This window comes from Antechinus flavipes, chromosome 2 (genome assembly GCF_016432865.1).
Source record: "Antechinus flavipes isolate AdamAnt ecotype Samford, QLD, Australia chromosome 2, AdamAnt_v2, whole genome shotgun sequence".
Classification (NCBI taxonomy): Eukaryota; Metazoa; Chordata; class Mammalia; order Dasyuromorphia; family Dasyuridae; genus Antechinus; species Antechinus flavipes.
The window spans coordinates 41,375,823-41,497,718 of NC_067399.1; the positions used below are offsets into that span (position 1 = coordinate 41,375,823).

Consider the following 121,896-nt stretch of genomic DNA (forward strand, 5'->3'; position numbering starts at 1 on the left):
AAGCTATAACAGGAGAACTGTTCGATTCTGCAAATATGTATTATATCTAGGATATACTGCAACATACTTAACATATATAGGACTGCTTGCCATCTTGGGGGGGGTGGAGGGAGGGAGGGGAAAAAATGAAACATAAGCGAGTGCAAGGGATAATGTTGTAAAAAATTACCCTGGCATGGATTCTGTCAATACAAAGTTATTATTAAATAAAATAAAATTTAAATTAAAAAAAAAAGAATGAAGCTATAGTTAGTGGTTTTAGATGAAGAATGAAGGAGGAGGAACATACATGCTGCCCTTTTCTCCGAAGTAGTTCTGAAGGGGAGATTGTATCCTTGCCTGGGCCAATACATCAAGTTTCATGTCAACCATCTTTGTTATACAAACGCCCCACTCTCAGATCATTTTGTGAGATGTAGAAGCTTGGAAGGAGTACATTCCTCTTAGAAAAAGGTCTCTCTCAAATGTGAGTTGGAGATGTCTTAGTAGATTCTCTTAGAGGCAAAAATTGAGTGGACATAGGATTGTATCAATGACTTGATCCTTACCTTACTCAAAGACTTTGACAGGTTGTGTGAAACCCTGTTATCTCTCCTTTCTTGGGAAGTGAGGGTCTATATATTGACTCCATTTTTCTACTCAAAAGGCCATTCTTGATAGCATTTTAACTTTGTAAATAGCAAAGAGTTCTCTAAACAACTCAGGAATGTAAAAGTAGCCACGTAAGCATTTATTAAGCAACAGACAGTCTGCTAATCACTGGGGATATAAAAAGATAGTCTCTGCTCTTAAAGTGCTCACAGGTTAATGGGGGATATAACATGCAAACAAATATATATATATATATATATATATATATATATATATATATATATATATATATATATATATATATATTTAGCCATACATCTATATATCTATATATCTATATCTATATCTATATCTATATCTATATCTATATATAATCAATTGGAGATGCTCAGCAGAAGAAAAGCATGAACATTAAGGAAAATAATAAAAGGTTTCTTATAGAAGATGGGGTTTTGGTTGGGATGTGAAAGGAGTTAGGGAAACCAAGAGGCAGAGATGTGTTCTAGGCAAAGGAGAATAGCCAGTGAAAATGCCCAGAGTCTGGAAGTGGAATATGTGGGTGCAAAGAACAGCAAGGTCACTGTTACTGAACTTCAGAGTATATGGAAGGTAGGGGTATAAGGTGGAAGAAGATTGGAAAAGTAGGAGAAAAACAGGTTGCGCTGGACTCTGAATACCAAATAGCGGATTTTATATTTGAGTCTCGAGGTCATAAGGAGTCAGTGGAGTTTATTCAATTGGGGGCGATGTGGTCAAACCTGAATTTTAGGAAGATTAATTGGCAGCTTAGTGAAGCATGAATTAGAGTGGAGAAAGAATTGAGGGCAGAAGGCCATTCCAGTAGTCCAGGCATGAGGTGATGGGGACCTGCACCAGGGTGGTGACAATGTCAGGGGAGAGAAGGGAACACAGAGGAGAGATGTTACAAAGGTAAATCGACAGGTTTGGGCAACAGATTGGATATCGGAGACGAGAAATAGTAAGGAGTTGAGGATGATGTTGGAGGATGATGTTGTGAGCCTTGGTAATTGGGAAGATGATGGTACTCTTGATAATAATAAGAAAATTTAGAAGTGTCCCCACTTTAAGGAAAAAGATAAAGAGTTTAGTTTGGAACATGTTAAGTTTAAAATGATTATGGGATATTCAGTTTGAGATGGCTGATAGGCAGTTGGAGAAGACAACAGTGTCATAGAGTACAGAGAAGTCTAGAAAAATGAGGATTGAAAAAGTCCATTTGATGCAGGAGTTAAGAGATCATTGGTAACTTTGGAGAGAGCAGTTTAGATTTAATGATCAAGTTGGAAACCAACAAAGAAGAATACCAGAGGGCAATTATTCTGTATACTATGTTGTGGTTATTTAATCATTTGGGGATTTTCTTGGCAGAGATACTGGAGTGCTTTGCCACTCCCTTCTGCAACTCATTTTACAGAGGAGAAAATTGAGGCAAACAGGGTTAAGTTTCTTGCCCAAGATTATACAGAGTCTGAGGCCAGATTTGAACTCACGAAGATGAATTTCTGATTCCAGGTCTGGCTCTCTATTCATTTTACTACATCTACAGAACTGTTATTTAACAAATAATATCAATTTAAACATATTTACCTTAATTTGCCATAGTCTCTCTCATCTGATTGCTTGCATAATGATTAGCAACTCCCCAAAATTGGCTATAAATGTTTTTTAAGCAGAAAAGTGAGTAAAAACATAACATAGATCAATGAGTAGGAGACAAATTTTCCCCCAATTTGAAGTTTGAATTATGAAAAATATTGATATTTGTTAATGTAGGAAGGAGAAACAATATGGTATTGTTGTAGTTGCTAAATAATACTAAATAGGATTTAGGGGGTCTAAAATCCTAAATAACAAGTGTATATAAAAGCCTTCCTAACGCCTTCCTAAAATTTCTTTTGTGGGTGTGTGTGGAGGTGGGGTGGTATTGGTAGTGGTGGTGCAAACTGGCAGAAGATGGAGAGGACCCTGAGAGAGTACTCTGTCATCCTATTAGCTGCATGAATCTGACTGTCTTTAACACCTAAGCTTAGGGTCTACCCAGGAGGGAAATGATTAACCTGCTTCCATGCTCCCTCTTCTCCAAAATCCTGATAAAACTAGGCATAAAAACCATTTCTGTTTTGTCTCCTAGGGCTTTGCCAGCAGGAGAGAAGACTAAGAGTGATTAAACAGGGCAGAGAGACCTTGTTTTTCTAGCCTGGGATCGGCCACAGGGACCTCCCTTAGAGATGTGTAGATTAAGGCATTAAAAACAAGCTGATAAAGCACCAGGATACTGGTTTTTCAAGGGGAGATGCTTTTACATTTTTTAACCCAAATTAGATGCTCTTTTAGAGGGAAATATTAAAGGTTCAATGCCATCTTTGATTAAGTGGTTAAAGTAAATAAATATCAGCCATTCATCAGAAAGGTTGTGGAGGAGAATTGTAGGTTGGATAAGGTGAATGGGAGTGAACATTCTAGATGACCCCAAAACAGGACTCTTCTGGATCATATTGAAGCTGATGCACTAAAAAGGGTCAAGGCACCTCTTGGAGCAGATTGAAGAAATGAGAAAGATGGTTATGGAGGTTAGGTCCCTCCTGAATTTGGCACTTCAGACTAATCATGAAATAGTCTTATAACAGACAATCTCTGATTTCTTTTTCTTCTTCTTCCTTCCTTCCTTTTATTCAGGGAACTTTGTTAAAATATTATAAAAGTCAGTGTGGATTTGTTGGTTCTTGCTATTTTTAATAAGTATAGGGACTAGATTAGTTAAGTAGAGAAAGTCTTGTCATCCATAGATAGTAAATAAACTCTTAGGTCATTGTATTGAAGAACTGATTCAATATTCTGCATTTTATTGGCTTAGTCAAGTTAGCTTTATTATAACTTGTAGCCACAAAGGGAGAAATGGACCATGATTTTAATAATTGTTTTTATCATGAGTCATGTCCGACTCATTATGTGCCCATTTGGGATTTTCTTGGCAAAAATACTGGAGTGGTTTCTTTCTCTAGCTCATTTGACAGATGAGGAAACTGAAGCAGAAAGGATGAAGTGACTTTCCCAGGGTCACACAGCTAGTAAATGCCTGAGGCTGGGTTTAAATTTAAGTCTTCTGGACTCCAGACCCAACATTGACCACTGGACCATGGAAAAATAAGAAGGTCTCATAGTCATGTTAAACTGAGTACAAGTGACCAATAAAAGTTTTATAGCTGGATTGAAAAGACAAAGAATAAATGGAGGTTATAGAATTGAAAGATAAATGGGGATGTTAGGATAAATTTATACAAAATTAGGAGATTGATGAAGGCATGGTTAGGAGCATAAAGTGGTAAAGTTGTGATTGGGAGATTCTGACAAAACAGTTCAAATTAAACAGATGATCCCAATTGCTCTGTCTAGACATAATATGCTTTCTCATGGGAATGCATTTTCCCATTTTCTTCAGGTTAGAAATTCCTTGTCTATCTACAGGCCTTTGTAGTTATGTCAAACTCTCTAGAAGAATAACAAAATATGTCTGCACTAGGGTCCTTAGTCCATCAAGGCCACCCATGAAGCAAAAAAAAAAAAAAAAATACAAAATGGCTCCCAACTCTATGTGGTTTTCTTTCTCTTCTGTAGAGATGATGACAGTGGCGGAGGATGCTGAGAATTACACAATTTTTAGACCCTCTATAAACATTAATTTAACTGTTAGTACTCTATGACATCCTTGTCCAATGACTATTGACTAAAATTTACTACAGAAAGGAAAGTTCCTGTCAATCTTGACTTCCTACACGTACGTATTAAAACAGAAAACAAAAAAGTTGTAGGCAAGTGGAAGAATAATTCACAGGTTCTCTTATGGAGAGGTTGAAAAAAGAATTGGTAGAAGTGGTTCTCTTGGGCATCCAAAGGCAAAACCCCCTCTTAATTCTAGTGCCTTTTTTGTCAATTATTTCCTATTTATCTTATATATAGCTTGCTTTGTATATATTTGTTTGCATATTGTTTCCCTATTAGATTCCAAGCTCCCCAAGAGGGATAGTCTCTTATCTTCTTTTGTATCCCTAACCTTTAGTACATTGCCTGGCACACAGTAGGTGCTTAATAAATAAATATTTGTTGTTTAGACTTTGTTTTTGAAGAGATGACCAATTGTACTTATTGTACTTATGATAAACATTTCCAAAAAAAAATCCACATGAAGCTAATTGCAGTATCTGGGCCAACATCTGTTGTAGATAATGAGTAGATAGAAAAATTCTTTGAAGAATTTGACAAGACACTTGAGTTAAAGCAACACACATGTTAATACCAATGCATAGGTTAACTTAGAGAGTAAAAGCAAAAAAAAAATCTGTCATAGTTAGGACATAAGAAATGAAAAGACCAAACGTTATAGATGGGTACATTACACATATATAGCCCAAATGCTTTCTGTGAGAGAGTAAAGAAATGCCAGCTGTGATGAATCCAATGGAACTTTGGGAAAATTGAAATCAATTCTATTTTAGCAGAAAGAAACAATTGATTAGCCATGTAGCAGTCATTTCCAAATCAACTGGTTTATGCATAGTAAGATTATAGATGAGCCAAAACAGAGACTAAAATCAATACCAAATTGAAAGAAAGAATTAAAATAAGAAGATATGGGGCTCAACTGAGGCAGCTCTAGCTAGTCTCTTTAAATAAGTTGGTAACATGAAAAATGGGAAATGGATAAAAGAACAATCACTGACACAAAATAATTTGTTTCCTAAGGAATGTAAATCAATTACTACCAGAGAGGACTGAAGCAGCCTAAAAAAAAAAAACTTGTCAGCAAATCCTTGGTTTTTGGTTTTTCAGAGATAGGACAGTCAAGGCTAATATCTTTTAAAAATATAAACTTATTTGTAACATTTTTGTGGAGGAAGATGGTAGAAGATTATGAGAAGTATCACCTTATAAAAGCATAAGAAGCAATAGAAGGGAAGACAAACTTACATAAAATTCAGTGGTAGACCAAAGTAAATCAGATTATCCCATAATCATTTAAAGATGAAACTAGAAGGATTACAGTCAGAGACAGAAAACGTGAAAGATTTTCTAGGACTTTTATAATAACTATTTTCTCCTGCATTGACAGCCATCATATTTAGCCTCTCCCATTATAGTTTCCAATGTGCCAGAGGAAGAAGTAGAAATAGCATGAAAGAAAACAGAAATGAGAGAAACAGCTGTACTAGATTAAGTATCCACTGAGAAGGTCTGCTGGAGATGAGATAATTCTGAGAGTGTTGAGGGATTGTCAAGATATTTGAAAAAGGGAAAAACACCAAATTCAGTGCAAAAATCATAGTCTTTATTGTTTCTGGAAAAAATGCAATCAAGAGACCATAAATAACAGCTATCCCATATGTTCACTTTCTCATCTCTCCAAAATATGAAGATAATTAACATACATACTGAGGGCATCCTTGATGCAGATAAGACCAAGGATCAAGCGTATATTCATGAACACTGTTCTATAGCTGAACACATCTTTACATCCACAGAATTGTCTGAAAGATACAGAGAATAACAAGTTCCATTACCCGTATTATTGCTTGATTCTAAATGAGAATTTTGTTCAGTAGAGCAAAATACAGCTGTCAATGCTTCACACTAATAAGGTATCTCCCATGGAGATGATAAAACCATAAAAGACTCCTTGAAAATATAACAGGGAGAAATTTGTTTGAAAATATAACAGGGAGAAATTTGTTTCATGATTCTTTAAGCAAGATGTGAAACGGAGACATCCTCATTAATGGTGTTTGTCACTCTCATGTAGAGAGGTGGGGGTGGGCAAAGGATTTCACAACTGGCAGAGAATAAAAATGAAGCATGGCTGGATCCACTCTGTCGTAGGAACCCCAGGACCTTGGGGTCCCAGCGTAGAAAGTCCTGGAGAAAAAAGATTGTCATCCATGTATGTCCAATCAACTGTACTAATCTCATCCTCCTCCAACCCCCAACAAACTATGTATTCTTTTCCCTCTAAACTTTGGTTTGTACTATTCTGCCTAAAATGCTCTCACTTCCTTCCTTTTCCTACTGAAATTCTATCTTGCTCTGTGGAGTCCAAGTCAAAGGCGATGTTTTTGGAAGTCTTCCTTGATCCATCTAGTTCAATCAATCAATCAACTGACAAACCTTCATCAAATACACACTTTGTACCAGCCATTGTGGAGTTGTTCAGGAAGCAAATATAAATATGAAACAGTCCCTGTCCTCAAGGATCTATTAGAGGAAACAAGTACACATTGTTTGTTCTTCATTGTTGAAGAGGATCAGTGACATCATGTGTCTTGTGTATGAATTGGATTTAAGTGAGCCAAGTTGCACACTGTCATCCGTCTTACTCTCTCTTCTAGAGTCTCCAAAGTCCAGTAGCAGAACAAAAGTCAGGACGACTGGCAATGGCCTGGGATATAGTGAATGACCTTGGGTATCTGACCAAGCTCGGAGTACTTTACATTGTTTCCTTCAGTTACTTCTTGGTTGTTGGAGCAACTTGTTTTCATTTCTCCATTCTTCCAGGGGAAAGTCTTCATATTTTTAAGGTAGATACCATCCCCTCTCACCAGGAGATTTGAGACCTGTTGGTCACCTTCAACCTGGTTTAGCTGGTCTGCTGAGACAATTTTACCAGGGTATGGCCACTGCAATGCTACGGTTTCTTGGAACCACAGGTCAGAGTTGAGTTCCAAAGATGGCTGAGAAACCTTTGAAAAGGGCTATACATGAGAGGTCCCAGTCCTTCTTGAATATCTCCTCCATTCCATATGTAAGTATATAAGTATATATACATATAAGTATATGCATATAAGTATATGCAAAGTACATGCAAAATATGATGAGGTAATTTTGGATTGAAAGAAGGCACCGGCAAGTAGGAGCATCAACAAAGTCCTTATTTGGGAGCTATTTGATTTTGAAAGAAGCTAGAGACTCTAAGAGGTGGAGGAGAAAGTTGTTAATGGATTTTCTCAGATTTCACACAAAATTGTTATGCTGTATTGCAGTTCTCATGTGATATTGTGTCTTATAGCTAGAGGGGTTGATAGCTTATCTCCATATTAAGCTGTAAGCTACTTAAGGGTGGGGATGATGTCTCATTTAAACTTTCAGTCTTCCTGAGTAACAAGTACAGTGTTCTGTGCTTGGCCATTTAACAACTATTTGTTTGATTTGATTTGAGAGTAGAAATTCTACAAACTCCACAAAATTCCATTTTGTGACACTTGAGAAAGAGAAATAGAAAGAGAGAGAAAGACAGACAGAGACAGATGGGAAGAGAGAGAGAGAGAGAGAGAGAGAGAGAGAGAGAGAGAGAGAGAGAGAGAGACAGAGAGAGAGAGAGAGAGAGAGAGAAGAATGGAAAGAAGGAGGGAAGGAGGGAGAGAAGAACATCAAAATCTGTACTTGTGATAGAGCAGGGGCATTTATCCTTGAATCCATGAACTTTTCCCCTCTAGTTTTTAGCTTTCATTATAATTGGTTTTCTTTATAACACTATGTATTTTATATTTAAGAACATGATTTTAAAAAGGGTTCCACTGGCTTCATTTGACTACAAAAGAGATGCATGATACAAAAAGGTTAAGAAGCTCTGTTACAGATTGACTTGGGGAGCAGGGCCATTGGGGTGGTGTGGAGCTGCCTGATTTCCCAACTCACAAATTATTATGTATCAGCCTAATCTCCTTCCTGGTTTCTACCAGCCCAATGGCTCTCTGGGATAGTAGAGGTACACGAGAGTACCCAAATTGGTAGGGTGGAACTGGAAGCATCTTCTGAGGACAGAAAAGCTTATGATACTATTTCTGTAGAACAAGGTTTCTTAACTTGGATTCCATGCATGTTCCATGGGCAACTTTCAGGGGGTATCTGTAAACTTGGATGAAAATCACTGACCTTTTTTTCTGACCTTTCACTGAAGGTTAGCATTTCCTTCAACTTTGAAACTTTAAACAATCTTATTCTGAGAAGCGGTTCATAGGCTTCAGCAGACTGCCAAGGGGGTCCATGACACTAGCAATGTTAAGGACCCCTGATGAAGAGGAAGCACAGTAGTCAGAGCTGGCTAACTCACAGATGAGGGATTTGTGTTCCATTAGCCTTATTGCTTGGGTAATAAACATGAGCTGCGAGGTGTAGTAAGGCCAGCCAATTTCAGTGAAAACCATCTGTCAGCCTTCTGCCATGGGACATCTTAACCTCAGCACTGAGGTTTAGTCAGGGAGAGAGGAAGTACAGAAGCTAGAGTTCTGCCTTTCCTTCTTTCTCTTGAGGAATACATTAACAGCCACAGCTCCCTGTTTTTGAGATGGAAAGGCATAATGAAGTGCTTCTAGCCACCTTCTGGACATCTGTTTCCACAAGCATAGCCTTGGAGCCCACAGACAGATTGGAGAGGGGGTGTTTGGATTGGAGGTAGGGAATGTGAAGGGGAAATTTCCCATGAGCCCAGAGATCTGTGTGCTGCTCAACTGATGTTATCTCAAATGAGAGCTGGGATGTACCTCATAAGTCTTTGGCTGGTGTTTGCTCTAGAAACAGACAGGGAAGCGTCAAGCCTTTCTGGGAGCATAGGACTTCTGTTTTGTTTTGGGTTTTTTTCTTTTTTGGCCCTGTCAATGGAGGAATAGAATGGGAGTATTACCACTTCTCCATTCCTTGCTCCAAAGGTGAAGGGATTTGAGGAGAGAGCACAGGATATTTTCGTAGTCCCATTGCAATCATTCAAAATGCTATCCCTTTCCAAAGGCTGATCTCTGTCCGTCTCTGCCTCTGTATCTCAAGCTACTTTTTATATCATTGTTCTTAACACTATTTTGGAGGCAATATGTTTTAAAAAGAGAATGCTTGTAAATAGTAAATTTCTCTTGGAAATTAGTCAGGCCACTTCTCAGACAATAGACCTCCAAGCCATCACCAAGAAATCTCTTCTAACATCTGTCCGATTTGTACTCCCCAGGCATAAACTTTTAAACTCAAGGTCCCCTCCACACCAGAATGAAGCATCAAACTCAGATTTAAATGGCTGGGTAATTCCGTTTTTATTGGAAATCCTTCGAGTTCAGTGTCCTACAACACTGGATTCTGGTCTCTGAGGAGAAAAACAGCCAGGCCAATTTCTTTCTCTGCTCCCCCAGTCCTTCACTACTGCCCCAGAATCAGGAAGATGAGTTAAATTCTAACCTCAGATGCTTATTAATTATGTGATTGAATAAACCATTGAATCTCTGCCTCAGATGTCCTTAACTATAAAATGGAGATAATAATAGCACCTACCTCTCAGGGTTATTTATTGGAAGGGTCAAATAAGTTGATATTTATAATTCACTTAGCACAAACTTCTTGGAACCAGAGGTGAGAGTTTAGTGTCAGGTAGACACCAAAAGTGGATGAGCAGCCCTGAAAAGGACTCAGCAAGTCCTCACCCCAGAAGCCAGTTCCTAGCAGCAGCTAAATGGTACCATGGATAGAGTATGAAACTTAGAATCCGGACAATGTAAGCCACTGTGGAGCAGAATAGGCATCTAGCTAATGCCTATGGGATTAGATTGAGTTGGAATGGCAGACTGTGGAAAGAAGACTTATGTTGCTTGAAGTCAGGGGGGTTTGAGTCTTGCCTCTGCCACTTACTAGATGTGTGACCTTAAGCAACTACCTTTGCTCCTTAAGTCTAACATTAAGGGAATTAAGATGGTTGGTTTAGATGAGCTCCAAGTCCCTTTCTACTCAATCACCAGGCAATTTTGTGGTTCTGTGACTACATTTATATAATTAGCTGGATTCATTGGGAAATGAATTATTCTTTTTTTTTTTTTTTTTTTTAGAGTTGGCTTCTTTCTTTCTTTCTTTCTTTTTTTTTAAATTTTATTTTATTTAATTAATAACTTTGTATTGACAGAATCCATGCCAGGATAATTTTTATACAACATTATCCCTTGCAATCGCTTATGTTTCGTTTTTTCCCCTCCCTCCCTCCACCCCCCCCCCCCCCAAGATGGCAAGCAGTCCTATATATGTTAAATATGTTGCAGTATATCCTAGATACAATACATATTTGCAGAACTGAACAGTTCTCCCGCTGCACAGGGAGAATTGGATTCAGAAGGTTAAAAATAACTCGGGAAGAAAATCAAAAATGCAAATAGTTCACATTCGAAATGAATTATTCTTAAGGCATTCACCTGAGTTCAGAAATGTTCATAAATGGATTTGATTCTAGGTATCATATCTAAATGGGAACAATGACAAATAGGAGCATTCCTAGAAAAAGGAGACAAAAATGGTGAGATATCTGGAGATGATGTCATATGGGGAACAGTTGTTGGAACTATGCCACCTGGAGAAAAAAAAAGATTTAGGGAGATAAATAGGATCTTTTTTCTCCAAAAAATATTTGAAAACTTGCATGTAGAAGAGGGATTAGCCTTATTTTGGAAAGCTCCAGAGGGACCACCAGTTGGGAGGTACAAGTTTTCAACTCAAAAGAAGGAAGATCTTTTTAATTGAGTGTGTTCAATGAGGATATTGAAGAGGGAATTCATACCTGTAGCAGATATTTGTATAGTGGTTAGAATATTGGACTTGGACTCAGGAAGATCTGAATTGGAATACTGCCTCAGAAATTTATTAGCTGTGGGACCCTGGGAAAGTCACTTAACCCCTCATGGCCTCAGTTTCCTCATCTACAAAATGAAGTAAGGATAGCACCTACCTCCTAAAGTTATTGATAATGAAATGAAATCATCCACATAAAATGCTTTGCAAACCTTCAGTCCCTATACAAATGTTAGCTACTATTATTAATAATCCCTGAGGACCCTCTGGGGCTATCACATCACACGAGTGGATGTGATGAACAATGCTCTAAATGCTTGCCTGGGTGTAGACAGCCTGGGGAGTAATGAAGGGGCATTGTCCTGGCTGTTTCTGCCCTAAGAGCCCAGAATCTAGTGTTATAGTACACTCTACTCTGAAAGATCTCCACCAGAAGCTGAATTGCATGGTTATTTAAATCTGAATTTGATGCTTCATCCTGGTATGGAGGGGAGCTTGAGTTTTAAAGTTTATGCCTGTGGAGTTCAAACTGGACAGATGCTACAAGAGGCTTCTTAACGATGGCTTAGAGGTCTATTATCTGAGAAGTGGCCTGACTAATTTCTGAGAGCTTACTTCCCATTATGTTGGCCACAGGGCGATGAGTATTCTTTAGCTATAGAAACTTTTGAGGATCACCTGCTAAAGCATGCAAGAATTTTAATCTAATTGGAGGGAGATTCCCCTAAATATCAAACCACAGATCTTTGAACTACTGACCTATGAGAAAACAACTAGAGACATAATTAGCAGCAACAATTACAAGATAAGAAAACCCTCATTTTCTTGTTATTACTGGATTAGTATGCTGGATCACCCAGTCATTTTGAGCCATTAAGAAAAAAGGATCACCTTCTTTTTGTCTGTAAAGGTTATATTTCAAAGACTATTCAACTCTATTTTCCCCCAGAGGAAATGTTTGGAAATCATAGGTTTGTAGGAACATAGATCCTTAAAGACCGTCTTGTCCAATTGCATCATTTTACATTTGGGGAAACTGAATCTCAGGGAAGTTAGATAAGAGTCCTAAAATTACCCACAAAGCAAGCATTAAGAGTAGGTTTTGAACCCTGGTTCTCTTCTTACTTCCTATAGTATTATGCTTGTTTTTAGTAGGATATCTTAATTTTATGTGTAATTCACTTCCCTATGCATTCTGGAATAATTTATTTCAATTTTTCTTTTTCTTTTCTGCTCTTAAGAATGCTGTAGGATTTTTTTTTTTTTTTGGCTGAAGCAATTGAGCTAAGTGACTTGCCCTGGGTCATACAGCTAGGAAGTGTTAAGTATCTGAGACCAGATTTGAAGTCAGGGATTTCAGAGTTGGTGCTCCATCCACTGCACCACCTATCTGTCCTCTAGGATTTTGACTAAAATTAATCAGTTATCCTATCTGTTTTATTGTGATTACTTTTAACATTTTCTCTTTGACCTGAAAATCTTGAATTTGGCAATCATATTTTGGGGTGAATTAAGCCTATGATTTTTCTCTGATGTAGCACCAGTGATTCCTTTCAGGTTCTGATAGTTTTGAACAATTTTATGATTTGTTTCATTATGATTTTTGAAGCGTCTAATTCAGTGGTTCTCAAAGTATGGTCTAGAGAATCCTGGGGATCTCTGAAACCCTTTTAGAAGGGTTCAAATTCAAAAATAGTTTTTATTTCCAATATGGTAAATGTCTATAAATATAATCCAGATAAACAAAAACGCTTTGGAGAGATCCTCAATAGTTTTTAATAGGATAAAGACACTGAAAACAAAAGTTTGAGAACCACCGGCCTAATTCTTAGATTATCTTCAAGACTTCTGTCTCAATTGGTATTCTGCAAATTTCATTTCTTTTGACTTTACTCTAAAAATCCTTGTTATAGTCTTTAATTTTTGAGTTGTACCCCTTTCATTTAATTTCTTATAACTTTTTTTTTTTTACTCCAGTAAGGTTTTCCAGATTCTGTTTTAATTTACTGATTCTCATGTTGAGTCTCTCATTAAATATTCTAATTTTAGTCCTTTAATCTCCTCCTTCAATTCTTTTAATGAGTCCAACCATGCTTAGGGATCTTATGTTTATCAATCCTCTCTTCCATTTTCTGAGGTTCTAGTTACCATTGTAGAATTAATATTTTCTTTTGGAGATCTCTCCTGGTATTCTCTCATGTCATTTATTCATTCGGCAGATACTTAGAAAGTGCTGACAATATACAGGCATTATACTAGGTACAGGGAATACAGAAACAAAAATGATTTAGCCCCTCTGTTCAAGAGGCTTGCATTCTTTTAGGAACCAAATAACACATTAAAATATGAGTGAATGTAAAACATACACGCAAATTGAATACAAGTAATGGGCTATGGAAAGCATCTTAATGACTGGGGGTAATCAGGGAAGTTCCTATATGATACTTTAGATGAGATTTGGTTACATGCTTTACTAAAATTCAAGTATAACCTGTGGTCTGAAGCCCCCTAAACACTGTGGAGTAACACGGATCAGATTTGATCCTGGGGCCTGACCTCTAAATAATTTTTTTTCTTTCTGACTCATTACCATCCTATGGCATTGCTCCAAGAAAATCTAACAACTCAGGTTATTGTCTGGGTTTTTAAAAAAATTAGTAAAGAGGTCATTGACTCCCAAATTAGTATTCATGATATTAAGTGCAAATCATGTATAAAACAGCCATTATTTTACCCAGTAGAGATTCATAAATGTCATTTAGCTGGTGCCTTTATCTCCTAGAGTTCTGTGATGAAAAAAGAAAGTTATCAGTCTATTTTCCCTATCAACACAAGAGGAAAAGGATGTAAAGATAAGAGGGAGACTAATCTCCCTTAGTCATCAGGCTTGACTGGTAATTAAGTCCCCAGGAACTTGATTTAATCGACCCTTGGAATTAAATCCTTTGTCTTATCCCAAGATGGTACAAGAAATATCTGGAAGAAATCTTGTGTTTGCCTCTGGTTAGTTCTGGTCCTATATAGGGTTTTGAGTCAAGCTGTAATTTTCTTATTCAATTATGGTGAGAACAGGGAAGGTTCTACCATCATACATAGCAGCCTAAATATCTTGCTATCTAATCTCATAATTTTACATGTACTGGGGCTCTAATTATGTCCCCTTTTGTCACTCCAAGATCCATGATACTCAAGAGATACACACCTCCCCATCTAAGTTTAAGTAAACCACATGATATAGTAAAACAATGTATATTTCCTCACGTAACCCCATTTCTTCCCGAGATTGGGTCACTTTTCCCAAGGGAAAGTGCTGTGACATCAACTCCTGGTTGATTAAGAAATATTTGAAGCAATATCATTGCATACCTGTGTTGGAGATACACAATTCAGAAAAGGGGAGGAGGCAGGGAGAGAAAGTCAAGAGAGAGAAGTAAGATCTTTTGGATGATAGACTGATTTTCCTAAAGCTGAAACGTGGGGGAAATCAACTTGTAACTTGTCTCTGATTTCCACTGGCTACAGCTCTAGAATCTACTAAAAAAGGATTTCTTTGTGAGATGATTCTACTTCTACTTGATTAAGATCTTCTTTCACTCTTCTCTGAAAAGCTCATTTATTTTGTTGTATTCTTTTATTTACCCTAATTATACAATTTCTTCAATTTATGTTTACTGCTTTGATGAGATTTATTATTTATGAGGAAATAAAAATGGTAGGAAACATCTGAGGTGGAGATAGCATGCTAAATATTATCCTCCCCTTGAGAGAGGGGCAGAGAGAGGAGGGGTTCTTTTCTAAGCCTCAAAATATCATACCTGTTAGACATTTCTCTAGGAGATAAAAGAGTTTAAGAGAGACTACCAAAACAGGGCAAGTCTAGAGCCTTCCTGCCAACCCCATTAGACAATGTCTAATTACAGCCCTTCTCTTGCTTCTCACAAAGGCAGAAATCACAGTCTCCCTTGGAGATGGGATGGGGAAGATCCCAGATCAGCTATCTACTCATGACACATGTCAGCTAGAAGTAAATAAATTATATGACCCATCCCCATATATTCTATACTTAAAGTATAATATAAGTTAAATAACATGGAATTAAATCAAGCATCAAGCATGTTCATCAGCTATTTCCCAAAGCTACTAGCAACCCACATTTTCCCCCAGGGAGCTTGTCTTAGCTTCTGGGTAGCTACTCTAGGCTTCTACTCTTATAAGATAGCAATAAAATATACATCAAGTCACTTATTGCAAAGTATAAGATTAATGTCCACATCAGTAATATTGGTATAGAACCAGGGACCATATAGAGATGGTTTTGCTTCTTGATCAGGCAAACAGGATGTGAGAAAGTGCTCTCAGAGGGAGATTGGATGTGTGTGTTCCCCTTATATATACAGAAGGAAACCAAAGGCCAGCCAGGAAAGGAGATTTGCCCAAAGCTATTTAGATCTTGAGCCTGAATTTGAACTCAGTTCTTTTGGCTCACAGTCCACATCTCTTTTCACTGTGCCAAGTTGCTACTATAACAGGACTTTTCTGTGACATCAGAAGGACGTGATATTACTACATATGCTTTACAGTTTGGCTTCTGTGAAATAATAGACTTTGGCTGGAGTTAAGGGAAAGGGTGAAGAATGGGGGACAATATTTACCACTATGGACCCATCTCATATAGATAATTCCACATCCAACCTTTCACAATTCAGTCCCTAATCTCTCCTTTCACTCCATCCCGCTGCCTTTCTGTCCCTCTTAATTTTGCCCATTCCCCAGCTATGCAACTTAAATAATAGCTACTGAATATAAACTCCTAAGTATGAACACCTGAACATTATATTGTAAGTTCCTCAAGGGCAGGGACTGTCTTTTGACTCTTTTGTATCGCTAGCACTTAGCACTTAATACATGTTTATTGATTGAACAAAACAACATCCTTTCTGTGCAAATTTTTATTTGACCCATCTGTTTTCAAGGTTTTGAAGGGAAGTCCTGTGAAAGTAGAATTTGAGTCTCAGTCAGGAAAAATAGAAGTTGCAAAGAAGAAAATTTAAACTCTATGAAAAAACAACAACAAAACACCCTTATTATAAGGAGAACTGTCCTCAAAATGCAACAAGCTGTCTTGGGAAGTATTAGAGGGAAGTCTGATGATCATTTGTTGGATACATTATAGAGAGGATTCTGATTAGATTTGAGTAGGATAGTAGGATTTCTGAAGTCACTTCTGAAGTCACTGACTTTCTGAGATGAATTTCATGAGAATGGACCACGTAGCCAATTTTAGAAGACTTGAATTGTTTGTAAACAATTCCTATTAATTATAATTGCATGGAATGGAAATTATATCTTCCAGGACAATCCTAGTAGAGACTCTTTATTTATGGCTAATTCTTTCTGATACATAGTTTCTTGGCTTCTTTCTATGAGGATAAATGAAAAGAAAACTTGTAGGATTCCACAGAAGGGGTGAGTTTTTAGGATAAAAAGAGAGAGAAGAATCACTAAACATAAAGAAAAATGGAAATTGATCTAGTCAGAGTGGCTACCCAGAAAGTGTGAAGAAGGGAGTTAGGGAAGATTATCTTGGTTCAGGCAAGAGGTTATTTGCTGTAAAAAGAGGGGAAATTATATAGATAAATTACTTCTGGGGTGGGGGTATTATTACTGCTCTAGTGATTGCAGTCTGAAAAGTATAAAAATTACATAGAAATGAATAAACAGTTTTTGCAGAGGAGTTGTTTTTTCAAACCAGGTCCAGTTTGTGTGCCAATATACATGTTTCATTGTTAAATTCTCTCTAAAATATTGTGTGTCACCTCTCAGTTTGGCTAAGAGGACAGGAACAGATAATGATAAATGTTGGAGGGAATGTAGGACAACTGGAACATTAATATATTGTCGATGGAGTTGTCAACTGATCCAACCATTCTGGAGAACAATTTGGAACTCTGCCCAAAGGGCTATTAAATTGTGTATATCTTTTGATCTAGCAGTGTCTCACTGAGTATCCGAAAGATACTTTAAGGAGGGAAAGGGGCCCAAATGTGCAAATATGTTTGTGGCAGCCCTTTTTGTAGAGGCAAGAAACTGGAAACTGAGTGGGTGCCCATCATTTGGAGAATGGTTGAATAAATTGTGGTATATGAATATTATGGAATATTATTGTTCTGTAAGAAATGATCAGCAGGAGGATTTGAGAGAGGCCTGGAGAGGTATACAGGATGCTGAGTAAAGCAAGCAGAACCAAGAGAACATTGTACATAGTAACAAGATTATGTAATGATTAACTCTAATGGGCATAGTTCTTTTCAACAATGAAGTGATTCAGGCCAATTCCAATAGACTTGTGATGGAGAGAATCATGCATGCATCCAGACTAAGGACTATAGAGACTGATTGGGGAGCATAGTATAATATTTTCACCTTTTTTGTTATTGTTTGCTTGATTTTTTTTCTTTCTCATTTTTTTCTTTTTGATCTGATTTTTCTTATGCAGCATGATACATATAGAAATATATATAGAAGAATTGTACAAGTTTAACATACTGGATTATTTGCTGCCTAGGGGAAGGGGTGGGGAGAAGGGAGGGAGAAAAATGTGGAACAAAAGATTTTGCAAGGCTGAATATTGAAAATTATCTTTGCATGTATTTTGAAAATAAAAAAGCTATTATTAAAAAATAAAATAAAACATTGTATCTGATAGGCTCTTTTGTCAATCTGCTGATGCCTATGAACTCATCATAACATTTTTAAAAACATAAAATAAAACAAAGTATTATAAAGAAAACCAATTATATTTGAAATACAATTATTAAAATATTTTTTAAAAGTTCAGGAACACCAGGTTAAGAACCGTGTATAAAAGACTTGCCCAGATTAGTTCATACTTCTTTAAACATTATTTTCATATAAATAGTTATTGTATTTCTCTTCCTATTCTGACCAAACCATCTGAGGAGCTTCTGTGAGCTGCTGGTAATGAAGCTTTCAAAGGTCAGTATTTACAGGGAGCAAGGATAGATTTTATTGTATAAAAAAGACATAGGTGTTGAGTGCCAAGTGTGGTCCTAGGATGACCTGGATTCTCTTGACAAAGTACCCAATATTCTCTGGGGAAACCAGTGACCATAGTAGATTTAATAATGGTAAAGACCAAGGTCAAATAAAAGAAATTGTAGAATTCCAAATAATAACAATGGAGCCAGAAAGTAGGGTGTAAGTCAGGAACTAACCATCCACTGGGACTAGACAAATTATTGGGGTTGAAGTCTGGGCTCTTTTCCCTGACCAGTTAGCAGATATCAGGAGTGGAAGAATTCATTTTGATATTACAAATAAATGCTCATGATTGGCCCAGACTGCAGGATGTGGTATTTTGAGCAAAGATCTAATCTACCTGACTAAGGCAAGGACAGTACAGGAAAGAATATTGGCCAGAAGCCAGAGAAACTCTGATGGGAAGAGAACAAATCACAATCTTGGGTAAAGAGGCTCAGGCCCTCATTTTCTCTGCAACTTCTGTCCCTCTGGAGGCATTAGTTAAATCTCTTGATCAAAAAAAGAGACAGCCAAGCCACAGCTTTGAGATATAACCTTAGCCAAGATTCTCAATTGAGATGGAGTTTGGAGGATGGCCAGGTGAAGAGAGAAGTTTCTGATTACACTTGAGCATAGAAATTTAAATTCTCCAAAGCTGTGGGTCATAAATTCCAAAACTGGAGAGGAGGGGGGAGAAAAACTGGAGGAATCAATGACTTTCAAATGCGGCAAACCCCAGAAAGAACCAGGTATTCTGGTCCCAGTCTCAAATTTCTGATACTTGTGTTATTTTTGGTCATTAGTTGATAAAACCAGATTGCAAAGGAATGAAGAATGAATGGATGGTTTACAATAATAAGAGCTAACATTTATATGATACATTACAGATGTCTCATAGGATAATCACACTTGTTATCTTCACATTACAATTGAGGAAACTGAGGCTAGAAGAGGTTAGAGTGTTTGCTAAGGGTCACATAGCTAGTAAGTGTCCGAGGCAGAATTTGAACTCAGGTTTTCATGATTCTAGGTTCAGAACTCTACCCAGTAATCTGGCATATAGCCTATAATTAGCACTTACCATATGCCAAGCACTTTGCTCAGCACTGGGAATATCAAGATAAAAGTAATTTACATTGTAACGAGAGCAGAAAATTTAGAAATAGGAGAATAATGACAAGAAAAGGATGTTTTTGTCCAGCAATTCAAAGAGATGGTGGATGGAATCACAAATCAGTTTATTGTCATACTCTTTCCAGAAGTATATAAATTTGATTACTTTTTTCAGGATAAGAGGTAGAAAGTAGAGATAGGGAGTGGGGTAATTCATGCAAGAAGATGACCAGATGGTGCTTGATTAAACATAAAGTCTGGGGCTGATTAGATATAGATATACACAAACTTATGATTTTGTATATGGGGATGAAAGGAAAGGTCATAGTACAAATTAAAAATCTCATATTTCATTTCTATAATTCTTTTTCACAAGAAATGACTATAGTTTATGAACATTATCTTAACACTCTTTGTTATCAATCAGCCATGGATGGATCTGTGCTCATCTTGCTCCTTGAACCAAGTTCAAGTGGAATGTATCCTGTTTGCCTTTCCCCATTTTTACTTCCTGGTTTCTTATTATGTAGAAACAGGAACTCAAGAGGTATAAGATGTGGACACAGCACTGATAATCCCAAACCCACAGGTGATGAAGAAACTATTTCTATTCCCTCTCCTTAAAGACATTGCCTCAAGCTAGGACTGTCATAGTGGATCATTGTGACATAAAGTCATATCTGCAATATATTGTCCTTATATTTATCCTTAGACTATTTTGTATTTCTTGTCATTTTTTTTACAATAATCAAATAACCAATAACCAAATCACTGGCATTTCCTTAAAGAAAATTACTTTTTCAAAAGAGAACACAATTTCATATTTATTTGTTTTTCTATCCTAACCTCAATAGACATACTTATCTCCATGGCAATGAAATGCTCCTTTACTGCAGACCCTGAATACGTTCATTACTGCTTTGGGCTATAGGAAGAGATGGGGGAAAAAATCTGCTCATTTTACAGCCTGTGTTGTAACCATATTTACAGTGAGAACAATAGACATTCACTGATGGTGCAAGTATGGAAACTGAAGCAACAGAGGGCATTTACAAAGCCACGAGGGAACTGGGAATTTCAGGCATCCTTCTATTTCTTCTCCCTGGCAGCCATTGGCCCCACCTAGGAATATTACTGCAGATTCCTATGACATGAAATGGTTTTTGTAACATTCTTTTCTTAAGTTTCAAAGCCATGTATCAGTAAATTATTTCCTACACCATGTAATGCAAGGTTAAGGGCAGAGATAAGTGAAAAGACAAAAGAAAAAGAAAAGAGACAAGGAAGAGGATGCGAAGAAAAGGTGGAACATCACAAATAGATGTACTTCTTGTCCTTCTTGTCCCCTCCCTCACATAGGCACCTCAACTTCTGACCTTCAAAAAATCCATAGACAAAGCCAGGTATCAGACAAAGTATTTCTGTAGTTTTAAAATTTTTACCTTTTAAAATTTCAAAAACTTAGGTTTCAGACAGAACACAGAAATTGTCTTAAATAATATTTGATGGCAGATTGAATTTTCTTTTTGCTCGTGGTTATGGGTTTTACTTTTATTTATCATCAAAAACATTACTTTCTTGCCTATATTTCCCATTATTCATTTGTCACACGATCTGAATAAGAATACATTATGTACTTCTGCGTAATAAAGCACCCAAGCTTTAATAGATTTGCCCTAAAATTCTTTTCACAAACTGTTCTTGTATCTACAACCCAAGTTATTAACTTTTAAAAGTACCTGAGTTGTTGAAAATCCTGTTTAGGTCCTTTAAATGGAGAAGCCTGTAGGAATTGTCCAAGGTTCTGAACTATGAATATGGTCCTACTTTACTTGGACAGAGGGCTTAAAAGGAGAGGGAGAAAAGATCATCAAGTCATCACTTGCCTCTCATCAGACAAAGGATTACAAAAGAATTGATACCCAGCAGATGAAGATGTGGCAACTGCAAGGCTCTGAGAATGAATGCAAGCAAAGACTTGGATAAGTTTTTGGATTCATTATTAAATGAAATGAATTCTGCTGTTGCATATTTATGAATATTGAATTGTTAGCAACTCGGGGGGACTTTGTAATGAGTGAAAGTGAAGAATTAAGTTTTATATGGCCTGAAATGATCTTTTCTGGGTTGGAAATTGATTCCATTCCCTGGCCTTATTCTTTATTTACATAAATATGGAGGTTCATTGTTGAGAGAGAAATAAGAGTTAGTAAGCAGAGAAAGAAAGCATATATGTATGATTTGTTAAAATCATTGCACATATTATTGTGGAGAGCATTTTGGAACTATACCTAAAGGGCTATAAAACTGTGCATACCCTTTGATCCAGCAATGTCACTACTAGCTCTATATCCCAATGATAAACAATAAAAGGCAAGGGACAGCTAGATAGTACAGTAAATTATGGGTCCTGGAGTCAGACACTTGATACTTGCTAACTATATGGCCTGGGGAAAATTACTTAACTCTGATTGCCTTGCAACCAAAAAAAAAAAAAAGAACAAGGACCTATTTGTACAAAAATATTTATAGCAATTCTTCTTGTGATGAGTAAAAATTGGAAATTGAATTGATATCCTTCAATTGGGAAATAGTTAAACAAGCTGTAGTATATATTTTTAATATTAGCTTTTTATTTTTCAAAATAAAAAGATCGTTTTCAACATCCATCCTTGTAAAACCTTGTGTTCATATTTTCTTCCCTCTCTCTTTCTCTTCCCTCCCCTCCCCTAAACAGCAAGTAATCCAATTTGTGCCTTTCTAAACATATTTCCACATTTATCATGCAGCATAAGAAAAATCAGATTAAAAATGAGAGAAAAAAATGAGAGAAAAAACAAGTAAGCAAACAATAACAACAATAAATGTGAAAATACTATGTTGTGATTGTGGTATAAAATTGTGATAGAATATTATTGTGCTATGAGAAATGACAAGCAGAAAAACCTAGAAAGACTTATGTGAACTGATGCAAAGTGAAGTGAGCAGAACCAAGAGAACATAGTACACAACAATTGCAATGTTGTACTATGAAGAATGGTGAATGACTTAACTATTCTCTGCAATATAATATAAAGGACTCATAATAAAGCACACTTCAGAGAAAGGAATGACATTGTTTGAATATAGACTGAAGCATACTGTTTTCATTTTCTTTTCCTTCATTCTTTTTCTTTTATTCAAGTCTTCTTGTACAAAACTCCTGATATGGAAAAAATATCACTGAATATGAATTGTGATTCCATCTGTTCTGGGATTATATGTGATCACTTAATTAAAAGCATGTGAATAATAAATACAACAAATCTCTATTGTGTCCTTGTAGGATTAACAAAAATTTTAGTAGGGTCATCACTTGGGCATATAACCATAGAGTTATAAATTCTTAAATTAAACTTCAGGTATACATTCATTCTATTTTATATTATGTAATAATTATTTGCACACATGTCTTATCTATGTTATTAGACAGGAAGTTTCTTGAAGGCAAAGGATTGTATATTTAAATTCCAAATGTTAGCGTTTCGGATTGTACTTGGCATAGTATGTTGCATATAAGAAGCATTTAACAAATGTTAGTGGATTGTGGAATTGAGTACCTGAAAGGTTTCAGTGACTTTTCCAGCTAATAAAAGGTACTGTTGGGGTCCAGGTCCCCAGGCTTCCATATGTGAAGAAGAGACTCAAGCCCATAAAAGCCTTGCCAGTGGGACTTGTTAAAAAGCAATATAAAACTTTATGCAAAGTGTGTGCACATATGCACTCAAGCACATTGTTCTTGAATAGATGCAATTATCTTTGGATATAAGTAAATATGGCTAGAGCAAGCTCCTCTTAATTTTAGGTTTATTATTAATGAGGCTTTGTTTCCTTTCTATTCTTCCTCCTTTATGTTCAACCAGCTTTCTAATATTGATGGCATTACTGACAGGGAACAGTTTAGATATTTTTAGGGGGTGGTCTTTTTAAAATATTTTCTGCCATTATTTCTGGCACTCAATGGCAGATAAATGAGATTTTATTATTTGATTATTCCGCTATCTACTCTACTTTCTCTGTTCCCATTTTCTTTTTAAGAAAATCTATTTCTGATATGATTTACTTTTCTTATATAACACATTGTACTTACAGATGCTTCAAATGGTTTTTGGCTACTTATTCCCCACCTGAAGTCAGAGTTCTCTGATTCCAATGTCATAATCATTTCCAGCATGGTTAGCACTGGGATCAAATCAGACTGGGTCATGTACTAGTGGCATTAACCCCTTTGATGTTTCCATCTGTTCTTCTGGTCTTTTAATGAGATCATGTACATGGGCACACCCCATAGGATTTGGGTGAAAAGAGGAAGTGTGCTGCCCTTGAATTTGCACTCCTTATTTTTGTTCTGACAAAAGGTAACTTGTTTTTCTTTCATTAAGCAAATGATGCTGATAATAATGATGAAGATAGTAACTTGTGTTTATATAGTACCAAGAAGTTAGGTGATGTAGTACATGGAGTACTGGTTATGAATTCAGGAAGACCTGAGTTCAAATCCTGTATCAGACAATTAGTGGAGAAAATAATAGGACATATCTTACAGGTTGTTGTGAGATCAAAATGAAACAACTTTAAAGTGCTTATCAGATCTTAAAGAGCTATATAAATGCTAGCTATTATTATTATTATTTCATTTATTATTCTTGGTAGCTCTGAGACCTGGGTAATAAAAGCATTATTATTCCCATTTTACAGATAATGGAATTGAGTTTTGAAAAGTTGCAGTGATTTTCCCAGTTAGTAAAAGGTGGAACTGGGATCCAAGTTCCTAGAAGGAGAAGGAGAGGGAGAGAGAGAGAGGAAGAGAAAGAGGAAAAGGGAGAGAGAGAGGAGGAAAAGAGAGACAGGGAAGGACAGAGAGAATGTGTGTGTGTGTGTGTGTGTGTGTGTGTGTATGTGTGTGTGTGTGTGTGTGTGTGCACAGAGTTTTTCTGACCCAGAAACCAATAGTATAATTTTTAAAAATCAGGTTTGTTGCCTTCCTGTTATGTCAAACAGAAGCACTCAGTGATGGAATCTTTTCCTCTTAGTATCTTTAATTTATCTTGATTCCTGATGAGTCTGTTCTTAATGACTTTTCTTAACTATTTTTTCTATTAATGAAGTAAAGCAATCATTCTTGGGGTTACTATTGGCTAGGACCTATTATTGAATTTAGAGGATAGACATGGTATTCCATGATATTCAGTACGGTAGGCATGTTCAATAAATTATTAGCAGCTCTACTATTCTATTATTTAGTTCTGTCAGAGTTCTCAGGCAATCTCTTATCAGGTCCCATCCTGATGATGAAGTGTTCTTTAAAAAGAAGAAATATGGTGGGGTGTTTGACCTGGAAACTATGATCCATGTATATGTTGTAGGTTCCCCACTGGAAAACCATTTTCTTTGTTTAGCTATTAACCTTTTTTCCTTTCCACATGTAAACTGAGGTTATTTATGTTCTCTTTCTGGCTACTTAGGTGAAATAAAAAGATGAATATGTCAGTACTAACATACCATGGGTTGTATAAATAGTATTGGACTAAAGATTCAAGAAACCTTCATTCTAGTCAAAGTTCTGTTATTAGTAACTCATCATTATGAACTTCCCATTTCTAGGATTCCATATCCTCAACTATACTATGAAGAGATTGAACAGGACGACCTCTAAGATCACTTTCAGCTCAGACATCATATGCTTTTGTCATTCTCTGGCAGATGGTTTACACTGGAAACTCTAGCTTCTTTACCACAATTATTTATTGTTAATATTTATGTAGGAGTGATCCCAGGGGATCAAACTCTATTCTGCTAAGTTAAACCATTCTAGTACTCCAAGCCTGATTCAACAAGCATTTATCAAGCACCTAATATCTAGACAACACTATGCTGGGTGCTAGGGATGCAATATGCAAAAGAAACAGTCCTTGCCTTTTAAGATCCTACCTTCTGCCTTTATAAAGCCCTTTCTTCTCAAAACCTCCTTGATAACCCCAACTATTTAAAATCTCTCCTAATTCTGACTTAATTGTCTATTCTATGTTTATATTCATGTTATAAAATATTATAATTTGTTCTTTGTCACTAGCTAGTAGTTTTTTTTTTTTAATGTATGTTAGTCTTCTTTCTCCCTCAAGATTGTTAGTAGCAACATGGGGCTGTCATGTCCCAGAAGGAATTTTAGGGATCAATTACTCCAATTCCCCCATTTTATTGATGGGAAAATCAAGACCTAGAAAGGAGAATTAACAGCAGCATGGAGCCATCACGTTCCAGAAAGGAATCTTAAGGATCAGCTAGTTCAATTCCCCCATTTTATTGATGAGGAAATCAAAATCTAGATAGGAGAATTAACAAAACTGGCTCAGATGAAGTTAGTTAGTAGTTCAGTGGACACAATGCTAGATCTGGAAGAGGAAGAGAATTAAAATCTAGCCTTAGACACACCAGTTCTGTGATCCTGAGCAAGTCACTTTACTTCTGTACACCTCAGTTTTCTCATCTGTAAAACAGGGATAATAATGGTCCCTGAACCCCAGGCTTGTTGTGAGAATCAAATGAGATATTTTAAAGTGTTCTGTCAACCTTAAAGCATTATATAATTGCTGCTGCTGCTGCTGCTGCTGCTGCTGCTGCTGCTGATGATGATGATACTGAGTTATGGATTTAGTGGCAGAGCCCAGGATTCCTGACTTCCAGCTCAGAGTGCTTTCCATGAAAACATTTTAGTATGGTATACATTCATAGCACTGCCTAGCATAGCACTAAAATTCAGAATATATGGCCAAGTGGAGTGCTCCCTGAAAAGAGGAAGGCCATATAATCACAGATTATGGACTAGAAGAGATTTTAGATATTTCCTTTAATCCTCATAACACTCCTGTGAAGTAAGTTCTCTAGATATTACACTTTAAGAAATTGAAGAGATTTGAGTTTAAATGGCTTGCTTGAGATCACACAGCTAGTAAGTGACTAAGGCAGGATTAGAACTCAAAAATCTCTCTCTCACTATGACCAATTTGTAAGTTTGAATCCTGCTTCAGACACTTACTAGCTGTGCTAGTTAGGCAAGGAAAACACTTGATCTTATCCAATCTCAATTTTCTAAAGGGTAAAATGGGGCTAAAATGCAAATCACTTTGCACTAAAACAGATGTCGGGGATTTATTTTATAATTAGAGCTTGGCAAAAACATTGAGGTGAGTATATTGGTAGATTAACAATCACTTGTTTAATTATTAACAAACTAATTCAATCCTTTCTTTAAGGCTGATACAGAAGATTTCTAAGATCCTTTCCAGATACAAAGCCCGGAAGTCAGTAGTTCTATGTCCCTAAGCCCTAAGCTCTGTGTGCAAGAGTATGCAGGAGTGTATATGCTATCTCATCTGTGGGCAGATATGTCCTCCCCTCAATGGGGAGTTAGGTTTGTGAGAGCTTGAGCAGCATCTTACTTGAAAGAGATTGGATTCAAGGGAGGGAGAAAGCTAGAGAGCTCCATTTCCTTCCTGAGACAGTCTGAAGGATTTTGATAATGCCTGGGGCTTGTCTAAATTAATCTCATTTTCATTCAATATTTCAGCAGCTTCAAACTAACCCCAGCTCACTTGGGAGATGAGATTTGCCAATTCCTTTTCAGCTTTTTTAGTTTCTAGAAGTAGAAAAAAAATACTTCTAGCTGAATATTGACACCTGAAGAAGGGGCCTTGAGATAAATGTTTATTACCTTAGCAGAGAAGGCTTAAAGGGATGAAAGGAATCTACAGCCAGGAAAGAAGGAACACGTCAATTGCTCTGGAAGAATTTAGGGTAAAAGGGACCAGTCATGCTGTGGGACATAAAGGGAAAGTGTGAAATAGGTTCAGTCTCAGAAAGAAATCAATGGCCAGTCCCCAACAGTGTTACTGCATTTTGAACTTAAGAATATTGTGAAATAGGATCAAGTAAGGACGTTTTAATAAGAGACTGTGGTCTTTTTGTAAGTTATATAGTATTTATTGACTGACTCTGATGAGACTGAAGTGAACAAAGAAATATATGGCTCCATTTCCTTACCAAACAACTAGGCCAGGAATATTCCCAATAATACTTGTCTCGGATAACTGTAGGTAGACATTAGGATAATACAGATCTGCTGTCCTCCTCCTCCTCCTCAAGGATCTTCAGTGGCCCCTGATGTCAAGAAGAGAAAATGTAAGCTCTCAATGTGGCATTTAAAGCCATCTGCAACCTCTTCCTCCCTAGTTTTCTTATCTTTTATGAGCTTGCACCCCTTTTTGCATTCTCCATTCCAATTAAACTGGTTGTTTCTCTTACCCAACTTTCCCAATCCTGTCTTTGTACAGTGGTTTTCTACAACTGCATTCTTTCCTTATCTCAGTTTCTTTAACAATAAAATGGAAGTCATTATAGCATCTACCTCCCAGATTATTGTGAGGATCAAATGATGTAGTATTTGTAAAACCTTTCCTTCTTTTATTTTCTCTTTCCCTCCTTTCCTTCTCTTCCTCTCTCCCTTCCTTTTCCCTCCTTCACTTCTTTCCTCCCTCTCCCTCCCTTTCTTCCTTTCTTCCTTCCTTTCCCTTCCTTCCTTTCCCTTTCTTCTTTCCTTCCTTCCTTTCTTCTTTCCTTGCTTCCTTCCTTCCTCTCCAAAGCTATTAGTTTAAGCTAATATAGATGTCTCTCCTTCCCCAATGTTAAGCACTATTGACTAAAGGTCCCTTTAACCAGTTAACATCAGTTAGCTTTTATAAAGCTCACCCTCTACCCCAGTCCATCCCCAGTCTCTTTCTGAAACTTAGGAACATAGGCAAAGGCTCTATAACATCCTCTTCCCTAGAGAAAAGGAATGCTAATACTTCCTGCTAATGCCAATAAAATGTTTATTGGATTGGATTGGTGAGCACAAATTACTGAACAAAACAATTATATTTACTTTGAATATAAACTAAGAATGAGGGTTCTCATAGGGAAACTGAGTCAGGACAATAAAAGAGAACTATGGCATAACTTTAGAATCAATAGATCTGATTTTAAATCCTGGTTTTAGCAGGTAACACTGGCTCATTAGCTAGGTAACACTGTGCAAGTAATTTTACTTATCTGAACCTGGTTTCCTTATCTGTAAAGTGTTAGTGATAATAACTATATTAATCACAACAGAAAGTCATAATGTTAGAGTTGAAAGGAACCTTAGAGATCATTTAGTCCAATGTTTTGGGGTTTTTTTAGATGGAGGAACTGAGGGTGATAAAGGGTAAATCTTGTCCAAAATCACCAGAGAGTTAGTGGTAAAACTGAGAAATGAAGTCAGTTTTTTTTTTTACTCCAAATTCAAGGCTTTTCCCTATATTCCAGATGCCCCAGCAATATGTGGGAATTATCTGTGATTTCATGGATATGGATAATATTCTTTTACAAATGCAGATAGAAATTTGCTTATGCCTAAGAAGATGACTTTATAAATTGCTTAAAAAAACAAAAATCATTCCCTAATGAGCATCCCTTTAGTGATGATCCTTTCTAATTTTTTAACATAAAGAACTCATAAACAACCCACAAGCTCATAATTAATCAACCAATTATTAAGCAATTATTAAGACTTTACTATGTGCCAAACACCATGCTAAGGGTTGAGAATACAATGAAACAACAACCCTAAAATCCAATACTTGCTTTCAAGGGACCTCAAGGTCTAGAGAAGAGAACATGATGATTTGAGGCTGAAACTCTTAATTAGCTCATCCTCTTTGAGAATCTCTTGATTAGCATATCTTTAGACAATCTGGGGACCTGGTCAGCCATACCTGACTCTTCCTTGAGCCCTCCCAGACCTCTCCCCAACTCCTTCCGGATCTCTCCCCTTACTCTGACATCCTGCCTCCTCTCACCCGAGAATTTAAAAGTCATGTCCTCCTAAAGCAAGTTGCTTATTCATTTATGACTCTGTCTTGCCTAGTTGTATTTGTTTGAGCTTGTGTGCTATCTATATAATAAATATAAAATCTCTATTACCAGTGATAGATGGCTCTGGTATTTCTTTATGTCACAAACTGAATCTCTATTATACTATATATTTTTAAATTATGCTCTCCCAAATTTATTTCATATTGTGACTCCATCTTACCACTTCTGGTAAGAAATTCTGGTAATTACCAATTTAATGTGACAGCAATTGTGTACAAATATGATATTTGTTGTTGTTCAGTTGATCCGTCATTTCCAACTCTTTATGACACATGTACAGGATAAATTGGAGATCATCTCAGAGGGATGGTACTAAGGAAAAGGGGCACTAGAAAAGCCTTCTTGAAGATGGTGGGATTTTGGCTGAGTTTGAAGGAAGCTAGGGAAACTAAGAGATGGAAATAAGGAAGGAGAGGCATTACAAGCATGGGGGAAAGTCAGTAAAAATGTTCAGAATTAGGAGATGAAGGATCTTGTGTGAGGAACAGCAAGGAAGTCAATGTCTCTAGATTAGAGAGTATGTAGAAGAAAGGAAGGTATAATGAGATTGGAAACCTAGCAAGAGGCCAGGTTATAAAAGTCTTTGAATGCCCCAGAGGGTTTTATGTTTGATCTTAGAGCTAGTAGGAAGTCATTGGGGCTTATTGATTAGAGAATAATATAGTCAAAACTGCTTTAGAATAATCACTTTGACAGATGAGTGGAGGATGGACTGGAGTGGGAAGATACTTGACTCAGGGAGACCAACTGGCAGGATGTTGCAGCAGTTCAGACATGAGGTAATGAGGTGCATCAAGACAGTGACAGTATCAGAAGAGAGAAGGGAACAAAGGCAGAATTGACAAGACCTGGCAATAAATTATATTTAGGAAATGAGAGGCAGTGAACAGTTGATTCTTAGTTTTTGAACGAGGTGACTGGGCAGATGATGACATTTTCTACAGGAATAGAGAAGTTAGAAAGTGGGAAAAACATGAGTTCAGTTTTAAATATGTTGAATTTTGGATATCTATGGGACATCCAGTTTGGTGTGTCTGATAGGCGGTTATGAATGCAAGATCAGAGGTCAGGAGAGAGGTTATTGTTGTTTGTTGTTCAGTCATTTCATTTGTGTCCAATTTTTTGTGATCCTATTTGAGTTTTCTTAGTGAAGATACAGGAGTCATTTTCCATTTCCTTCTCCAGCTCTTTTCACAGATGAGGAAACTGAGGTAAATAGGGTTAAGTGACTTGCCCAAGGTCACGTAGCTAATAAGTGTCTGAGGCTGGATTTGAATTCAGGAAAATGAAACTTTTTGACTCTAGGTCTTTTGCTCTATCCACTATTAGCTTAGGAATAGACAGACAGAAAATTATCTACTGGGGGAGTCTTCCTTCATAGGGATGTCACGAAGGATTAGGACTAAAAAGGTCATTAGATTTGGCAATTAAGAGCTCCCTGGAGGGAGCAGTTCCAGTTGAATAGTGAGGTAAGAAATGAGACTGCCAAGTTATGAAGAGGAGAGGAAGTGGAAATACCTATTTTAGATGGCCCCAAGGAATTTAGGCACAAAAGGGAAGAGTTAAGGGATGATTAAAGCGGAGATGGATGGATTAAGTGAGGAGGTTTCTGAGGATGGGGGAGACTGGGGCATGTTTATAGCCATTATGGAAGCATTTACTAGGTAAGGGAAAACTGAAGATAAGCTAAAAAGTAGAGATAAGAGAAGGGAAAATCTGCAGGAATAGACTGAATAGAAGGGCATTACTTAGGTGCTGCTTGTTGGAGCTTAAGGACCTATCTGTCACCTCCATGACCCAATATGAGCACTTAAATAGGATGTTAGTGGAAGTGACCATTGCTATAACGGTACATTTATATAATATTTTACAATTTAATAAGACAGTAACTTACCATGCCATTTGTTGATTCATGGCCATTGAAACAGGGTGATATAATGGGAAGAACAGTAGATTTGGTATCAGAGGATCTAGGTTTAAATCTTGATTCTAGGATTTATCATCATCTTGGGCAAGCCATTTAAATTGTCTGAGTCTCTATTTCCTCATCTTGAAACGAAAGAGGTGGAATAGATGAGCTCTCTTCTATTTTTCCTCCATCCTCTCCCACAGGGGACCTTTCTTTATTTCCCCAATTGTGAATGCTTTCTATCAGGATCACTGAAATCATTCTGTATTTATTTTGTAAATGCTTTGCATCTACTTATCTGTATATGTATACTTTTCCCTTACTCCTGCCAATGGATAGCAAACTTGAGGTGAAGATTCCTTTTTTGGTATTGTCTATTTCTAAGACCTAATATAAAGACAGCTACAAAGGAGATATTTTAACGAATAATAATAATAACAAAGAATAATTTAAAAGAAACATGACTTTATGTTTCTGTGATGCTGTTTATTTAGAATTTATGTACTCTACTCTTTTGGAAGGAGCCTGGAAAATGATTGAGTACAATAATCCATCAGCCAATGTTTACTGAGGGTCTCCTATGTATAAGACATGATGCCAGGAGCTATGTAGAATCCAAAAAGAGTTAAAATATGTTCCCTGCCCATAAAGAGTTTATGGGTTAGTTGGAGGGGAAATCCATCATTTAACACCCCGAATTTTAGTTTATTTAGTTATAAAATGAAAGGTTGTACTAACAGATTTATGAGGTCATTTCTAATCCTAGAATTATGATCATATGATTTTATGAAACAATGACATCATCAGCTCCAAACTAGACTATTGCAATAGTCTTCTATTGATTTTCTTGTCTTATTTTTTCTGACTCCAGTCCCTTCTGTTATAGAGTCTATTCATACAAGTAGAGGAAAAAAACATTCTGTTTTAGCTCTGGCACCTTAAATAGGTGATGATAGATCTTAATCAATCAATCAAAAGAAATTAGACAAAGTCTGAAAAAGCTTTTGAACCGGAATGCTTAAGAACCATGTTCAGATAAGCTGAAGAAATAATTATGCCCCAAGGATCATTTTAAATTATCAAGTCAATAAAGATAATTTGAAAAAGTACAGTGAGCATAGAGTCCTATTGAACAAACTAAGGAAGAATTGCCTACTTTGGAGGGAGGGGGAAAGAAGTGTCAGATTCAGTCCTGGTTTGGTCTGTTTTCCTACTCTCTTGATTAAGGGAGATTCTTTTGGGCTTCAAAGGGTAGAAGAAACAGGACTTAATATCTTCACTTTAATGTGCTAGCACCATGACTTTGGGTACAGCAGCAGTTCCCATTTTCCCATTAGTGTCCTTAATAGTATTTCCAGATTAGCTGGAGGTCAAGGATAGATTCATGACTCTACAAAGATTCTGACAAAGGGATTACACCATGTAAGGGAAATTTATTGAGCACTCCTTTCCCCCTCCAAATGGGGGGAAAAGGATTTTCAGTAATAAAAACCTGTTAGTTACATCTTTGACATGTGTGCTCTATAAACTTAAGGCTATTCCGTCCCCTCTCCCCTGACCTTTAATCTAAGGGGAATTGTCTCCATTTTTAATCCTTGTAGCTCTTCAGATAAACAAAGGCTCAGGGGTATCCCTTCTGATACTTAGAATCCTTAGTGACTTGAACTATGTAATTTTCTTTTACGTTAAGCATTGGAACTTCAGGGACATTTTAGTTGCTTATGGAAACAGATTATCTATAAGACTATACCAGGGACTACAGATGGATAAGCTCTGAAGCTCTATAATGTCCTTCTCCCTATCCTAATTTAGTTATAGGGTTAAGAGCTAGAAAGAACTTTACAGATCATCAAGTTAAACTCTCCTGAGAAAGGGTAAAATCATTTTTGGATCTGGATTTATCTTCTGACTTCAAATCTAGTGGTTTTCTCTGCAACATCCCTATTTCTTCCACTGTAGTTCTTTTGACAGATAAGAGCAACTTACGTGGTTCTACCCCCCTCTGTCCAGAATTACACTTTGAAGAAACCTAAGAAGGGATTTTGAAATCTTTCAAACTCTCCTCTCCTACTGACATCCCTGCTGAGACTGAGTGATCATCAAGGCATGATACTAAGATCCATTCCCACCCTGCCTCCCCTAACTTTGCCAATATAAACTAATGGGTAATTAAATACATCTCCTATGGCCCTGTTGTTCCTATGACTTTAAGAACATTTTAATTGGATTTTTAATTGTTTGGCTGAGGTTTGATGCCCTATGGGAAAGAACCCACATTTATAAATTGAATAAATATAAACAATTGATAGACAGAGGAAGAAGAAAGCTGCAAAATGGAAAAGGTGGGTGAGTGTAGGGGAGAATAAACATAATGACTGTGCCAGCAGCACCACGGGTGGTACTTTTTCAGACTCCAACCTCTTCATCTGACCAGGCAGGTTACAGCTCACCCTCCACTCCCGAGTCACTGAAATTCTTAGGAATATTCAGGAGAAGCAAAGAAAACATTTTGTAATTAAAAAGCGTTATCATGGGAACATAGCCAAAGGCTCCGTAACATGGGCCTCTTCCTTTGAGAATAGGAGTGCTAATACTGCCTGCTAATGTTAATAAATGCTTGTTGCATCGGACTGGAGAGCATATCTGGTTTGTCTTAATCATGGGTTAGAGGGAAAGTGATAATTTTTTTTTTAACAATAGGGGTCAGCCTATATTTTATTCTGCCCCCAGGCCTTTGTGAATGAACATAGAATTAGATGAATTACATTTAAAAAAACAAAAACAAAAACAAAAAACCAAAAAAAGGATATATGCATGTGTGTATGATGTGGGGGAGAGAAATTGTCTTCCCATCCCCACTTTTCTTACTATGTCTCTTAATGTGATGCTTATTTAGGGCTGTCTATGTCTTGTGTAAATAATCCCTCTGGAAGTGGCTGCAGCATCAGGACTGGATTGTATTCTTGGTCTTTCACTTCAAGATATTTCTAAAAATCCTTCCAGGTAGCAAAGGACTTTGGCTGGGATGGAAGGAGCCCTGAGCGCTTGACAGATGACTGGCAGCTCATTTGCCACTTGTCTCTCATCTGGAATCATACCCAGGACACATTCCCCAGAGGCTTGTTAGCCCACACACACAAACACATACTGAACTCCTGATGTCCAAGCAGTGCCTAAGGAAAAATGCGGTGCAGGGATGGAGGGAAGGTTGTGGAAAGAAGGCAGGTTTATATACATAGAATTATCAGGGCAGCAAGGTAGAACGGTGCACAGAGCACCAGACCTGGATTTGGGAAGACTCATCTTCCTGAGTTGAAATCCAGCCTCAGATACTTACTAGCTGTGTGATCCTGGGCAAGTCACTTAATCTGGTTTGCCTCAGTTTGCCCATCTGTCAAACAAGCTGGAGAAGGAAATATCGGACCTCTCCAGAATCTTTGTAATAAAACCCAATGTGGTCCTGAAGACTCAGACCAGCTGAAATGACTGAACAGGAACAAAATACACACAATCAGTCCACAGAATGTTGAGCCAAGGAGGAGGGAACCACATGCTTTCCCCGTCTTTCTGCTCTCACCCATCATACTCTTGTGTTTTTGTTGGGTGGTTTCAGCTTTCTTGGGATTGTTTTCCCTTGTGAGAGTATAAACTCCTGGAGGGAAGAAATTGCTTTTTTTTTTTTAAATTTATTTGTGTTCTTGAGGCTTAGAACAATGATTGACACACAGCAAGTGTTTAATAAATATTTATTGAATTATTTAATTGAATTTTCTACTCTTGGTAGTATCTCTCCTATACATTTTAACTTGATTTCATCTGGATATGAAATGATAGAGGAGGGAGGTTGAGATATAAAAGGATGTGAAGGAATAGGTCTGATTTGCCATTGGTCTCACCCTACTTATGAAGCTGTCATTAGTGGATTTTCAGATAGCAACATGGATTTTTTTCCTCTCAGAAATGAGTACTCAGCTCTTCAGGGTTACAGGAAAATGGAACTTTATAGAGTAGGAGTTCATAATCTGGCACGTATGAACTCTTTTTCATGTAAATTTCTTTTATTTCTCCTTTTTATCTTCCCTCCACCCCTAGAATTGGCTACCATTAGATATATACAAATATAAAAAAAATTATTCCATTCATACTTCTATTTATCACTTCTTTTTCTGGATGTTGATAGCATCTTCACTTGTTCTTCATAGTTAATTTGGGTATTTATAATAGACAAAATAACTTATTCAATCAAAGTCATTCTTAAAATAATAATGTTATAACTATATACAGTATTTTCTTGGTTCTGATTCTTTCATTCTTCATTGTTTCATGTAAGTCTTTCCATATTTTCCTATGATTGTTGAATTTATTTATTTATCTATATCCATTCATTCATTTGTTTTTGTTTGTTTGTTTTTGCTGAGGCAATTGGGATTAAATTACTTGTCCAGATCACACAGCCAGGAAGTATTAAGTGTCTGAGGTCAGATTTGAACTCAGATCCTCCTGATTTCAGGACTGGTGCTCTATCCACTACACCAACAAGTTGCCCTGAGCTTATTTGTTATAACACAGTAATATTCCACCACAATCATATACCACAACTTTGGATTTATTTTCTAAAACTATTTTGATAATCATTTCAATACAAATAGTTTCCTTTCTAATCTTATGTTTTTCTTGATGCATTTAAAACCATTGTTCTGTTAAAACCAAGTGGGTCCATGATACATCAAGGTTAAGAAATCCTGGTCTAAAGAAATCTCAGATTTCCTGTGCCATGCAAGGGTCCCCTTCCCTCAGGATCCCAGATTACTCCAGAACTGCTGGCTCTCATCAGCTCCTGCTGAGCACTGTCTGCATCTTATTGATCTTATGGAGAACACAAAGTCTAGAAAACACAATATCATCTGTTCACCATTGTAGCAAAGCTTTCTAGTTTGTGTAACTTCCAGGGAGAACTGAATAGTTACATCTGTTAGCATATCCCCTTTTCCAAGGGAGACTTTTATTCTTGGCAAGTAGAAAAGCAGGAGCTCTCCTCTAAGAGAGATGATGTTGGGATAGAATGATATCTATCTGCTCCTTTAAATATTGTTAGTCTAGGGGCCAGTTTCTTAAACTATAATTTGTGACCTCATATGGGGGTCTTGTAACTGAATGTGGAGGTCATTAAATTATGATTTATTATCAATAAATATTTTATTTGTATACCTTTTTTATATACCTAAATACCCGTGGTCATTAAAAATTTCTTGGTTGAAAAGGGATTGTGAGTGCAAAAAATTTAAGAAGTCCTGGTCTAGGGGATGAGATTATTATATTCAGGCTAAACTCTTCTTTCTTTCTTTCTTTCTTTCTTTCTTTCTTTCTTTCTTTCTTTCTTTCTTTCTTTCTTTCTTTCTTTCTTTCTTTCTTGTGATTTTTGAATCTTTTTTTCAAATAACATATTGTTTTTCCAAATACATGTAAAGAAAAATTTTAACATTTTGTAAAATTTTGTGTTCCAGATTTTTCTCCCTCTTTCCCTTATCTCCCCTTTTCCCAAGACAGCAAGCAATCTGTGCAATTCTTTTAAACATATTTCCATATTGACCGTGTTGTGCAAGAAAAATAAGATCAAAGGGGTAAAAACATGAGAAAGAAAAAAAAACAACCAAGCAAACAAACAATAACAACAAAGAGGTGAAAATATTATGCTTCAATCCACATTTAATCTCCATAGTTTCTCTAGATGTAGATGGCATTTTCCATCCCAAGTCTATTGGAATTGCCTTGAATCATCACATTACTGAAAAGAATCAGGTCCATCACAGTTGTTGATCACTATTTCTTAAAAGGGAAGAATGATCCCAAACTTTATATCCAAGACTTGACCCCCTTCTCACCAAATACCAATTTCATATTGAACACACACAGGAAATAGAAAAGAAACCCATTTATTCAAGTTGATAGCAAAACAGAAATCAGAGAAAGTATGCTCATGAGAATATAAGCCAGACAATACAGAGTGAAGGAATTCTTCCATCCAGAGCAAGATAATTCAGAGAAAAAATTTAGAGCTCACCCGAAGGAGAAATTCCCAAAAATCTCTTGTATAAGCAAACTATGGATGGAGACATGGTGGAGATTGCTACCTCTCCTCATTCTGGCTTCTTCCCATAGTCTTTTTTCTCTCTTTAGTAACTTGAAGTATAGTTGGTATTGTCCATATTCTTTCTCAAAATGGGAAGTCAAAAGATCCCAAACAGACTGACCAGAACGAAGAGACTGATGAAATCTCTCCTCTCTCCTGTTCCCCCTTGCACTTTTTGGAGGTATGGGATACTGATCACCACACATAAGGAGAGAGTCCCATAGCAACAGGGTATTGATACATGGTAGTAGAAAGTTTTAGATATTGATTCAGATAGATTTGACTCAAATCTTGACTTTTGTTTATTCTTTATAGCTATGTAACCCTAAGGAATTCAATTAACCTTTCTATGCTTCAAGAAAGCAATCTGCCTAGTGAAGGGATATCCCCACCCTGTGGAAGTCAGAGAATTTTCAAATTCTAAATTTTCAGTTGCTTTTCATAATCTGGTAAAAATCTAAGAGTCTGATTCTCTTAGAGTTCATTGGGATTACAGAATCATAGACTTAAAGATGGAAGAGATCTTAGAACTAGGTTCAACTTCATTATACAAATTAGGAAACTGAGGCCAAAAACTTGACTACTCTCATGCACATTGAAAGTGAGATTGAGGTCTTCTTCCTCCAAATACAAGTTTGTTTATAGCTACATTCTTATAAAAATTTTATAACACTTAAAAGCAAATGCAATTAGTACATTTGTAATTATTTTTGGATAAACTGTGCTTTTAAATTTAATGTACCAAGCATGGTTATTTTATGAGCAGATCTAGTCATAAATACATAATACAGTTTTATGTTACTAAGCTAAAAAATGACTTTAGATCTGTAGTAGGCACTAAAAAATATGTATCACATATACTTCAGTTATACTTAAATTTATATTTAGGCTTTTAAAGTGGTGTTTGTATTTGTTTTTGTGTTTCAGAATTTCCAGAAATTGGAGTAACTCTCTGAATTACTCTGGCCCTAAATTTTTCTGAAGCTAATGACACTCTCTCCTTCCACCCCCAAAATAAACAACTTACTTTTCCTCCACTCCTTATCTCTAGAATAAAGTAAGCTGTGTTGGACTAAGACTTAATCTAAGATCCTTGAACTTTTAGAAAATATTTTGATAATTGCATTTCATTATAACTGATTTTCATTGTGATCTTTTGTATTTTATTTTGTGAATTTAAAATATTATTCTGAGAAAGAGAGGAAGGTAACAAACATTTGTCAAGTGTTTCTCATATGCCACACACAATTACAAATACAAGCAAAATTAAAGGTGATTCCTGCCCTGACACTTTCAGGATTTCTTGTTCTTAGTTCAATGTTTTTGGAAAATATGGCAACTTACAACTTTAGGGGATCCTTCAAGTAGCTCACTTTCTAATGAGGGGGAAAACATACGAAAAAGGGAGTTAAAAAGTTGTGGAGGATGCTGATGGGCAGGTGGGCTGGTGGTGGAGAATGAAAGTAACTGTTCAAGGGACTTGCTTTTGAAGATTGGAGGATCAGAGCTGAGAGAAGAAGAACGAAGGCTGGTTTGCCTGGACCTTTTACAAAATAAAATCCCTAGAATTTACTTTTGAGAAAAAGGGGACTGGTCTGGCCAAGGGATATTTCAGGGTGAAAAAGCCACGAGGCTGTTTAGATGTTCCATGGCCAAGAGAGCCCAAGTGCTAAGGGAAATTCCAGGATGAGAGGGCACATTTTAAAGTCTGGAAAGGCAGGAGCAGAACTAAGAGAATAAGAAGGGATTCATAGACTTCACCAGACTACCGCAGGGTATATGACATAAAAAGGTTAAGAGTTCTTGGACTAGGGACAGCAGGAATAGGATGCAAGAACCCAAGCTGCCAGAACAGATGTTTTCTTTAAGTCAGTATTTAAATTCTGTACATATATCTTACTATACATAGCTTATTGCTCAGTCATCTGCTTATAACTTAAGGAAGCAAAAGAGAGAAGGAAAAAAAGAAGATAGAGGAGGAGGGGACAGAGGGAAAGAGAGAGAGAAATACAGAGAGACAGAGAGAAAAAAAAGAAGGAAGAGAAGGAGGAGGGTGACAATGGAGGAGAGAGAAGGAAGAGGAGAAGGAGGGAGAGGGGAAGAGGAGGGCCACAGAGGGAGTGAGAAAGAAAGAGACACTTAGAGAGATAGATAGATCAACATAGAGACACAGACACACAGAGATTGAGATGGAGAGGAGGAAGAGAAGAATGAAGAGAGAAAAAAAAGGAGGGGAGAGACACATATAAAGAGAAATACAGAGACAGACAGATACAGACAGAAAGACAGAGAGACAGAAACAGATAGAGAAAAGAAGAAAAAGAAGAAGAAAGAAACAGAAGAAGAGAGGGAGAAAGAGAGAAGGAGAGACAGAGAGAGACTGACAGAGAGACACAGATAGAGACAAAGACAGAGAGAGACAGACACATACACAAAGAGAGACAGAGACAGAGAAAAGAAACAGAAGCAGAAGAGAGAAAGGAGGAAGAAGAGAAAGAGAGACAGAAACAGAGAAAAGAAAAAGCACAAGAAAAAGAAAGAGGAAGAGGAGAAGAAATAAAGAGAGGGAAAGACAGAGACATAGAAAAACAAAGATAGAGAGAAAGAAGGAAAAGGAAGAAGAGAGAGATGAGAGACAAAGAGAGCAAGAGTCAGACACAGAGATACAGAGACAGAGACAGAGAACAAGAGACACAGAGAGAGAGACAGACAGAGGAGAAAAACAGAGAAAAATGGAAGGAGAGAGAGGTTATGAGTATCAATGTGAAGAAGAGGGGACAGAAAGAGCCTGGGAAAATGGAGTGTTCTGAATCTTTCCCTTTAGCTATCTTAAGAGGAAATGTAATTTCAACAAAATTATTCTCCAATTTGATCTGCTTCTTAGCATTGTAATTAGCAGTCAGTGGGTTGTGATTTCTATCTAAATGTTTTTTCTACAATACATTTGCCTATCTGTCAGACACTGAAAACAAACATAGCTCCTCTCTTATGGTAGCAGCTGCAGATAGGGAAGGGGGGGAGGAACGGAGGCCAGCTGCTTCCTCTCTCAAGCAGCCTTGACAAACCCTTAGAGGACATAATGTGGCCCCAAGTGGGAAACAACAATGACACTACAACAGGAGCTGGGGAAGCAGAAGACAGAACTTTCAGTCCTGGGAGTACCTCTTAACCAGGATGCTGACCTTCCTTGAACAAATTGCTCCTTCTCATTGAATCTATTTCTCTTTTAGTAAGAATGCGGTCTTAGAATCAGGAAATTAGAATGTTATAATTGGTAAAGACTTTAGAGGGCTAGATCATAGGATTCAGTTTAGAAGACACCTTAGAGATCATCCAGTCCAATCCCCTCATTTTACAGATGAGGAATCAGAACCAGAGAGATGGAAAGTGAGCTTCTTCTAGGAATGCTGTGAAATCCTATAATAATTATGGTATAAAGCAAGTGTAAGGCTGGTAATCCTGGCCCCAACCCCTGGAATATCAGGTCTGTGTCATTTTCACCCTTTCCCCAGGGTTCTGTAGGACCCTTAAAGGACATAGTGATACCTGGGTTCTCTGCAAATGGCCTTAAATCTTAACAGATTCTATTCCCCAAGTGTAGGGGAAGTCCCCTGCACCTGACTTCCATTAGTTTGTTGCTCAGCTGCCACATTCTTTATGATCCCATTTTGGGGTTTTCTTGGCAAAGAAACTGGAGCAGTTTGCTATTTCCGTCTCCAATTCATTTGACAGATGAAGAAACTGAGGCAGACAGTTACCTTGCACACAGCTAAGTATCTGAGGCTGGATTTGAACTCACAAAGGGGATCTGCTGATTCCAAGCCCAGCACTCGATCACTCTCAGTCACTAAATACTATTAGCCACTAATAACCAGATTCACTTTTAAAAGGAAATACTTCAGGACGCATCACAGATATACATGCTTTCTCCTAATGTGTGGGAAGCATGTTCCTTCAGCTTAGTTCTCATAGAGCAGAAGGCTAGCAGTTAGGTTCAAATGTAACTGGGATATGTTTAATAAAATAAATAAAAAAGACAACAAAACATAGAGATTGGGGGAGTCAACATGAGTTTCTACTTGAGGTTGACACCCTAAAAAGAGCACAGAGTCTAAAATTCCCCAGACCAGGCCCTAGGCTTCTCTAGACTTCCTTGACCCATCTGACTTGAGAAGGACAGTGACAATGAACAAGCACAAATCATTCCTCGGGCCCATTTCTCCCAGATGAGTTAAAACAGAAAGCCATCGGGGAAGAGAATCCTCCTGGCTCTGGTTCAGTTCAAGGTGCCTGGGTATGGATGCCCTTGGATCATCAGTAGGAGTGAGCCCGAAGAGCAAGAGGAAGAAAAGGAGGGATGGAGGCGCCATCTTATCCATCCAATCAAGGGAGGAGACCTCGGCCCATGTGACGGAGAACCAAGAGCCTTGCCATTGCCAGCCTCCCTAGAGTGCCTCCAAATCTCGGCCTGTTCCAAAGGCCTCATTGACACAAGCCATTCCTATTCTCTCTTGAAAGGCAGCGTGCTACGGAGAAAGACATTTGGGACTCAGCAGTCAGGAGTCCCACCCCACACATTTCTGGGTTTCCAGTGGCGTGCAAAGGGCCAGCTAGGCAGTGCAGTGGCGGGTATGGAGGCAGGAAGACTCCTCCATGAGTTCCCACATGGCCTCAGACGCTTCCCAGCTGGGGACTCTGGGTAAAGCACTTCCACCCTGTCTGTCTCCGCTTTGTCAACGAGCCGGAGAAGGCAATGGCCAACCGCTCCAGTATCTTTGCCAGGAAAACCCAAACGGGGTCCCGAAGAGCCGGACCCAACTGAAAAATAACGGAACAATTCTGGGCCAATCCCTTCATCTCCCGGAGCTCCAACTTCCTCCTTCTTAAATGGGAACTTGGCTCTTCCTCTCTCACAGGGGAGTCGGGGGGGAGGCGCTTTTGCTAACTTAAAAATGCTACAGAAAAGTGTCATTATCGTAGCTTACGAGGATTTCACGCATGTCAGCGTTAGGCGGGAACTTAAACTCAAGGAGACCAGGAGTGATGACATTCCCCCCATCGGTCCTTGCCCACAGGGCCTTGTAATAATATAGAAATAAACCTGGTTGATCTGTTCACCGGGAGACTCTGCTGCGCGACCCGTGACATTCACTGCCAGCTCCCACTCAGGAAAATGGAGCTGGGGGGAATGTCGGGTCCCGCCCGGCCCAAAGAGAAGGCTCAGCTTTGCCCCGCCGGCTTTGCCTGGACACAGAGCGGCCCCAGCACTCCGTGCGTAGTGGCGCGCGTGGGGGGCGTGCCCGGGAGGGGCTTCCACCTCCAGGAGTTTCCTGTGGCGGGGCGGAGCACGTCGGGCTTGGCTTCCCCGCGGTTGCCCCGGACGACCGTCTCCGCCAATCAGAGCGCGGCTTGCTGGGCTATGGGCGCGGCCCACGGTTGCCCCGGGCAACTCCAAGCAACAGCTCGGGGAGAGCGGACGCCGGGCCAGGCAGCGGAGCGGCGGGGCTGTGGGGAGCGAAGCGGGGACCCTGCGCGCCCCCTGCCCCGGCCAGACGCCCCCGCCGGCCCCGGAACTTCACGCCCGCTGCGGCTTGTGAGTGCAGGTTACTGAAGGGTCGGGGGCTGGGGGGTCCGGGCTGAGAGATGGGCATGCGGCCCCGGAGCCGGCGGGGGCGGGGGCGACGGGCCGGGGTCTGCCGGGCTTCTCCGCGACCCGGGGCGTGTGCGCGCGGGTGTGCAACCTGCCTCCCTTCCACCCTACCCCCTTATTACTGAGTTCTTGACCCTCTCTTTCTGCGCTTAGCATTGCTTTGGGGAGGTGCGGTGGGGGTCTGCAGACCACCCCACGCGGCCCGTGGGCCCCTGGAACCCGGAGCGGGGCGAGAGCAAGGCTGCAGGCTCCTGGAGGGCAGGCCCTGAGGGCCTGGGGCAGAATTCACGCCCTGCCCCTTCTTAATAGCTTCCATTTACATGTTGCTTATTACACACCAAGTGCCTTATTAACTCATTCATTCCTCAGAATTCTGGTTCTAGAAGCTGTTATTATCCCCCTTTCACAGATGGGGAAACTGAGGCAAAGTGACTAGTCCAGGATCAGTTCTATGCCCGGCAGGGGCAGAACTCCAGGGCCAAGTTCAGCCTCAGATGCGTCCTAACTGTGGGATCCTGGACAAGTCGCTCACCTTCTTTGCCTTTTTGAATCCTGTATTGTTAAACCTTAAAGTTTGCAAAGTACTTGACAGTATTATCTCATTTATCCTCACAACTACTGTCTGTGGGACAGAGGTGCTATCACACTCCATTTCACAAGTGGGGAAACTGAGGCAAACTGAGTTTAGATGAGTTGGGTTTCAAGGTCATTAGTGTCTGAGGCTAGATTTGAGTTCACAGCCTCAGCCCGGCCATCTTTACGTTTTTTAGTGACAAGGGTGAAGGCACAGATTGTACGGTTACCAAGGCGATGTCACCGTCGCTGTGAGGGGTGGCTAACAGACTGTGGGATGCCCAGGACTCGAGAAGCTGTGGCAGCCCAGAATGAGGGGCACCACCTGTGCGCTGTGATGGAGAGACCAGAGGAGTCTGTCTCAGGATTGGAAAACAGTAATAAGCGCGCAAATAATAATGGTGACACAGGCAGGGCTCTGGTGATGGGAGAGCTCTGTAACAGAGCCACGCATGAGAAGACCCTGTTGTTTAATTGTTTGACACCCTTTGTGGTCTCATTTGGAGTTTTCTTGGCCAAGATTCTGGGGCGCTCTGCCATTTTCTTCTCCTGCTCATTTGACAGGGGAGGAAAGCGAGGCAATGACTTGCTCAGGATATTCTGCTACTAAGTGTCTGAGGCTAGATTTGAATTCAGGAAGATTTAGTTTTCCTATCTCCAGGCCTGGTGTTCTATCCACTCTGCCATCTAATTCTGGAGAACAATTTAGAAGTAGGCTCAAAGATGGATAAAATTGCTCATACTACTTGATGCATCAATACCACTGGTAGGCCTGTATCCCAAAGAGGTCAATGAAAAAGGAAAAGGACTTATATATGCGCATACAAAAATATTTATAGCAGTTCTTTTTGTGGTGGCAAAGACTTGGAAGCTGAGAGGCTGTCCATCAACTGGGGCAGGGTTGAGTAAGTTGTGGTCCATTTTTGTGATGGAATACTCCTGTGCTATATAAGATCCAACAAGTAGGCTGGTTTCAGAAAAAGTGGAAAGACTTACATGAACTGATGCAAAATGAAGTGAGAATATTATACACAATAACAGTAATATTGTAAGAGTGATCAATTGTGAATGAGTTATCGTTCTCAACAATAAAATGGTCCAAGACAATTCAGATTTATGATGAAAAATGCTATCCATCTCCAGAGAAAACTGATGGGATCTGAATGCAGATTGAAGCATATTTTAAAAAAATGTTCTTTATTTTTTCCTTCTGTTTTCCTTTGCAATATGGCTAATATGAAAATGAAGCATATTTTTAAAAATGTTCTTTATTTTTTTCCTCTGTGTTTTCTTTTGCAACATGGCTAATATGAAAATGTTTTGCGTGTCTGCACATGTATAATTTAAATAAATTTGTTTGCCTTTCAAGAGAAGAGGGAAGGGAGAAGAAGGAGAGAGGGAAAGAATTATTGAACTTAAAAAAAAACCTGAATGTTAAATATTTTTTGTTTACATGTAATTTTTAAAAAAAATAGTTATTTTTAAAAGAAGAGAGAGTGATTTGAAGTTAGGATGAGGACCTGAACTAGAGCAGAAACAGTGTGATTGGAAAGAAGGATGGATGTGAAAGATGTAAGACTGGTCAATCAATATGATATTAGAGTACAGGAGAGGAATCAAGATGTCCCTTAAGGTCATACATCTGGGTGACCAGAAGGATCATGATGCTGTCTAAAGAAATATGGAAGTTGGAAGAAGGATAGGTTTTGGGGAAATATAATGAGTTCGGTTTTTTAACATGTGAATTTATGATGCCCTATAGGAATCTAATGGAAATTTCAATCACACAGTTGAAAATGCAATACTAGAGTACAGGAAAGATACAGGCTAGGCATATAGATCAGAGCATTGTCTGCAAAGAGATGATAAATGAACCCATGGGACAGATGAGGCGATAAGAATCTAAAAGTAGAAGAGAAGGGGAGCAGGACAGCCTTGTGGGATGTCCTCCCCACTTAATTTAGAGAAAAGAGGATGATGATGACTCAGCTAAGAAGGAAGAGGAGGAGGAGAACTCAGAGTAGAATCCAGAAGCCAAGCCAGGGGAAAGAGTCTCTGCAGATATTTTGATCATTAGTGTCAGATCAAGAAAGATGAGAACTAAGAAAGCTCATTGCCTTTAGCAGTGAAGATTTCTTTGGCAACAGACTGACAATTGAGTGGGAGGTGAAGAATTGGAGGCAAATAGTGAAGGTAATTCTTTATGGAAATTTGGCTTTGAGAAGCAATGGAACCATAAGTGCTAGGTTGGCTTGATGGCAAGGTCAAGTAGAGTGTTCCAAGAATGGAAGAGTGCTGGGCTCATAGGAAAGGGAGTCGGGCTATTGATCAAGGGCAGATGGGACTTGGCAAAAGTTTGCTCTTGAAGAGTAGAGAAGAGGTTATAGGAGAGAAAGGAAAAAGTGGAATGATGCTTGTGGAGCCTGACCCTAGGAAGGACAAAAATGTCTCTGAGCAGTTGGGATCAGCATAATTGGTAGGAAACCAGGTTGACCTGGTCCTATGACTTAAAGAAAGCATATGATGGGGTAAGCTAGGGCTGGTTTGATAAAATATGAATGACAATAGATTAAGTGTCTGGTTAATGTGTGGTTGAGCTAGTGAAGCATGGGGTCACAACTGCAAAGGGAGAGAAAATAGAGAGGGAAGGCCAGAACAAAAGTAATGGGTTGGGAAGTGAGAAGGAATGCAGAATTTTTTTTGGGGGGAGGGCTCATCGAGACTAAAAATTAGGTTTGGGAGGTTTGTATCAGAAAAAAAGATTGAAGGATAAGTGATGGTGGTAAAACTGTTGAACAATGTATTGGTTTGTATTCTAGCAATGGAGAAAATAATAGGCTTGTCATCTAGATGGACAGTGATCTTATAAAGATCATTGATTTTAATAGTATTGTGGGAGATTTAACGATTATATACTGGAGACTTGAGGAACACAATCAAATTTTGGAATATAGTAGGATATAGGCAGTATTACAATTATATTCATGAATATAGGATTTCATTTATATGAATATATTCTCTTACAATGCAGATGTCAATTCATTCCTACTTGACCGTTCTCTTTTACTCTTGTCGGGCTCTTCCTATCAGGTAGTTATAAGTAGTTCTCCTGATGTTCTGGAAATTGCTTTTCCTTTTTCTTGACATTAGGAGCATGCCATCAGAGCATGTGGTTTCCATTGGACATGTGACAGCTTATATTTGTCCATTCATATGCTTTCTTAATCATTTTCTTTATACTACTTCATAATTTTTTTTTTTTGGTAATATGTTGTCACCTGCTCATGTGTCTTCACTACCATTTAAGCGATCCTTAATTTCAGTTCATTGAAGAATGTAGTAATCCATTACTCACTATCTTATGAAAGTGCTAAAAGAATATTGATTTAAATATCTAGATCTTTTTTTCAGGGAAAAGTTTAGAGTCATTAAAATAATTTTATAGTTTCCCAAGGGTAATTCAAACTTCCTCCTCCATCTTTCTATTAATTTCATTTTTGAGAACCAATTAATTGTTTACTTGCAGTGTTCTTCCATGACAAATATGCCAATGAGTGAACTCTTGTAGTTTTTATATTATTCATATCAATTCCTACTTAGATACCTTATTGTAGCTTGGAACTGACCTTAGAGTGTAAGTTTTGGTGGATTCTATCATATCAGAAAGGCTTCAAATATATCAAGAGCAAAACCTAGCCAAATACAGAGAAACTCCAGTGGATTGGATACTTGGTGATGAATTCTTTGGCTTTTGCAATAGATAAGCAATTCTGTCTTGTAGAGATCCTAGCTTCCTTCAAAGCCTTCCCTGATTACCATAATTACTGGGACTCAATCACAGAATTTCAGAGTTGAAAGGCAAATCAGGAACAATCAAATTCAACCAATACCTTCAAAACAACCTCTAGTACAAGGTTTCTGCTTCTATGATGGCAGTGAGAGTGGGGGGGGGGGGGGGAGGGAGAGAGAGAGAGAGAGAGAGAGAGAGAGAGAAAGTAACTGAAAATTGTAGTATTAACTTTGCTGCTGTGAGATCTTGTACAGTGATTCAATGAATTTACCACTGGAGATACTGAATTTTTAAAATCTTGACATTATCATCATACATGAAGCCAGAAAACAGAAGGAAGTTCTGAATAGATTGCCCATGAGAGGAAAAATTGTTGCCGAAGTTGGTTTTATTGTGATTGCAAAAGTATTAAAACACATTATTTTTGTGGACCAATTGATCATCTCAGATTTTAGTACTCATCATGAGCATTTGATAAAAAAAAAAAAATCAGTGCATATAATTTCATTTTATATGCTGACATCTGTTGCAGAAGAGTAAAGAGAGAAATCCTTCAAATTAAATCAACATATACTTTAATGCTAGTGACAACTGGTGAAGTTGGCAGTTGATATGTCAGAAAATATGATTCAGAAATCCTCTAAGTCATTAATAAGTAGAGAAATGCAAATTAAAACTCTTATATATCATCTTGTATTTAGATTTGTGAAGATGGAAAAAAAAAGAAAAAAGATAAATGCTAGAGGGAATGTGAGAAAATAGCCAGACTATTGCATTATTTCTAGAGCTGTGAACTAGTATATCCATTTTGGAAAATAATTTAGAATATACCACCCAAATTATTAAACTATATATGCCTTTAACCTTGCCATGTTGCTGTTAGGGTTGAACCACCAAAGAGATCAAAGAAAAAATTAAAGGATCCATACATAAAAAATTTTTTATGGCAGCTCTTTTTGTAGTAGCAAAGAATTGGAAACTGAAGGGATACTCATCAATTAGGGAATGGTTGAACAAATTAAGATATATGAATATAATAGAATACTATTGTATTGTATTTCGGAAAAAAAGATGTAAGGAAGACTTGTATTAGCTGATCCAAAATGAAATGATCAGAATCAGGAAAACCATTTGCATATTAACAATATAGTAAAGATAATCAACTTTGAAAGATTTAGCAATTCTGATCAATACAATGACCAACCACAATTCCAAAGGACTCATGAAGAAACATACTATGGACCTCTAGATAAGCAGCTGATAAAACTCAGATGCCTATATTCTCCTCTTTTGTTTTATTTATTTTCTGGACATGACTATTGTGGAAATTTGTTTTGTATAACAGTACATATTTGTAATAGGTTTTGTTTTTCTTTCCTTCTTAATGGTTGGGGAGGGGAGGAATCATTTGGAACTGAAAATAAAATAAAATTGGATTTCAAATAAGAAAAAAATATGATCAGGAATAAGGAAGAGACAGGCCAAAAACTTGTAGACCACAAAGAACTTCCACATGATGAATACTGACTCTGATGGTGGAATCAGAGATTCTGAACACAGGGGGTTCTCATGGTAAACATTTAATAACATTTAAAGAGATGGATATGATTACATTTTTGACAGATTGGAAGTGACTTATTACTGATAGGTAAGTCATTTCTTTCTGTATTCTTGCTAGAATAAAAATAAAAATTAATACAAAACTGGGAGAAAGAATGAAAATGAGAAGAGAGTTGGCTTATAATTAAAATGACTCCAATTTGACTTATTTAATAGGATATTGATACCAAAAATGGTGAATGGATAAAGAACAAGACATAGAAACCAATTACAATAGTTATTTTTAGAAGTTAATTGATACAAATCAATGACCAAAATTAGGAAAGCAAAAGAATCTAAAAACTGCCTTAGTTAGCAAACATTTGACTAAATTGTCAAGCAAAGAGAGATGCAGCAACCAAGGGCAACATACTTCAGAATATAAACACATTTATAAAACCTTACATAGAGGGATGCTGGCAGAATTTTCAATATTTACTTAGAAAATAGAAGTACTGGAGAGGAAAAGAACAGTTTCAACTTTATGAGGACTCAACTAAACAGTTAAACTTTAGGGAGGTTAATAAATTATGGAAAAGATTTGTAAAGATTTTTTACATAAAAAACTTATAACTATCAAGAATAGGGGTGCTACTATATTTAGGTCACTATAGACTCAGATTGCTTATTAAAAAAGTGGCATTGAAAAAAACAAAGGTGATAGAAACCTATGAACTAGGAATTTTGTGCTCACAGTAGCAGTTTTGAGGGTATTGAGGGATCTGGCATCTGAAGGAGAGGAAAATAATAGTTATAGGGAAAAATTCATATCACATTATTACAAAAATGATCAGGAAAATAATAACTATTGAGCCATCTTACTACATTTCTATGTACACAAAATTATGATGAGAATAATTGACACACAGTTAAGGATGTCTTTGTTGAGGCATCAAAAGAAACCTTTTTGGCAAGAAGTAATAGCCATTCAAAAAAGTATTAAGTACCTATTATGTGCCAAGCATTGAAAAGCAAAAAGGTGATCCATGTCCTCAAAGAGCTCACAGTCTAGTAGGGGAGATCACACATGAGCAATTATGTACAAAATGGAGGAAGTGTCAATTGGAGATAATCAGTAGAGGGAAAGCATAACAAGGAACTGGGAGGAAGCGGGAAAGGCTTCTTGTGAAAAGGGACTCCAAGGGAGAGAAGCATGGAAAGGTAGGAAGGGACCAGATTATGAAGAGCTTTGAATGGCGCACAGAAGATTTTACTTTGAATCTGGAGGTGAAAGGGAGTCATTGGAGTTTATTGGGTGGGGAAGGTGTGATATGGTCATAAGTGAACTTTAGGAAGCTGAATGAAGGATGGACTAAACTGGAGAGAGATTTGGGGCAGAGAGAGACCAACCGGGGCCTATTGCACTAGTCCAGACATGAGGTGATAAGGGCCTGGATCAGGTGGGCCAGTGGAGATGGGAGTTTAGAAGTTAGGAGAGAGGTTGAGATGCATAAGTCAATATGGGGATGATCCATGGAAGTTGAAATGGTAGCGATGTAGGGGAGAAGAGTCCTGGGGGACATTTATGCTTAGGAATATGGCCTGTCCAAAAATCCAGCAAAGGAAACCTTGGAGTGGTCAGACCGGAGAATTAAGAGGGATGGGGAGCCCCAGGAGAAGCAGAGCACAAGAGGTCAAGGGGGTGAAGGACCAAGAAAAGCCTTTAAATGGTCAGCAAAAAGCCATGACAGGCAGGGATGATAGCAGAGCATTTGACAATCTCTATTCAGAAAACAGAAGCAGTGAGGGGGAAAAATAGCAATGGACTGGAGGGCTGTTAAGGATGAAATGAGATTTTGGGTGATTTTTGAGAGATGTTTTGGTTGAATGATTAGGTAGGAAGCCAGACTGTAGGAAAAGAGAGTTAGAGAAAAGGATGGGGAAGACAGATTAGTCTTCTCAAGGAGTTTTGCCACAAAAGGGAGAAGATATAGGGATGATGACTGGTGGGTTGGATTCAGGGAAAGTTTTGTGGATGGCAAGGGCATGGACATATTTATGGGCCAAAGGGAGCAGCCAGTAGAGAAAGATTAAAGAGGAACAGCAGGGACAAGCTGCTAGAAAAGACGATTTGGAGCGGCATCACTTGGGCAGGCAGAAGGGTTGGCTTTGGCAAAGAGAAGGACGATTTCTTAAGGCTGATGTGGCAGAATTTGAGATGAGATGAAAAGGAAGAAGAGGGATTCTCAAGAAGTGGTTTTCCTAATGAGGAAATATGAGTGTGGGGAGAGAGAAACATAGAGGGCTAAAAAAGATTTGGAAATGCCATTGTGATGACTCAGGTAGGGAAGGGCAACTGTCAGGGCTCAGTTGAAATTAAGTGACATAAATTTGTGGTGGGCCTAGTCAGCACAGTTTTGTGATTTTCTCCATTTTTGCTAAATAGGTTGTGAATACAAGAGTGTAGAATAATCCAAGTCTGAGGCTTTGCAAGATAAGATTGATGATAGGATAAGGATCCAAGGAACTTGGGAGAAGAGGACAGTATGAGATTGGATTGGTTCACCAAGGAATTAAGATGGGGAAGGCCAAAGAACTGAAGGACAGAAGGATTAGACTTCTTGGGGAAAATGAAGACTGGGTTTGGTGTTGAATGGTTAGAAGGAATTCAGAGATCATGAACATGCAAGTGAAACATTTGTGGTTGATGGCAAGATCCAGGGGATATGGCCATTGCTGCATATAGCTGAGGTGGAGTGGAGAAAGAAGTCATGGGAAATGAGTAAGTTGAAAAACTGGGAAGTTAAGGTGTTAGAAGAAATATCAATATGTAAGTGAAAGTCTTTTACTATGAGGGCAGGAGCTGGGGACACTGAACTCATTGAAGAAAAAAAGAGGAATGTTCTCATGGTCAGTGGATAAAGCTACCAGAACTGTGAGTAGGTGGTAGCTATGGAGTGATTGAACCTCAAAGGAGAAGGAGTGACTGAGAGATGGTGAAATGTTCTCATGGTCAGTGTATAATAGATTCTAGAACTGTGAGGAGGTGGTAGCTACGGAGTGATTGAACCTCAAAGGAGAAGGAGTGACTGAGAGATGGTGAGAGCTTGGATGTGGAAGAGAGTTTCTAACTCTCCCAGGGAGTGAGTGAAAGCACCAACAGTGCTGGAGAGTGGGGCTAGGATGGATGGCCTTGGGTCATCAGGACAGAACCAAGTCTCCATGACAGCCAAGAGATATGGGAAAGGGAAAGACTGAAGATGGAAATTTGAAACAGTAGGCCACATCTTTACCATCATAAGACCAACTGAAAAGGTTAGGTGACAATGCATTTACTTTTTTATTAACTGAAAAAGAGCATTTGAGGCAGCAGAGCAAAATGCTGTTTTCAAGGCTGTGTCTTGTATATATGCCAAAATTGTATTTGTTTTCCTGACAGTGATAACAGCAGAAATAACCTTATTTGGTGGCCATTGGATTGTTTACATGAAGCTAGACATGATGGAGGTTCACTATAGATGCTCACCTCTGACCTGAGAAATCCCATCCTAGGGATTTGATGAGGGTGATGAGGGATTCCTTATAGATATTGGGATCTTAAAGAGTGTCTTAATTACATGATACTATATTGTGCTGATTACATCATCAAATAATGCATGTGAAAACATCTGCAATAATTTCATTTAAAAAATCTAACTGGGATAGCTAGTTGTTGCAATGGATGGAGCACCAGCCCTGAAGTCAGGAGGACCTGTATTTGAATGTGACTTCAGATACTTAACACTTCCTACTTGTGTGAGGTTGGGCAAGTTGTTAACCCCAATTGCCTCAGCAAAACAAAACAAAACAAAACAAAACAAAACAAACTAGCCAATTTCCTATCCTCTAACTTATTTTTCTGAATTGTAGAATAGACATGAGCCCTGAAATGGTAAGAAGGAGCAGTTAGTTTATTAAATGTCCTGGGTTGTCCTTGGAAGGCCATCCATACATGTATTTGCTTTAATGGTAAAAGGACCCATGAACATAGATCATGAAGCCTTTCATGTCAAGAGTTAATGGTTTTAGGAGCTGCTGCCTGCCATCCTGACCTCCTCCTCCTTTTGTGAACTTACCCCTTTAGTCAGCCTGGAATCCAGGCAGACTTTTGTTGTTGAAGGCAATCAGGAAAACCAGGAGTTGAGGAGGTAGAACATTCACAGGAAAGGAAGGTGTTGTATGTAAGGGAGAATAAATAGGCTTGTGTCAATGTAGACTCTGGGAGAAGGAGAGAGGAGCAGGAGGCATTCCTGAACCAGAGGGATTTCTCTCTAATCCCAGAGAAAATCGGGAACCCCTGGAGTCTGATGAATAGGGATGTGGAAAGGGAGTGACATGGTTAGACATCCATTTTCGAAAGTCACTTTGGCCATTGTGTGGAGCGTGACTAGAGTATAGAGGAGACTCTTGAGACTAGAGCACCTGAGGCAGTAGGAGCCTTCAAGTTGCCTGCAGTCTGTGAACTTGGAAAGGAGGAGTTATATAGGAGGAGTTTTTCAAATTATGATTGCAGTCCAAGTTAAAGAACTGGACTTGAATCAGTGATCCATTGAATCAAATATATTGTAGTGATTGCTTGTTTTTATGATAAATAATCCTTCCAAGTTTTCCTCGTTGGTTTGGGAAAAATTAAAATGTGTAATTAAAACAAATTTCAAAGTTAACCTATTTATATTCAGATCCCAAACTATTAATAATACATGTAGCTTTTAATAATAACATTGTGGTAAACATATTTCCAAACCAAAAAGGCAGAAATTTGTGTTCATGAAAGCCAAAAATGACATCATTGCAAATACTGAAAAGTTTCCTGGGTAATTAATGATGAGGGATGCATAGTAAATTCATCCTCTAAGATTTAGTTAGGAAATGGAAAGAGAAGAACTTTTTTATTTCATTTCTATTGATATCTGATCCATGTCACTGTCAGAAAGAATTGAAGTTTAATAAAAAGGAATAACAGGGGGATGTAATCTAAGAACCCTTAATTAATAACCTCAGCTCCACCAGACTAAGCTTCTATAATAAATTGTAGGCTGACAGTAGCTAAATTATAAAATATTATAGAGCAGTGAAAAGGCAATGTACTATTTCCCAACATGGCTAGGTTAGGTTAAAACAACCGACTCTTAGTGATAGAGGAAAATGAGGGTAGTATTTGAATTTCTGTAGCCGTTCATCATTTTTTTTTTTTTTTGTTTTATACTACTGTTTGTATTTGCAATTACACAGATGGTTCCTAAGAAGATAATGTGTTCTTAGTAATTAAAACCCATTGGAAGCAACTTCCCTTCCCTAACGCCCAATTATATTGAATAGGATTTTGAAACACTGAGTCCTTCAGAGGAAAGGTGCTATGCAAACCCCAAAGCATTATTGTTATTATATACTGCTTTCTATACCATTCACTCTACACTCTACAACTTAGCCCCTGCCGAATGGTCAGCTGGCTAAAAACTACGCCAGAACAGGCCTTTTTCCACACACATTTCTGTTCCCTTTTGTCTCACATCTTGTTCTTGCCACAAAAAAGCTATGGGACTAGATGGGCTCAAGCCAGATCATTTTGAACTTTTTGTGCAAGTTATGATAGCTGGAATATAGACGTACCATCTCTTCCTAAGTCCAGGGACAACACCATGGACATTCTGAAGAGTATCGGAGAATGTGTCTCATTTATCTTGCCTTGCATATGTATAATGTCTTGTATAATAATGTACAATTCTTTTAAAATTAGGCATTATTTATTTGAGTAATAGTCTTATTGACTCTTACTTACATCTGTTTTCTCTGATAAGTTTTCAGCACATAAAACTCATGTCAGCAGTTTTGCACGGGTTGCAATGAAATGTTTCACATTTTCTAGACTAGAAAATGACTTTAAGGTCTAATGAGACCCCTGAAAAATCAATCTAATCCCCTTGCTAAAAAATTCACTGGAGGACTTATTCGGCAAAGCTCTAAGGATAAAAATGGTTCTTCCTGAAAGAGGTTCATATTGAAGTTCTGGGCCACCATGCAGTAAAGGCTCAGAAGAGTTAATGTCATGTCTTCCCCATGGAACTCAGTTTAATTCAGTAAGTATTTAAGAAGTGCTTACTTTGTGCCAGGCACCAGGTGAGCACCCCAGGGCAGGGCGTTGCAGTGTCTAGGAGTACTGGACTTGGGAGTTAGTGAGCCCGGGGTTCAGAGGCTGCTTCAGACCTTGACATGATTCTGGGTGACTCACTTTGCACCCCTATGTCTCTCTGAGGATTGGGGCTGACGGTCACCCTAAATCCACAAACCTACACTGGATGTAGAGCATCCCAGAGAGAAGTGAAATGAGGCAGTTTCAGCCCTCAAGCCATGCAGATTACTGATCAGGGTGTGCCCAGATAATTAAGGACTGGGTTAGTGGGATGGAGAGACTTTGCCAAATACTGGGGGTCCGATGAGGCTTTCCAGAGGAGGTGGTGACACTGAGGGGAGGAGGGGGCAGAGAAACCAGAGATGGAGAAGGGGGTTCAGGGGACAGCCAGGTCGTGCCCCTGGGTCACTCCCTGCCAGAGAGACCCGTTGTGCCTGAACCCCTCAAGAAGTGGGTCCTCTGCAAGCAGATAAGTGATGGACTCAAGCTCCCAAGCTCGCTTCTCGAGTTTCTAGGTACAATTTCTCTTTCGCACCCACAAGCAAGTGGTTATTTGCCAGTGCAATTAACCATCTGTACCTTATTATGAGGGCGCAGCTGCCTAATTATGCTCAGAGGCATAGACCAGCAGGTTAAATTACTTATCTTCACAAAACCTTTATTTGTGGCTGGGGACACTGCCCTCTACAAATGAGTCCCTAAATTTAACCAGTTCGGTCTTGGATCACTAATCCCTAGCCTTCTCTCCCCCCCCCCCCCCAAGGACCTGAAGTGAACATAAATATATGGAGTTGTTATTCTCACAGCAAGGATGACTCATCAAGGAATTAGTAAAAGGTGAATAATTGAGAATATTGGGTCAGACCTGCTTGTTATTAATTAAGGACAGATTGAGAACCAAACTTATTTCAAATTGTTCTTGGCCTATTTTGGAAAGATGGTATATCTTCCTTTCTGTACATCTATTTTTGGCCATTTTTAAATTTCCTAATACTAATTTTAACTAAATTTGAAAGTAACAGACTTAACAACAATAGGTACACATGGTATGTCTTTTGATACCCAGCATGTTTGAATTGACATCTATGAATGACTTTTGTGATTTGTAAGACTGAAAATGGTTTTCTAAATAATAATTCTAAAGTTCCCTACTCATGACTTATCCTGATGACTCCTCATGGAGTGATTACCTAAGGATCAATTTAGCTGCATTTGGACTTGATCATCCCTAGGTTAAATCAATCCAACAAGCAATTACATCCTACTATGTGCCTGGCACTCTGTACTAAGCACTGAGAATACAAAGAAAGGCAAAAACAGTTCTAGTTATTCTTGAAGACTGCTTACTAAGTTATAGAAGTGTTGTGATTTCTGCTGGCATCAATGTTAATGAAATCATAGATCCTTGAAGAAATCAGAGGGAAAGGAAAGGGATGGGGAAAGCATTTATTAAGGACCTAGTATGTGCCAGACACTATGTTAAAAATATCTCATTTGTGTCCTGGAAGATGGGTGCTATTATTACATTTGTATTCTAATCTCATGAGATCCTTATATTAAATGCCCTGGGAAATAGATGCTATTACTATCCCCATTTTGCAGTTGAGAAAACTTTGGCAGACAGGGGGAAGTAACTTGTTGAGGGTCCTATAGCAAGTCAGTGTCTGAGGCTAGATTTGAACTCACCTTTCCAACTCCAAGTCCAGAGCTCTATCTACCAAGCCACCTAACAGCTCCTGAATTTACAGAGTGGAGTCAAACCTAAAGGAGGATCGCTGCATACGAACTTAGAAAACCATTCATTAACAACATTTACATCCTATTCTATTTTTACTTATTTTGCTGATATTTCCCAATTACATTTTAGTCTGGTTTGGGTTGTACAACAGAAGTATTTGTGTTAGACACCTTTGTTTTGTATGTATTACTTTGGGAAAATAATTTTTGAGGGGAAAATCTTTGTGAAATCCAAAATAAATCAATCATATGACAGTAATTCTTTTTTTAAAAATTAGGCATTATTTGCTTGATGATGTAATCAGCACAATATAATATCATGCAATTAAGACACTCTTTAAGATCCCAGTATCTATAAGGAATCCCTTATCACCCTCTATTCTAGGATGGGATTTCTCAGGTCAGAGGTGAGCATCTATAGTGAACCTCCATCATGTCTAGCTTCATGTAAACAATCCAATGGCCAAAGGTCTTATTGACCCTTACTTACATCTGTTTTCCTTGATATATTTTCTTCTTATGAAGCTTCCTTTAGTTGATTAACTTCCCTGAAACTGTGGGAATTTAAAAAATTAGATAGAAGGGGAATCATTTGATTCTCAAAACCAACCCTGGAGAGAGGTACTATCTATCAAATGCAGTTATTATGTTATCCTATTAAGAACTTTGGTCTTTGGCATGGGATAAAGAAATCCTAGCATCAGCTCTGCCATTAACAGTGGATGACTTCAGTCTAGCCTGCACAAGCCTGTGGGAGTGGGCTAGGCGCTCTCCAAGGTACCTCCCAGCCCTGACATTGTAGGATTTCTTTAAGAATTCCTATTTGGGAATCAATTGTGTTGTTGATGATATTGGAGGGGTGGGAACACAGATAATTTACTGAGTTGCATTAGACATTGATCTGGCTCGGCCATGTATTATTTATTAAATCATTTTTCTGTTTTGAATAGTTTCTATTAAAGCAACTCCCCAGGAATTTCCCTGGCAGTACTCGCCACTCCGATAATGGAAAGAAGAAAAATTGCTGTGTTATGTGCCAGGATATTCAAGTGTATTGCGTTGCAACCCTTCCCGCTCTCCTTTCTCTTCCTTCCCCAAATGTTCTTGCATCAGATTTGTGATTGCATTGGTTCAGAAGACTTCCAGGGAGAAAACTTCCTGACCTATTCAAGTCCGCACCTGCTTGCTCATCACCTAGTGCTGTCTCTAGAGAGAGAAGTGATGAGTGACTTTATCAAAGCCTGGCAGCCAGAATGTGCTAGAAGTGTAATTGAAATCCAGGTCTTCTGACTTCTCAGATTGCTCTAATAGTTGTTTATCATCTTCCATTGGTTTTGATTGCTGCTTTTAGTTATAAAAGCCATGTGATAGAAAGTAAAATAATTACATTTGACATTTTAGATAAAAGAGCATTGTAGCATTAAATCATAGCCACTAGTGAGGATGCAAAGCTCTAAAAACAGGATTGAAAATATACCTGAGAGTCTTTAGCTTTTGTGAATTGTGGCCCCCTAAAGGCTGGGTATAGATTGAGATTCATGGCCCTTTATACTACTACTGCTGATTAAAATTTTGTGAAAGATCCATGCAATTAAATTGAGTAAGTATTTATTAAGCTTCTATTTTGTGCTGAGACCAGTGCTAAACTCTAGGAGACACAAGGATGAAAACTACATGGACCCTGCCCTCAATAGCATACAGTTTAGAGGGGGATGCAGTTCAAATGATACAGCATGGGATATATTAAGTGCCATGTGGTGATGGAGGGCACCTTTGTGAAGAGTCCAAAAAATACTGGGACTTGGGCAAAGAGGGTTTGGGTGCCCAACTAGCTTTATTATTGAGTTGCTAAACATTTTTCCTTTATTTAGGCCTTGTTTTAAGGGATTTCTGTTGGATGTACAGGGTCAACAAACTGAAAATTTTTAAGAATAAGTATCTTTAAGTAGTTCTTATTTTAACTTCATGAGAAGAGCCAGTTAAATTCAGAAATTGTTCTAGGAAGGATATCTTCCTATAACCCCATTTTTACCCTAAACTTATTTGTAGATTCACAGGCTGAAGATTTAAACATAACTCATGTGTTAGCAGCTCTCCCATGACATAAAGAAGCTCTGTTAAACTTGAGGGAATAGCTCACATTTCTGGCTCATTGCCCACACTCAGACAAGGTTACAAAATCTAAAGAAGTAAAGATTTGTGTCAGCTAAACCAATAGAACACAGATGGGAATACCAAAATAACAATGCTCACTTGTGAATCACTCTTCCCTTATGTAGCTTTAGTCACAAAGTAGCTCTAACTAGGATGAACAAATGAATAAACATTTATTAAACTATTACTGTGTACCAGGCTTTGTAATAAGCACAGACTCTGTCCTCAAGAAGCTCACTTTCTAATAGGGGAAAACAATATATAGGAAAGAACAGTATATGTCACGTAAGCCATTGTTGGAAGCAGATGGGGGAGCAACTTCTTCACCTGGTGAAGAAGCATAATGAGTCCTTTGTGTAAAAATGGGCTAAAGCTTCCTTGTCAGAAGCAGGGCTAGAAGTCTGAATTGGGAGAAGGGGTAGGACAAAGTGGATTGGGACTTCCATGGGGAGGCAAAGGGGGAGGAAGGGAAGAGAGAGAGAGAGAGAGAGAGAGAGAGAGAGAGAGAGAGAGAGAGAGAGAGAGAGAGAGAGAGAGAGAGAAGGATTTTAAAAGGGAAGAGAAAAAAAATCAGTTCAACAAAACCAAGTCACTGTTGTCTGAGATAGTATATGTAATGTTCCATACCAATAGCTCTTTATCTCTGCAAAGGGGGGAATTTTCTTATTTCTTTCTCAGGGTTAAGCTTGCTTATTGTAATTAAAGAACATTTAATATCACTTTTTCTTCTTTTCCTTTCACATTGTGGCAGATGTCGTATTAAGAGTTTTCCTAGTCCTGATTATTTCATAATGTATCAGCTCATATAAGTCTTCCCATGCTTTGCTGCATACTTCATGTTCATAATTTATTCAAATTAATATCTTTATATTTCATAATTTCTGCTAAGTGTTGCTATGGATAAAACTAAGGAACCCTGATTCGGGAAGAAGCAGTTCAAATCTGGCCTTAGACACTTGATAGTTGCTAGCTGTGTAATCCTGAGCAAGTCATTTAATCTTTGCCTTTCTCATCTGTAAAATGGGGATAATTACAGCACCTACCTTCCACAGTTGTGGGGGGATCAAGAAACAGAACGTAAATTGCTTTGTAAACCTTAAAGGACTATATAAATGCTATTATTATTATTATTATTATCATTACAATAAGTAATAGCCCTACAATTTGTTTAGCCATTCCCAATTAGATAGACATTTACATTGTTTCCAGTTCTTTTCTACCACAAAAAGGTATTTCACTGTAGTTTTCTTTCTGTCATTAACCTTCTTGGCATATATATATACCTAGTGATGGGTTATGGACAAAAAATCTTACTAGTTTTGAGTCATTGCTTCTTTTTAAAAATTGATGAATGTGAAGTAGAACCTTGAAATTGTTTTCCTTTATATTTTTTTTCTACTCTTTTAAAAAAATTATTTTATTTGAACAGAGTAAGAAAAAAATAAAAATAGAAAAGAAATATAAAACAAAATAAAACAAAAGAGAACATTGTCATGGGCCCAGCAGAACAGCAGGGAGGATTCAAAATATATAACAGCAAATTACCAGATCAAGAAAGTATGTGTGTGTATACACATGCGCGCGCGCACGCACACACACACACACACACACAGAAGAATTTATATTTTTCCATCTTTACTGCCTTGTAAATGTCCTTTGGTTCTCTTCTGCACACCTTTTTTACTTTATTCTTTTTTCTCTCTTTCATCCTTCTACTACCTCCAAACAGGCTGCAGTTAAGAAAAGATATATTTATAAATACATAGGTAGATATATACTTACACAGACATACACACAGAGAGACACATAAACATCTTTTCATCCTCCCACCATCCCCAAGCTACAGTTAAGAAAGGATATATTTATGTATACATGTGTAGATGATACATACACACACACCCACTCCCTAACATACACTGGCACATCTTTTCTATCTCTGCTGACACTTTCATTAAATTCTGCTCCATAATTGCCTTGCTATTACTTAACCTTCCCCTCCATGGATCCCTCCCTTGTCTTCTTCCCTCATCCTTTGCTTCCCCATCTGCCCATCCCCTCCTCCCTGTTTCTTTATAGATTTTGGAGGAAGCTATACCCTTCATGGTGTATATGTAGTGTTGCCTATTTGACCCATTCCTGATGTGAGTAGGTTTTCAGAACTATGAGCCCTCCTTCCCCCTCTAAGATCCCTGTGTCTATTCTTCCTCTCCACCTCATTTGTATAACATGATTACTATTCTGGTCACTTTTACCAGCATTAATATGATATAAATTATTTTCTATGCTTTTGATATGTTTTTCTCCTTTGGATACTATATAAATTGATTCCTGAATGTCCTCACTGTTGCATAACTTTTCACGTATCTTCCCTTTGTATTCTTAATTTTAGATGCTTTCTTTGTTTTTATTCTCATTGGTATCATTTTTATCTCTTCAATATTCTATTTATTTTATCTCTTCTACATCTATATCTAATACTACCACATCCAAGTTCAGTTGTGGTAGAAAAGTGTTACTGCTCAGTTGGAGCTGTTCTAGAACTTTTCTACTCTTCTTCCCATACCCTTCTCTCCAGCTAGGTATATTGCTGGTGAAGGGACATCCCTTTTCCAATTCTCTAATGGGTGGCCAATCCACATGCTCATATGCTGCATTAATTTTTAAAAATTTCTTTAAATATTTTCCAATTACATACAAATTTTAAAAACACTTTTGAAAATACTGAATTTTAAAATTCCTTCATTCTTCTCTTTTGAAAATTTAGGCAATGTGAAATCATGAAAAATATATTTCCATATTAGTCATGTTATAAACATACACACACACACAAAACTAAAAAAAATATTAAAACTATGCTTCTATCTGCACTCAGAGTCCATCAGGTCTCTTTCTAAAGGGCAATAGCATTTTTCATCATAAATCCTTTGGGATTGTCTTGCTTGGTTAATTGTCTTGATCAGAGTATCTAAGTTTTCCAGAGTTGATCATTATCATAATATTGTTGATGTTATAGTTGAACTTCGTTTCAATATCGCTGTTATTGTGTACAATGTTTTCCTGGTTTTGCTCACTTCACTTTGCATCACTTTATATAAGACTTCCCAAGTTTTTCTGAAACCATCACTTCTCATTTCTTATGTTAAAACAGTATTTCATCACAAACATATACTGCAGCTTATTCAGTCATTCCCTATTTGATGAGCATCCCCTCAATTTTCAGTCCTTTGCCACCACAAAAAGAGCTACAATAAATATTTTTGTACAAATATATCCTTTTCATTTTTTTCTTGAATCTCTCTGGAAAGTAGAATTTTTTTTTTAATATTTGTGTTAGATTTTATTTTATTTATTTTTATTTTTATTATAGCTTTTTATTTACAAGATATGCATGGGTAATTTTTCAGTATTGATCCTTGCAAAATCTTCTGTTCCAACTTTTCCCCTTCTTCCCCCCACCCCCTCCCCTCAATGGCAGGTAGATCCATACATGTTAAATATGTTAAAGTATATGTTAAATACATTATATGTTTACATATCCGTACAGTTATTTTGCTGCACAAGAAAAATTGGACTGAGACATAAGGTAAAAAATAACCTGAGGAGGAAATAAAAAATGCAAACAGACAAAAACAGAGGGAGTGGAAATGCTATGTTGTGGTCCATACTCATTTCCCATAGTTCTTTCCCTGGCTGTAGCTGGTTCTCTTCATTATTGAACAAGTGGAACTGATTTGGTTCATCTCATTGTTGAAGAGGGCCATGTGCATCAGAATTGATCATCATATAGTATTGTTGTTGAGGTATATAATGACTTCTTGGTTCTGTTCACTTCACTCAGCATCAGTTCGTGTAAGTCTCTCCAGGCCTTTCTAAAGTCATCCTGCTGGTCATTTCTTACAGAACAATAATATGGAAAGTAGAATTGAGAGTGGTGGTATTAGGTCAAAGGGTACACAGAATTTTATAACTCTTTGTCTGTAGTTCCAAACTGTTTTCCAAAGAGGCTGGACCAGTTCACAATTTCACCAACAATGCATTTAGTGTCCCAATTTTTTTTTTTACATCTCCTTCCTTTGGGATAATATATTACACATTTTTCTTTATTTTCATCCTTAAATGCCTTTGTTTAGTTGCCTCTCTCCCAAACTGTCTTTAAACTTATTTTCCTTTTCATTGCTTGTCTCCATTTTATGTGATGATGAGCTTTTATAATAACTTCTAATCTGCTGTTGCACTTGATGGCTATATATATGTATATATATTATTGAAGCTTTTTATTTTCAAAACATATGCAAAGATAATTTTTCAACACTGATCCTTGCAAAACCGTGCATTCCAATATTCTCCTCTTCCTTCATCCCTTCCCCTAGATGGCAAATAATATAATATATGTTAAACATGGTAAAAATAATGACCATGTAGTTTTATTTGGCCAGTATTTCTAGTGGTTCTAGTTAAGCTGTGTTTTAGACTTTTTTGGTCTTCTTTTTCATGGCAATTAGCTTAGATCAGTTAAACATTTTCTAAAAATATTAACATCAATGTTAATATCCATGATCCATTTTTTATTACTAATACCTTGCTTAACAAAGTTCAGGATTGAGTAGCTGCATGAATCATTTTTCATTATTAAAAAAACTGGTTTCCACATTTGATAATCTTTCAGTAAACATTTATTAAGCACCAGTATGTGCCAGATACAATGTTAAGTGCTGGGGATACAAAAAGAGCCCAAAGCAGTCCCTGTCCTTCCATAATTCACAAAGTAATAAGGGAGACAACAAGCAAGCAAATATATACAGGATAAATAGGAAATAATTAAAGGGGGGGGTCGAAATACTAGAACTGAGAGGGGTTGGGAACTCTTCCCTGTTAGATGGGATTAGTGTAATCCTCTCAAAGGATACTTTCCATCTACTCTGTATTTATCTTGTATGTACTGATTTATAGATTGAGTTAAAATAACAGTTGAGAGCAGGGTCTACTTTTGCTTTTTCTTTGTAATCTCAACACTTTGCATAGCACTTTTCCCCATAAGTGCTTAACACATGCTAGTCATTGATTATTAGTTTTTCTTTTAGTAATTTTTTCATCTTTGCTCTAACAAATTGGCAATTGGCAGCCTGACTATACACAGATAGATGATTCAGGGATGATTCTGCTGAATCAGTAATGGGTTATTTCTGGTTCATTAAAATATAATCAATTTCGCTTTTTGTGAAGTAATTTCGCGTTCATCATGTTGATTCTTCATCAGCCCCGGAACTCTGCCATCTCCCCCTGTCCTCTCTGTGTTCTGGGATCCTGTGCTGTCCTGCAGAGGCCATCTGCAGATGAGATTCATATCTCCTGCCTCCTGACCTGACTCTCTCATACTGTACCTTTACTTTCTCTAGCTCTGGACCTCCCAAAACCACTTCCTTCAGCAAAGTTGACCTGGAGTAGCCTATACCTGTTCCCCCTTCCTTGCCACCTGCAACAGACCTTTCTCCAGCCACTGCTGGTTTTCCTAGACTAATTTTTTAATGGTTGGAATCCTCCCTCCCCCTAGTGATTCTCTAAGATGGGCTGTGTTTGTACCAACTTCAACTGCTTGCTTCTTCTCATCTCCCTCAACCATATCCCCCTCCTGATGCACCCTCTTTCCCCCTGCATTCTCTGGAATGCCTACTCCACAATTAATAGCTTGATTTTCTTCTGAAACCTTTTCTTCCTCCTCCAGTCTCCTGGAGCTGACTGAGATCTTCCGCCCTCCTGGGAACATGGTTCCCCATTTGCTCTTTGCCATATTGACTGAACTTTTACTCATATGTCTTGGTTCACTGATCATGGTAAGGGGGGCAGAGTTGGAATATTCCTGGGTTCCCATGGCCAATGGGACTTTATGGTATCCCATAACTACCTTTCCTTTTTGGGGGTTCCTGCTTTTCAAATTAATGACCCATGGACTCCAGTGGACATTCGAGACTATTATCTGGTGAACCCTCTAGACATGATTGTTGTTTTTACCAATGAGCTCCTGGCTCACAATTTTCTCTTCACCCCATGTTAGGAAACTTTTGACACATACATTTCTTTTTTTTGGTGAGTTTAGTGGAATTAAATGACTTGCCATACAGCTAGTAAATAAAAAGTGAAACTAGATTTGAATTCAGCTTCTTCTGACTTCAGAGTTGGTGCTTTATCTACTGTACCATCCAGCTGCCCCTAACATCCATATTCATACATTCTCAAATGCCTGTTGACTCTATTTCCATGACCAGCTTCTCTACTTTGTCTCAGTTACACACAGACATAGATGACCGATCATTTTGCCCTCACAAATGTTTCATTCCCATTTGCACAAATCCTGAAATTGCTTTATCTGATTGAATGATTGGCTCTCCCTCTGCCAAAGAACTTCATCCTTACCATGATCTCCCTAGCCCTCATTTCTTTTCTAGGCCTCTGTTATTTATGTCAGGGTCACAAGGAGCTTCCTCAGCAGTCATAACGACTTGTTTCTTTTTCCTCTGATCATAACTGGACAATCTCTCACTTCATGGAATGACCCACTATCAATTCTTGAAACACAATAACTTTATTTTTCTAGAGTTTAGTTCCTCTTCCTTTTGTATAGAAATTTCTTCATCCTATTTTTTTTGCCCAACAGGCCAGGCTAGGAATCCTTTAACATTTTTTTTTTTTTTGGTTTGTCTTTGATTTCCTCATTCTTAATATAGTGCCTAGCATATAATAGGTGCTTAATAAATGCTCATCAATGAATTTCTCCCTTCCACCCATATACATATTCAGTCATGTTTACATATTCAGTCATGTCCCACTCTTTATGACCCCATGGATCAGAGCACACCCATCCCATCCACAGGGTTTTCTTGGCAAAGACAAAAATGGGCCACTTTGACATTTCCTTCTCCAGTAGATTCAGACCCGGGTATCCCTCAGCCAGGAAGTGTCTGATTTCGGACTGGACTTCTTGATTCAGGATTGCCTCCACATAGTGTCAGCACTGAAGAACATGGATCACCCAGCTGAACTATGCAAAGCTTAAATTATGTAGTAAATCTGTAAGTTATTGAAAATAGGGATTGTCTTCTGCAGTACTTAATTAACACTGTCCTGGCACAGAGTAGGTGCTTAATAAATATTAATTGGCTGGCTGATCGATGGGTTGTTGAAATTTGCTCAGCTGAGTTTGATTAATATTTGACATATTCCTATCACTTCTTAATTATAGCTAGAAGCAAAGAACAACTGATCTATAAGCAGATATTCTAACTATCTAACTAGGTAATTGTTTCTCCTCCTTGATTTCCAAATACTGCTCTCTAATCCCTAGTTATTAGAATCCCTGGCCCTACCAAGGGAGGAAACTTAATAATAGCAAACAAAAAAATACAAACTCACAAACAACACTCATGTATAAAGAAGCAAGTAGAATTTGATCCGAGTAGATGCTCTGATTAGAGCTGACCACCTTTTTCCCCCCACCTTGCTGAACTATTTCCCTGTACTTTCTTGATTGTTGGGACCTTTTGTCCCTACCTTGAAGGCAAGTTGATTTATTTAACAGAGAGAACAAGGCAGAAGAGTACAAGAAGAAGTAAGTCATCTAATTAGATTGCTCTGCTTTGAATTGTTTGGCCACTAATGTATACGTATCTTATAGTTTTTCTGGAAACTGAGTTCTCCCTGTCTCCTGTGGCGTAGGGTAGTGAGTATGAGGCTTGATTTATTCAGCAGACAGGAAAAAAAAGCAGACACAAGCATATAGGACCAAACACTATAGAGAAAACTAAACAAGAAGCCCAGTGATGAAATCAGATTCTCCAGCCTTGTTTCACCTTTCCATTGATAGAAATACCTCTAGTTGCTTTCCTGCTCAGAAGGCATTGATTCTGTCAAATGGCTTTTCTCTTGACCTTTACACAGTCTTTGGGTCTCAAGAAAGTAGGGGTTCTGGACGTTGCCAACTTTCCCTTTCCCCCATCCTTTGGGATCACCATGCCTGTCCTGGCTAAATGTGTGGGCTTCTTTCCTCCAGTCCTACCCCATTTCTCATGAATCACTACAATATGGGGATGGAGAGGAAGAAGCCAAGCTTTTCTCACAGCATCTTAAGATAGCAAAGATTCCCCTCTTCTAGCACTCAGTCGTGGCTATGTCTGACCTTCGATCATTTGGATTCGGCATGAACAGCTTAGAGAGACATGGGCGATGATGGTCTTCTGCCCTGACCTTGATTCTTAAGACATGGCCTTGGTTCTGGCTGGCTGGTTTGTTTATCTGTGGAGTTACCCATACCATGGCACCTAATCCAGATTCACCTGAGTTCTCTGACAATTGGAGAGATCATATATTAGAATTGCCAATGATATGAAAAGTACAAGCTTTCACTTCCTTCACTTTTATACAAGTAGTAAAAGGAATGAATAAAAATGGAATATTCCTGACTACAATAAACATTTTAAGGATCTAATATAGGGAGAGCACCAAGGGAGATTTGAAAATTAATTGACATGATCCCTGTTCTCTTTATTTGTGAGGATGAGGGAGAGGGACAGGATATCAAGTGTTTGGAGGCACATGTTAGCCCCGGGATGTTGTCCTAGATTGGGTCTGTTCTGAGTAAGGGTATATCCTTGTAGTTAATCTCATAAACCAGCAGAATTTCTTGGTAGGATAGGAGTCTAAGTTAGTGAAAGCCTTGCTTTGAGATGAAGCATTATTGAATACAACCTGAGAGTATTGTCTCTACACCTTCCTCCCTGTAGGCTACATTTCTTTGGCCTTTCCCAAACTCTCAGCATGCAGGTTTCTTTCATTTCCTCCATAATTCCCATCTTTGATATTTTTTAAAGAAGTATCATCATCTGGACTATTCATTGAATATTCAGAATACATGTCAATTGTATATGCATCAAGATAAAAAGATTAATCTAAAGAAGGTTATGATAATGATGAACTAAAATATGGAGAAAAGATGAAATTTCAAAATATTTTCTTAATATAGTCTTTTAAAGACTATATTGTAAACATCAATAGAATCAATTGTATTGCAGTAAATCTGGGAAGGAATAAAAAGATTGAACAGCCTACATATTAACCTTCCTAAAAGGTTTGTACACTCTAAGAAAATGGACAATAAACTCCCTATAATAGAATAGACCTAGAATGAATCTTAATGTCTATTTAGAGAACAGGTTTCTTATTCCATCTTCAGTTTATCTATCTATTTAATGAAGTTGCCTATTTCTAGGAAACATTTTATCTTGGAAACTATGAGTCAAAAGGATCTGTTCTTAGATCATTTATCCACGGAAGTGTGTCCTGGAAGTGTGTGTTTGTGTGTGTGTGTGTGTGTGTACATGTATATGTGTAACACATACACATAGAATTTTTCTCTCTTCTCCAGCTTCAACATACATTTTGGTTTTCCCCTTAACATTGTTAAGGAATGTACTCAAGTCTTCAGCCTGCTTACCTCCCATGACTTACTCCAGTCCCCCACCTAAGCCACATGCAAGATGTGGCTTGATCTTGCCATCAACCACAAGTGCATCACTTCTGTGTGCAAGAATTCTGAAATCCTCCTATCTGACCAGAATCTATTGGCTTTTACTTCTCCCTCTGCCTTCCCTTACAAAACCCTATTCTTTGTCCACACTGTGATTTCTAGTCAACTGATCACTCAGTGGCCTTTCAGGTCATCTCTTCTACTACCTTGACTACTTTATGAATCAATTCAATTCAACACTGTTGTCCTCTCAAATCCTATTCAATTATCAAATTGTGGGTCATATCCCCACTATTTATCCCCTTTGTGCTCACACACATGTTGCTGAACAAAGGTGGAGAAAATCACACCCCTTTTTCGACTAGATCCACTACAAATGATGTTATACAACCTCAATTGGGTCCTCACTGCTGCTTGGCAATCCTACTATATTTAGCATTTTACCCTCCCACTGTGCACAATGCTTATTCCAGACTTTCTTATTCCTCCTTATCCTTCCCTTTCCCTCTATTCTCTCTGCTGAAAAACTTACATTATATTTTATTTTAAAAATTCAGCCCATTTGCCATCAGTTCCCTTTCTTTCCTTTTCCTCATCTTTTATTGCCCAGGTATCTTCTGCCACCATCTCCTCCCTTCCTCCTGTTTCACATGATGAAATGGCCTTACTCCTTACCAAGGTTATCCCTCTATACATATTCAAGTGATTCCATTCTAACCCATCTCCAACAGATTGCTCCTTCTGTCACCCCCACTAGCAGTAGGAAATTAGTCAGTATATAGGTAAGCACCTGGCACATAACAGGTGCTTAATAAATGTTTGTTGGTTGATGATATACTTATATACATATATATGGACATATAGACACACAATTAAATGCACAAACGAATAGGAATTGGATTTTTTGTAATTAGAGGATTAGTAGAATTTCTGCAAAGTAGTTATGAGGACATTCCATATGAATGATACAACATGTGCAAAGATATTAAAAGTGGGACAACACAATTCTAGACTGGAAAAAAGATTATTCTGTGATTTCTTATGTTTCACTCTAGGCAGATGACTATTTGCAAGGTTTTCTAAAGAATTTGAAGGTATCAAGGAGGTGGTTTGAAATGAAACTGGGATTCCTAAAACTTTAAGTTCCCTAGGATAGGTGCCTCAACCCATTAAAAAGTGTTAAGAGTGATTCTAACATAAAATCCAACCCAAATTCAGGTAAGATTTTATATATCCAAAATTAAATTTTAATATATATTATATATTACATAATATTACAATATATACATGCATATATAATATATAGGTAAGATTCCTATATAAGAAAGTTAGTTTCTCTTGCAAGGAAGATCTATAAGATAAAATCAAAATCTGTGTGATGCAGCAAATTGGTTGAAAGAACAATTAAATTACATATTGTTGGAAATGGAAAGAAGCAAGATTGCACAACATTTCCATCTGCTTAGCTCTGTGGCACAATGCCACAGAGAAGGCATTTTGAAATGGGCAATCACACCCTATCTTTTTTTTTTTTTTTTTGCTGATTCAGTGAGAGGAATGTATAACTATTCTGCCTGCTGTTTCAAAATATAAATTAAACCCTTATTGATTTAGTGGCAGGAAGCAAAGCAAAGACTCTTAGTTACCAAAGTGACAATGATTTTAGCAGTTTGTTTTTCCAATAATAGATATGATTATGTGGTTGTTATTAGAGTAATATAATATAATGTATACATTATTAAATTATTTCTATTGCCTTAGGATCAAATATAAAATCTTTTGTTTAGATTTTAAAGACATGGACAATCTTACCCTTATGTATTTTTCCAGCCTCATTGCTTCCTTTTCCATGGTGCAGCCTGGCCAAGCTGACCTTTTCTCTGTGTTTCACCTACCTCCATCTTCTCCCGGGAGCCTTTACCTTCCTCCAGCTGTCTGGAAAACTGTCTATTCCCCACTGCTTCATAGAGTCCCTTTGTTCCTTTCAGATGGCTCTCAAATACTGTCTTCTATGATTCCTCCCTTTATCCCCCCATTGTCAGCATGCTCCTCAAATTTCCTTGTAATTAATAATTTTGTATTACATATATGTCCTTGTCTCCTTGGTCACCATAATAAGCTTCTTACATTTGTAAAGATTGTTTCCTTTATTGCAGAGTTGTCAAATATCCAGACACAACACTCCGCAATCCCTCTTCCCCCCATAAAATGTAATCGAGAAATATTTAACAAAGTGAAACATAGATAACTTTAAGTCATTTATACAGTCTGCAGACATCTTTATAAACAATTTAGTGCCCCCCATTTATATTTGAGTTTGACACCATTGATTTATTATATTTCCATCCCCAGATCTAGCATAACTCTTGCCACAGAGTAGGGACTTAATAAATGCTTATTTGCTTGATGCTTCATTGTTGTGTCATTTCTAAAAAATCATGTCTATAGCATGCATGTTTTTTCTTTTAAAAAAAATTCTTAGTATTTCATTTTCCCCCATTATATGTAAAAAATATTTGTAACATTCATTTTTAAAACCTTCCCCTCCTCCCATTCAGAAGGCCAAAAATTCGATTTAGGTTAAACATTTGTAATCCCAGAAAACACATTTCCATGTGAGATTGTAAAAGAAAACAGACAAAAGCAAACATTAAAGCAAAAGAAAGTTAAAGTATGGATTCATTCTGCATTCAGACTTTTATCTGAAGGCTCTTTCTCTGGGTATAGATAGCATTTTTCATCATAAGTCCTTCAGAGTTGTCTTGGATCATTGTGTTTCTGAGAATAGCTAAGTCATTCACAGCTGATCATCTTATAAAATTGCTGTTACTTTGTATACGGTACATTTCACTTTGCATCTTTCCAGGTTTTTTTTTTTTTTTGAGATTATCCTGTTCATCATTTCTTATAGCACAATAGTATTCTATCACAATTTGTTCAGCAATTCCCCAATTGATGGACATCCCCCCAATTTCCAACTCCCTGCCACCAGAAAAGAGCTGCTATAAATATTTCAGTATATATTGATTCTTTCCCCCTTTGCTGTTTTTTAAATCTCTTTTTGGATACAGACTTAGTAATGGCCCTGCTAAATCAAAGGATATGCACTGTCCAATAGCCCTTTGGGCATAGTTCCCAATTTCTCTAAAGAATAGTTGTATCAGTTCACAACTCTACCAACAGTGCATTAAAAGTCACATTTTCCCACATCTTCCAACATTTGTCATTCTCCTTTTCTGTCCTATTAGCCAATCTGATCAGTATGAAATCATACCTCAGATTTGTTTCAATTTGCATTCCCCAAATCAAAAGTAATTTGGCTTTTGATAATACAACAGATATTTCAGTGAAAATGACAGTGATTGCTTATTAGTCAGAAGTTTACAAAATGGGTGTTCTTGGATGGTTTACAGATGAGTTATTTATTTGTGCAAATTCACCAAAAAATCCTCTTGTTCAAATTGTATCTGACTTTATTATTATTGTTGTTATTATTACTATTACTATTATTATTGTTTTTGCTAAGATATTAGAGTGGTTTACTGAGAAAACTGAGGCAAACAAGAGTTATTAAGTACTTGCCTTGGGTCATATAACCAGTAACTTTATAAGGCAACATTTGAACCCATAAACTTCCTGACTCCAAGCCCAGTACTCTATCTAGTGTACCACCTAGATGCCCAAAGAATTCCCAATCCCTCTTAATTCTAGTGCCTTTTCCTTGGTTGATTAATTATTCTTATTTATCCTGTATATGACTTGTTTATATATATCTGCTTACTCTTTGTCTCTCCTATTAGACTATAAGCTCCTCAAGGTCTGGGACTATCTTTTGACTTTTTTTTGTTGTTGTTGTTGTTCTCCTCAGCACTTAGCATAGTTTCTGGTACATGGTGAGTGCTTAACAAATCTTTATTGACTGACTGATTGAAATGAGGATTCATTTTATGAAAAAAGAGGCCCTCCCCTCCAAATTTCTCTGTCCTATAACAAAAGGATGAGAAGAGACATTATCAGTGCCAGAGCCAGCTGCATAAAAATGTTATTTTACTTTGGTAGGACAAACACGGACTTTAAAAAATTAGCTCGTCTCCAATGTCTAAATGAACTCATCTGACATTCTAGAACCATTGACAAATGCTCTTGGAAGGCACTCTCCAGGATGTTACTGAAATTATCCATGCCATACTATAATGCATTTAAAGTAATAAATAGGCTGCAGTGCATTTTAAAGAATTCATCTTGGTCAAGGGACTCTGTTCACAACAGACAGCAAGTCTATTAGACTTGATGCTTATGTCACCAGAATCTTGGATTGAGAATGAATTCTAGTTAGGTCAGAATTTCCCATTTTTTTTGCTGTGAGTCTGATATTTTCCTTGGGTTTTTCCAAAATTTAAAGTAATTCAAAGAGTTTAAAATCATATTAAGGTGACAGAAATGATCATGATCATTATCAAAACTGGCCTTGTAGGATTTAAACATGCCAGTCTCCAGCTTATTTTATGCTCTGGCAGTATTTTGTTACCTGAGAATTGGCCCCTTTGGACTCCAGTGCACCATGGTGGTAGTAGTAGTAGAAGAGGCTGTGAAGAGACATAGGAATATCTTTCTTCTGCTGGTCTTGTCATAAAACATAGACTAGTTTCAATTATAATAGTGAGATGGTTAGTTTTATGGAAAGGGGATAGGCAGATATCAACTGAGAGATTATGAGAAAGTCTCACTACAATTTGGATGAATGGTTTGACTAAAGTAATTGCCTTTCCCCTTGTTTCCTCTTTTTAAAAGCAAATACTATTGGGATATTAAGTCCTTAACTACACTACTACTACTGCTACTGCTACTGCTACTGCTACTGCTACTGCTACTGCTACTGCTACTACGTCTTCTTCTTCTTCTTCTTCTTCTTCTTCTTCTTCTTCTTCTTCTTCTTCTTCTTCTTCTTTTTCTTCTTCTTCTTTTTTGCTGTGGCAATTGGGGTTAAGTGGCAGAGTCACACAGCTAGGAAGTGTTAAGTGTCTGAGACCAGATTTGAATTCAGGTCATCCCAATTTCAGGGCTGGTGCTCTATCCACTAAGTCCTTAACTTTTAAGGTGAATTGAATTTTCTAGGTCTGGGCAATGAAAGAACGTGTATGAGGAACAGGCAGATAAACTCTGCCTACATGATTGCTTTGCCCAGTGGCAACTCTAGTAGTTTACCTGGATTAATCTATCACCTTATATGTCCTTGACTGGTAACACTCTTGGCTTAAATATGGGGTAAAATCCCACAGATTTTTCGGCCAAGGGTTATCTCTAGTACAAAGCTTTTTGCCCTTTCTTGTGTCATGGACCCTTCTGGCAGCAGTATGGAAGCCCATGGTTCCCTTCTCATGAGGCTTTTAAATACATAAAGATTGCAAAGAAATCTTACGGTTGTCAGCATAAACCGAAATATGTATATGTATACCCACACACATATGAAACAAGTCCATAAACCTCAAGTTTAAGAATTCCTGATGGTGCTATTTTGAGTTAGAACAGGCGCTGGAAAGCAAAGTGTCGTTTTATGGGATGTGAAGGGGAATAGAGCTTGTTTTTAATCCAGAAAATTGTATTGGTAGCTATTCAGTGTTTTTCCCTGCTAATGGAAGTTTTATCTGAATCTATTACTTTCCTAAGGCGTCTATACCTAGAAATAACTCAAGAAGCTAGATAGCAAGTCCTAAACATTTTCCAGTTAACCAATAGTAAATACATTTGTAGTACAATTTTACACTTCTAAAAAGTGTTATATTATCAAACTGTGCATACACTTTGATCCAGCAGTGTTACTACTGGGCTTATATCCCAAAGAGATTCTAAAGAAGGGAAAGAGACCCGTATGTGCATGAATGTTTGTGGCAGCCCTTTTTGTAGTGGCCAGAAACTGGAAACTGAGTAGATGCCCATCAATTGGAGAATGGCTGAATAAATTGTGGTATATGAATGTTATGGAATATTATTGTTCTGTAAGAAATGACCAGCAGGAGGATTTCAGAAAGGCCTGGAGAGACTTACATGAACTGATCAGCTGAGTGAAAGGAGCAGGACCAGGAGGTCATTATACACTTCAACAACAATACTATATGATGATCGATTCTGATGGACGTGGCCCTCTCCAGCAATGAGATGAACTAAATCAGTTCCAATAGAGCAGTAATGAACTGAACCAGCATCACTTAGTGAAAGAACTCTGGGAGATGACTATGAACCTTTACATTGAATTCGCAATCCCTCTATTTTTGTCTGCCTGCATTTTTGATTTCCTTCACAGGCTAATTGTACACTATTTCAGAGTCCGATTCTTTTTGTACAACAAAATAACTGTTTGGACATGTATACATATATTGTATTTAATTTATACTTTAACATATTTAACATGTATTGGTCAACTTGCCATGTCAGGGAGGGGGTTGGGGGAAGGAGGGGAAAGGTTGGAACAAAAGGTTTTGCAACTGTCAGTGCTGAAAAATTACCCATGCATATATCTTGTAAATAAAAAGCTATTAAAAATAGTGTTATAACTAAATTCTCAGTGACCCATGGAAAACTTTTAGAGTCAGGCTTCCTTTCAACACTTTTTTTTAAAATTAAAAACTTTTTTCTTTATACTTGTAAGATTCCTAAAGTATTTTATAGTTTATCTTCCTAAAACATAATATTAGCATGAAATCTTACTGCCCTGAACTAAAAAGCAGAAGGTGTCACTTGTCAATCAAGTTGCATTTATGTGCATTGCTCATTCATTCAGCAAATAGTTATTGAGTGGCTCCATAGCTATGGCTCTGTGGGAGACACACAGAAGTGTCAGTGGAAGTCTCCACTCTATCCTTTTCAGTCTAGTGAGGAGGATAAGACTCATACATAAATAAATGGAACAGTTGGCAGAATGTGGAAGAATGGAGAGACATCTAAGGCACAAGTGTGACATAGAGGCAGGGTCACTTTTAGCTAGAGAGAGATTTTATGAAGGAGATGGCATTTATAGTATATGAAGGGTGAGAAGATAGAAATGAATTAATTGGAATAAGATTATACAAAGTCACAGCACATACAACGTATGTGGTAATCATTCAGTTGGGTTTGACTCTTAGTGACCCCATTTGGGGTTTTCTTGGCAAAGACACTAGAGTGGTTTGCCCTTTCCTTCTTCATTTCATTTTACAGATGAGGAAACTGAGGCAAGATGGTTTAAGTGACTTGCCAGAGTCACATAGTAGTAACCTTCTGAGGCTGAATTTGAACTCAGGTCTTCATGACTCCCGGGCTGGCACTCTATTCATTGTGCCACCCAGCTGCTTACCCCCAGCCTGTAGCCAAGACCAGCACACAACCATGATTTGGAAACGATGCAGATTTTCTGTGCTGCTGATGATCATGTCGTTGTGACTGATGAGTGAGAGAAGCCATATATTTTGGCTTTCCTAATGTCTTGTGTTATTTGGATATGCTGAGTTTATTTTCTTCTAAGAATATTATTTCCTTTCACAAATTGGAGTGCAAATTACCATATATATAGCATCCACCCTGGGTTCATGTTCCCAGCTCCCATTCCCATTGGCAAGCTGGCTCCCCAAAGGGCAGCCTTTCAGGGTGCTGTGATTAGCCTCAGGGGCTGATGTTTCTCAAATGTATTGATGAGTCTTCATTCTCTGTATTATTAGCCATCTAGACTTAAATCTCTTTTAGGAAGGTATTAATGTAAGGACAGTTGGCACAAGAGCTCCCCCACTCCCCCAGCACACTCTCTGCTTATACATGCATACTTCTTGGGAAGAGTGGGTACAGACTTAGAGAGGAGATGTAGTCAAAATCAAACTTTCTAATTACTGGAAGTCTTCTGCCCACATGGAGCCCCACAAAATTCCCCTTGGTGCCTTTCTTTGCAATTTCTGCTTTGTCTGAGGGGGCTTCTCTAAGCTCCTGACACTGACCTGGGCCACTGCTGCTCAGGGACATTGCTGTCTCTAGTGGACATTATTATGGACACCGGGAGGGACCAGCTTTTCTGACCATTGCAAAGTTCACAAGGTCAGTGCCCGGTCAGTGGGGGTATGAGGGTAACTCTGCTTTTGGCTCCTTTGCCCTTTGGTACAGGCTCATGGGTATTCTTCAAAGCTTTTCTGAACCTTGAAGTACCAGAACTTCATCCTAAGTGCGTTTTTGCTGAACCAAGAGTTTTAGAACTGGCTTTCTGTGTTCTCCATCATCCCCCTGATTGGGACTGATCCTTTTTAACCAATCACAAACCCTTTCTTTTGTGATCCAATGATTTTTTTTATCCATTGATTTCATTTACCCAATTTACACTTTTGATTCAATTGAGAAGTATGGGCCTTCTGTGTTTAGTTGGGGGGGATGGACTCCCACCCTCACATTTAATTTAATGTGATTTAAATGGCTATAATACATATGCATGTCTGCATACACACGTATTTCCTTCCATTTTTGAGGTTCCTTGTTTTATTTGACTTTTGGATGGATGCCCATTGGTTTTTTACCATCCTAGCCAAGATTAGACTTAATCTATGATAAGGCTTTACTTTCTTATGACAGAATCAAATAAAATAATTCTTTTCATGTCTTACTGTCTTAGAGATGGGCAAATCTATGACTTTTCAGGATGGGCCCTTCAAAACTTGTTTATTGTCCCAGGAAGGAATTGATCAGCCCAGAGTGATCAGAACTAGGAACAGAAAGAGAGGGCCACAGTAGAGGGAAATTGCAGATTGGGAAGAAAGCAGTGCTGTGGGAGAGGGGAAGTAAAAGGCAGCACAGCTGAGTGGGAAGACCACTGGATTTGAAGTCACAAAATTCTGAGTCTGAATCCTACCTCGTAGTCAAGTCTCTTAGCCTCTCTGAGATTCATGTCATAAGGTATTGAATAAGGGAGCAAGACTAAATGACTTCTAAGGTCTGTTAGAGCTCCAAGTCTTAAAATTTCATCAAGAAAATCAAAACTGTAATTCTATAATGCCTTGAAAAGTTCTAGTCTAGTATTTATAGGAATACTTGCATGATTTCCCCTTCTCCCTCAAATATAACAGTAATTAGGTTTTTGGTGGTAAAGAAGGCTTTCTTCTCTATGGTGGACTGCTATGGTCAGGGCAGGAATTTGAGAAATATACATGATGGATAAATAACTTTCCATTTATATTCACAAATGGGATTGAACCAAAAGGCAGTATAACTGCTGGTAAGAACAGCCTTCCAGAAGGAAATATTGAGAAAAAATTCTTGTATTTCCTCAAGAAAAAGCCCCCAAATAAAAACAAAATAACCCAACAAACCCAAATTCAAAATCAAAATCCATTTTTTTTGAAAGAGTGAATATCAATTATTTAAGAGCTATGGTACTTATTGAAAAATTGTCTAGCACTGTGCTAGGCCCTTTGAGGAGTAATAAAATCCTGGTGTAAATACAGAATACCGCAGATAGTAATGATGTCTCTCCAGATTGTATACTTAGAAATTACTTGGAAGGATAAAAGATTTTTACTTGCTTGGAGATTTAGCCCATTTAGCAAAAGTGTCAAGTTTTTGTTGGCTTTTTAGTAACTCAAGTAAGTGAGAAGAAAAGAGAATTCAGGGAAGTATATGATTTAGTCATGCCAGATGAAGGAAGAAAAGTGAAAAGAGTCACAGAGAAAGGAGATGAGGGTATGATTATTTTTGTCATTATAGTGATTAATGTGACATGTACACAACCCCACCACATCTGGATACATTCATATAACTTAATAATACACATCAGGAAATCCCACCCACAACGGGCAAGAAGCCACCCTGAAATAACACAGGCACGTGACCCCAAAGTGTCAGTGGCAGTTGGCGAAACTGGAGGGAAAGCTCATTGTGCAGCTGAACATGCTGCTTTTAGGGTTCAAGAGAACAGAAATGGAGGCAGCCTGGTGGTGAGCAGGGAAACATCATGTCTCCTCACTTTTACAATCAAGCTCACCTCACTTGTTGCTTGAGCTTGGTCTTCTAAAGTATCTTGTTAGGGTGACTCTCTCCCCATCACATGGCCTCAGGCTAGATTCCAAAAGTCATGAAATCAAAGCTGAATTGACAGCGTCCCGTTATGTAGATTCTAATTTTAAAAAGTATCATTTAAACATGACTGTTTTCGTAAAAAAAAAAAACAAAAAACATCACTCATTTCATACTGTAAATTTGTTTATTGGGGGATGTGGACAGCGGTGATTGTTCTCCTGGTTAATGAATCTGCTTAGTTAGTAATTTGAAGAAAAATGTTGAGGATAGAAAACTCATAGCTTGTCCACATGCACAGAGGCAAGACACTTAACATGCTTTAAGGAATGATGAATTTTGGAATCCTTCATCAGAAATAATCAGCCTGGAGCAGCCTAGAATTTGGAAGACCTGAATTTCAAATCCAGTCTCAGATACTAACTGTGTGACCCTGGGCAAATCATGTAACCCAGTTTGCCTCAGTTTCCTTAAGTATAAAATGAGTGGGAGAAAGAAAGGGCAAAGCATTTTTACCAAGAAAATTCCAAATGGAGCCATGAAAAGTTAGACGTGACTGAAAACCAACTGAACAATGACAATAATGAATGAGGGAAAGGAGAGGAGGAGGAGGGCCAACTGCCAAGAATTTTTTTGTGCTATTTAATTTGCAAGTGACAGTTTGATTCACTCCCTGAACTGACTTAAGTGATAAAACTTTGAAAATGTCCATGCTAAACAGTAGGTTATGACTCGCCTATAGAAGAAAAGCATCCTTTTGAGAGACCATCAGCCCCTGAATGGAAGCCCTTTTTCTAGCAATCTGGTGTCCTGTGTTTTTCTAGCTAGCATTTTTAGAGCATATTGCAAAACGCTTTTCCTATAGAGAGAGGCAGATTGAGCAGTGAATAGAGAGCTCTAGGTCAGGAGGAAGACTTAGCTCTGTGATCCTGCAAAGTCAATTTTAAACTGTCAGTATCTCAGTTGATTTATCTGTAAAACAAAGATAATAACAGCACCTACCTTTAATAGATGTTTTGAGAATAAAATGAGATAATATACACAGAGCACTTTGTCAGCTTTAAAGCATATTGTAAATACAGGATGTTATGTTTATATGTATAAATTTCTCACTATATTCTGTGGAGCAGGGGCTATTATTTACAAATGAGGAAACTGAGGCAGTGAGAGGTTAAATGAGTGACCTGCTTCTTCCTGATTGGAAGTGTGGCACTCTCTCTAGTATGGTGCATCATGTGAGTCCACAGCAAAGAACCTGCATCCATTTCCTCCAGTTTTCAGACATCCTTTAAAGTTGCTACTCCTGCTGAACTTGTCCATGCTTCCTAAGTTCACTTGCGGTTGTTAAATGGAAAGAATAGCATTCCAATGAATAATTTCAATTTTGGTCCTCTCAAGTGGGAAAAGGGTTCCTCTGGATGCAGCTGTCAGGGTTTAGGTTGCCTGGCTCCATGCAGGAAATGTTTTTGTAAAAAGTGACTCGATAAATGATGAATCCTATTTCCTTAGTAAAATGGGGGAATTTCTTTTTTTAAAAATTTGACCCAAAAATTCTCTGAATATTTGAAAGGAAAGTTGCAGGTCAGGAGGCCTGGCACTATTGCTAACTAGTTTCAGTCTTAAGGAGTGATCTGACCAATGCCTTCATCTTAGATATGAGGAAGCTTTATGCTAAGGTGAAGGGGTTAGTCTAGAGAGCTCTATGGTACCTCTCCAAGCGTGAACAATTTGGTGATTTGCTTGACAGCAACAGAGTGATAGGCTGCATTTGTACATATTGGGTGCTCCTGCCACTTGCTTCTGTCCAATAGCAGGAGCAGTCTGCATTGACTTGTGTGCTGACTTCTCTAAGCCTTTGGGAAGGCAGGATGTCACTTAATTAATTATTTATTGAGGGAGTGTCATGTTTGTTTTGTTCACAGGGGGATCGAAAGTATTCTCAAGTTTCAAGCCAAATCATTTCTCTTTTGGGGGGGAGCCCAACAAAATATGTGGTCCTAGGTACTGGAGAAGGTGTGGAGAGTTAAAACCCCTCCTGGTTGGTTAATAATCTAGTCATGGGAGATGATGAAATATCTTCAATGTATTAGAAAATTAGAGAAAAATCTATGGCCATGCACCTACTCTTGATCTGAACTGTCTTTTTCAATATTTTGCACACTCATAAGACACCTAGTTTATTAAATATAGTAAAAATGTCAGGAAAATTGTTAAGCCTTCACTAATTGGGCAGCATCTGTCCCAATCTCTTCCCAGGAACCTTCTCCAATTTGTCCTTCAAGTTTGTCTTTCAAGGGTGTCAAGGGACTCTAGGCTCCCTAAAGCCTGTAGAAAAGGCTAAGTGGGGAGAGAGCTAAGGAGAAGGGAAGAAGTGGCCTCTGGACAGGGTCTAGATTCTGGACAATGTTCTAGATTTTGAATTAGGCGAGTGAAAGCAAGGAGAGTAGTACGGGAGATGCCTTACTTTGTCTGGACTCAGTAACCACTACAGATTTTCCAAAGCTACCATTTCCTCTTAGCCACCAGACTCGTCTCACACTTCTGGGTTCTATTCCTGACCAGCCCAGAAGAAGGCAGAAGCCCCTGCTGCCAATGGCTCGGAACCTGACTCCCAAAGCTCATTGCTGGCCTCTACCATGATAGGCAAGATGTCTCAATGCAGCTCCTGCCATCCTCTCTGCTTCCTGCTCACCTCAGAGAACATAGAAAAGTCCAGACCCATGGACCTCATCACACACAGAAGGCTCCTTCTGGGCCCTCTGGAGTGACTCTTACCTTCTGGCTATGTCCCAGGCTCCTAGGAAAGGAAAATGGGGATCATCACAAACACAATTCCTGGGTCCATGAGGAAAATTGTAATCCAGACAGATGAGAGGATGAGGCGTAGACACCACTTAGATGACTTTTAGTGAATTGTATGGTTCTTTCTGATTTCATTTTTTTCCCAAATAGAGTTTCTAATTGCCACTTCTTTTCTTTCCTTAATATTTGTAAAGTCATTGCCATTATTAACAATTAACTGCTGCAATTTTTGTCTAAAAAAGATATACATGTTGTCAGGAAATTTTATCCTAGTTACCTTTTAAAATTGCAAAATTTAATCCACTTCTTTGGGAGGGGGGAAGCCTTATCAGAGTATAAAAAGCACCTGAGCAATTTCTTCAGCATGTGAAAAATTACATTTTTCTTCAAGCTTGGTTAATTTAGAAAGGGTCTGGTGGAAATTCATCAGCTTTCAGAGATTCAATTAAGGAAGGATTTTTTTAAAAGCAGAGAATTACTCACAGATAGTGTGATCCTAGGTTTGGCATCCCTCCACTTTCTAGGAGATGGTAAGTACCTGAAAAAAAATCATAGGAAAGCAGTCCTTCCACAACCGTGTTTCTGACCTTGTGACTGCAGCACTATGAACATGACAGATTGGCCAACCATGGACTGCTGGTTAGATTAAGCCCTGGGAATGCTCACTGCTGGTGGGCAATTGTAGTCACCTTTTCCAGATCATCCACAGCCCAACAACTGTATGTGTCCCCCAAGGCTCTGTCGTGGACATTCTTCTTTCTACAGCCTTTGATCGGCTTCCATGGGTCTAATGATCATCTCTATGTAGAGAACTCTCAGCTATAGGGGTCCAGTCCTGTTTCCTCTGCTGAGTTCTAGTTACACACTTCCAATGACCTAGTAGACATTTTGTTGTTACTATTTACTGTTAGATATAGGCTGTCCTCTAGGTGCCTTAAAATCAACATGTCTAAAACATCATCTTTCGCCCCAAATCTATCCCTCTTTCCCATCGCTGCTAAGGGTACCTTCTAGTCACCTGACTTTGCAATCATGATGTCATCCCCAGTTTGTCATTCTCACTCACTTTACATGGTCATCGATGGCCAAACTTGAAAATCAGCAAATGATACAAATTAGGATTTTATTTGACTTATTCTGTTGATTGTCTAGACTTAAGAAAACAATGGGGAAAATATGAATGCACTTAAAAGTATGTTATTACATCCTGGCCCCCATCCACCTGGAGAGGCAGTAGTTAAACATTTATCGTTATATCCCTGATCTTTCGAGACATAGTTGATTGCATTAGTGAGTTCTCAAGTGTTTCAGTTTGTTTTACATTGTTGCTGTCCTTGTGTACATTGTTCTGCTCACTTTACTTTGCATCAGCTCATATTAGTCAGAATTCTCTGAAATCCTCTCTTTTGTTACTTAATAGGTACACAATGATATTCTATTACATGCATGTAACACCAATTATTTAATCATTTACCCAATTGACCAAGAGGCAATCTAAGGTTCTGGAAGTTTGTTTTTCATCTCCTTCCCTTCTTTTACTCCCACTTTAGGAAGTTCAATTTGCTTATAGTTAACCCTTCCTGGTATTATCTTCCCTCTTCTCCAAACATACAGTATACTTTATTTTCTGTTTAACTTGATGTATTCTGATAGTAAATTCTTTGTGTGTTTTCAAATCTTCTTTGTTCATTTTGCATAAGAGTGAGATTTATCTAATTCACGCACTCTCTATCCCTTTCTCCATGATTGAATATTTTTCTTCTTGTGTAACCCAATTATGAGAAAAAGCAAAAACCTTCTCTTTGTTGCTATATATAGTATTCCTTCTGTTCTCCTTTTATGTCTCCTTAAAACTCTCAGAAAAGAGACAATCCACCTTTAAAATCTTGGTTTTTCTTATTAGCTCCCTCCATAAATTTTTAAAATTTAATTTTATTATTTATTATTTATACTATTTATAATTTTTAAAATTTAATTTAATTATTTATTTAAAGCTCCAGAGACTTTTTTATTCTCTTTTTTTTCAGTTCCAAAATCTCTCTCCCTTCCTACCCTGTGGAGAAGGACAAGGAAAACAAAACCCAGTACAAATAAATAAATATCTGTATTAGTCATGTCCCCCCCCCCAAAAAAAAAAAAAAAAGGAAAAAAATACTCTTCAGTCTGCAATCTGAATCCATCACTTTATTATCAGAATAGATAGTATGTTTCATCATAAAACCTTTGGAATTATGGTGGGTCATTGTGGTGATCAGAGTTACTAAATCTTTCAAAGTTGGTTATTTTTTTATAGTGTTGCTCTTACTGTTTATATTTCTCTGCCAGGTCTGCTCATACTCTTTTACATTAGTTCTTTTTTCCCCCAGGTTTTTCTGAAACCATCCTTTTCCTCATTTCTTATAGCACAACAGTGTTCCATTCATATAGCATAGTTTGTTCAGCTATTCCCCACCTGATGGGCATTCCCTCAGTTTCTAATTCTTTGCCACCACATAAAGAACTGCCACCAATACTTTTGTACCTTTTAGTCCTTTTCCTCTTATTTGATCTCCTTTGGGTATATCCCTAGTAGCTAATATAGCTGGATCAAAGTGTTTGCCCAGTTTAGTTGCCATTTGAGTTTAGTTCCAAGTGGCTTTCCAGAATGGTGGGACTAGTTCATAGCTGCATCAGTATATTAGGTTGTCTATTTTTCTATATCCTCCTCAGCATTGATCATTTTCTACTTTTGTCATCTTAATGTAATGAATGTTAGGTGGTATTTCAGAAATGTTTTAATTTATATTTCCCTCATTATTAGTGATTGAGAGTGGGGTTTTTCATTGCTTGATTGATTCTTTTGATTTCTTCCTCTGAAAACTTTCTATTCATTTAATTTGACCATTTATTAATTGGGACCCCAATATGCTTGAAGACATTAAGGTTTGAAGGGAGATTTGTTGTTCTTATCCCCATTAGATTATTAGTTTCTTCTAATTACTCAAATAAATTTAACTTTTTAGATTATTTTTAATCCTTGTGATTGTATTTCAAAGTTTCTAGATTTTTTTCTTTATCAGAAGTGCTTTAAAGTCTGCCTGAAAATCATCAGGAGTGCATTAAAGATTTTTTCCTATCTTTGCTCCCTCATATAAAAGTATATACCAAGCTTTTTGATTGTTAAATCTATATTTTGTGTTTCAAGATCTCCTCCTATTATTAATACAAACTGCTAGGACTTGTGTGATGCTGACTTTGGTGCCTTGCTTTAAGAACTACTTCTTTTTGGATGCTTGAAGTATTTTTTTGTCATAGTTCTGGATTTTGAGTATGATATTCCTGGTAATTCCTTGTTCCCAGGAACAAGGAGGAGGTTGGTGGATTCTTTCTGTCTTAATTTTACCCAGTGGTTATAATAGAACTAAGCAGCTTTCATTTATCATTTCTTTCTCTCTTTTTCTCTTTCTTTCTCTCTTTCTCTCTCTCTCTCTCTCTCTCTCTCTCTCTCTCTCTCCCTCCCTCCCTCCCTCCCTCCCTTTCTCTCTCTCTTTCTCTGTTTCTTCCTCTCTCTCTTTTTCTTTCTCCTTTCTTTTTTCTCTTTCTTTCTTTCTTTCTTTCTCTCTCTCTCTTTCTCTTCCTTTCTTTTTTCTCTTTCTTTCTCTCTCTTCCTTTCTTTTTTCTCTTTATTTCTTTCTCTCTCTCTCTCTCTTTCTTTCTTTCATTCATTTCTTGAGGCGATCGCCCAGGATCACACAGCTAGGAAGTGTTAAATGTCTGAGACCAGATTTGAAGTCATGTCTTCCCGACTTCAGGGCTGGTGCTGTGTCTACTTTGCCACCTAGTTGGCATTTATGATTTCTTAAAATATGATGTCCAGACTTATATGTAAAATGTATGTATTTTTACATTTTTTACATATACCTAAGTATATGTGTGTGTGCGCGCATGTGTGTCTGTGTGTATTATTATCTTTTCGAGAGTTCTGTGATTCTTAGGTTGTCTTAAATTGACCTTTTTTATATCACTTATTTATGATAACATATATTTTACATTGTCTTCTATTTTTCAATCTTCTGATTTTGTTCTAATATATTTCTTCATTTCTCATGGAGTCATGTTTTTTGTTTGGCCAATTCTGTTTTTAGGGAATTTATTACTTGAATAAGATTTATCACTTTCTATTCTAAACTATTTATCCTTCAATTCTTTTTTTTTAAAGATTTTATTTCATTATTTATCATTTAATTAATTTTTTCCTCTAGATATTTAGGTCGTTTTTGTGGAAAGACTATTTCCCCCCCTTTTCCTATGAGTGTCTTTTTGTTTTTAACTGTTATAGAGTTAATCTCTTCTTTGGAGGCATTGCTAGATCTACCAGTATTTTTACACTAGTTGATATTTTCTTTGATTTATTCATATTTCTTGTTTTAATTATTAAATTGGGGTTTTGTGGCAGGACCGGCCTCCTTTCCCTAATGGACTTTTGAGTTGGATGATCACCTCTTGTTGGTTTTTCTCTAAGTCACCTGGGTTCCTTCACCCACCTCCATTTCCCCTGGTTAGGTCTCCCTCACTCTCTGAGATTCAGAATAGTGGATCTTTGGGACCTTCTTTGATGCCTCATTACAGACTATTGGGAGGTTGAGAGCCCTTTGCCTGGGGTGTCCCAATTTGAGTGCTGCAATGCCCTGATGTGTGCTGCTAGTATTCTCCTTATTGTCCTCAGGCTTCTGGCTGGCCTCGTGCAGTTCTGGGGTGGAGTAATTTACTTTAATTTCTCATTGGATTTCCCTATCACACAGTCTGGTGTGAACTTCAGAGTTTTACTGTAGTAGTTACGAGGGAGTTAGGTGGTCTGCCTCTGTTCAGGTGACTATCAACCAAAAGTCAAAAATCAGAATATTCTAGTTCCTTTATTTTCTCTTTCCTCTCAAGAAATCTCATTTCTCTATATTCTTCCTAATTTTTAATCCTTTGAATATCTTTTCCTACCCCCATGATCAACTGTGTATCCATGCTAATGGAGAGGGGCAAAATTTTAGATAATTTCTATTTGATTTAGGAATTTGTTCTCCTATATTTTAACAAGATGAAATATGAATAATCATCCTGTTGGTAGTCAAGAGCTGACTGCATGTTTTCAAAGTAATCTGTATTCTTCCCCTAGATAAGCCAAGAAAATAAATCAAAATGGCAAGTGGCAAGCTTCAAACACACACAGGTCAAACAAAGTTGGTCCGAATGCTCAAAGGATTCCAAGGCAGCAGGATTCTGGCACCAAAGCTGGTCTCAGAAGAGGAAGCCAACAAAATGGTAAAGTCTATTCACTCTTGGGATCACATGGAATGTAGATTTCCAAGAGAATCATCTGAGATGTTTTTGTTGCTCTTTAGCTTTCTCAGAGTAGTAAATTAAGAATTAGTTCACCAATTAATATTCAATAACATAGCAGCTGGTTGGGGAAAAGAAGTGATTTTGGAAAAGTATATGAATATCTTAAGCCCTCAGAAGTTCCTGAAATCCTAAGAGTAAAGAAGACTATAAAGAAGTTTGGAACATCCCAATTTATCAGCTGAAATGAAAATATACAAAAAGTTGGGGTTTGTTAACTCTTTAAGTCACATTGAGTGGCCGGTTATTTGGGATGTATAATAATAAGATAATAGGAAACATTTTGATTTTCAGGAGAACTTACAATTCACAAGAGAGCACAAACTCTGGAAAATGCATGCCTCTTTTTTGATTTCTAAAAATGAACCTAATATTTAAAAAAAACTATGGTTCAGGGAGCATGGATCATTTTATTTTTTGCTTGTTTTGTGGTATATTCTAATAAAATTAAGAAAAAAGAAGAACCAGCTTTATCTGGTCTTCTTCTTAATGGTGTCACCTCAAAATAACCCCTGAACTTAATACCCCCCAAGAGATGCTAAAAAAAATGGGTTCTTTCTCTTGAAGTTATATTAACCCAGATTCCAATCTAACATCGAAAAGCCTGTCCTGGGGTTTTGCAGGAATCAGTATTGAAAACTGTCTATGCATATATTTTGGAAATAAAAAGCTTTTAAAAAAAGAAAAAAAGAAAAGTCTGTTTAAAAACAGCTATAATGGAAAGATATCCCAGTGCACTTATGGTAGATTCAGGCACTAACATGAAATTTTGAAGGGAAATAAACTCTTGGGGAAGACATTGATTTTAGCTCAAAGCAAAATAGATCAGATAAATAATGTACTTTTCAACGTTAAAAAAAAAAAACAAAGTCTGTCAGATAATTCGTCTTACTTTTAGCAATTATGGAAATGCATTCAACAAATATTATTAATGCTCACTCTGTGTCTGACAATAGGACATAATGATGAGATTTAGGTTTGGAGTGCCCAAATGAAATTGGGGTTTCTGGTGGTCAGAGAGTTAAATAAGGTCTAGTGGCTGCGCAAGGGTAAGAAGTTTTGGGGAATTCCCTTCTAGTGGTACAACATCCTCTGTAAAGGAATTTACAGACCCGAAAACCTAGATTGATAAAAGAGGTTTATTATGGGGATTGGAAGTAAGGTTCTGGTTAAGGAAATAGGTGAGGGTAAAGAGAAGAGGGCACTGGAAACAGTATTTCAGTGGGCAGACACCCTTGGCATGCCAAGCGTAGGGCTGGCATGTTTAGAACCTCTGCAAAGAGAAGGTTTTAGTCTGGCTCTTTTATAATAGGGGGCTTTGGCTACAAACTAACAGGGACTCAGGGGTAGAGTCCCAGGTTGGCTCCTCACTGGGTTTCAACTAGGACTAGAATTGGAATTGTATTCAATGGATTTCAGGGCTGAGCCGACCCCACCCAGATAACAAAGATGAAACTGTTTGTGCTTGGGGTGGAGTCCCCTCACTGAGGTAGAGTCTAAGGAGGTTTTCTCCTTTAAGGACTTTCAGACTTTTGGGGTCTGCTCTTCAACAATGATAGTTCAACATAGTCCTTGCCCTCAAGAAACTTCTCATCTACTACTGTCTATTCCAATGCTCTTTTCCAGTAGGCTAAAAGCCTAAAGGGTCTCTGTGGAACAATTAGCAAAACCGGCTGGACATAGGAACATATCCATCCATGAACCATGAGTCATTTTGGGGTGGGAAAGGCAGGATTATCTATCCCCTTATCAAAGGAGTTCTTTCAGAAGGCAGCAGAGGTAATAAATGATCATGGAGGCAAGCTTAGGCTAAACCAATCAATACTCAATAACAGTGGAAAGAGTGGACCAAAGGATCCAAGGCCAGAGTTCTGATTTGTCCAGTTTGTCCCCAGAGGTCAGAATTAAGACCAGTGGTTAAAGTTACAGCAAGGGGGATTTGGGGTTAACAAAGAAAAGTTTCCTAGTAATTAACATTGTCCAGAAATGGGTTGGGCTGCCTTGGACATTCCTCATGTACAACAGGTCTCCAAGTAGAGGTTGGATGACCACTTGTTGGGATATTATAGAAAGGAGTCATCCTTTTGGTAGAGTCTGCACTGGAAAACTGACAGCTCAGGGACTCAGTGATTCCACACCTGAGCAGTTTCAGGTTTTATTCTCTTCCATTCAGTAAACTAAGTCCTTCCTCCTTGATGCTATTCACTTTTCTCATGACTTTTCTAGGCCTTTTGCAGTTCTTTATGAAGAACTTCTCTGTGTAAACATTGTTGTCATTCGATCCTGTCTGACTCTTCTACCCCATTTGGGATTTTCTTGGCAGAGATACCGATGGGATTTGCCATTTCCTTCTCCAACTGGGGCAGCAGGGTGAAGTGACTACACAGCTAGTACCTGTCTGAGGTCAGGATTGAACTCGGGGAGGAGAGTCTGCCTGGCTCTAGGCCCAGGACTCTGTGCATTTCACAAAATCCTAAGCTCTGAAGATGGAAAGATGAAACTCAATAAAGACTGTCTTGCAGCCCCATCTTCACTCTCCCCTCTTTTAGTTGCAGTTTCTACTGTAGACAACCCCATGCTTATCTTAGATATATGAGCACCCCAGAAATAATAATTACAAAACAAATAGTGATTATAAGCATGGATTTTTCATTGTTTCTGTCTGAGAGAAGCTGTGTTAATTTGGTTATTTTCATTCTAATGATGGACTCTGTTTTTTATTGTTTTTAGTTGGTCAGCAAATGTTTATTATTATTTTGTGTGAGTAGGCCCTGGGGGTACAAAGAAAGGTGAAAATATTTCCCACCCTGAAGGAACTCCTATTCTAAAGGGGGGGAAACATGAAAATAAGTTTGTATGCACGACATATTGTGCAATGGAAGCCAGTCTCAGTGGTGGAGAATATTGCTGCTTATTTAGTTAATTTAATGTAAATGTTATGTTAAGTGTACATTAGAGAAGGGGCCTTGGACCAATGCCTTTTCATGGGTGATCAGATAATATCTAAACTTTTAGGGAGAACTTTAAAAAATCACACACATACTTGAATAACAAAATAAACTTAGCCCTTCCTTTTGGGTGCTATTCGCTTTTCTCATGCCTTTTTAAAGCCTTTTTGCAGTTCTTTATGGGGCAGCTGCTGAGGTTAGAAGCAGAGGGGAGTCCTGAGCATGTGCTTTCCCTTCATAATCACAATTAAATTTTAAGAGGGAAAATAAAAGAAAAAGATCACACATGCCACTTCATATTACCCTGCAAGGAGCTCCTAAGTGCAGAAGCACTCTCTTTTGTATAATTTATTTTAAATATTTCATTAGAAGAATGTGGTGGAGAGTCCTAAGTCAATCCTGATGGCTGCAGACAAATGATTCGTGGTGGACATGAACAAGAAAAACCTTTCTCAGGGTGGTCCTTGGTGACTCCTTCAGCACCTCTTATTTTTAATTCCAGCCCAGCCCCTCCGAATTCCTGAAGGAAATGTCCCTCTCCACAGAAGAGCGCCTCTCTTCGACTCGAGTGATGTGCCGACCACAGATCACCGAGCTTTTGGATATGGGAGAAACCACTCATCAAAAGGTAGCTCACCATTTCTCAAGGATGCCATTCTTTTTCTTTCTTTCCTATCTTGTTTTTTAATTTCTACTTTAAAATAACAAAATATCTTGAGAGGAAAACTTAACCCCTTGATTTAAATGTAGTTTTTTTGGAGGACGCGCTCAGGGTCACCCAGGCTAGGCTAAATTTGAACTCCTGTCCTCCTGAGTCCAGGGCCAGTGTCCCATCCACTGCCTCACCTAATTTCCTTTCAAATGCACTTTTTATCCTTCTCAGAAAGCCCTTTGGTGTCATGGAGGTGTCTGGACTCTAAATGACATTGTTATTTATTTGCAGTTTCAGGAGTCAGGTGGAATACTAGAATAGTCATGCTCAATGAAGTAGAGCATATCTGAGAAAAGGGTGATTTCTCAAGACCAAGAGAAAAGAAGTATTTGTTCCTTTCTCTCAGTCTGGTTTCCATGGCCAAACCAAAGGTTTGGAGCGCTCAAAAATAGTGATTTTTAATGCTTTTCCAAACCCCAATAAAATTGTGTTGCCATCAATCATAGAAAAAGCCAGCTTTCAATCTCTATGAGTGAAACCTGGCATTTACACAGTTATGTGTGTGGCAGAAATTCAAATATCTGTGGAATGAAATGTTGTGCTTTGAATAATTTGTCTTTGCTCTCGTGAGAATATTGCTCACATTTGTGCTCATATAGAGCACCTTTCGTCAGAGGACCCTAAAACAGTGTGCACATGCAATCTCTCATCTCATAACTCTGCACTGGATCTGGAGGGATGTGGAGTATGCTCTGCCTTCCCCTGTCCCTGTCTACTCTCCCCCAGCCTGAAATTGGAGAAGTCAGGATTAAACCTGATGACAGCTAAGGTCCCTTGGATGAAAAGAGCTTGGACATTATATCCATAATGGACTTGGGGAATGTGGCTGACACAGAAATGCATTATGGGCAGGGACTGCAGAGTCTCTAGTCGGAAGGTTTTCAGAATGCCGTTGAATTCAAATCTGTGATTGCTCCCAGTGGTATCACCCATCCTGGGAGTGAGGCAGCGGGGTGGCTAGAGTGCCAGCCCTGGGGTCTGCAAGGCTCCAGCAAGCCACATCATGTGTCAGCCCCAGCATCCTCCCTGGAAGAACAGGGACTCATAGCAGCTCCCATCTCACAGGGAGATGTTGGTCAAGTGCCTAGCAGATAGTAGGTGCTATACAAATGCTGGCTGGTATTGGGGATGTTGGGCGTGCAGCTTTGTTTGCCAAGAAGGGTGATTTGGGGGCATCTGAAGTCCTCTTTAACCATATGATCTGCCCTTGGCTCAATTCACCTTGAGTTTTCTGGGTCCTACTGTTCCTGCTTTCTGGTTCCTGCACATACTTTTGTCTATCCAGATTAAAGTTTTATGTCATCTTTTCTGCTGATTTATTCTGAGTTCTGTTGTATGATTTTGTCCCTTATTGGTCTCAATTTCCCTCCAAAATTTCTGATTTCTAGCATTCATTTCTTGAATTCCAGCCTAAAATAGGAATTGATTGCTGGGTATCTCTCTTTGAATGTTATCTTAAATACCCATATCCACAATGAAATCTTTTCTGTCTTCCTGTACCCTTGTCTTTTCTCCACAGGTGCCTCTTTCTCTTGTGGGCAGCCCTCCTGGCTCCCAGCTCTAGAACCACTCTTGTCCACTCTCTGTCCTTCAAGTCCCGTTTCCAACCACCTGCCAAAAGCCAGATGTTCTGCTCCCCCACTCTCTGTGATTCCTGTGTGACTCTGACCTGGACCATCGCAGGCTCTGTGTCCTTAGCATCCATTCTCACCCCTCTCCCACCTGTCTGAAGCCCCCAAAAGACTCTTCCCAAGGTGCAGGCCTGAATGTGCCCCAAAGGCTCTGCTGCTCCCCTGATAGGATGCCTGGGATGGACAGGCCTCTGTGGCGGGGCTCAAGCCCATCTGTCCACCGTTACTTCAGGTGAATTCTCAGGTGAACTCTGCATGGCCCCAGACGCTAACCCAGATGCCCACAGAGAACAGAGGAACAACACGAGGATGTGCTTAAGGTCTTGGAAGTACTTTGGAATCAATCATGTGATGTGGGAGATACCTGTGGCTGAGCCTTCCGAGCTCCTCATGCTCTGAGCTGCCATAGGCGGACAAGCTGGCCATTGACCCCAGGACTGTTTGTAGAGAAAAGGGACAGCACCAAGTCATGTTCAGTTCTCACAGCGTCCTCTTGGACCCCTCCTTTTCCCTTGGCCTCCATGAGTTACTTTCTATTTATTTTTTAATATTTTATTTTATTTTATAATAACTTTATATTGACAGAATCCATGCAAGGATAATTTTTTACAACATTATCCCTTGCACTCGCTTCTGTTCCGATTTTTCCCCTCCCTCCCTCCACCCCCTCCCCCAGATGGCAAGCAGTCCTATATATGTTAGATATGTTGCAGTGTATCCTAGATACAATATATGTTTGCAGAACCGAGCAGTTCTCTTGTTGCACAGGGAGAATTGGATTCAGAAGGTAAAAACAACTCGGAAAGAAAAACAAAAATGCAAATAGTTCACATTCATTTCCCAGTGTTCTTTCTTTGGGTGTAGCTGCTTCTGTCCATCATTTATCAATTGAAACTGAGTCTTTTTCAAAGAAATCCACTTCCATCAGAATACATCCTCATACAATATCGTTGTCGAAGTGTATAATGATCTCCTGGTTCTGCTCATCTCACTTAGCATCAGTTCATGTGTCAGAGTCACACAGGAATCACAGAGAGTGGGGGAGCAGAACATCTGACTTTTGGCAGGTGGTTGGAAACGGGACTTGAAGGACAGAGAGTGGACAAGAGTGGTTCTAGAGCTGGGAGCCAGGAGGGCTGCCCACAAGAGAAAGAGGCACCTGTGGAGAAAAGACAAGGGTACAGGAAGTCAGAAAAGATTTCATTGTGGATATGGGCATTTAAGATAACATTCAAAGCCTCTCTGTATTCATTCTGCTCGTCATTTCTTACAGAACAATAATATTCCATAACATTCATATACCACAATTTACCCAGCCATTCTCCAATTGATGGGCATCCATTCAATTTCCAGTTTCTAGCCACTACAAACAGGGCTGCCACAAACATTTTGGCACATACAGGTCCCTTTCCCTTCTTTAGTATTTCTTTGGGATATAAGCCCAATAGAAAAACTGATGGATCAAAGGGTATGCACAATTTGATAACTTTTTGGGCATAGTTCCAGATTGCTCTCCAGAATGGTAGGATTCGTTCATAGTTCCACCACTAATGCATCAGTGTCCCAGTTTTCCCGCATCCCCTCCAACATTCATCATTATTTTTTCCTGTCATCTTAGCCAATCTGACAGGTGTGTAGTGGTATCTCAGAGTTGTCTTAATTTGCATTTCTCTGATCAATAATGATTTGGAACACTCTTTCATATGAGTGTAAATAGTTTCAATTTCATCCTCTGAAAATTGTCTGTTCATATCCTTTGACCATTTATCAATTGGAGAATGGCTTGATTTCTTATAAATGAGTCAGTTCTCTCTATATTTTGGAAATGAGGCCTTTATCAGAACCTTTAACTGTGAAGATGTTTTCTCAGTTTGTTGCTTCCCTTCTAATCTTGTTTGCATTAGTTTTGTTTGTACAAAGGCTTTTTAATTTGATGTAATCAAAATTTTCTATTTTGTGATTGGTAATAGTCTCTAGTTCATCTTTGGTCACAAATTTCTTTCTCCTCCACAAGTCTGAGAGATAAACTATCCTATGTTCCTCTAATTTATTTATAATCTCGTTCTTTATGCCTAGGTCATGGACCCATTTTGATCTTATCTTGGTATATGGTGTTAAGTGTGGGTCCATGCCTAATTTCTGCCATACTAATTTCCAGTTATCCCAGCAGTTTTTATCAAATAATGAATTCTTTTCCCAAAAGTTAGGATCTTTGGGTTTGTCAAACACTAGATTGCTATAGTTGACTATTCTGTCGTGTGAACCTAACCTTTTCCACTGATCAACTAATCTATTTCTTAGCCAATACCAATTGGTTTTGGTGACTGCTGCTTTATAATATAATTTTAGATCAGGTACAGCTAGGCCACCTTCATTTGATTTTTTTTTTCATTAATTCCCTTGAGATTCTCGACTTTTTATTGTTCCATATGAATTTTGTTGTTATTTTTTCTAGATCATTAAAATATTTTCTTGGAAGTCTGATTGGTATAGCACTAAATAAATAGATTAGTTTAGGGAGTATTGTCATCTTTATTATATTTGCTCAGCCTATCCAAGAGCACTTAATATTTTTCCAATTATTTAAGTCTGACTTTTATTTGTATGGAAACTTTTTTTGTAATTTTGCTCATATAATTCCTGACTTTCCTTTGGTAGATACATTCCCAAATATTTTATGGTATTGACAGTTATTTTGAATGGAATTTCTCTTTGTATATCTTGCTGTTGGATTTTGTTGGTGATGTATAAAAATGCTGAGGATTAATGGGATTTATTTTGTATCCTGCAACTTTGCTAAAGGTATGTATTATTTCTAATAGCTTTTTAGTAGAATCTCTGGGGTTCTCTAGGTATACCATCATATCATCTGCAAAGAGTGATAGTTTGGTTTCCTCATTGCCTACTCAAATTCCTTTAATCTCTTTCTCGACTCTTATTGCAGAGACTAGTGTTTCTAATACGATATTGAATAATTAATAATGGTGATAGTGGGCAACCTTGCTTCACTCCAGATCTTACTGGGAAAGGTTCCAGTTTTTCCCCATTGCATATGATGCTTACTGATGGTTTTAAATATATGCTCCTGGCCATTTTAAGGAAAAGTCCATTTATTCCTATGCTCTCAAGTGTTTTTATTAGGAATAGATGTTGAATTTTATCAAATGCTTTTTCTGCATCTGTTGAGATGATCATATGGTTTTTGTTTGGTTGGTTATTGATACAGTCAATTATGCTAATAGTTTTCCTAATATTGAATCAGCATGAGTTACTTTCTAAAGGATGAAGAATACAGGTGAAAGGGAGCTGGAATCGGGATGGGGGTGCTGTGGGGTGGCCAGGGTACAAGTGGGTCAGCCTGAAGGAGGAGCTGGGAACTCCTAGTGCCTAGCTAAGTGCACCTAGTGGGTGCCTCATGGAAATGTGGCCTGGGCTGGCTTGGAGACTCAAGATCTCCTCTATGAGCCCTTCTCCAACCTCTCCTCAAAATCCCATTATATCTGAGCATATTTTTTTTCAGTTTAACCTTTAAATAAAATATATTTTCTCTCTGTTTACCTTTCTCTGCTTCTCTTGAGTCCTGTGTTTATAGATTTTAGTTCTGCTTTTTTTCAATAGAAATGATTGAAAGTCTTCTATTATTATTTTTTCAACAAATAAAAATTATTTAACTTCCTTCCTATTCCCCCTTCAATTGAAAAAGAGAAACAATCTTATGTAACAAAATATATAATCAAGACAAGTTTCTGGCCCAATCGTGTCCAAGAATCGGCCCCTCAGTCTCCCCTGAGTCCATCCCTCTTTGGCAGGGAATGAGCAGCTTGCTTTTCCTCCTCCACCCTTTGAGCATGCATGTTGTGTTCCCCCAGTACAAACTGAATTTCTGAGAACTAGGGCCTCACACTATGACTTACATGGAGAAGGTGCTTAATTAAGGTTTCTGGTGGGAACTGTTTGGGCGCATCTCTTCACAGTGACCAAATAACCAGGGATAGGCCCCTGACCCCACAGCAAAAGGAGGTAAAGATATACCTTCCTGTTCCTGCCCCGAAGAAAGCTGTTTCCAACAGCTGCAGAAAGAGAAAGCCTTTGCAAAATGAAGTTGCCCCAATGCTGTTTTCAACTGCTGCAGATAGAGAAAGCCTTTGTAGAATGAAGTTGCCCCAATGCTGCTTCCAAGTGCTACAGAAAAAGAAAGTCTTTGCGAAATGAAGTCGCCCCATGCTGTCTGTATCTGCTGCAGAAAGAGAAAACTTTTACAAAATGAAGTTGTCCCAATGCTGTCTGCCACTGCTTCAGAAAGAGAAAGTTTTTGCAAAACAAAGTTGCCCCAATCTTGTTTCCAATTGCTGCAGAGAGAGAACTCTTTTGCAGAATGAAGTTGCTCCAATGCTATTTCCAACTGCTGCAGATAGAGAAAGCCTTTGCAGAATGAAGTTGCCCCAATGCAGTTTCCAAATGAATAAGAAAAGCCATTTTGTTTTTAGTCAATTCTTAGGCATCATGTGGGCAGAAGGAGCAAAACAAAACCTTCTTTCAAGCACATCCTCTTCATGCCTCTCATTTAAAAACTGGATTGTTCAAGGAGGAAATGGATACACAGCTGAGCCACAGCATTTATTATCTGTTGTGGGCTGAATCCAGCAGCAGTGTTGGGAGAAGGGGAAATACAAAAGAAGACAGGACTCCTATTGTTGCAGTGTTTATAGCCTAGCATATTTCTCAGGGTCTATTATCTGAACAGTCTTCACATTATTTGCCCTAAAGAAAAGACAATATTATATCGATTTGAACATATAAGGAAGATATTTATAAGATGACTTTTGGGTATGTATTGTAGCATGGACCCTTGGGGCTCTTCAACCCTATAATGAAGCTCATTTCTCAGAATCATGTTCATAAATGCAGATAAGAGAAAATACAGGATGACAAAGGAATCCAATTAGATTAAAATATCATTATCTAAATTGAGATATAAAAATCTCAGACCTCAGTTTCAGAACCACTCCTCTAAAGGGTTAATTAATCCCAAACCACTTAAGCTATGACTTAATACCATATTCTAGAGGATGATCATTACATAGCTATGGGTGGACTTGATTCAATGTGTCCCGGCCATTTTTATTGGGCACATTTTGAAGTCAGGACGACTTAGAAAGGAATTCTGAGACTGTTAGAAGAGGCAAAGACCTTGGGTCAGTGAAGGCCTCTGGGAAATTAAGACTTCCCTCCATGCTAATGCACAAGATAGGGATGAATGCTTAGATTTCTTTAAAGCATTAGCATGACCCAGATGCCCATTTGGAATCTTGGTGAAAAGCAGGGGAAAATAGCATGACTTTGTGGGGAAGGATGTTGGGTGATGTGATGGATAAAACAGTGGTCCTAGAGTCAGGAGGGTTCAGATGTCACTGACTTGTTAGCCGGGTGACTCTGGTCAAGTCGTCTTACCCCGAGCACCTCCAAGACCTCCAGCCACCCACGCGATGTCACCTTTGGGTGAATGGCTCTGCCTTTTCTCCGCTGTGGCTGCTTTGCCAGAACCCTCAGGGCTCCTGTAGGCAGTAAGTCAGAGCTTTCTGAATCGGAAACCACCACAATTAAAGTTTGTAGAAAACCGGGCCCACAATGCTCGCCAATTTGTCCTAGTTTGATCAGATTGGAGGTCTCCAGCAGATCCTCACATGACTCGTCTGTCCTCTCCCCACCTGGACGGGGGGTATAGGAAGCGGCCGCTGGAGGGACTGAGGATGGATGGCCCACAAAAGAGGATACCTGGGGAGCAGGGCTGTCCAGAAAGGATTAGACTTCTCAGCCCCAGGATACAGAGGAATACTTCATTGAAATGCAAGGAGAATTTTCATAATGATCAGAGTTTGTGTTGTTTAGTCATTTTCACTCATATCTGACTCTTCATGACCCAATTGGGGTTTTCTTGGCAAAGACACTGGAGACAATGTTTGCCACTTTCTTCTCCAGCTCATTTTACAGATGAGGAAACTGAGGCAGACAAGAAAACTGACCTGCCCAGTGTCACCCAGCCAGAAAGTGTCTGAGGCTGGATTTGTACTCAGGGAGAGGAGTTTTCCTGACTACAGGCCCAGTGCTCTATCCACTGCACCTTTTGGCTGCCCCCTAATAATCAGAACCATGAACAAATGCAGTGGCTGACTTCACTAGAGCCCTGTGAGGGAAGGTTGCACTGGCCACTTGTCATGGATGCTCCAGAGGAGATTATTATTCAGAACTGAGAAATACTAAGTGGTCTCTAAAGGGCCTTCCTGCCCCGAGACCTGGGGAACAACCTCAGATCCTTCCTTCTCACTGGCCCTTTAAAACACACATGCACACACAATACACATCTCATTCATGTATACATACAGACACATATACAAACACACATCACAATACACAATCTTATTCATGTGTATACATACACTGTACACATGCACGCAGTATACATATGTATAGATATGTAATAGGGATGGTATGGAGGCTTTCTTGGGGGGGAACTAACTTCCCTTTTTATTGGGAACGCTTTAGATTGTGGGTTCTCCACCTTGAAGCAGGGACACCAATTAGGGGCTACTGTAAAGATCTAGGCCAGAGGAGTTCCTTTCCATTTCGGCATTTTTCTGCTCTCATGTGAAGGCTGCTTCCCTGTGCCCTTTCTCAAGCAGTGTAACTCCTGGGTCCTAAAGTTCCCATCAAGATGTGATGGATGCACCAAGAAGCTCCACACCCATTCATATCCACCCATCTATCTCCTTAACCTCTGTCTGCTTTCCTCCTTACTTGACAGTACTAGTATTGATCACAGTGGCATAGCACATGTTTCCCTACCAATTCCTTAGGCAGTGCCCAGTATTATGCTCTGTATAATGTCGGCTACCTGACTGACTGTTCAGCCACCTCATGAGATGTTTTTGGTTTCCACGGTCTGTCCTGTTGCCTTAGCAACTGTTGCTGCTTCTGGAAGAGGAGAGCCAAGGCAAGGACCTTTTGCTTCCCCTCATCTTGAAGGCTCCTGCATCAGCTTCTATGGGGCCCGGCAGAAGGCAGCCCCGTGCTCTCTCTTGTCTTGTTTTTGGAACATGGCCGCCATAAGTCTTGCTCACCCTCAGCCTGCCTGCTGCCCCGGAATTGGACATGGGGAAGAGAGAGATTTTGTTCATTCTCTTAGCCTTCTTGAATTGGAAAGAGTTTTCTAGCAGTCTCTTTTGACTAGGGATTCACTTGTTCTCATCCTTCTATATTAATGTATTGATTTTTAAGGCAGTAAGTTTACTTGCTAGTGCTCACTATTAGTGATGATATTAGGCCGGCCCTCTGTTAGCAAATGTCATCCTTGAAGGTGTCCCAGAAGTTAAATCCGGAGGCCTCTCATGGTGTGGCCGTGATCCTGGCTTCCTGAAGTATGGCAGGGCCTTGCAAGGTAGGATGATCTGGTGATGGGCTGGGGTTTTTGGTACTTTTTGGTACCAAGCACAATCTCATTAAGATTGGAGCAGCTCATTGCCAGGTAAACTACAGGGTAGAACGATGGTCCAGGTCCACTTACTAAGTTGGAGAAGGGTCGTGATGAAGACTAATGGAGGCAGGACCCACAGTTTGCAAACCTCACTTTCTTAAAATAAAGGTTAAACTTTCTATAACCTGGTTATAGGTTAAGTGTTGGAATAGATCAACAGTTTTTTCCTTGTCTTGTGATTTGTAGGGGAATCTTAACAATTTTGAGGTACTTTTAATTTTTCAGTACTCAACAGTTGATCTGGATCAGACCTTATTCCAGCCCTTCCCATCGGAGATTGTATTTCAGAACTATGATGCCTGTGAAGTCTTAGAAGTACCACTGATTCTTAGGAACAATGACAAAGTAAGTCCTCTCACTTAAGCACCTCAGTCTTTCCAACAGAGGTAATAAAAGTTGAAAACAAGTTCAATTATACTTGGAAGTATGAGAAATAAATGTTTTAATTGGTATTAAAGCAGGGGAATCTAGTGCCTTTAAACTTATAATTTAAAGCCTTAAATATTTAAGACTGCTTGGGTTGGTGTTATTTTTTTACAACTATAGAGAAATAATTAATAGAGTTTATATAAAAATGCAAATTGGAGAATCCTTATGTTTTGTTTAAAATTTCAAATTATATTCAATGGATCATAGACAAATAAAGTAAGACACTATTAAGTCGTGCAAAATATAATGTTTTTATGAAGAAAAACCATTTCTATTCTGTACTTTTTCTATATGAAATAAATTACTCATAGATTTCTTACATGAATCTCCCTCAATTTTAAATAGTCTTCAAACTTTGTTTCTAAGCAGGGAGCTCTAAATCTCATGTGTCTGTAAAGGTATTTATATATATATGTGTGTGTATATATATATATGTATAAATAATTTTGGCAAATTTGGCAAATTGATTGGCTCCCTTTGTAACCTTATGCATTTTACTGTACACATTTGAAAATAGGTTTCCAAGAAAAGGTCCATAGGTTTCATCTGACTTCCAAGGAGGCCTGGTTTATAGCTAGTCAAAGAAGGCTTCTCTGTACTGTGTGTGTTAGACATCCTGGGGTTAGTCTAGCCTTCACCTTCTCTTTGTTTCTCGGAAAAGTGCTTCCTTACCAAGCTTACTTTGTCTTCTTCAGAGTCAAATTAGACAGTATTTCAAAAGCAAATATTAAATGTCCCTGGGCTCTGCATGACACCTGGAAGAAACGCTACAAAGAATAGAACAAGGTCAGTGTGAAGAACAAGGAAGCGCGAAAAATGATGGAGTGAAAAAAAAAAGCATCCGAGAGATGCAAAAATTTAGGTGTTAAGGCAGATGGGAACATTTGTAAGATGCTAAGAGCACTGGGCGAGGAGAAAAGGAATTTATATATAAGGAGATGAGAGAACAAAATGAAGACTACATAAAAAGCCGGGAACGTCAAGAAGATTTGCAGACATTTCCGGTGCAATAATTCATGAAAGGAGTCAGTGAGGTCTCTCAGAGATCAATGGGGTAATTTAGTGGCAGAAAAGGTAGACTCGGCAGAAAAGAGTAGATTTAATTCTTGGCTGCAGTGTTAGCAAGGGAGGATAATGGGGCTAAAACTAAAAGAGCAACTTGGAGAGGAAAAAAATGCTTCAAGGAGCTCAGGGTCACATTTATAAGCGGTACTTACACCACAAAATTCAAGTAAAAATTCCAGTAAAAAGATCTCTTTTTGGTATGTGTTTGCCAGCTATTTCAGTTTCTGTTAAGTAAGCATATGACTTCATAATTATTTATACAGGCTTTACATTTAAGAACATATCTACATTTCTTTATTCATCATAAATATCTTCTATCTATTATCTACCTACCCATGCATCTAAATATATATATCCATCTACCTCTCTATCCATTTATCTATCTGCCTATTTTTCTATTATCTATCTCTCCATCCATCCATCCATCCATCTGTCTGCCTGTCCATTCATCCATCCATCCATCTCTCTCTTTCTTTCTCTATCTGTATGTCTGTCTGTCTTGTCTTTTTATCTTTCTATCCTGTCTGTCTATCTATCTATCCATCCATCCACTGTCTATCTCTCTATCTGTATGTCTGTCTGTCTTGTCTTTTTATCTTTCTATCCTGTCTGTCTATCTATCTATCCATCCATCCACTGTCTATCTATCTATCCATCCATCCATATATCTATCCATTCCTCTCTTATCTGTTTATCCTATCTATCTATCCATCTATCTTTCTATCCATCCATCTTTTATCCATATGTCTGTTTATTTATCCTGTCTATCTGTCTATCTATCTATCCATCTTTATCTCTCTTTCTATCCATCTATCCATCTGTCTTTTGTTTATCCATTCATCCATCTGTCTGTCTGTCTGCCTTTCACCTTGGGCTGATTTATACCCCTGCCTTGTGTATCCTAAGACATGGTGAAAAAGGGAACTAACACGTTTTAATTTGTTAAGTTTGTGGTTCTAAGTTCCAGAAATAGCTATCTGACCTTGAGCCAAACTGCCCTCCTTTGGTCCTTGGTTTCCTTCTCTGAAAAAAGGCAAAGATTGCTTTATATGATCTCTACAACCCAGTCCCCGCCCCTAAGCAGAATCATTCAAAGAACCAAAGGATGCAATAAAGTTTGGATCTGCCATATTCCCACTGGTGTCCCAGCAGCATCACCACACCAGCTCAGGGTCAGGTCTCCACTGGGAGGCAGAGCCAGAGTGTAAATGCACTTGTCATTCTATACGGGGTCTAGTAAAGAAACCACAAAATGCCTGAGGGACACTTTGGGAGCACTTCATGAACAGGACAAAAGTACTTTCTGTCCTGCTTAGGGGAAGGAGGGCCGGCTAAGACCAAAAGACCTCTCCTCCTCTCTACTCTCAGATGGCTCCTCTTCAGGGAGGGCCACCCCGACTCCAACCTCAGGAATAAGTGCTTGACAATTTTTAGATGATGCCTGCATTGTGACCATGTTTACTTGACCTCAATAAACCCTCCTTCCCAATGTGATAGAATTTCAGCACCATTAGTTTACAGCCTATAATCCAGAGTGATCGTTTGAGAGAGACTGCTTAGGCATTTTATCACTCACTTTAGTGGGTATGCTGTTGTTCACTTGTTTCAGTCTTGTTTCACTCTCCATGACCCCATTTGGGCTTTTCCCATGGATAATATTCCCTATTTAGCTGACTAGAATTGGGATTGCGATACAAGCCTACCCATTGTTCCCTGTATTCCTAAAATACTTCCACAGTCAAAGGTAATAACCAATGATGAGCATGATTTGGAGACCTGACCCTTTGGACTTACTATTTTTTCTGATGTCTGTCCCAAAAATTTGTGAATGGGTAACTTTTAGCCCTGACCAGAAGCCCACAAAATGAGGTTTTTAGAGATGGACCTGAACAACCTTGTTCATTATATGTCAGAGAGCCATTGGCTATTAGAGCTGGAAGAAATCTTAGAATTTATCTCGATCTCCCACGAGAAAAACAGATGCCTAGGGACATCATGTCAATTGTCTGAGGGTCACATAGCTGGTAAAGGATATGTCAAGCCAGGAAATTTACCAGGGAACTGATTGAGTCAAGACAAAGAGGGTCTCCCCATTCTCATACTCTTTCAAACCTCATTTTCTATTCATTTTCTCCTATTTTTCAGAGATGCTCCATGTGCTCATAATCATCTATATTTTCCTTGCAGATTCCAAGATTGGTGAAAATTGTTGAGGAAAGTTCCCCTTACTTCAAAGTCATCAGCCCCAATGATATTTGTAATAAAGTAGCCCCAGGGGTGCCATCTACATTCCGGATCCTCTTCACTCCAGAAGAGAACAAGGTAAGCTGTTCCAATCATTCAGGAAACTGGTGCTTTTGTGATTAGAAGATTCCCACCAGGAGAAGGAAAAGGGGAAAATAATAACATTTATAGAGTGCTTTAATATTTGCAAAATACTTGATGAATATTGTTACCTTTGGTCTTTATAGCAGTTGTATGACCTGGGTCTATTATTATCTTCATTTTATAAATAAGGATATTAGGTGACTTAGCTATACTCATACAGTCAATACATTTTTCAGACAGGATTTGATTTCAGTTATTCCTGACTCCAACTGCAGCATGTTATCCCCTGAGCCGTCTAACTCCCTTTAAAGTAGAAACCAATGTGAATTAAAATAGGGATTGAAGGAGTCCTACCAAACTCCTTTTATGACACAGACATGGTACTGATACCTAAACCAGGTAGGTTGAACACAGAGAAAGAAAATTATAGCCCAATCTCCCCAATGAATATTGATGCTAAAATCTTAAATAAAATATTAGCAAAAAGGTTACAGAAAATCATCCCCAGGATAATACACTATGACCAAGTAGGATTTATACCAGGAATGCAGGGTTGGTTCAATATTAGGAAAACTATAAGTATAATTGTCTATATCAATAACCAAACAAACAAAAACCATATGATCATCTCAATAGATGCAGAAAAAGCATTTGATAAAATCCAACATCTATTCCTAATAAAAACACTTGAGAGCACAGGAATAAATGGACTTTTCCTTAAAATAGTCAGGAGCATGTATTTAAAACCGTCAGTAAGCATCATATGCAATGGGGAAAAACTGGAACCTTTCCCAGTAAGATCTGGAGTGAAGCAAGGTTGCCCACTATCACCATTATTATTCAATATCGTATTAGAAACACTAGCTTCTGCAATAAGAGTCAAGAAAGAGATTAAAGGAATTTGAGTAGGCAATGAGGAACCCAAACTATCACTCTTTGCAGATGATATGATGGTATACCTAGAGAACCCCAGAGATTCTACTAAAAAGCTATTAGAAATAATACATAATTTTAGCAAAATAGCAGGATACAAAATAAATCCCCATAAATCCTCAGCATTTTTATACATCACCAACAAAATCCAACAGCAAGATACAAAGAGAAATTCCATTCAAAATAACTGTCGATAGTATAAAATATTTGGGAATCTATCTACCAAAGGAAAGTCAGGAATTATATGAGCAAAATTACAAAAAAACTTTCCACACAAATAAAGTCAGACTTAAATAATTGGAAAAATATTAAGTGCTATTGGATAGGCTGAGTGAATATAATAAAGATGGCAATACTCTCTAAACTAAGGTATTTAGTGTTATACTAATCAGACTTCTAACAAAATATTTTAATGATCTAGAAAAAATAATAACAAAATTCATATGGAACAATAAAAAGTCGAGAATCTCAAGGGAATTAACGAAAAAAAAAATCAAATGAAGATGGCCTAGCTGTACCTGCTCTAAAATTATATTATAAAGCAGCAGTCACCAAAACCATTTGGTATTGGCTAAGAAATAGATTAGTTGATCAGTGGAAAAGGTTAGGTTCACACGACAGAATAGTCAACTATAGCAATCTAGTGTTTGACAAACCCAAAGATCCTAACTTTTGGGAAAAGAATTCATTATTTGATAAAAACTGCTGGGATAACTGGAAATTAGTATGGCAGAAATTAGGCATGGACCCACACTTAACACCATATACCAAGATAAGATCAAAATGGGTCCATGACCTAGGCATAAAGAACGAGATTATAAATAAATTAGAGGAACATAGGATAGTTTATCTCTCAGACTTGTGGAGGAGAAAGAAATTTGTGACCAAAGATGAACTAGAGACTATTACCAATCACAAAATAGAAAATTTTGATTACATCAAATTAAAAAGCCTTTGTACAAACAAAACTAATGCAAACAAGATTAGAAGGGAAGCAACAAACTGGGGAAACATCTTCACAGTTAAAGGTTCTGCTAAAGGCCTCATTTCTAAAATATATAGAGAACTGACTCAAATTTATAAGAAATCAAGCCATTCTCCAATTGATAAATGGTCAAAGGATATGAACAGACAGTTTTCAGATGATGAAATTGAAACTATTACCACTCATATGAAAGAGTGTTCCAAATCATTATTGATCAGAGAAATGCAAATTAAGACAACTCTGAGATACCACTACACACCTGTCAGATTGGCTAAGATGACAGGAAAAAATAATGATGAATGTTGGAGGGGATGCGGGAAAACTGGGACACTGATGCATTGGTGGTGGAGTTGTGAACGAATCCAACCATTCTGGAGAGCAATCTGGAATTATGCCCAAAAAGTTATCAAATTGTGCATACCCTTTGATCCATCAGTTTTTCTATTGGGCTTATATCCCAAAGAAATACTAAAGAAGGGAAAGGGACCTGTATGTGCCAAAATGTTTGTGGCAGCCCTGTTTGTAGTGGCTAGAAACTGGAAATTGAATGGATGCCCATCAATTGGAGAATGGCTGGGTAAATTGTGGTATATGAATGTTATGGAATATTATTGTTCTGTAAGAAATGACCAGCAGGATGAATACAGAGAGGCTTGCAGAGACTTACATGAACTGATGCTAAGTGAAATGAGCAGAACCAGGAGATCATTATACACTTCAACAACGATATTGTATGAGGATGTATTCTGATGGAAGTGGATTTCTTTGACAAAGAGACCTAACTCAGTTTCAACTGATAAATGATGGACAGAAGCAGCTACACCCAAAGAAAGAACACTGGGAAATGAATGTGAACTATTTGCATTTTTGTATTTCTTCCTGGGTTATTTTTACTTTCTGAATCCAATTGTCCCTGTGCAACAAGAGAACTGTTCAGTTCTGCAAACATATATTGTATCTAAGATATACTGCAACATATCTAACATATATAGGACTGCTTGCCATCTAGGGGAGGGGGTGGAGGGAAGAAGGGGAAAAATCGGAACAGAAGCGAGTGCAAGGGATAATGTTGTAAAAAATTACCCTGGCATGGATTCTGTCAATATAAAGTTATTATAAAAATAATATATATATATATATATATATATATATATATATATATATATATATATATAATAGATGTTGCAAAAAAAAAGAAAAGAAACCAATGTGAGTTTTTAAAGACTATTTTTTTAATTAGGAAATTTATTTATTCATTAAATTTTTATTTTCAAATTACAGTTTTCAACATTCACCTTGCAAAACCTTGTGTTCCAATTTTTTCTCCCCCCCTTCCCCTCACCTTCTACCCTAGACAGCAAGTAATCCAATATGTGTTAAACATGTGCAATTTCTCTCTGTATATTTTCACAATTATCATGCTGCACAAGAAAAATCAGATCAAAAAAGGAAAAAAAAACGAAAAAGAAAACAAAAATCAAGCAAGCAAACAACCACAAAAAAAGACGAAAATATTATGTTACAATCCACATTGAGTACTCATAGTCCTCTCTCTGGGTGCAGATAACTCTCTCCATCACAGGCCTATTGGAATTGGCTTGAATCACTTCACTGTTGAAAAGAGCTATATCCATCACAGCTGATCATCACATAATCTTGTTGTTGCTTTGTAAAATTATCTGCTGGTTCTGCTTATTTCACTTAGCATCAATTCATGTAAGTCTCTCCTGGTCTCTTTGAAATCATCCCATTGATCGTTTCTTACAGAACAATAATATTCCATAACATTCATAAACATAACTTATTCAGCCATTCTCCAACTGATGGGCATCCACTCAGCTTCCAGTTTCTAGCCACTACAAAAAGGGCTGCTACAAACATTTTTGCACATATGGGTCCATTTCCCTCCTTTAAGATCTCTTTAGGATGTAAGTCCAGTAGAGACACTGCTGGATCAAAGGGCATGCACAGTTTGATAATCATTTGGGGATAATTCTTTATTACTCTCCAGAATGGTTAGAACAGTTCACAATTCCACCAACAATGTCCCAGTTTTCCCACATCCTCTCCAACATTTATCATTATCTTTTCTTGTCATCTTAGCCAATCTGAGAGTGAGTTGTCTTAATTTCCATTTCTCTGATCAGTCGTGATTTAGAGATTTTTTTTTCTTGTGTCTAGAAATGGCTTCAGTTTTTTCTTATGGCTAGAAATGGCTCATATAGAAAAATATATACTTAAAAGACAAAAAAAGAAATAATAGAGGGAAAAAATGGGATTTTTTATAAGCATCCTGCTAGGAGAACTGACATCTGTGTCCAGGCTCTAGAAAGAGTAAGGTCACTGGAGGCTGCATGTTGGATGCCAGAGAGCACAGAGCATTAGACCCAGTAGGAAGACCACAATTTAATGTCTGTTGATATCCTTTGATCATTTATCAATTGGAGATGAATTGTATTCTTATAAATTTGAATCAATTCTCTATATCTTTTAGAAAGAAGGCCTTATTAGCATCCTTGGATGTTAAAAAAAATTCCCCAGTTTTCTGCTTCCCTTTTAATCTTGTCTGCATTGGTTTTGTTTGTAAAAAAACTTTTTAACTTAATAAAATAAAAATTATCCATTTTTACATTTCATAATGTACTCTAATTCTTCCTTGGCCACAAATTCCATTCTTTTTCACAGATCTGAGAAGTAGACTATCCTTTGTTCTTCAATTTGTTTATAGTATCACTCTTTTATGTCTTAAATCATGAACCCATTTCACTCTTATTTTGGTTTAGGGTGATAGCTATTGGTCAATGCCTAGTTTTTGCCATACAATTTTCTAGTTTTTCTAGAAAAATTTTTAAGTAGTCTGTCCTTATCCCAGAAGCTGGGGGCTTACAGTTTAATCAAACAGTAGATGACTATAGTCATTGATTATTGTGCCTTGTGAACCTAATCTATTCCACTGATTGACTACTCTATTTCTTAGCCAGTACCAAATGATTTTCATGATCACTGTGTTAAAGACTATTTTCTAAGGAAAAAAGCTTTGAAAACACAATGTATGTGTATGTGTTTCTCCATACCTTAGAAAATTTTCATCTAATTTTTTATTGTAAAAGTGTACTTAAATATAGAGAAAACTAGGTGAGTCTATACACCTGGAAATAACAAAATCAGAGGGGGAGAAATATTACCTTTTTAACTTAAATATTGTTTTAATAAAAATTAAATAGTTTTTATTGGAACTTTTAACTTATCCTCTTCTGAAATCAGTATTTTCAAGGTATTCTAAATTTTAAATGGGTTATGTTTCTATTTGAGCATCATTTTATAGGCAAATGTAGCCATTTATTTTGGGAAGACTAATTTGATTCGTGTTATATAAAATCCTAGTTTAGAAAGAAAGTGAATATGATCTCTATATTCTAGATCAGGAGTGGGGAATATCCAGCCCACAGGCCATAGAAGGCCTGCAGAATCATTTGCTAAGGCAACCACAGGTAATGATAAACTGAAAGCTAGATACAACAACCTGCCACTCCTTGAGTTGATAAATTGATAATTTTGCATGATGCATGAATGATGTTATAAATATCCAAATGGCCCTTGGCAAGAAAAAAAAGGTTCTAGACCAAGGAAGATAATGACTTTCACCCTAATATAGTGGAGAGAAGTCTGCAGTAGGAGATAGAACACCATATTCTAGGTTTGGCTTCATGAGCTCTAAGACTTTGGGCAAAAATCTCTTTACCTTCCATGAATTTAGTTGCTTCAGCTTCAACATGTTTAACTTAAAGGCAGTGAGACAGACTAGAGAATCCTTTGGAATCCTTTCCAGTGTCAGGATCTATGATTCTTTAAAATGCCGTGTCCCAGGCAGTACTGCCACCAATACTGCCTTTGAACTCTTAAGTCTCTTTACATGGCCTTCTCTTATGTGAACAGATCTCAGGGAGAACAGAAGAAACTATTTCTTCCCTAACGGGTAGGGATGGATATAGGTCCTCAGACTACCCTCGGGAAAAACTGTTCAGAACAACTTAACCAAACGATCCCTTTTGTCTTTGGAATTTATGACCTAAACATTGATTCAAATTCAAAATACAGGGACAGACAATTGTATAATATGAAAAGAGATAATGCAAAGGTAAAAATGTAATAAATCAATAAGAACCTCTCCAGATAGATTTTTAAAAATACTAAACATATATTTTGCTTTCTGGACCATCATATTCCAAACTCTCTGCTCCTTTGTGGTAGTTATTGTTAAATCTTTTGTGATCTTGTGGCTCCTTGGTACTTGCAATTTTTCTGGAAAAAAATGCTAGAATTATTTTTTTCCCCTTTGATTGGAAGCTTTAGATTTTGGCTGTAATGTTCTTGGGAGTTCTAATTTTGGGTTTTCTTCTAGTTGGTGACCAGAGAGTTCTATCTTTATTTTGTCCTTTGGTTCTAAAAGATCTAGAAAGTTTTATTTTATGATTTCTTGAAATAGGATGTCTGAACTTTTAAAAAAGTTGGTTATGACTTTCAGACAATCAGAACGCTTTTAGAAAAGGTTTTTATTAATGTAATTTAAATTTTTTCTTAGTATAGTATTTCTCCTCCCACTTAGGCAGCCATCTCATATAGAAAAATATATACTTAAAAGACAAAAAAAATAGAGGGAAAAATGGGATTTTTTACAAGCATTCTGCTAGGAGAACTGACATCTGTGTCCACGGTCTAGAAAGAGTAAGATCACTGGAGGCTGCATGTTGGATGCCATAGAGCACAGAGCATTGGATCCAGTAGGAAGACCACAATTCAAATTCAGATGCTTACTAGCCATAAAACTCTGAGATGCTTTACCTGTTTGCCTCAGTTTCTCCAATAATAAAAATAAGGATATTATGGCACCTACCCCTCAGGGATGTTGTCAGGATCAAGTGAAATAATATTTGCAAAGTGCTGTTATTATTACCTGGCACACAGCAGGTGTTTAATGAATGCTTTTCCATCTGCCTTCCCTTTTTTGGTTTAGGTGCAAGGGGAATAACTTGGTCTAAGAGTAAAGAATCATAGGTTTAGAGTTAAAGATATGGCTTGAGAATTGGAAAGAAAAGGAGATGGATAATGGACATTTCCCCAGCTCGCTCTCTCTCCAACACTTTAAGGATATAGAAAGAGTATACATTGACCTTTGTTCAAAGTCTCTTGTTCTGGAAAGCAAGCAGGAAAGGAGCATATCTATTATTATTATTTTTTTTTGTAAAGCACTTGACACATTTGTATGTGCTTATAAAATTATTAACTATAGTGCTAACAATACCATCTCTCCCCCAGTATTCCTTGACATTTTGGAGTCAAGTATTTATTTCCTTAATTGCAAATTGGATGTATCAATATCAAGATAGATGAATATAGCTACATAATTATAAAGTATATACAAAGTATATTTTAAATAGTTATTCTTTTCTATAAGGCACTGTATATAAGACCTGTCTATGAAATGAAAGGTACGCGGGATGCTGTTAGTCAAAATTATTTACTGCATGTTCCTAAAGAAAAGCAATTGTGAATTTTGTAGCTTGTAAGTCAGACTGCTGATTTGAAGCAATGGGATCTTCTTTTATTATCTCTTGTGATGGAGAAAACATGCCTTCTGTTGGATAAACATATTTCCATCATGCAGGATTAAGAACCCTCTAGAGGATTTTTTTGCTGCATAATTACATAGCAAATAAATAGCTGAAATGCATCTTGGTTATATTGGCATTGACTTCATGAATATGAAAAGTTAATTTTTCCACAGGGGCCCATTTCCAATGAGTAAGTCTAGCTGTTGCTTTGTTTACATGGTCCTGTTTTACAGTTCTTTGTGGAACTATGGACATTTTTATTCTATCATGCAATTCTATGTGCCCATATAGTACATTTCTACTGGGAAACTTTTGATTTTAAAATAAACTAATTGAAAATTTCATGTATTATTAATCCTTTCAGGTTTTTAAAAGGTACTGAAGGCTGTAAAGTTCCATTTCTAAGATATGAATAGGCACGGGGAGAGGTGCCAGGGGAAATTTAACAGGTTTTCCTAGTTTGGGGCAAATTTTAAAACCTCAGCCTCCTGGGGACACTGGTATTTGGTATGAAAATGAATATCTTAGTCTTGGGAGTCCACATTTGTAATTTGCAGGACACTTGCCTCTTCAACAAGGATAGACTTATGTTCTCTTTTTCTTTCTTTTCATGTTGACACCTTCAATCCCCAACTCCTGTCTTGTTAATAATAAAGGTTCACCTCAACAAACATCTATTAAGAGCCTTCTTTAAGACACTCTGTTAGATGCTGGGAATACAAAGACAAAAATGGACTATGATAACAATGAAAATAAAAGCAAGAAGAATAATGTTGCATTTATACACAAAGAGGATACTATTGACTGACTGTCAGAAAAACAAATGAACTTTGAGTTATTTTTTCCAGTGGTGATGATGAATCATAGTGTAGCAGGGGTGCTCTGACCCACTATCCCAGAGATAAGCCCATTCTACCTGCCCCTCGGGGTTTGAGGATTGAATTTTCTTTCCCCACATTCTGTTGGCTCAATACCCCCAGCATCTGTTCCCTCCCTCCCGAGATGCTAGTGACTGACAGTCCAGTTCTATTTAATGAATAGCATCGATTAGCTTTTACAAGGGAATATTTATTTCAGCTGTACTCTTGTGATGGAGAAAACATGTAAACACTTTTCTCTCGTGTGTGTGTGTGTGTGTGTGTGTGTGTAAGGCTACCTTCATAGCACAGCTTACCCATTCTCAGTCCATTTTATATACAAGTAAACTAAGACCCAGAGAAGTCAAATGATTTGCCCAAATCCCATAGGATTCCAATTCACAGCCCTCTTTAAATTGCTCCACTGGCGGGGGAGGGACTGATTGAGTTGTAGAGATGCATGCATTCACATTTTCTTGTCCAGTCCCTCTTGTAACCAACTATACATTTGTGAAAAGGCTGACTAAAGCTGAGGGTACAATTTTTAGCTGTATCCCAGAGGATAGCAGAGAAATGTTGTTTGATCCACATTTATCTTAGGAAAAATAAAAATAAAACATTTTCAGAAGGGGTTTCTTTCTCTCTAAATGCCCCAACTAGTGGAAATCTATATTTTTCCTTTATCCCCTGCTGATCTTTGCTCACCCCCATCTTCGTTTACCCACCCCACATCTGGAGAAGGAGATATGTAAATTGCAGCGTGCCACAACTTAATAAGCCAGTCCCCTTTCAATTGGATTTTCTACACCCACATTATATTAGGATGTCCAAAATGATAATACAATTTACAATTTTTTTCTGTCATCTACTAATTCAGCTTCATGGGGATTTAAATTGTCCATGATGTTAAATACTCAGATAACAGGTGCAATACATTCACATTGCTTTTTCTTGTCTCTTATTTCAAAGATTAGATTGAAGATTATGTGTAATGTTATTAATTTGATAATCCTTGTGCAAGTATAGTGCACTATAGAAATGTGATAGTTAATGTTCAAACCAAACAGCACAAATCAGCTACCTTTTTTTTAAAGTTCAAAGTTGGATGCTCTTTAAATTTGTATTTTTCCAGTGAATTATTAAGGAAAAAATGTTTTGCTTTCATAGTAAATTAACTTTCTCCAAGTTATAAAAACATATTACAGTAGGACTGAGTCTAGGAATTAGGACTCCTATTGAAGCTTCTTTCTTTTTCTTAAGAAAATTTATTTTATTTTGACACAAGAGATTTCCTGGCAATGAACCACCCAAGTCCAATTCCCTGAAGACAATTAAAGCTTTTATATCCTTTTCTTGAACAACCACTAGACAAATCAGGCTTAATTTGGGCACTTGTAGAACTGTGAAATGTCAGACTTGAAGGGAGCTCAAAAATCATGTATTCTAACCCCATCTTTAATCCCCCTTTGTCTGCTTTCTTCCCAACCACTTCCATGTTCAGATCTCCCCTTTCTTAAACCTTCTTGATTGGACTTAGTCATAAGGTCAAGGTAGTAAATTTCCTCCTTTTTCTTGCTAAACTTTTAGCCTGGTCCATATTGGCCACCCTGCTACCTGCTCAGGCACATAGACTCCTAAATCCTTTGCATTCTGGCTTCTGGCCCATTCACTCCATTGAAATGGGTGTCTCAAAGATTACCAGCCATCTCTTTATGTTAAACATGGTAGAAATATATGTTAAATCCAATATATGCATACATATTTATATAATTACTTGCTGCACAAGAAAAATCAAATCAAACCAGAAAAAAAGAGAAGCAAAATAAAATTCAAGCAAACAACAACAAAAAGGGTGAAATTGCTATGTTGTGATCCACATTCAGTTCCCATAATCCTCTCTCTGGGTATAGATGGCTCTCTTTATCACAAGATCATTGGAACTGTTCTGAATCATCTCATTGAAGACAGCCATGTCCATCAGAATTGATCATCATATAATCTTGTTGCCGTGTACAATGATCTCCTGGTTCTGCTCATTTCACTTAGCATCAGCTCATGTAAATCTCTCCAGAACTCTCTGAAATCATCCTCTAAATTGCTAAATCTGAGAGTCTTCTCTTAGACCTTTCCATTCTGTGTCTTTAGATTTTTTTGTTCACCCCATCATCTGAGAGACTTGGTTTCCATGACATTATTCTCTCCTACATACTTCTACATACATAATAACAAAAGGTTTTTAACCTTTTGTGTGTCTCTACCCACCATAGTAATTTGATGGTCTGAACTCCTTCTTAGAATCATGTTTTTAAATAATTTAATTTAAATTTAATAATTATTAATAATTTAAATACATAATTTAACTAAATAACTTAGAAGTTAGAGAAATGTAACTTCCCCCCCCTCCTAGCATATCACCTTCCCTACCCCTTTGAAATTGTCTAAGCCTTGTTGTCCCCTTCAGGCTCTATCCTGAACTTTCTTTTCTTCTCTCCTCTCTCTTTATGGTCATGCTGACTATCATTAAATCAATTTTGTCCTTTACGCATGGGAATCCCCACACAACAGAGCCAGCCTTCCTAATTCTGAATTCCAGTCACCAGTCCAATATTGTGTCTCTTGGGCATGCTTCAGGGTTGCTGTCTTTTTCTTCTATATTTCATTTAGCCGTTCTTGACATCTCTTCATCTCCTTTTCAGCTCATAGTCTCTCTACCTTTCCCTTTCCTCATAGTCCTGGTTCATTTTCCTCCCTCCATAGTATTAAGCTTATAGTTAAATGGTTCACCTATATATCATCTTCTGCCCTTGGATCTCTTGTCGCTGTTCTCCACATTGTGCTCCTGCTGCTAATGCCTTGGCAGAAACAGACCCTGGACTCTCCTCCCAACCCACTGTTCCTCCTGGAGTGCAGCTGACTGTGCTGGAGAAAGTCTCCCATTGGGCTGCCCTCATGGTAGGTACCCAGCACAACTGGGTTCCCTGTGCCTGGCCGCCATGTTATTCTTCCGTGATTGACAGTATCATTCTCCACATAGAGAATGTTTCAGACTCGCTCTTTTTTCCCCCAACCATCCCACAGCCTCCTTTCCCTTCCTTCTCAAAGAAAGCCTTTCCTTCTGTCTCCTAATTAAGGTCACCTAAAACTAGCTTCCTTTTCTCCTCTACTTTGTACCTCAAAACTCCTTCACACCACAATATCCTGTTATCTCTTTCACTCTTGTTTAATCTCTGAGCAAAGTGAAGTTGTTCTTGCCAACCCCATTCCTTCTTAATCCCTCCATAAGCTTGCATCTTTTGTCACTCCCTATCTCTCATTTTCAATCTCTCCTAATTGAGGGATTGAGAATCTCTCCTTTCTTGTGGCTTAAAAACACATGTGGATCTCCCTTATCCTGAAAACACCCCCCAACACAAGAAACCCCAAGCCTCTCTCTTAGACCCTTGCAGCCTCTTTGGGCCGGTACCCCTGTAATCACTTTCCTTTCATAGACATGGGGCCATTGCACCATTCTTAGCTATTTCTTTTTACAAAGGTTCCTTGGAATCTGGCTCCTGGTTCCACCAACCAGCTGAAATTATTCACTCCCGTGTCCCTTTCTCTTTCCTCATTCATTCTGACTTCCCTAGAGCATTTCACGCCACCAACTGAGCTCTCCTTCTCCTTTGGATCCTGTAGTTGCATTTTCCTGGCTCTTCTTTCCCTAATGAATCTCAGCATTTACCTTATCTTTCCTTACATGACAGTGCTCTCTGTCGCTTACCATGGGGGTTCTTAACCTTTCTTGTGTCCCAGACCTCGCTGGCAGTCTGACAAAGTCTGTGACCTCCTCCTTAGAATAAGGCTTTTAAATAATTGGAGAAAATGCTACGTTTCAGTTAGAGGTTAGTGAGTCTTGTGAATAACATCAGTTCCCATGGGTTAGATTATCCTTTTTATTTGAGTAATAACTAGATCTATATGTCCCACTCTAATCTCTTTCCTGAACCATCTGCTAAGCATTTCCAACCTAAAGGTTCCATTTGCATCTGAAATTCAACTTGTCCATAGTGGAACTCAACTAAAATGGCACTTTTAACAATTACCAACTATTTCTTACTAGCTGAATCTGATGCCCCCTTGTCTGCCCTTATCCTATTTGCCCTCTCCAAGGCATGTGTTCAAATTGGTATCATTCAAATATGGCAATGGATTCTAGCCCAATGGAAAAGTGTGATTTGAATTCATAACATAGCCACCTCAAGGGACTTATTATTCTCATTAAAAAGGACCTAGTCATAGTAACCATTTTCTCCTCCTGAGCATTCTGACCCGACTTATTCCCTCCTGATTTTCTTCCTACCTACTTGATCATATCTCCTCAGTCTTCTTTGTCATCTCATGTTCTGTTCACTTATGAGAAATCTCCAAGGTTTTGTGGAGTGACCCTTTTTCTTTCTCTATGTTAGACCCTCTCTCAAAGATGTCATCAGCTTTTAGGGTTCAATAATCCTCTCTTTGTAGCTGACTTCTGGATCTGGATTTTCAGTCGTAATCTCTCTCCTGAGTTCCCCACCTGAAATACCAGTTGAATATCCAGTAGGCATTCTAAATTCAACACATTCAAAACTGAATTTATCATATTCTCTGTAAAAGCAATCCCCTCTGAATCTCCCTGTTTCTGTAGAGAATCCCACTCTTCTAGACAGGTACTGAAATCTGTAACTGAGAAGTCTTGCTCAAACTTTTTCTTTCTCTCATTCCTCACTTCCAACTAGTTGTCAAGTTTTGTTGACTCCACCTTCATAGCATCTGTCATGTATGTATGTATATATGTATATGCATATATTTCTGTATATTTATACAGATATATACCCAGAACTCTGGTTTAGACCCTCATCACCTTCCAGAATCTTGTATATATGCTTTCCCTTTTTCACTCATATTGCTCCCACATGTTTGGAGACCCTCATCACCTCACATCTGCATGAGTGATTGTCCTTTTGGTTAGCCTCCTTGCCTTGTCTCCCCACCTTTTAAAAAACTTTACTCAGTTGCCAAAGTGAGTTTCCTCAAAGCCCATGTTTCCTGTTATCTCCAGGATCACAAAGAAAAAGCTCTGCTGTTTAAAGCCTTTCCCAACTGGACCCCTTCCTATTTTTCCTTCTTTATTCCCTTCCACAATCCAGTGTCACTAGACTGGATTAGCCATAGCCTTTTCCCTCCCAAACCTATAATAATCTAGGTAAGTCACTTTATTTCTTAATATTCCAGGCAAGAGAAGTGACACTATGAGAGGCTAACCTGCACTGGTAGAGGGAGATTCCTCACCTGGGAGTTTCCTTCACCAATTAAATCACAGATTCATGTGTAGTATATCCTGAGTGAAATAAGTAAGTCTCAATTAGTCCTAGGATCTGGAAGGAACTTTGGAGACCCTCGAGTCTGCTTCCCACTCCATTTTTTTGCAGATTAAGAAAATGGGCACAAAGAAATTGAGGGGCCTGTCTGGGACCACACAGTTAGTAAGTGTCAGAAGCAAGTCCAATGCTCTATCCCGAGCCACCAGCAGGACCATTTGTTATGGCAGCATGTTAGTGAGGCAGGAGAGGTGAAAGGATCTGTCTGGATTGCCCTTACCTTTGCTAGCCGCAGACTATTACGTTATCTGTAACAGGTTAGGTGCCTAGTCCCACTTGCACTTTTAAAGGATAGCATTTGATCGTGTTTTTCTTGCCTTTCTTTATATACTGAACTGGGATCAAACCTGTGATTCTGCTGCATGGCTCAGGTTGACTGAATTTTCACAACTACTCTCTGCTAGTGTTGGCTTTGCACTTGATAAAAACCCTGTGGACGCTGAGATGAGACCAAAATTATACTGAAAGCACTGTTATATAAGACAAGACTGTCAAATGCAGTAATGTTATCATTCATGTTATCAACTCTTAATAAATGAGGGGAGGAAGAGAACTAAGTAATTAAATACTTGGGCTATTTGATTACCTGAATCCCTGAATGCACTGAAATAAAATTCATTGACTGGAGTATTTGGCTAGCTTGCAAACTAGACGATCTTCCCTGAATTAATAATAAACTATTAGAATAATATATAATGTTATATTACATAATAATATGTTATATATGATCATATTAAATACATAAACTCAGAGAATGGAACATTTTTTTAAAAATGACTGTTGAGAAGCTGTCCTTGGAGTTCTTTTGTTTATGGATATGTGGATTGATTTTTGACAAAGGAATTTATTAGATCAAACACACCTCAATCTTTTTTTCATCCCAAATCATAAAAAAGTTTGACAAAATTCACCTAAGGAATTTTATTTAGGTCCTCAGCTGCTATCTGTTATCCATCTACATGCCCTCTAATTTTCCTTTGTCATTATCAGGTGACCTTAATCTGATGGATTTAGTGACTCCTCTGTCATTCCTTTGCCCCCAGATCTTCAGTGACAGCTTTGAAAATACATTCTAATTACCATCAGTTAATATTTTTTTTTAACCACAGTATGCTGGCTACTGCCCAGATCATGCAAAATGATTTTTGAATAATGATATGCCTTAATTTTAATATAACTGTAATTAAGTAAAAATATTTTTAAAAAATTAGAAAGACTTTAAGCGTATCTTAGCAACAGACAATGTCTACTGTCCAGGGGATACTAGGCTATGTGTGAAGAGATGTTCACTGGGAAGGTGTCAGCCCCTGAGTGATGGATTCTTTGGCCATGGCAAAACGAGAAATATAAGAAATAGAAATCTATAGTCAAACACTTGACTGCTTGAAATCGACATTCTACAAAAGCTTTAAAAAAAAGCTCAATCTGATTTATCTGTTGGTTGAATATAATCTTCCAGGCGCTTCTGGAGTCAGCTATCGGCAGTGGAACCCAGGTTTCTTTTGAACTCGACATTACCTTGAGAGAACAAACCAGACCCAGAGGCTATTGTAGCTATGCTGGGAGCCTAGATCCTCACACAGGAATATTTAATAATGGCCTGGAGGCAATAATCGGGAATACCTATTGGGAGAAAAAGCTAATAATAGCCAAAGCCAGCGAGTCTAGCTTTGGTTTGTTGGCTGGGAGGTCTGACTTTTGGGGGAAGAGAGAATGGAAAGGAGACTGAGCGTCAGGGTAATAGAGGAGCACATGGAAAGTCAGCTCCCCCAGCCAGAGACAAGCAGTCACACTTGTATAGGATGCTGACCAAGGGGCGAGGCTGGCTTTGGCAGCAATGCTGAGAACACTTGTTTCTGTATTGTTCTCCAGCATGTATGGAATGAAATTGTTGATAGAGTATTTTAGTCATAACACAAAGCCGGTCTTTAAAACAACCTTACTAAAGAGAGCAAATATCCTCATGGACTCTAGATGAGCTAACTGTATACATTTTTTGATTCTATTAAGTTGCTGGAAATTGGGAAGTTTATTACCTTTATTTCATTTTTTTTATCCCTATGAAAAAATGCATTTTCCTCGGGGCTGAAAGTAGCTTTTATGATTCTTTGCCACAGTTAGATGTTGCCTCTAGACTGTACTAAATACAAGAGGAGAGGTGTTTCTTAAGGGTATTGTGTGAATCTTGTTTCATCTTAGTGTCTCTGTGATAGTGTCTTATATATAGTAAATGAAGAAAGGGAACATGCATTTATTAAGCACCTGATGTGCACCAGGCAATATGTTAAGTTTTCTACAAATATTTTTTTTCACTTTTTTTAAAATAACTTTTTATTGACAGAACCTATATCAGGATAATTTTTTTACAGCATTATTCTTTGCACTCACTTCTGTTCTGATTTTTCCCCTCCCTCCCCCCACCCCCCTCCCCCAGATGGCAAGCAGTCCTTTACATGTTGAATAGGTTACAGTATATCCTGGATACAATATATGTGTGCAGAACCGAACAGTTTTCTTGTTGCACAGGGAGAATTGGATTCAGAAGGTAGAAATAACCCGGGAAGAAAAACAAAAATGCAAGCAGTTTATATTCATTTCTTTTTTACAAAATGTGATCACTTTTGATCCTGATAACAACCCTGCTAAATAGGAGCTGTTGCTATTATTCTCATTTTTTTAAATTAAGGAAATCAAGGCAGCCAGAGGTCAAATGACTTTTTCAGATCACTCAACTAGTAAGTATCTAAGACTAGATTTGAACTCAGCTCCTTGTGACTGGGAGACACAGCATTCTATCTGCTGTACTTCAAAGTGGTCAGGTGTAAGTATGACTTTGCTTAATAAATGTTTAATTGAATTAATATGCCTACTTTTTAAAATCTTGGGACTCTTGAGTATTTTATTTTAGAAAACTAAATGTTGATTTTTTTCCCAACACAAAGCATTAATTTTGTTTTTTTAAAAACCCTTTTCTCATTCCCCTAAATTGGAGTGGGGAGGAAATCTATGAGACAAAGAAAAAAAAATCCTTCTAACAAGAAACCTCAAGTGCCTGTATTCGAATGTCCAAAAAAAAATCTGTGCCTCGTTGGGCATCTTGAGTTTGTGTCTGTGTCACAGGTAGGCCGCAGGCTTTAACACCTGTCCCCTGGAATGGGCCATTGCACTGATCAAGGCCATCACAACTTTCAAGGTTGCTCACCTTACAAGATTCTTGTTGGCCCTGGGGCCCACGGGACTCATCTTCAGGGGTTCGAATCTGCCCTCATACACTCGGGAGTTGTGGGACCCCGAGCACATCACTTCACCTTGTGGGGGCCCCGTCTCCTCCTCTGCAAAAAGCACCAGAGGAGGAAATGGCTGACCCCTCCAGTGTCCTTGCCAAGAGACCCTCAGAATGGGTCACGGAGAGACAGACACAACTGGGGCGGCTTCCCACTGGATTAGGTCTTCGGCCATTCACGCAGCTCCCCCCGGGAAGGTCTTTGGAAAGCCTGAAGGAAGGCCCCGCGGGATGTCAGACCACTTATTACCAGGCACAGGGTTCAGTTCTTTTCCAGCCCCGCAGCACTCCCCCTTTCTGACCTTTTTTTGTGGCGTGGGGGAAGAGAGGGAGCGCTGGACTTGGGCCAAGAAGACCTGAGTTCAAATCTTGCCCAGGACCCTCGCTTCGCTGAGTCTCAGTAGGCCTGGCTGCCTCAGCCTGGCCTCTCATTTGGGGATCATGCGGCCTCAGCCTCTGAGGCTTTGGGAGGCTCCCATGAGTGTCCGGTGTAAAATGTTCTGTGACCTTAGAGCACCCGATCAATATTAGCCATTTTATGAGTTGTTTTTGAGGAGAGCCAGACTCTCTGTGACCCCTTGGGGGTTTTCTCGGCAGAGATTATGCAGTGGTTTGCCATGTCCTCCTCCAGCTCATTTTACAGATGAGGAAACTGAGGCAAATGGTGACGGGCCTTGGCCAGGGGCTGAGGCTGGATTCAAATTTGGGAAGATCAGTTCTCCCGACTCCAGGGCCAGCAGCCCCTGAGATCACATGTGTTTCCACAAAGGATGAGTTTCCCATTGGCCAAAGTGCACCAGGGGAAGCTCATTGCCGTGACTCGGCCGCTGTTCTCCCAGAGGTCAAATGCCACGCAGGGTCTAGCAGCTGCCACCTAGAAGCCTGAGTCCCCTCCTCGCCCCCCCCCCCATGGCCTCCAGCTGATGAACCCTCCTCTTCCTCCTAGGATTATTCCCACGTGCTGACCTGTGTGACCGAGAGAGAAAAGTTCATCGTGCCCATTAAGGCTCGGGGCGCTCGCGCCATCCTGGATTTTCCCGACGAGCTGAACTTTGGCATTTGTCCCGTCAAATACAGCACCCAGAAGATTCTGCTGGTCCGGAATATTGGCAACAGGGAGGCTGTGTTTCATATCCAGATCCGGAGGTAGGTGGGCCTGGGCCCCATGATGGATCACAGCTCCCCAGTCAGCACCCCCGGGCTGCCAGCAGAGTAATACAGCCGATTGCTTCCTTACCGATTCTAATTAGACATCTCTCCCAGCCTCAGCTAATAGGGCAGAATGAATCATCTGGCCTTTCTCACTCGCTCTCTCTCTTTCTCTCTCTCTCTCTCTGTCTCTGTCTCTATCTTTTTCTTTTTCCTCTTTCTTCTTCTCCTTTCCCTCCTTCTTTCTCCTCCTTCTCTTCTTCCTTTTCCTCCTCCTCCTTTCCCTCCTTCTCCTCCTTTTCCTTCTCCTCCTCCCTTTCCTTCTCCTTCTTTTCTCCTCCTC

The 121,896-nt window shown here is 38.2% G+C and overlaps 1 protein-coding gene across 2 annotated transcripts; it reads left to right on the forward strand.

Annotated features, from left to right (window-relative positions):
* Positions 1-42,864: 42,864 nt before the first annotated feature.
* Positions 42,865-121,681, forward strand: LOC127547655 (hydrocephalus-inducing protein homolog). Of its 2 annotated transcripts, XM_051974607.1 has the most exons (6): positions 42,865-42,966; positions 86,471-86,616; positions 90,145-90,270; positions 99,742-99,861; positions 103,198-103,332; positions 121,351-121,681. In XM_051974607.1, the coding sequence occupies exons 2-6, from the start codon at positions 86,494-86,496 to the stop codon at positions 121,552-121,554; spliced, it is 708 nt and encodes a 235-aa protein (XP_051830567.1). In that variant the 5' UTR covers positions 42,865-42,966; positions 86,471-86,493; the 3' UTR covers positions 121,555-121,681. The 2 variants fall into 2 exon arrangements, with proteins under 2 accessions (XP_051830567.1, XP_051830568.1); XM_051974608.1 differs by lacking the exon at positions 99,742-99,861.
* Positions 121,682-121,896: the final 215 nt, after the last annotated feature.

Bases quoted from the DNA above. Each gene is read 5' to 3' on its own strand.
- LOC127547655 (XM_051974607.1), top strand. From the start codon at position 86,494: ATGGCAAGTGGCAAGCTTCAAACACACACAGGTCAAACAAAGTTGGTC. The intron at 90,271-99,741 runs GTAGCTCACCAT...TTAATTTTTCAG, and splicing joins GAGAAACCACTCATCAAAAG to TACTCAACAGTTGATCTGGA. The intron at 103,333-121,350 runs GTAAGCTGTTCC...TCTTCCTCCTAG, and splicing joins TCACTCCAGAAGAGAACAAG to GATTATTCCCACGTGCTGAC.